Source organism: Hyla sarda, chromosome 8 (assembly GCF_029499605.1).
Source record: "Hyla sarda isolate aHylSar1 chromosome 8, aHylSar1.hap1, whole genome shotgun sequence".
Taxonomy (NCBI): Eukaryota; Metazoa; Chordata; class Amphibia; order Anura; family Hylidae; genus Hyla; species Hyla sarda.
Window position 1 is genome coordinate 197,945,002 of NC_079196.1, and position 144,179 is coordinate 198,089,180.

A 144,179-nucleotide genomic window follows, 5' to 3' on the forward strand; every position below is an offset into this window, starting at 1 on the left:
GAAATTCACTTTATTATTTTATTAATATTACGATTTTATCGACTATTTCAATGATTTTTCTAGTAAAGCTCCGTAGAGCGTCGCGTCCCCCCCTCCCTTCTCCTCAGAGGTGAGGACGCCCGCACGCGCCTCACAGGGTAGTCAGCAATATTACAACGCAACCGTACGCCCGCCATCTTGGACGCGACCACTTCTTAACTCATAGGGGGGGGAGCGCTGTTACTTTTTCTCCTCGTTTATTTTACCTCCAGTGTTTTTTCTTTCTTTCGTTAACCGAATACAGCACAGCCAGGCGTCTACATCCCTACGGTATCCACCGAATACGTTTTATCCTGCGTTATCCCAGCACAGGTTTATGTGAGGACACATATGTGAGGTGACCTCCCCTCCGCTCGCAGTTGGTTCGCTCCTTTTCCGCCCGGCGCCGGGTTGTGTGCACATGGCCTGTTAGTGCCGCCAAGCCTGAAGCGTCTTCTCTTTAGGACCCCCAGAGCAGGAAGGGCCCCCCGAACACGTCGTCCGCCACCACGGGGAAGCACGGAGACTCCGAGTACGTACAGAGCGGAGAGAGCAGGGAATGCACCGGGCGGATAACGCGCTAGACGGGCCTGAGCTGGACATGGAGGACGAGGAGGCCACCGAGGAGGAGATGTCGTTCAGTGACCCGGAGGACTTCGAGGACGATATCACGGAGGAGGGTGAGGACTGAGGCGTCAACCACCCCCCTTTATAGCTGGGCATGGTATGGCCCTGCTAGGCCTCATAGAATAGCAACCTCCAGATGTTGGGGCGGGAACTACAAGTCCCAGCATTCTCTTAAAGTAATTTATAATTGTTTTATCACAACCACCATTATTTATTAGTTAAATAGGTGCTATTAGGTTATTGCTCACAGGATAGGCCAGGGTGCCTCCAGCTGTTGCAAAACTACAACCCTTTGGCTGTCCGGACATGCTGGGAGTTGTAGTTTTGCAACAGTCAGAGGCACCCTGGTTGGTAAACACTATGTCCGGGCATGCTGGGTGTTGTAGTTTTTCAACAGCTGGAGGCCCCCTGGTTGGGAAACACTGTCAGGGCATGCTGGGTGTTGTAGTATTGCAACAGCTGGAGGCACCCTGGTTAGCAAACACTGTCAGGGCATGATGGGAGTCCTAGTATTGTAACAGCTGGAGGCACCCTGGTTGGCAAACAGTGTCAGGGCATGCTGGGAGTCGTAGTATTGCAACAGCCGGAGGCACCCTAGTTGGGAAACACTGTGTCAGGGCATGCTGGAAGTTGTAGGTAGTCTTGCAACAGCTGGAGGCAACCTGGTTGGGAAACACTGTCAGGGCATGCTGGGAGTTGTAGTTTTGCAACAGCTGGAGGTCCAAAGGTTGGAGACCACTGGTATAGGGTATTCTATAGAATATCAGATGCACAGTATAAACCCGACTCCTCTTTATTGTATTAAGCGAGTCATTTACTTTAGATAGATGTTGGCCCTGGACATGTTAAGCTCGTCTCTTGCGTACATTTGCTCGCTCTGCCAATATGATCATGCATGTGTTCAAAATTGGGAGATAGAGGGTTTGTAAGCCAAGACGTGACAAATTTTGTTTTGGATCTAGGAGCCATAAAAAAAACACAGGAACCAAAAAGGTAGTTTTTTTTTTTTTTTTTTTTTAAACAGACTTTTAATCAGCTTTTATTCATTTTACATTTAAATGACGTTTATTTATTTAAATTTTTTTTTTTTTTGTAGAATGTGATCTGATCATACATTTTCAATTTTAGCGTTGATTTTATTATTATATATTTTTTTCTTGTGTCTATCCTGTTAACCCCATGCCCTGGAATTTTATGAGCAGTTGTTCAATTGCTTATATAGATCACTGTAATGCTTTTGCGTTATGTTGATCAGAGATCGGCGCTGTATTGCTTCTCTATTGCTGTATCAACTGCCGATTCTGGGACTGTACCGAGGTTTAGTACAGGCCTGAGGACCAATCAGCACCTTGTGATAACATCATGCAGGGGGGGGGGATTTTGCTGGTTCGGACCACTAGACCACCAGGTTTGTGCATAATGACTGTTCAAAATGCTGCATGATTTAGGGTACGTTCAGACGAGCGAATTTTCGCAGCGTATTTCGCTGCAGATCCACCGCTGAATCCTGGCTTTACATGTGCCTGCTCGGAGCGACAATACGCCGCTACGAGCAGACACACTGCGATGTGCGAGTTGCCGCGCGCATGCGCAGTATACTCGCAAATCGCGGCAGCTCATTGAGCAGGGGGAGCGGCCGCGATGTGTGTGAGTATACCACGAATGCGCTGCGACTCGCACATCGTTTCATTGTGTCTGCACGTAGCGGCGTATTGTCGCTCCGAGCAGGCACATGTAAAGCCAGCATATAGAGGTCCTTCAGCGGCGGATCCATAGCGTGAAATACACTGCAAATCCGCTCTTCTGAACGTACCATTATACAGTAAAATATTGGCCATTGCAGTGATCTCCAATGTCTGTCATATGGGCGGGGATCAGCTGCAGATAGCAGCCGGTACCTGCTGGGTGTAACTTGGGCCCGACTCCTGTGCGCCCTTCAAACTTTCTCACCTAATGCATGACGTAAATGTACGTGATGGGTTGGGAATTGGATCATCCCGCAGCAGTATGCTGTGATTTGATGACCTCAGGCCTGGCACGACACCGGGAAAGGCTCGTGGCCAGGCCATCACAGCCTACATGGCCATAGAAAAAGCCTTTTCTTCGGTCTTTGCCGGTCACTCCGCCCCTCACTTTTGTGAATAGCCAATGAAAGGCGGCGACCAGTTCTCTTGTCCTTTACAACCACACACAGGGCTGACAAAAACCTTGGTGCCAGAACAAAATTCTTAGCTGCCATGCCGACCTGGCGCCTGGGATTTGTCGAGCCCTGGGCTAAACTGCTGGCAGACACCTCTGGCTGCAGCTTAATTACCCTTGGGACCAAAAGATTTTGGTATGTCAAAATCCAAAGGTCTTATCTGCCCTTCCATCTGCTGTTGGGAGGTTCCTTTACACATTAGATGGTTGGTGGGTTTGGCCAACATCCACCTAATGTCCTAGGGACAGGAGTCTGAGTGTTTTCCAACAAGGGTGACTCCAGCTGTTGCGAAACTACAACTCCCAGCATGCCCGGACAGCCTTTGGCTGTCCGGGCATGCTGGAAGTTGTAGTTTCGCAACAGCTGGAGACACCCTTGTTGGAAAACACTAGTTTAGACCCTGATCAAGCAGTCCCATAGACTTTTATTATAGACATGAGACAGTGTCGGTCACGTGACACATTTGGGGGTGAGCACGCTAAGCTTGCGCTTTTTTCGTCTCATTCTACCGATCGGTCAGGGTCTGAACACTCAGATCTCAACCCATAAAAACTTTGTTTTGGCTGACAAAAGTGCATAAAAATGCCCAGCTCTAAGTACTCCGGTCATTCCTCCCTGAAGGAATAAAGTGCGGCCGTCTGAAGCCTAAACCACGTGAGCTTATCATGCAACCATATGGTGGAGCGCCCGGCTCCGAATACACCCTAAAGGACAACATTGATACATGCCTTGAAGGCCGCATTCACATCACCATTTCTGCATCCACCGAACGTATATGTTAAAGTGAATGGCCTAAAATCAAATGCCGAAAAAAAAATCAAATCGGACGTTTTTGAAAATCGTATGTCAGACATATGGTAGTTAGTTTTCATACGGTTTTATCTGTTTTATAAAAAAAAAAAAAAAAAAAAAAAAAAGGAAAACAATTGTGCACGTTTATTATACTCAGTCGTTCTAAACCATTCTGAAGATACTGCACTTGTATTTAAATAATAATAATAAAAGAGTTGAATACAATTTGTTGTACCTACAGAAGCGTAGTATCTACTACTAAGCGAATGGCCCACCAGGACGTCAGCGCGCTCCAGCTCTGTACACCCCCCGGCTCTGGCTTTGTAGTAAACCCCCCTGGATTTGCTGTGCGCTGACTATTGTGGATAATCTTGTCAGCACAGCACATATGTACATGTTCCCAGCCGCTGATAGAGATTACTGCACACACAGACCGCATAACTGGGGACCCCTTTGTAGTTGCAATACAGCACGTCTGTCTCTTTCTAGGAGCTTGGATGCCACACGTAACAGGACATTGTGTGATGTCACATGATCAACTGTTACTGTCCCCTCATCTCTCCCCTGTCAGTCATTACTGTCCCCTCATCTCTCCTGTCGGTCATTACTGTCCCCTCATCTCTCCTGTCGGTCATTACTGTCCCCTCATCTCTCCTGTCAGTCATTACTGTCCCCTCATCTCTCCTGTCAGTCATTACTGTCCCCTCATCTCTCCTGTCGGTCATTACTGTCCCCTCATCTCCCCTGTCGGTCATTACTGTCCCCTCATCTCTCCTGTCGGTCATTACTGTCCCCTCATCTCCCCTGTCGGTCATTACTGTCCCCTCATCTCTCCTGTCGGTCATTACTGTCCCCTCCTCTCTCCCCTGTCGGTCATTACTGTCCCCTCATCTCTCCCCTGTCGGTCATTACTGTCCCCTCATCTCTCCTGTCGGTCATTACTGTCCCCTCATCTCTCCTGTCGGTCATTACTGTCCCCTCATCTCTCCTGTCGGTCATTACTGTCCCCTCATCTCTCCTGTCGGTCATTACTGTCCCCTCATCTCCCCTGTCGGTCATTACTGTCCCCTCATCTCTCCTGTCGGTCATTACTGTCCCCTCCTCTCTCCCCTGTCGGTCATTACTGTCCCCTCCTCTCTCCCCTGTCGGTCATTACTGTCCCCTCATCTCTCCCCTGTCGGTCATTACTGTCCCCTCATCTCTCTCCTGTCGGTCATTACTGTCCCCTCATCTCTCCCCTGTCAGTCATTACTGTCCCCTCATCTCTCCCCTGTCAGTCATTACTGTCCCCTCATCTCTCCCCTGTCAGTCATTACTGTCCCCTCATCTCTCCCCTGTCAGTCATTACTGTCCCCTCATCTCTCCCCTGTCAGTCATTACTGTCCCCTCATCTCTCCCCTGTCAGTCATTACTGTCCCCTCATCTCTCCCCTGTCAGTCATTACTGTCCCCTCATCTCTCCCGTCAGTCATTACTGTCCACTCATCTCTCCCCTGTCAGTCATTACTGTCCCCTCATCTCTCCCCTGTCAGTCATTACTGTCCCCTCATCTCTCCCCTGTCAGTCATTACTGTCCCCTCATCTCTCCCCTGTCAGTCATTACTGTCCCCTCATCTCTCGCCTGTCAGTCATTACTGTCCCCTCATCTCTCGCCTGTCAGTCATTACTGTCCCCTCATCTCTCGCCTGTCAGTCATTACTGTCCCCTCATCTCTCGCCTGTGTCAGTCATTACTGTCCCCTCATCTCTCGCCTGTGTCAGTCATTACTGTCCCCTCATCTCTCGCCTGTGTCAGTCATTAGTGTCCCCTCATCTCTCGCCTGTGTCAGTCATTAGTGTCCCCTCATCTCTCGCCTGTGTCAGTCATTAGTGTCCCCTCATCTCTCGCCTGTGTCAGTCATTAGTGTCCCCTCATCTCTCGCCTGTGTCAGTCATTAGTGTCCCCTCATCTCTCGCCTGTGTCAGTCATTAGTGTCCCCTCATCTCTCCTCTGTCAGTCATTAGTGTCCCCTCATCTCTCCTCTGTGTCAGTCATTAGTGTCCCCTCATCTCTCCTCTGTGTCAGTCATTAGTGTCCCCTCATCTCTCCTCTGTGTCAGTCATTAGTGTCCCCTCATCTCTCCTCTGTGTCAGTCATTAGTGTCCCCTCATCTCTCCTCTGTGTCAGTCATTAGTGTCCCCTCATCTCTCCTCTGTGTCAGTCATTAGTGTCCCCTCATCTCTCCTCTGTGTCAGTCATTAGTGTCCCCTCATCTCTCCTGTGTGTCAGTCATTAGTGTCCCCTCATCTCTCCTGTGTGTCAGTCATTAGTGTCCCCTCATCTCTCCTGTGTGTCAGTCATTAGTGTCCCCTCATCTCTCGCCTGTGTCAGTCATTAGTGTCCCCTCGCTTATCTTCACAGGTAACCTCTGCTGCAGATTACAGTACTATGTGTGTGCAGTGCAGCCATGTATGAGTGACTGCAGTCGGCTTGGTATTAAAAAAAATAAAAAATAAAAACTTTTAACTTGAATGTTGCCTTCTTTAGAATTACTTGGCGATATCCTGAAAGATCGACCCCAGGAAGCGGACGGCATTGACTCTGTGGTCGTCGTGGATAATGTACCACAAGTTGGACCAGATCGCTTGGAGAAGCTGAAAAACGTCATCAATAAGATTTTCTCCAAGTTTGGGAAGATTACTAATGAATATTATCCAGACGTGGAGGGGACAACCAAAGGGTGTGTATGGGTAAATGGTATTAGAGGGGCCAGAATTATTAGAGGGGACAGAATAACCCGCTGAACCTACATAGTCTTTATGGTGCATTAAAGTGTACCTGTCGTCAACAAAAACTTTTTATATAATGTAGATAATAAAGTTATAGGTATATTTGTAATATACATTGGTTAAAAAATGTCTATATTTTTGGGTGAAAAAATGCTGTCCCTGCAGCTGTGGTCTGTGTGTCTCTATGAGGAGTCCAAATACAGGAAGTGAGGGAGGACAAGCAGGGCTGTGTGCAGACTCCTGGCTTGTTAATCATCCTGATGTATGAACCAGAAGCATGTTACAGAGCCTCAGTGCACACTGTCCTGCTTTTTCTCAGTGTACAGAGCCCTGCTTGTCCCCCCTCACTTCCTGTATTTGGACTCCTCATAGAGACACACAGACAATAGCTGCAGGGGCAAAAATATACATATTTTTTTAACCAATGTATATTACAAATATACATATACAGTGACCCCCAGCCTACGATGGCCCAGACATATGATCATTTCAACATATGATGGCCTCTCAGAGGCCATCGCATGTTGAAGGCAGCATCAACTTACGATGCTTTTGTATGTCGGGGCAATCGCATAAACTGCTATTCGGCAGCCGTTTACGGTGCCCCGTGTGGTCCGCTGACGATCACTTACCTGTCCTCGGGGCTCCGGAGCGTCCTCTTCGGGATCCCCTGCATCGTTGGCGATCTCCATCGTTGTCATCATGTCGCTGCGCACGCCGTCCCGTTATCCAATAGGACCGGCGTGCATAGTGACGTGATGGTGGCGACTGAGAGCGAGGATGCCGGGGAAGCAGAGGCCTTGCCGGAGTGTCGGGGGACACTCCGCGATGGAAGGCGACATCCAGGGCAGCGGGGACACGTGAGTATAACCTCCAATACCAGTGGTCTACAACCTGCGGACTTCCAGATGTTGCAAAACTACAACTTCCAGCATGCCCGGACAGCCGTTGACTGTCCGGGCATGCTGGGTGTTGTAGTTTTGCAACATCTGGAGGTCCGCAGGTTGTAGACCACTGTCCTATTCTTTACATTGCACAGATCCCTCAACATACGATGGTTTCAACAAACGATGGTCATGTTGAGGGACCACTGTACATATAATGGTATTATCTATATTATATAAAAAGTTTATGTTGAAGACAGGTACACTTTAAGTGAAGATTGCATGCTGCGCTCCTATAGTATGAGATGAGGTGGCCATGAAACAATCTCCATGAAACCAGAGTAAACAATAGTACATAATTATATATATTCCCTAGAGGTATTATAGCTGTAGCACACTGAGGCTAGATAACCACATCAGATTCATTTCCTCACTTTGGGTAGTGGAATAGTATCAAGCACTTTTAATTTTGTTTCCTGCTTAAAGTTTCTTCCTTAATTTAGATTTCTCTCTATTTTAGATACATTTTTCTTGAGTACGCATTACCAGCCCACGCACAGGACGCCGTGAAGAACGCAGATGGCTACAAGTTGGACAAGCAGCACACCTTCCGAGTGAACCTCTTCACAGATTTTGATAAGTGAGTTCACTTTGCTTACATGTTTGCTATCTATAATATTTTTTTTTGGTGGTATCTTATGATAAACCAATTGTTTACTCTCCTGCAGATATATGGTCATTTGCGACGAGTGGGAAGTTCCTGAAAAGCAGCCGTTTAAAGACTTTGTAAGTGCATATCGGGTCTCTGCACATTGTTTTGCAAAGATGCTTGCAGTTAAAGGGAATCAAGCATTTGTTTTTACCATATATAACTCTTGACAACGTGTTTTTTATATATAATATATATATATATATATATATATATATATATATATATATATATATATATATATATATATATTATAGTGAAATCTTTATCCACACCATCCCCGCGGGATGTTTGCCCCCAGGAATGGTGAGGATATGAAGTTGTAAAGTCTCCCCCTGCTGTCCCGTAAGAAGTCCCCTTCGGCGGGGAATTATACTTACTTAGTCCCATCGCTTTAGCCGTAGTGATGCCCCCTCTTGGTTTGATTGACTGCCTGTGTCTACGCTCTACGTCTTTTTAGGCCGGTGTTTCCCCAACCAGGCTGCCTCCAGGTGTTGCAAAACTACAACTCCCAGCATGCCTGGACAGCCAAAGGGAGTAGATTGATTGATTGACGCGGGCTGTCAATCACATTGAGAGGGGATCACTGTGGTGGGACTAGGTAAGTATAGCTCCCTTCTCAAGGGACTACTTATGGGGTAACGGGGTAACTTACAACCTTCATATCCTCACCACACCTGGGGACAAAAACGTCCCCCGGGGACGGTGAGGATAAATGTTTTACCATATAGAACGCATTATTTTTGGTTAAAATCGAATGCTTTGTTCCCTTTAAGTTATTGTGATGTAGGGGGAGTTTTATTAAAGCCCGTGTATAGGAAGGTGCAGTTGCCCATAGCAACCAGATTGCTTCTTTCAGTCTTTTTTTTTAAATGAAGAAGCAATCTAATTGGTTGCTATGGGCAACTGCACCATTCTTCCTCTACACAGGTTTTGATAAATCTTCCCCATAGAATCCAGTGCATTGTTTCCCAACCAGGGTGCCTCCAGGTGTTGCAAAACTACAACTCCCAGCATCCTGGGAGTTGTGGTTTTGCAACACCTGGAGGCACCCTGGTTGGGAAACACTGGTCCAGTGTATGGTTGTTGCTCTAGTCACATGTGTTCATGGAAGAACTCTCATCAGCTTTGTTTCTTTCCTAGGGTAACCTCCGATCATGGCTGGAAGATGCGGACTGCAGAGATCAGTTTAGTGTCATATTCGAGTCAGGCGACAGGACGACCATCTTCTGGAATGACGTGAAGGAGCCAGTTCCAGTGGAAGAGAGAGCTGTACGCTATTTGTTTATCAATATAAGAATAACTAGTATAATTGGTTGTAAACTTGAATTCTGCATGCAAAACATAGGCCTCTATACTTAGTGTATATGAAACACAGGAGCTTTTTTTTTTCTTTTTGTGTGGGTTGTTTTATTTTTTTTTTATCTGAAAGTGTAGTCTATTATAGTTTTCTATATACTTTAGAAGATCGGAGGTAAAAAACAACAACCTGGAGTGTGAAGGTTGAGCTGTCTTATTTTTACCTTTAGCGATGGACCGAAACCTACGTGCGCTGGTCTCAAAGAGGCACCTACTTGGCCACTTTCCATCAGAGAGGTATTGCCCTTTGGGGTGGCGAGAAATTCAAGCAGATCCAGAGGTTTAGCCATCAAGGAGTTCAACTCATCGACTTTTCTCCATGTGAAAGGTACGTGTAAGGAGCATTAAACCTTCAACAAGGTTATGTTATGTAAATGTATACAATTTTCCAGTATACTGATGAAGCTTGTTTAGGACGAAACATGTCAGGGAGTTGTGACTGTTTCTATTTTAATGTTCAGTGTTTCCCGGTATATTAACTGTATAGCCTTCGGACTGCAGGTATAGGCTAATCCAGGGTGTCTCCAGCTGTTGCAAAACTACAACTCCAGCATGCCCGGACAGCCTTTGGCACCCTGGTTGGGAAACACTGGGCTAATCATACATTTATGTGTCAGGGTACGATCCAGTGTTACACAATATAGTGAGGTGGAAAGTAGGGATCGACCGATATAGTTTTTTTAGGGCCGATAATCGGGGGAGGTTAGGGCCGATAGCCGATAACTTACACCGATATTCCGGTATAAGTTATCGGCTATTTATCCCCCCTCGACACCGCTGCAGAGCATTGATTTAAAGAGGGCGCTTTAAATCAATGCACTGCAGTGGCTTTTGCGGTGCCCTAGGCCGCCGCCAACCTCTACTCTCCCCCTACCTGTCAGGGTGGTCCGGGCCATCCATCGTTCCTGTAGCGTCCGGGGGCGTTCCGGGTGGAGGGTGAACTGGTCCGGGCTGTTCTTCTTCTTCTTCTCCTCCGGCGGTCATCTTCTCCACTCTGGGCGGGCTCCGGCCTAGTACGCTGCATAGACGCCCGTGCGCAGCGACGCACCTGACGTCACGGCGTAGTGGCGTCTATGCAGCGTACTGCCGATACCGATAATGCCCAAAATCGTGATTATCGGCCGATAATATCGGCCATACCGATAATTGGTCGATCCCTAGTGGAAAGGTGTACTGACTCTGTTCTCAAAACTGGCACATATGCATACTGTATATTGGATGCCGGGGCAATATTAGTAAATTTAATCTTTCACGTTGTTCCTTTTATCTGTACATAATTAAAAGAAAGTTATATTTGGGTTATAAAGGGCTTTAGAGGGATACTCCGGTGCAAACCTATTTTTTATTTTTTTTTTTTAAATGAACTCGTGCCAGAAAGTTAAACAGATTTGTAAATTACTTCTATTAAAGAAATCTTTATCCTTCCAGTACTTTTTAGCAGCTGTATGCTCCAGAGGAAATTGCATTATTTTTTTTGTCTTGTCCACAGTGCTCTCTGCTGACACCTCTGTCCGTGTCAGGAACTGTCCAGAGCAGGAGAGGTTTGCAATGGGTATTTCCTCCTGCTCTGGACAGTTCCTGACACGGACAGAGGTGTCAGCAGAGAGAACTGTGGACAAGACAAAAAAATGAAAAGAATGTAATCTGTAGCATACAGCCGCTAATAAGTACTGGAAGGATAAAGATTTTTTAATATAAGTAATATACAAATCTGTTTAACTTTCTGGCACCAGTTCATAAAAAAAAAAAAAATTCCACCGGAGTACCCCTTTTAATATTGTCGTTTTGGGCACTTTTGGTTTTTGTAGATATAACTTACCCCTCACCCTTTTAAGGGTATTTTGTTTTGGTGTATTATTCATAATTCCTTAGATTTCTACTTTTGGGTCATTTGATGGTAACCTTCATTTGCTTCCATAGGATACTGATGGGCACACAGATGGTGCGGCTTGTTACAAGAGAGAGCGGTAAAAGCCATAATAGTAACTGGCCGAGCACTTGTGTGTGCATCTCTATTAGAGTTGAGCGAACTTACAGTAAATTGGCTCATAGCGAACCTCGCAGCTCGGCTGTTGATTACTTTAGTCTGTGTAAATTAGTTAAGTTTTCCAAGGGCTCTGGTTGCCTGGAAAAGTCCGGGATGACAGTTTTAGGTCTCCTAGGTCTGTATCCACCTTTTCTAGGCAACTCGAGCCCTCGGAAAGAGGAATTCATTTACGCAGACTAAAGTAATCAACAGCCGAGCGGCGAGGTTCGCTACAAGCCAATTTACTGTAAGTTTGCTCAACTCTAATCTCTATCCTCCAAAAGTAAATGTAAGTTCCTACTAGAAAACCGCAAGTGAAGATCTGATACAGAAAGTGTGTGTGTATATGTTTACATTATGCAGTGTTATCCTTCAGTTAGTGATATCTATTATTTTAAGAGGTTGTTCCATTAATCCTTTAATCCTAGGTCTTGTAAAAATTAAGCAAATCTGCTTTTAGGGTAGGGTCGCACGTAACGTATTTTACGCAGCGGATTTGCCAATGACCCGACCCTATATTGTGCCTCCAGCTGTAACACATCTGCAGCTTATTTTACGCTGCGGATCCGCGAAGGACCTGACCCGATATTGTCTCCATTGTGCTCTGAGCAACCACACAGGGACTTGCGAGTCACCGCGCGCATGCGCAGTGTACACCGACATTGTGGCCGCTCTGCAATATCTGTTAGTACACTGCGAGCAAGCGCGGCGACTCGCAGGCCTGTTTGGCTGCTTGTTGCGAGGAGGGGGCAGCTGGAGGCACAATATAGGGTCTGGTCATCGGCAGATCCATAAAATAAGCGGCGGATCCGTTACGCGTGACCCTACCCTTGGGGTGTAGTCACATGTACAGTCTCCTGTGCATATTTGATGCTGCAGACCTGAAGCTGCACATTTTATGCTGCAGATTTCAATGTAAATCTGCAGCTTCAAGTATGCACAGGTTACTGTAAGTGTAAATAGACCCTAAAACTGTTTCCTTGTAAAAAAAAAAAAAAATTAAACTACCTTGCTTATGTATTTCATCCCTTTTTTTTCTTATTTATATCTGTGCTGAATGTCCTGACTTTGCTGCAGTTCATTGTCCTTACACAGGAGAATGAGTTATCTCCATTGCTACATGCATATGGAGAAATTAAGACTATGAACACCAGGGGGCACCGGTGTACCACTATCAGTTTGACATGTTTGGGAAGGAAGAATTGTGGGGTAACTTTGTTGAGTAGCAAATGTATCTGTTGGTTGTGATTCTCTTATCCACATTCTTTTGTTTGCCAGTGTTTTTCAACCTAGGAGCCTCCAGCTGTTGCAAAACTACAACTCCCAGCATGCCCGGACAGCTGAAGGCTGTCCGGGCATGCTGGGAGTTGTAGTTTTGCAACAGCTGGAGGCACCCTGGCTGGAAAACACTGGTGTACACAGTATACACATATATGCAGCTATAGAGGTTTTTTTATGTTCACATTTTTTTCTTTTAGGTATCTTGTTACATTTAGCCCCCTTATGGACACTAAGGACGACCCTCAGGCCATTATTATTTGGGACACACTGACTGGACAGAAGAAGAGAGGCTTCCACTGCGAGAGCTCTGCACACTGGCCAATCTTTAAGTATGTGAAGTAATCCTATAGCGTCAATAAATGGACCCATTAGCGTATCATACGTGACTGAGGATCCTTCATCCCTTTTTCTAGGTGGAGCCACGACGGCAAGTTCTTTGCTAGAATGACCCCAGACACGCTCAGTATTTATGAAACTCCTGTAAGTGTTGAGCCGAAAACTGTATTTTCTAAGGGTGTTATTTGAAATTAACTGGTGCCAGAAAGTTAAACAGATTTGTAAATTACTTCTATTAAAAAAATTTTTAATCCTTCCAGTACTTATTAGCTGCTGAATACTACAGATTCTTTTCTTTTTGGAACACAGTGCTCTCCTGACATCACGAGCACAGTGCTCTCTGCTGACATCTCTGTCCATTTTAAGAACTGTCAAAGTAGGAGAAAATCCCCATAGCAAACCTATGCTGCTCTGGACAGTTCCTGAAATGGACTGAGATGTCAGCAGAGAGCACTGGACTCGTGATTTAACAGAGAGCTGTGTTCCAAAAAGAAAATAAAGATTTTTTAATTGTTTTATTTTGCTAGTTTCTTATTTATTTTATTTTTTTTTTTCACTGTTTGTAAGAAAATTAGTAGGCTTAAAATTTTTCCGTATACAGAAATCTGTGATCTGTAGTTTTAATCGGTACTAGAGATGAGCGAAGTTAGTGATTCGATTCTCTGCTCGGCAGTTGCTGACTTTATCCTGCATAAATTGGTTCAGCTTTCAGGTGCTCCGGTGGGCTGGAGACTCTCTCCTAGGACTGTATCCACCTTTTACAGCCCACCGGAGCACCTGAAAGCTGAACCAATTTATGCAGGCTAAAGTCAGCAACCGCCGAGCCGAGAAGTTCGTGACGAATCGAATCTCTGTAACTTCGCTCATCTCTAATCTGTACCATTTTTGTTTTTGATGGACTCTGATCACATTTTATCTTTTTTTATTTATTTTTTTTTTATTTTTTTCTGCTATATGAAGTTACCAAAAATGCGCAATTCTAGGCTTTGGTTTTTTGTTTCTGTTTACGCTGTTGACAATGCAGTTTAATTAACATTATATTTTAGTAATTCAGACTTTTACCAACACGGCAATACTCGCATATGTATGTTTTTGTTTACATTTTTGTACTTTGCCTCCCTCGCCCACCGCGATACACACCCCAGTGCTGCAGACAGTAGACCACATTGCAAGTCAGCTGTTCTATGGCCACAGTGATGTCCCACCTCAACCTGAGCAGCAATGTGACATGTTTTCAGCATCGTGATGTGTAGTTCAGTGAGGGAGGGAAGTTTTTTAAATTTTTTTTTTTTTTTAATCAGACTACCACACAGGCTCTTTATGGGGATTCAAACTCTCATAACAGTTACTAATGATGGTTAGATCGGCTTCTAATAACTGGTTAAATGGAAGGAGTAAATTATCAACTAAATATATAAACCGCAATTTTTTACTAGTCTTGCGTGATTTTACATTTTATTTTTTTCATTCCTCCTTTTAGTCTATGGGATTGTTGGATAAGAAGAGTCTAAAGATTACTGGAATAAAGTAAGTAAAATCTTCTATTTTGAGCCATTTTGTCATCCATCAAAAATATGTATTTCTCAACGCTGCATTCTGTCTGTTCAGAGACTTCTCGTGGTCTCCTGGCGGTAACATCATAGCATTCTGGGTGCCAGAAGACAAAGACATCCCTGCCAGGGTGACTTTAATGCAGCTGCCATCCAGACAAGAGATCCGAGTCAGAAACCTGTTCAATGTTGTGGACTGCAAGTTGCACTGGCAGAAGAATGGGGATTATCTGTGTGTGAAGGTGGACAGGACTCCTAAAGGCACTCAGGTAGGTGCGGGTAGGTGGTTTAACCAGCTGTAATGCAATTTTTTTTTTTTTAAAGCTTTGTCAATCTATTTCTGAATGCTTATCTGTTTTATATATAGGGTGTGGTGACTAATTTTGAGATCTTTAGAATGAGAGAGAAGCAAGTTCCAGTAGATGTGGTTGAAATGAAAGGTAAGCCTCCGCCCTCGTGGCTCGCTTATGCGTGGTAGAAATAATGGTTACTTGTGCTGGTTAAAACTAGAGCGAAAGTAAAGAAATAGAGGGGCACACAGGAACTGCATGAAAAGATCTAAGCCAGTGTTTCCCAACCAGGGTGCCTCCAGCTGTGGCAAAACTACAACTCCCAGCATGCCCAGTCAGCCGAAGGCTGTCTGGGCATGCTGGGAGTTGTAGTTTTGCCACAGCTGGAGGCACCCTGGTTGGGAAACACTGTCTTGAAGTATAGTATTATAGTTAGGGATCGACCGATATTGATTTTTTTTAGGGCCAATACCGATAATCTGTCACCTTTCAGGCTGACAATGAAAGGAGATGTTGTTGTTTTTTTATTTATTTATTTTTTTCAGTGTGATCTGTTTCTACCGTGGTTTGTACAAATTCCCTGGCATGCGTTGTAAATTGTGCTAACATCTCTTGTATCCTATAGATGGCATCATCGCCTTTGCTTGGGAGCCCAATGGAAGCAAGTTTGCCGTGCTTCATGGAGAAGTCCCCAGGATATCAGTCTCCTTTTATCATGTGAAGAACAATGGAAAAATTGACTTGATAAGTAAGTCCGCTCTACTAGGGTTGTTGTTTTTTTTTTTTGTTTTTTTTTTTTTACTATTCTCCTCCGTAAATTTGGTGATTTTATAACCTGTAATATGTTTTTATTTTACTCAATTTGTGTGTCCCTTTTCAGAGACCTATGACAAGCAGCAAGCTAATACAATCTTCTGGAGTCCGCAGGGTCAGTTCTTGGTTCTTGCAGGTTTACGGAGGTAAGGATGAACAATGATAAACCTCTTCTTATTCTGTTTTAGGCTATGTTCACACTTAAGAATAGGAGAGGAATCCTCAAGTAAAAATTCTGCCACAGAATGAACTTTTTTTTTTTTTTTTTCCTCTTTCACGCAGAATTCCGCATTAATTCCACACAAATTCCGCACGGAAAAAAAGGAAACTGTGTTTTTTATTTTATTTTTTTGCTGGATTACAACAACCAATTGGAATTTCCCTCTTTATAAATTTTTTTCGTGCAGAATTTCCACACAAATGCTGCGCCGAAACGATTTCAAGAGGAATTTTTTTTTTTACCAGGGACTTCAATGGACTTCTGCTCATGTATTCCACAAGAAGAATGAACATGTTCTTTCTTCTAGCGCAGTGGTCTCCAGATGTTGCAAAACTACAACTCCCAGCATGCCCGGACAGCCAACGGCTGTCCGGGCATGCTGGGAGTTGTAGTTTTGCAACATCTGGAGGGCTGCAGGTTGGAGACCACTGTTCTAGCGGAATTTACACAGTGTGAACAATGCAGAGTAAAATACATTGAAGTCAATGGTAAAGCAGATGTTAATTAATTCTAAGCGGGGAATTCAAGAGGAATTACTCGAGTGTGAACACACCCTTAGGCTATGTTCACCTTTCCGTGCAGAATTCCGCAGAAAAATTCAGCCGAAATTCAAAGCCCTTTTGACTTCAATGGGATTCCGCTGTTCCATTCACATGGCAGAAATTCTGCATTATGCTAAATTTTAAGACCTGTCTTTAATTTTGTAGAATTCTGCAGCAGAATCCTATTGAAGTCAATGGGGCTTTGAACTTCAGCAGAATTGTGTTTTTTTTTTCTTTGAACAGTGAATTCACCGTGTGAACATAGCCTTAGGGGTATATGTTGAGTGGCATGCCATGTCGAGTAAGTCTACCATGTGGTATACGATTTTATTTGTTTTTCGCTTTCTAGTCTAGTGTATCATACTGCCCTATACTATACAGTAGATAAGCATAAACTCCTCCAGTGTATAGTAGGGATCGACCGATATTGATCTTTTTAGAGCCGATACCAATAACCTGTGAACTTTCAGGCCGATAGATAACTTATACCGATATTCCGTGCATTTTAATACACACAAATATCCTTGGTAAAATGAGTGTGTGTGTACCCTGATAAACTGTTTCTGGCGCTTTAAATCAATGAACTGCAGAGGCTTTTGCGGGGCCAGAGACCGCCACCCGCCTCTCTCCCCCTGCCTGTCCTGAGTCCAACCACCGATGTTGCCTGATTGCCTCCCCCTGCCTATCCTCTGGCCAGAGACCGCCGCTGCTCCATTGCCTTCTCCATCCCCGGTTTTATAATTGCCTGTTCCCGGGGTCCGCGCTACTTCTGGCTCCTGCGGCGTCCTGCGCTGTTGCTTTGCGCAATGACGGGTGACGTTCTCAACGCGACGTCGCCGTCGGTGGCCCGGCGCACATTGACAGCTCAGGACACAGCTGGAGCCAAAAGTAGCGCGGACCCCAGGAGCAGATAATTATAAAACCGGGGATGGGGGAGGCAATGGGGCAGCGGTGTCGGTTTCTGGCCAGAGGATAGGCAGGGGGAGGAAATCGGGCAGCGTCGGTGGTTGGACTCAGGACCCCAGGACAGGCAGGGGGAGAGAAGCGGGTGGCGGCTGCGGCATTATCGGCAGGTTAGATGCCGATACCGATAACTTAGAAAATCGTGAATATCGGCCGATAATATTGGTCGATCCCTAGTGTAGAGCACCTGAATGGAGGCTACAATGAGTCCTGTGGAAAGTGTCTATACACTTAGCAGCTGCCGTAAATTGCTTCCCCTGTCTTTACAGCATGAATGGAGCCCTTGCCTTTGTCGACACTTCAGATTGCACCATAATGAACATTGCAGAGCATTATACAGCATCCGACGTGGAATGGGACCCAACAGGCCGCTATGTCGTCACTTCCGTGTCCTGGTGGAGCCACAAAGTAAGAGGCTTATAGAACACTTTATTCTGGTTCGTTGGCTATGGCTGCGTTCACACAACCCATCCCGTTCTTCTCCCGTCAAAAAAAAATGGACAATAACGAATGCAAACGGATGTTATCAATTTGTATCTGTTTGGATCCGTTATTGTTCAGTCAATAAACCAAAAAAAAAAAAAAATTTTGTTTTGTTCTGAGTATCCTCAGAAGTAAAACGGATCAAAAGACAGATTGAAAAAACGGATGCAAACGGATGACATTAAAGGCTCATTCATTTTCTGACTTCAATGTTAAATTTACTGTGTGTTTTTTTTTGACGAAGAAAAAATACTGCATGTGCCATTTTTTTTTCTGCCGTCAAAAAAACGGAAATGAGCCCAGATGGGTGCAAATGGATATGGGGCAGAAATGAGCCGACTGGAGTCAAACTGTGACTCCGGACGGCTCAGTTAAGTCAATGGATTTCAGCACCGGTCCGGCTGTGGTACAGGAGCGCATGGTTTTCCCCTCCCCCAGCCGGATCCGGCAGCCGTAGGCTGAAAACGTGGTGTGAAATCAAAAACAAAGGCCACTTTCACTTGACAATATTTTGGATAAATATTTATATTGGCAACCCAGGAGTGAAATCAAAATACAGAAGAAATCGAACTTTCTTTTCTTTGCTGTGTTTATTTTTGTTCATGTGTCTCTCAGCTGGGGATCTTTAATATTTTCTCATGATTCCTGTTTAGGTTGATAACGCATACTGGTTGTGGACGTTCCAAGGCAGACTTCTTCAGAAGAACAGCAAAGACAGATTCTGCCAGCTCTTGTGGAGACCAAGACCGCCAACTCTGCTAAGTCAGGATCAGATCAAGGTCTGTGAAGAATTTCTTTAGGAGTTTTCTTCTGGCCTTTTAACAATAAACAGATCTATAACGTTTTTTTTTCTATTTACTTTAACTTGTAGCAAATCAAGAAAGATCTGAAGAAGTACTCCAAGATCTTTGAACAGAAAGATCGTCTAAGTCAATCCAAGGCTTCTAAGGTAAAACTTTATTTTTAAAACCTAATGGTGTAGAGTTATTTTTGCTAAATAAGGCTTATAAAGTGAGACCACCTATGGTGGATCTGCAACATTTTTCAACGTGGAAAATGTATGCTACAAGAGGATGACATTTTCAAAAGCAGACATGTACTTAGATTTATTAGGCATGTGTAGTGCTCCACATACCTGCCATGATAACTAATTGATTTAAAAAATGTAGTTATCATTATTATTCCTATTTATTTTTTATTCGTATTATCATTATTTACTATTATAATTATTCACATTAAGGAGTTTATTTTATTTTATTCTTTGTCTGTTCCTCTGATGGACTGCCTTTATGTATGCTGCTGTAAAGTTAGTGGCATACATGGCACATAGACAAGGGGCGAGGGCCCTATGATACATTTGGTTCATACACTAGAATTGGAGCTAAAACAATATGTAACCAGCCCTTTGTTTTATAGACTAATGGACATAGATGTTACCTTTCATATAGTTTTGTGTTTATTTAATTGTCTAACTGTTTTGCCGTTGACATCTTTTGTTACCTAAAGGAACTGGTTGAGCGCAGGAAAACAATGATGGAAGAGTACACGAAATACAGAGAGATGGCACAGAAGCTGTATTTGGAGCAGAAAGCTGCTCGCATGGAGCTCCGAGGTAAGAATGTTATAAGTTACTATATTAACCCTAGGTTTACATTGATCGATCACCTACTGTGGGTTGGGGTTCTGGTAGCAGATGAGGATCTCTGGCCCCTGCATGGCTTCTCCAGATACGGGGGAGATTTATCAAAACTTGTGCAGAGGAAAAGTTGCCCATAGCAACCAATCAGATCGCTTCTTTCATTTTTAACAAGGCCTTTGCAAAATGAAAGAAGCGATCTGATTGGTTGCTATGGACAACTTTTCCTCTGGACAGGTTTAGGTAAATCTCTCCCATAGTGTTTTGTAGGACCAGCAATAACATAACTATAAATTAGCCCCAGATTTAAAACCAAAATCTGGCAAGTGTAGGGTCCCCTTCATTGTGCCTTGTACTGGACCGAGCTGTATTGACTTTTAATACCAGATAATTCCATTATTAAAAGGAGAGTTGTGCCTTGTAAACAATAAAGGAGATATTGGCATTTCCGCAGGCCCCTCAAACATAAGATCAGTGTAGTGGTTTAAGGGGTACTCCACTGGCCATCGTTCGGAAGTAAATGTTCCGAACGCTGTGTTTGCTCTTCGGGGTTGGCCACGCCCCTCATGACATCATGGCCACACCCCCTCAATGCAAATCAATGGGAGGGGGCGTGACGACCGTCAAACCCCCTCCCATAGACTTGCATTGAGGGGGCATGGCCATGCTATAACGATGGGCATGTCCGACCCCCGCAGCGCGAAAACAGCGTTAGAAACATTTACTTCCGAACGCTGGCCAGTGGAGTACCTCTTTAAACTGCTGCTCCAGATATAAGTTTTAGAGGGACCTTTCCCTTTTTCAATATTCAGTGTGACTCGGCAGCACCTTTTTTGCAAAGTAACCTGTGGCCTATAAGTGTTTGGGGACCTCAGAGTACAGAATATGTTCTGTACATTTTGTGGAATAAAATATAACCGGACTGTCTATGGCTTCATTTACAGGTGGTGTTGATACTGATGAGCTGGACAGCAATGTGGATGACTGGGAAGAGGAGACCATTGAATTCTTTGTCACAGAAGAAATTATCCAACTGGAGGAGTAGTCCACTAGCGCTGTGGTGAGTTGTACTTTGGCTTTAGTTGTATGATCTATATGTAATGACCGAGGTGTGTGTGTGTGAACACAGCCCGAATGGTCCACCTGGTGTGTGTGTGTGTGTGTGTGTGTGTGTGTGTGTGTGTGTGTGTGTGTTTAGACGTAAAGATGAGTGAAGAACTTAGTGATTTGATTCGTCACAAACTTCTCGGCTCGGCAGTTGCTGACTTTATCCTGCATAAATTAGTTCAGCTTTCAGGTGCTCCGGTGGCTGGAGACTCTTTCCTAGGACTGACCTTCTCCAGCCCACCGGAGCACCTAAAAGCTGAACTAATTTATGCAGGATAAAGTCAGCAACTGCCGAGAGGAGAAGTTTGTGACGAATCGAATCACTGTAACTTTGCTCATCTCTAATTAGGAGGTTAGTCTGTAAATGAGAAAACAATATTAAATATTAAAGGGGTACTCCGCCCCTAGATATCTCATCCCCTATCCAAAGGATGAGGGATAAGATGTCTGATCTTGGGGGTCCTGCACTGTTTAGAACGCTGGGTGTGGGCAGCGGGGTTGTGACATCATGACCATGCCCCCTTGTGATGTCACACCACGCCCTCTCAATGCAAGTCTATTGGAGGGGGTGTGGCGGCAGACAAGCCCCCTCCCATAGACTTGCATTGAGGGGGCGTGAAGTCACGAGCCCTGCAGCCCGCTCCAAGCGTTCATAACATTTTGGCAAAGGGAAAACCCCTTTAATTGTTTCTTGGTGTTTAATCCATTGACTGACTTCTGTTTTCTCTTTGTACAGTGTTTTCCTATCCAGCATCAACACTTGTCCTCTACCAAAATACAAAGCTCCAAGGTTCTGTCTTAGTCCTTCTCCTGCGACCGTGAATGGACATTACATCATTCCTGTCTGAAGTTGTGCCTTTAATCCTCACTGGAGGATCTTTCAAAGAGCGCTACTTTTTAATCTCCTAATCTCCTGTACCTCCACTTACTCCATCTCCTGCTCTGCTGCTGGTACGTCAGGAGCCTCTCTGCCTCACCATGACTTTGCTTCCTGAAGCTCGATGCACGTGGGTTCAGCTTGTGAAGGGCCTTTTCTACTTCCATAATGAATGGACAGACAGCAGTTCATACCGGCAGATGAATATTAAAGATACTCTTGTACTTGGTCCAGGAGTTAGTGTGCTGAACCAGCACTACAGTGGACTGTATCCTCCTCCATTCAGATTGCAACTTTGTGGGATTAAAGATCGAATTTAAAGTAAACCTATATTTAAAATGTCTCTGGTTTTATTTTATTTGGTGAGGTGCCTATGATGGTCCCAAGCTTGACAATATCACTCCTGCAATTCTGCATTTATATAATATAAATTATATATATATATATATATATATATCTCCCTTTAAAAAAAAAAAAAAAAAAAAAAAAAAAAAAAAAAAAAGGATATTAGTAGCTACCAACAGTGATGGAGCAGAGAAAAAGCTTCTAATGTAGCTATAAGTCCCCTATTCACTGCATACCCCCCCCCCCCCTCTTTTGTATAATAGGCCACTGCTAAGAACATAGACTGCATAGTATACTTTTTGTTTCCCTTCTGCATTGAGGCTATACATGGCATATTTTGGACAAATGCATCAGAATAATTCCCACATTTACCTCCATGTAAACAGAGCGTAATGTATGCAGAAATAAGATAATTGCTCACTGGTCAGATGCTACCTGGAAAATCAGTGCTAAATCGCAAGTGCTTCTGTGACCGTAAGGGTTATTTTCTCATGTAGATGTGACAAAAAGCAGTATACAAGTTTGCAAATAAATGAAAATTCATATATATCGATCTGTCTCATATCGATCTGTCTCATATCGATCTGTCTCATATCGATCTGTCTCATATCGATCTGTCTCATATCGGCTCCATTGGGGGACACAGACTCTGGGTATATGCTGCTGTCTCTAGGAGGCATGACACTATGGTAACCAAAAAGTCGTCTCCTCCCAGCAGGATATACCCGCCTCCAGGCCACTGAGCAATTCAGTTTTTGCTTAGTGTCTTAAGGAGGTGGACATGGTCTTGTGTTCTCTAGACTGGGTCTCATGTTTTTTATTTTTTAGGTTTAGGGAATATGTTAGTTCTTTATTCCTTTTTATTTCTCTTTTCAGGTGGGGACTCAGGAACACAATGTTCACTGTTTCCCCATTACAAGAGGTGGCAGGCATCTTGGATGTACTGTTAACCCCCTCTCGCCAACGGTCAGCCCTTGGGGTTTTACCTCATGGGTCCGGGTCCCCCTACCTCCCTGTTCGCCTCGCTATGAGCTTGGCTTGCCGCAGGTGAAATGGCTGACTGAAGAATACAGTCTGAAGACTTCTTTAGGTAAGCTCTTCAGCATGAGGTGAGTATCTTTCTCTCTCTAGGTCTTGCAACAGCTGGAGACCCTCTGTTTTTGGCCCTATCCTGCAGAAGCTGGGGCTGGCCTGAGTTATCTCATTGTTCCCAGGGGGATTGTTTTTTATTATTGGGGGAGCAGTGGCTACAGTACACAGTAAGGGGGCACTTTATTAAGGTGTGTGTGTGTGTTTTATAGTACACCCGCCGCAGGCTTCTTCCTGCGCTTTTTACTTTCACTTTCGGTTGCCGACGGCACTCCGCCCGCTCCGTCCCCGAACTCACTGCAGGCGGCGTGTGCACTCGGGGTTCGGAGCGGGCACCATTACTGAGTGAGTCCCGCTGTATCCTTTGGCGGCCCGGCGGACATTAGCTCCGCCCCCTGGCCGCATAAGCGCCTCGGTAGCGCGAAATGGCCACCAATGGGGCCGTGCAGGGGCCAATAACAGAGCTCCTTGCTCTGACCCGGCCTCTTCCTTCTATTGGCCGGAGTCTTTTCTCTTTTCCCTCTGCACGGTTCGTAGTTCTCACAGCAGCTGCCTTGGGACACAGACTTGGGTGAGACTGTTCATTTTTTTTTGTCATGTCTGTGCCCAGAACTGTTCCTCCCTCTAAGCAGATATCGTAAATTTTAGTTACCCATTACGCTTGTAAAAACTGCTCTGCAAAAATGCCAGGTTCTGCTGAACCCACTTGTTCTGCCTGCTCCACTGCTCCCCCAGACCCCCCTGCTATTTCTAACCCAGGTGCCCCTTCAGACCCGGTGGGTTCTGCCGCCCCTCCAGCCTGAGTTTCCTTCCTCTCCCAGTCTATATCCAACTTGGCACAGGTCTCCCGTTCTGTGGTGACTGCCTTGGAGAGGTCTACCCTTCACCAGCCCTCTAGAAGGTCCCGTTCCCCTTCTCCCTACGCTTCGCATAAGCGTAATAGGGGTGTCTCCTGGTAGACACAGGCGTTCCTCTCGCAGGTCTCGCCAGACCACTTTTTCAGGCCACAAGCGTCGCACTTCCAGAGGATGTTCCTGTGGTCGCCGCTCTGGCTCTCCTGAGCCACATACCAGGTTGGAGTCTCCCTCTTCCAGGGCTGCCTCCACTCGTTCACTCTCCTGAGCTAGCGGCCGAGGGTACTGATTCGGAGGACCGTTCGGACTCAGTGGACATTGGTTATGGCCATAAGAGACACCTTTAACCTAGAGGACCCAGGAACTTCGGACGCAGCTCCAGAAGTATCCTTTCATCATGCCCGACCCGCACCCAAAGTGTTCAGCTCTCACGCTGAATTTGAGGCCATTCTAGAATCTGCCTGGAAGCACCCTGAGAAGAAGTTTCAGGGACTGAAGAAAGTCCAAGCGCGATATCCTTTTGCCAAGGACCTTGTCTCCAAAGTAACTTCCTCTCCATCGGTGGATCCTCCAGTTTCCCGCCTCTCTAAAGCTACTACTTTGCTGCTGGTGGATTCAGCTGCCTTCAAGGATCCTGCAGACAAAAAGGTTGAGTTGTTAGCAAAGTATGCCTTTGAAGCAGTGGGTTCTTCCCTGCTTTCTGCCTTCGCCTCCACCTGGGTGTCTAAGGCCCTCTCTGTTTGGCATTCCCAACTCTGTCAGGGAATTCTTTCAGGTTCTCCCCCGGAAGAACTGTCTGCTCTGGCCCTCCAATGTTCAAAAGCTGGAAGTTTCCTGTGTTCTGCTTCCTTGCAATCAGCTCGCTGTGCTGCCTTTGCCACTGGTAATCTAGTGGCCCTCCGACATTCCATTTGGATTAAAACTTGGAACGTGGATGCTGCATCTAAGAAGTCTCTCACCGAGATTCCTTTTACTGGTTCCCAACTTTTTGGCAAGTGCCTGGATGAGATTATCTCTGAGACGACAGGGCGCAAGAGCTCTTTATTACCTCAAAACAAGTCTAGTACTTCCTTCCTTTCGGACATCTGGCCCTTCTAAAGGGTCCAGCCAGACGCCTCCACGGGACAAGAAGGTCCCCTTTTTCAAGGCGCGTCCCTCGTGGAAGCCGAACATCAGGCGTCCCGACCGTTTTGCGGCCAAATCGGGCAACCGTAAACCCACTTCTGCATGAAGGGACGGCCCCACCCACAGCTTTTTCTCGGGTGGGAGGTCGCCTCTTGCTTTTTCGAGACGTTTGGACCACGCACATTCAGGACTCCTGGGTCAGGGACGTGGTATCCAACGGATACCGCATAGAATTTGCCTCCCTTCTGACGGATCGTTTTTCCCAGTCCTGTGCTCCCCGATCTCCCTCGCTTGCAAGGGGATTTCGGGAGGCTCTTCAGTCTCTTCTTGTCCAGGGTGTCATTGTCCCAGTTCCTTCAAGGGAACGCTTTCAGGGTTTTTATTCCAATCTTTTCGTGTTTCCCAAGAAAAACTGTTCTGTGCGGCCAATCCTGGATCTCAAATGTCTCGACCAACAACTTCTTATCCGCCATTTCTCCCATTTCTCCGTTCGGTGGCGGCATCTATGGATCAAGGAGAGTTTCTTTCCTCGGTGGACATCAAGGATGCCTACCTCCACGTTCCAATTTTTCCCGGACACCAGTGGTACCTCCGCTTTGCGGTTCAGGAAGGTCATTATCAATTTGTGGCCCTTTGGTCTGGCCACAGCGCCACGAGTCTTTACCAAGATTCTGGTGCCTGTGGTAGCTCTGTTGCGGTCAAGAGGGGTCTCAGTGATACCCTACTTGGATGACCTCCTCATCAAAGCCCCCACCAGAGCCCAGGCCCTGGAGAATGTGAGCCTCACTCTTCAGACCTTATTTCGCTTCGGGTGGATGGTCAACCGAGACAAGTCAGTTCTCTCCCCCACCCAGTCTCTTGTCTTCTTGGGGCTTCAGTTCGACTCTGCCTCGGCTCTGATTCGCCTTCCGACGGACAAACGTCTGGCCCTTTTGTCAGGAGTCCGCTCCCTCCGGATGCCATCCGTTCTTGCATGGAAGTCCTGGGTCGGATGGTGGCAGCCATGGAAGCCGTACCCTTTGCCCAGTTTCATTACCGTCCTCTTCAGCTGGCGATTCTTGCACGATGGGACAGGTCCCCTCTCTCTCTCGATCGCAAGATTGTTCTCCCTCTCCGGACCCGTCGGTCTCTCTGCTGGTGGCTCCGCTCCCCCTTCTTCAGGGGCGTTCGTTCCACCCCCTCCACTGGCAGGTGGTCACGACGGATGCCAGCATGTCGGGCTGGGGGGGGGGGGGGGGTTTCAGGGATCAGACGGTTCAAGGCCTCTGGCCTCCCCAAGAAGCCCTTCCTTCCATAAACATCCTGGAACAGAGGGCGATTTATCTTTGTCTGAAGCATTGGGAGTCCCTGCTTCAGGGCCACCCTCTCCGTGTCCAGTCAGACAACGCCACGGCTGTGGCGTACATCAATCGACAGCGCGGCACTCACAGCTCAGCGGCCATGTCCGAGGTGTCAAAGATCCTCCTTTGGGCGGAACAAGTAGTTCCAGCCATTTCGGCGATTCACATTCCGGGAGTGCTCAACTGGGATGCGGATTTCCCCAGTCGGTCCTCAGCCGACCCCGGAGAGTGGTCTCTTCTTCCGGAGGTGTTCGCGCAGATCTGCGACCTCTGGGGGTCCCCAGACGTGGACTTCTTCGCGTCTCGACACAACCGAAAGATTCCGACGTTTGTGTCAAAGTCCAGGGACCCCCTGGCTCTAGCCGTGGATGCCCCAGTAATTACATGGTCGGGCTTCGTACTGCCCTACCTGTTCCCTCCTCTCAACCCTCCTTCCCAGGGTTCTGAGGAAGCTCAAGGCGGAAGGAGTCCCCGCCATTCTGGTGACTCCAGACTGGCCTCGAAGGGCATGGTACGCCGACGTGGTCTGGCTTCTGGACGACATTCCGTTTTGTCTTCCACTTCGTCCAGACCTACTGTCACAGGGTCCCCTTTGCCACCCCAATTTACAGTCGCTGCATTTGACGGCGTGGCGGTTGAGACCGCGGTTCTAAGGGCCCGCGGATTCTCTTCCCAGGTAATTTGCACCATGCTCAGGGCTCGCAACCCCTCCTCTGCTAAAATTTATCACCGTACCTGGCGGGCTTACTTTCGTTGGTGCGAAGCTCAGACTTTTTCTCCTGTTACCTTTTCCGTTCCCCGTCTCCTCTCCTTTTTGCAGTCGGGGTTGGAACAAGGGCTGGCTCTCAGTTCCATTAAGGGTCAGGTTTCCGCCCTTTCCATTCTCTTTCAGCGTCCTCTGGCTTCCAATTCGCATGTCCGGACCTTCTTTCAGGGCGTGGCACATGGTGCCCCCCCCCCCCCCTTACCGGTCCCCTTCTCCCCCTTGGGACTTGAACTTAGTTCTAGGCGCTCTTCAGGATGCACCCTTTGAGCCTCTTAGGGAGGTTCCCCTTCGCCTCCTATCCTCGAAGGTGGCTTTTCTTATAGCTATTACCTCCATTAGGAGAGTATTTGAACTGGCAGCTCTCTCCTGCCATTCTCCTTTCCTGATAGTTCATCAGGACAAGGTTGTTTTACGACCAGATCCGTCTTTCTTGCCTAAAGTCGTTTCGGCTTTTCATCTCAACGAGGACATTGTTCTTCCGTCCTTTTGTCCTGCTCCTTCTCATCCCAGGGAGTGCCTGCTCCACAAATTGGATGTGGTACCAGCTGTTTGGACTTATCTTTCCGTCACCTCTTCCTTTTGCCAGTGCGATTCTTTTTTCGTCCTTATGGAAGGCCGTCGTAAGGGACAGCCTGCTTCTAAGGCCACCATATCTCGGTGGATCCGATCTGCTATTTTGGAATCTTACCCCACCCTTCAGGGGTTTGGCTCATTCTACCCGCTCTGTGGGAGCATCTTGGGCTCTGCGAAACAAGGCCTCCTGGTCGTCTTTGCACACTTTTTCTAGATTCTACCAGGTTCATACTTTTGCATCAGCTGATGCTAGTCTGGGCCATAAGGTGTTGCAGGCGGCGGTGGTACAGCCGACTGCCTGACCTTTTTTCTCTGCCCACCCAAGGGACGGCTTTGGTACGTCCCAGAGTCTGTGTCCCCCAATGGAGCAGATAGAGAAAAGGAGATTTTTTAGACTTACCGTAAAATCGCTTTCTCGAAGGATCCATTGGGGGACACAGCTCCCGCCCATTTTCTGGGGTTCCTTTTCGGTTATCTGTCCAAGGGAGTGCTCCGTTATTGATTGATCTGGTTCTCAGACAGTTCATGTTTTATTTTTTTATTTTTTTCCTTTGACCTGTCGGTCTCCTCCTATTGCTCTGAGACTAAACTGAATTGCTCAGTGGCCTGGAGGCGGGTATATCCTGCTGGGAGGAGCTGACTTTTTTGTTACCATAGTGTCATGCCTCCTAGAGACAGCAGCATATACCCAGAGTCTGTGTTACCCAATGGATCCTTCGAGAAAGAGATTTTACTGTAAGTCTAAAAAAAAATCTCCTTATCTCCTATCTATCAATAATATTCTACCAATGAAGAAAGTTAACAGACTGGGATTATGGCAACGACCCTTGGCGTGTAAATCTGGACAAGAATTGCAAAATGGAATGTTTAAACCAGTGTTTCCCAACCCATGTGCCTCCAGCTGTTGCAAAACTACAACTCCCAGCATGCACTGACAGACCATGCATGCAGGGAGTTGGTATTTTTGCAACAGCTGGAGGTACACTGGTGTGTAAACACTGCGGTAGTCTGTTACCAAACTCAGTGTGTTCCAACCAGTGTGCTTCCAGCTGTTGCATAACTAGAACTCCCAGCATGCACGGTATGTCAGTACATGCTGGAAGTTGTAGTTTTGCAACAGCTGGTTGTTTGCCCCTCCCCCATGTGAATGTACAGGGTACATACACACAGTTAGGTTTACAGTGAGTTTCCCACTGCAGCTCGAACGCACTGTGAACCCAACCGTGTGAATGTACACGAAATACACTACACACACCCCCTTACACTGTTAAAAACCAAAATTTGTAACTCAATTTCTCCCAAGTATGGAAATATCCCACATGTGGATGTAAAGTGCTATGTGGGCGCACAACAGGGCTCAGGAGACAACCATCACGCCCCCTCCCATAGACTTGCATAGCGGGGGCGGGGGTGACGTCACACGGGGGCAGAGTTGTGATGTCACAATACTCCAGCCCCGTGGTCGGCACCCGGCAGTTTGTGAGCTGGCACCGCAGCGTGCCGCTCAAAGAGGTGGGTGCTGAATGCAAGATTGCGGTCAGACATCTTATCCCCCATCCTTTGGAGAAGGGATAACATGTCTTAGGGCCAGAGTACCCCTTTAATCGTATGGACCTACAGAATAAAGATAAGGTGAAATTTTTACCGAAAAATGCACTGCGTAGAAACGGAAGCCAGCAAAAGTTGCAAAATGGTATTCTTCAATATTGTCGCACAATGAATTAATCATGGTGGCGCGTAAATGTACGTCATGGTGACGTGGTACTTAACGCACCATGACGTACCACCATGATCGTGAGCACTGGAGCGGTGCTCGCATCTTGCGCGGCAGGTCCCGGCTGCTATCAGCAGCCAGGGACCCGCCGGTAATGGTGGACATCCGCAATCGCGCAGATGTCCGCCATTAACCCCCTCAGATGCCCAGATCACGGCATCTACGGCAGTGCGGTTCTTTGAATGGATTATCGGATCGCCCGCAGCGCAGCCGCGGCAATCCGATCATACAGCATGGCGGCCGGAGGTCCCCTCACCTGGCTCCGGCCGTCTCCCAGGGTCTTCTGCTCTGGTCTGAGATAGAGCAGAAGATCACCGATAATACTGATCAGTGCTATGTCCTATACATAGAACTAAACAGTATTAGCAATCAAAGTATTGCTATAAATAGTCCCCTATGGGGTAAAAAAAAATTGAAAAATCCCCTCCCCCCCAAAAAAAGTAAAACGTCCGTTTTTCCCATTTTACCCCCAAAAAGCGGTTAAAAAAAATACACATATTTGGTATCGCCGCTTGTGTAAAAGTCTGAACTATTAAAATATATTGTTAATTATCCCGTATGGTGAACGGCGTAAATGTTAAAAAAAAATTAAGTCCAAAATTGCTGTTTTTTGGCACATTTTATAAAAAAAAAAAAAAATGAATAAAAAATGTATAAAAAAGTAAAACCTAAGCAAAAAAACTACAGATCATGGCGCAAAAAATGAGCCATCATATACGGAAAAATGAGAAAATTATTGGTGGTCAAAATAGGGCAATTTCAAACATACTAATTTTGTTAAAATGGTTTGAGAATTTTTTTTAAGCGGTACAATTATAGAAAAGCATATAACATGGGTATCATTTTAATTGTATTGACCCACAGAATAAAGAAAACATGTCATTTTTACCGGAAAGTGTACACCGTGAAAACAAAACCTTTCAAAATTTGCTAAATTGCGGTTTTCTTTTCAATTTTCCCACATAAATATTTGTTTGGTTGCGCCATACATTTTATGGTAAAAGGAGTGATGTAATTACAAAGTACAATTGGTGACGCAAAAACAAGCCCTCATATGGGTCTGTGGATGGAAATATAAGAGAGTTATGATTTTTAGAAGGCGAGGAGGAAAAAACGAAAATACAAAAATAAAATTGGTCTGTTCCTTAAGGCCAAAATGGGCCTGGTCCTTAAGGGGTTAAATAGTACCTGTCACAACACCAATTTTTTTTAAGAGCTTTAAAAAGCTCTATTTTTACCTATTTTCCTGCTCACATATTATGAGCTGCCGGCAGGAGGATGTGGGCGTGCCCCAGAAGGTGCAACGTCACTGAAGCCTGCTGGGGGGGCCACTTCCCCCTTCACATCACGCTTCACCGAGGAGGAGCAGCAGCGGCTGGGAGAAGGTGAGACCCCTCTGACACCTGTCTCTGGCCGGCCATGTCTGGAACTGCTGCGGGCACAGCGCTCGCTCCTGCAGTAATGTGCTTGTCACGTGTCCCGGGTGCAGTCTGAGATTTCGGACTCATGCCAGGCATACATTTAGGAACTTGTTAGTAATACATTACTTTGCAACACACACAAACTTTTTTCTTGATAGGTACTCTTTATGGTTTGTTCATACTTGCTTTCTCTGTACTATTAGTAGCAGTGGTGGTAAAAAAAAAAAACAACACACACTGCACATGGTGCCAGGAGTCAGATCCTTGCTGATTGTCTATCCTAATAGGTCATTGATTTGTAATGCCTGGACACCCCCTGGCAGGATCACCCTGACTCGCTGCATCTTTGTGTCTCCAACTGTCAGTAACGCTCCAGCCTCTGGTAGCAGCAGGTGGGCAGCAGCATTTGTCAGTCTCCCTGTTGGGTAGTGGTATCCATATGTAGCTGCTATGATGCCCACGTGGAAGATGGTGGTAGTAGCAGTGTAGGGCCATTGATAAGCATAGTACTCCAAATAGAATTATTGGTATCTCAGTAGCATGCGGACCTTACCTGCACCCTAAGTGCTTTCCTGGTGGCCTCAGCATCCTTTGACCATGGAGGTCTACACGTATGAGGGTAGTCTTGACCCATTAGTGGTAACGTTTCTGGGTGCAGGTGTGCCCGTGATGTTAGGTACAAGGATGTTGAACCTGACGCAGGTGTAAACTTTACTCACAGGAAATCTTTCACCAGTCTAACCAGCACTAACCTTTCAGTATAGGCTTGTAGTGCGGGTGACACCTTGACTGGAGATCCACTCTGCATCTAGACCCCTCTCCTCCGCTGTGAAATCACTTCATGACTCTTGTGGTCGGCTGCACATGTGGAGGAGAGAGGTCTGGCTGCAGAGTGGAGCTCCATCCTGCAGCATAGAACCCTCAGCACAGGGGGAGGAAGCGCTTCCTATGAACATGATGAGGGGGCTTGGCAACTCCCCCGTGCTCTTAGCTCCTCATTAGCATATCAAGAAAAAGAAGAATATTGATGCAAATCTGGGATCGGTAAGTATCTTTTTTAGCAGTATCACCTGCACTTCAAGCCTATACTAATACGTCAGTGCAGGTGATACTGATGACAGACTCCCTTTAAAGGGGTACTCCGCTGCTCAGCGTTTGAAACAAACTGTTCCGAATGCTGGAGCCGGTGCCTGGAGCTTGTTACATCATAGCCCCGCCCCCTCAATGCAAGTCTATGGGAGGGCATGTCACGCCCCCTCCCATAGACTTGCATTGAGGGGGCCAGGCGGGACATCATGAGGGGGCGGGGGTATGATGTCACGAGCTCCCGGCGCCAGCGTTCGAAATAGTTTATTCCAAATGCTGAGCAGCGGAGTACCCCTTTAAGGCAGAGAATAATGACAAGTTTACACAGCTTTAGGTTACAATCCCCTTTGTCACTTTTTAGCAGTCTAGGGAGTCTCTAGAGAGGACTTAAAGAACTTTAGAATGTTGCTTAGAGGATATAGCCCAGAAATAGATTATCTTTATTGAGAGAGGTCTTCACCGGTTGGCTCCCTGTGGTGGATGCTTAGAATATGGTTCATTGAACTACGATACCCTAGAGCAAGGCGCAGGATGGTGAAGGTTGTGGCATATATGTTGCATAGCACTGGCTCTTGCTGGAGGCCAACTAGAAAGGCAGTACATGCAGGAGGGCAGTTGTTCTTTTCTCTTCTGATGATACTCTTCTCTCTGAGGTGAAATATGGATTTTTTTGTAGATACCTTCACCATGCACTGGATGCAGCTTGTGGATGTATATTAACTCCACACAATGCCGTGGTTCACTGTCAATGACCCAGAGCGGACTGGAGGGAAACTGGAACAGGATTCTCTGGCAGAGCCAGGGTTAACTAAGCTTCTGCTCAGCAGGCTTGCTTTCTTCTCTGGCTTAAGGGTACATTCAGACGAGCGGAGTTACAGCACGTATTTCGCTGCGGATCCACCGCTGAAGGACCTCTGTATGCTGCTTTTACATATGCCTGCTCGGAGCGGCAATACGCCGCTACAAGCAGACACACTGCGATGTGCGAGTCGCCGCACGCATGAGCATTATACTCGCACATCGCGGCAGCTCTCGGCCTAGCTCATAAAGCAGGAGGAGCGGCCGCGATGTGTGAGAGTACACCGCGCATGCGCAGCAACTCGCACATCGCTTCAGTGTGTCTGCACGTAGCGGTGTATTGTTGCTCCGAGCAGGCACATGTAAAGGCACCATACAGAGGTCCTTCAGCGGCGGATCTGCAGCGAAATACGCGCTGTAAATCTGCTCGTCTGAACGTACCCTAAGACTACACTGACTAGACTAGACCACCTTCCCTTTTCTAGCCGGCACTAGGGAGGATTGGGTTTGGGGACTCCTCTCACAGAACTTTCTAGAGCAGTGGTCTCCAACCTGTGGACCTCCAGATGTTGCAAAACTACAACTTCCAGCATGCTCGGACAGCCGTTGGCTGTCCGGGCATGCTGGGAGTTGTAGTTTTGCAACATCTAGAGGTCCGCAGGTTGAAGACCACTGTTCTAGAGGCTTCTAGCAGTGTTTGGAGGATCATGTGACCAGCTTCTCATACATGTTACAGAATTCCCATCAATGTTGGCAGCTCAGAGAACATTAACCCTATTATCCAGCAGTATAGAGTAATAGAGTTCCTATTAGACCTGTTTAAACTCACAGAGGGAGATTTATCGAAACCTGTGTAGAGGAAGAGTGGTGCGGTTGCTCATAGCAACCAATCATTTTTCACAGGACTCTTTGAAAATGAAAGGAGCAATCTAATTGGTTGCTACGGCAACTGCACCACTCTTCCTCTACACAGGTTTTGTTAAGCCTCTCCCACAGTGCCCAGACGAATATACTTACGGGGGGGAAATTCATCAAAACCTGTCCAGAGGAAAAGTTGCCCAGTTGCCCATAGCAACCAATCAGATCGCTTCTTTCATTTTTGAAAAGGCCTCTGAACAATGAAAGAAGCGATCTGATTGGTTGCTATGGGCAACTCAGCAACTTTTCCTCTGGACAGGTTTTGATAAATCTCCCCCACGGCGTTAAATCTACTGCTGCACTACAACCTATAGTCTTCAGAAGAAGATAGACAAAGTACTGGGACACCACACTGCATTTACCTTATCAATTCACTATTCCCGGTGTTGATAATATTACTTCTGCTGGATGTTTGGGTTATTGTGTAAGGCTGGGTTCACATCACGTTTTTCCCAATACAGGAGCGCATATGGCTGGGGGGGGAGCTATAACCGGGCGCTCCCGTATCCCTACCGTATGCCGCCTGTATGTAATGTTTTTCAATGAGCCGACCGGAGTGAACCAGCTGGCTAATTTTTGCCCGTATGCGATTTTCTACCTGACCTAAAACCATGGTTGACTCCCGTCGGCTCATTGAAATACATTACATACGGGCGGCATACGGCAGGGATAGGGGAGCGCCCGGTTTTAGCTTCCCCCAGCCTTATGCGGTCCCATATTGGGAAAAACGTGATGACGATCCCATATTGGGAAAAACGTGAGCCCAGCCTTATCCCTCTGAGCACTGTTTCCCTCCAGCTGTTGCAAAACTACAACTCCCAACATGCCCAGAAAGCCAAAAGCTGTAAACCCTGCAAAAGCATGAACACACAATTTAGGCCGGGTTCATACCACGTTTTTGCAATACAGTTCCCATATACGTTTTCAAATTGAAAACCGTATGCCAAACGATGCATCAGGTTGTGTCCGTTTGGTATCCTGTACGGTTTAGTCAGTTTTTTTCCCGTACCCAAAACCTTAGCCTACCACGGTTTTTGGTTCGGGTGAAAAACTGTATTGAACCGTATACGTTTTGTTTGTTTTTTTAACATGGGAGTCCATGGGAACCGTACAGAACTGTATGTGCGTACGGTTCCATCCGGTTTTTAACTTTGCACAGTTTTTTTTCTTGGCATTTCAATCAAACAAGTGAAACTTTATTCATAATAGAGTGAAAAACGTATACAGTTTTTTCTTAAAAGACAGATGCAACCGGACATCATTTTTCAAACCGTATACGGGTTTAGATTTGTACACACGTTTTGATGCAGTTTAGTCCGGTTTTGAGGAATCCGTTTTTTTTTTAAAATCAAAAACCTGATACGGGAACTGTATTGCATAAACGTGGTGTGAACCGGGCCTTAGTCGTAGAATAAATCCTCATAATGTAGCTCCTGTATTAATTAATCCCTTTGTACGTTGCATTAACCTGTTCTCAGGTGCTTGTGTCACTTTCCCAGTGTCCCCCAGGAGCCATTGTTGATGTAATGGTACCATGGGACCTCATGCTTTCCTCTGCCCTATCCACAGGACTGTGCCGTGTAGAGAAGGCTGCTGCATACTGTTTGGGTCGGAGCTCCTCGGTATAGGCCTGGCCCAACTCTCTTCTAAATACAGAAACTGCAATGAAGAATGCAAAGGATGACAGTCAGGACCATCACATCACAGTAAGTGCATCCATACAGGATCTCCACACCTATAGTCTGCCTTATATATATATATATAGCTATATGCCAGTGTTTCCCAACCAGGGTGCCTCCAGCTGTTGCAAAACTACAAATCCCAGCATGCCCGGACAGCCTTTGGCTGTCCGGGCATGCTGGGAGTTGTAGTTTTGCAACAGCTGGAGGCACCCTGGTTGGGAAACACTGCTATATGCACTCTATTGTCCCCTGTCCCATCACCAGTTCTGATAGCTTCCCCCTACATTTACATACAGTACTTGTGTCAGTGATACCCTCTGTTTTTAGCTGCACCTGCTAAATATAGTTTATGCTTTTTTATTCAGCTGTGTTCAGACCTGCACTGTGGCTTCTGTTTATAAGGGAAGGCATAATAACCCTGTGTAGGATCTGTCACTGCATGGATCCTAATGACGCCTGAGTTCATTCACTTATAATGGTTGCATTGTAAATTCTTCCCTTGCATCATTGGTATGGGTGTGTATACATAGGTGTAGCGGGTATGGCACGGAGTATGATTTTTGTGTGTTGTTGTACATTTACAGGTTGCTGTACGTATTCGTCCTCTCAATAAGGCTGAAATAGAGGAGGGCATGCAATGTATCACATATAAACTAGGAGAACTAGTAAGTAACCTTAATTGTCTATCTATCTATCTCATATCTATCTATCTCATATCTATCTATCTATCTCATATCTATCTATCTATCTCATATCTATCTATCTATCTATCTATCTCATATCTATCTATCTCATATCTAACTATCTCATATCTATCTATCTCATATCGATCTGTCTATCTCATATCTATCTATCTCTAATATCTATCTATCTATCTATCTATCTATCTCATATCTATCTATCTATCTCATATCTATCTATTTATCTCTAATATCTATCTATCTCATATCTATCTATCTCATATCTATCTATCTCATATCTATCTATCTATCAGAACAGAAAACTAGAACAGCACAATGTGTTGAGTGGTGGTGCTAGCTGGATAGCCCGGTCACAGGTTCCAATAAATCCAATAGAGAAAACAGCAGCACTCCAAAGTTTCTGTGTATAACGTGTGGCTTTATTTACCAAACATCACAGGATGTGACGTTTCAGCCGTCTCGCACGGCCTTTGACAAAGGCCGTGCGAGACGGCTGAAACGTCGCATCCTGTGATGTTTGGTGAATAAAGCCACACGTTATACACAGAAACTTTGGAGTGCTGCTGTTTTCTCTATTGTATCTATCTATCTCATATCTATCTATCTCACATCTATCTATCTATCTATCTATCTCATATCTATCTATCTATCTATCTATCTATCATCCCTGCCTCTTTTTCCTGATCCTCGCAGTCTTATGCCAGGCTGTAAGACAACCGACTGCAGCAGGAGCCTCCCCCCTCTATCTTATTTTCAGAATGCATTTTTTAAATGTTAAGCTACGTCCCTTTTATCAAAGCCCCACCCCTTCAAGCTATTGCCCAGTTGAAAACGGAACAGGTCAACAGGGGATTAACCCTTTGTTCGGAAATAATATTAGTTTCAGGAAGGGGTCTCCATATTGATATATGCAGCGGTCTCCATATTGTGAACCTTCAGCTGTTGCAAAACTACAACACCCAGCATGCCCAGACAGCCAACGGCTGTCCGGGCATGCTGGGAGTTGTAGTTTTGCAACAGCTGGAGGTCCACAATTTGGAAACCACTGCTTTAGGTATACTGTAATTCTTCTATCTATGAATGATCATTGTTTAATCATTGAAAACAACTCCCGATGACATGGCTTTTATATATATAGCTCACATATATAGGTGCGGTGCACAGATGAGTGTCCATTTGGGACTTACCAGCCAATGGCTTCCTGCAGTTTCTGAAGAGTATCTATTCCCCATGGAGAAGCTTCTGTGTACTGTTCTCTGCTTCCCCCTGGAATACATTAGTCCACACATCTTACATTAGATAAAGGAAACAATATCAATTATATGCAGGGGCATCGTCCTTCTGACCTTGACTTCTTTATGAACTCGTCTTGAAGTTTACAAGTAGATGTCTTTCCTTTACTCCTCAATATTAAAGGGGTACTCCGGTGGAAAAAAAATGTTTTCTAATCAACTGGTGGCAGAAAGTTAAACAGATTTGTACATTACTTCTATTAAAAAATCTTAATCCTTCCAGTACTTATCAGCTGCTGTATTCTACTGAGGAAGTTGTATAGTTCTTTCCAGTCTGACCACAGTGCTCTCTGCTGACACCTCTGTCCATGTCAGGAACTGTCCAGAGCAGGAGCAAATCCCAATAGCAAACCTCATTAGGACAGAGGTGTCAGCAGAGAGCACTGTGGTCAGACAAAAAAGAAATAAAAAAAGAAAAGCACATCCTGTGGAGCATACAGCAGCTAATAAGTACTGGAAGGATTAAGATTTTTTAATAGAAGTGATTTACAAATCTGTTTAACTTTCTGGCACCAGTTGATTTAAAAAAAAAAAAAAAAAAATGTTTTCCACCAGAGTACCCCTTTAAAACTGCCAAACCAAGAAGGACAACCCGTAGGGCGGGTTACACAAATCGAGACAATAGCAGATGTCTCTAGGATCTGCAAATAATCACACAATATTTGGATATTTATGCAACAATTCGCGGGCCGTACAAATTTATTAATAAAAAAAATGTGTTCTCATCCCCCTGCCCCTCCTGTATGTAGCTTGCTACCTGAAGAGAAGACTTGCCCTGTAGGTAGTTTTTCCCCTATTGTTGATAGGCTGACCCCTGTATGTAGAACCCCCTGTAGGTAGTTTTCCCCCAGTATATAGGACCCCACTGTTAGTAGGTTGCTAGGTTTCTCCTGTATGTAGGACCCCCTTTGGTAGCTTGCCCCTTGTAGGTAGGACCCTCCTGTAGGTAGTTTTCCCCCTGTATATAGAATACCACTGTTGCCCCCTGTATGTTGGATCCCCTTTGGTAGCTTTCCCCTTATAGGTAAGACTCCCCTTTTGGTAGCTTGCCCCTTGTAGGTAGGACCCCCCGGTAGGTAGCTTGCCCCTTGTAGGTAGGAGCCCGCTGTAGGTAGCTTGCCCCTTGTAGGTAGGACCCCCCCCAGTAGGTAGCTGGCCCCTTGTAGGTTTGTAGGTAGGACCCCCCTGTAGGTGGCTTGCCCCTTGAAGGTAGGACCCCCCTGTAGGTAGCCGGCCCCTTTTAGGTTTGTAGGTAGGACCCCCTGTAGGTAGCTTGCCCCTTGTAGGTAGGACCCCCCTGTAGGTAGCTTGCCCCTTGTAGGTAGTTTTCCCCTTGTAGGTAGGACCCTCCTGTAGGTAGCTTACCCCTTGTAAGTAGGACCCCCTTGTAGGTAGTTTGCCTCTTGTAGGTAGTTTGCCCCTTGTAGGTAGGACCATTCTGTAAGTAGTTTTCCTTCGGTATATAGGCCCCTCTGTATGTAACTTGCCCTTTATATGTAGGACTCCTGTAAAGATTAAAAAAAATAAACACCCTTACCTCGGCTCCCCCACAGTCACTGACATCTTGTCTTGATTCCAGCTCCTGCCTGTGACCACTATACACCAGGAGCGTATCTACCTTCAGGACCTGCGCGATGACATCACTCATTGTGTGCCTCCCAGAGGGAGAGATACTCCCGGCCTCTAGTGGCTGCAGATTGATGCTGCCTGTGGCCTAGAGGCCTCACAAGCTAGGATGTGCTAGGGCAGAATTTGGGTGGAATTACTGCTGAATTTATGTGTTCATTACAATGGGATTCCGCAGCGGAATTTCGCAAAATATGAGACTGATCTTTTATTGCGCAGCAGAATGCCCGTCGCAGAGATTCTGCTGTCTGAATGGGACAGCGGAATCCCATTCAGATCAATAGGCATGAAATTACGGCAGAATTTATCAGCAGAACCCACATGGGAATAACGCTGTGTGAACAGATCCTTACTTTGAAAGGTTCCTCCTGCCTTAGCACCTGGGCCCTTGAGCAGCTATTATGGCTGTAGTTGTTAAAGGGGTATTCCTGCTTTATGTATCGCCCCCTCCATTTATGTCTATGGGAGGGGGCGTGACGTCCCTAGGGCGGCATGACCGTGACGTCACGTCCCCATCTGGGAAGCAGCGCCCGGCACAGGGGGCTGCACCGAGATCGTGGAGGCCCCCATCGGCGGGATCCCTGCGATCATACATCTTATCCCTATCCATTGGATAGGGAATACCATGTATAAACCCGGAATACCCCTTTAAATAAAATGACGCCATTTTTTTTTATACCCTATTCTATGGCCATTTTTATTTTTATTTTTAAAGGGCTATCCTGGAAAAACTTATATATATATTTCAACTGGCTTTAGAAAATTAAACAGATTTGTAAATGACTTCAGTTTAAAAATCTTAATCCTTTCAGTACTTATGAGCTGCTGAAGTTGAGTTGTTCTTGTCTAAGTGCTCTCTGATGACACCTGTCTCGGATACTGTCCAGAGTAGAAGCAAATCCCCATAGCAAACCTCCTCTACTCTGTGCAGTTCCCGAGACAGACAGAGATGTCAGCAGAGAGCACTGTTGCCATACAGAAAAGAACAACTCAACTTCAGCAGTTGTTAATTATTGGAAGGATTAAGATTTTTCAATTGAAATTATTTACAAATCTGTTTAACTTTCTGGAGCTAGTTGAGATTAAAAAAAAAATAAAAAAAAAAAAAGGTTTTTTCCCTGAATACCCCTTTAATTTTATGATTTTGCAAAAATACTGACTTTTTCTTTTGTTAACTTTATGTAAATGTTATGACTGTATTTTTGGAATGAATATGGCTTGTTTTACACTGTGGGAACATAGCCTGATCCTGCTTTTCTGTTTGTTTGTTCAGTTATTTGGCAAGAGAATCTAGACCCCGAAACCTATAATCTAGATACAAGTGTACATGCATATGGTGATTTGGTTGGAATATCCCATTATTGGGAATGGTGGGGAACAACACGTACAGTAAATGGGCGCAGATAATTGGTGTATAACCAGCTGATTGCTCTTTTATTCCATCTCACTTCAGATACTGCTGAAGGATCCAAATGAAGATCCAGAGAATGGCTGGAGGGGGAATTGTTCCCGGCAGAGAACATTTGTGTTCGATAAGGTGTTGGATCAGAATGCTTCCCAGGTGATGCTCTGTAATATTTATTACTATTCATTTTTTTATGCTAAACTTTTTTTAAATGGGTACTCCGGTGGAAAACTTTTTTTTTTAATCAACTGGTGCCAGAAAGTTAAACAGATTTGTAAATTACTTCTATAAAAAAAAAATCTTAATCCTTCCAGTACTTATTAGCTGCTGAATACTACAGAGGAAATTCTTTTCTTTTTGGAACACAGAGCTCTCTGCTGACATCATGACCACAGTGCTCTCTGCTGACATCTCTGTCCATTTTAAGAACTGTCCTGAGTAGGAGAAAAGCCCCATAGAAAACACATGCTGCTCTGCACAGTTCCTAAAATGGACAGAGATGTCAGCAGAGAGCGCTGTGGCCATGATGTCAGCAGAGAGCTCTGTTCCAAAAAGAAAAGAATTTCCTCTGTAGTATTCAGCAGCTATTAAAGTACTGGAAGGATTAAGATTTTTAAATAGAAGAAATTTACAAATCTGTTTAACTTTCTGGCACTAGTTGATTTAAAAAAAAAAAAAAAAAAAAAAATTTCCACCGGAGTACCCCTTTAAACTGTATGAAGTCCCCAGTTTAAACAGAATAATCTTACCAACGTGTAAAAGAAAAAAAACAAGCTAATGTCTTCCAAAAACAGTCACTCCTGTCCTCAGGTTGTGTGTGATATTACAGCTCGGCACCGTTTACTTCGATGGAACGGGGCTGCAATACCACGCACAGCCTGACAACAGGGGAGGCGCTGTTTTTGGAAGAAATCAGCTCTGTTTTACTAATTCTGGATAGCCTTTTAATCGATAAACAGATCTAAGTCCCCCCCACACACACTTTGGGTCTGATGACTTTTGGGTCAACAGATTTATTGTGGGCCGGGACTTGTGGACGCAATACGGATGCAAAAATGTGTTCATATTATGCCTAAAACTGGCCTTAGGGGGATTCCAGATAATAAGAATAGTTTTTTGTCGCCAAAAGAAAGACATTAGGGTCCAGCACACAGGGTAACCCTACTGTCTGCCCTATACATTGTAATACCTCTGCCCTGACACTGAGTATTGGGGCAGAACTAAAACATATGAAGGAAGGAGCCATTGACCTATAGACCACAGGTAGGTGCCCCTATTCTTCTCACTATGGTGGAGATTTATCAAAACCTGTCCAAAGGAAAAGTTGCCCAGTTGCCCATAGCAACCAATCAGCTCGCTTCTTTCATTTTACAGAGGCCTTGTTTAAAATGAAAGAAGCGATCTGATTGGTTGCTATGGGCAACTACACCACTCTTCCTCTACACAGGTTTTGATAATTCTCCCACTATATCTTTATAGACTGGGGCAGTGTTTCCCAACCAGGGTGCCTCCAGCTGTTGCAAAACTACAATTCCCAGCATGCCCTTCAAGGCATGCTGGGAGTTATAGTTTTGCAACAGCTGGAGGCACACTGGTTAGGAAACATTGGACTGGGGAGTAGTGTTATAGCTTTGGTGAAAGTATAAGGGTGTGAACAGACACAACATTACTTTGGGCTGGAAAAAATGCCACAAAATAATGCCACTTGGTTTTTGAAGGTAGTTCCTAGCAGAAAAAGCTCTGTAATTATTATAAGAGGTCTGGGCTATGCAAAGGTTTAGAAACCAGTTCTCTCATGGCAGAGGTGTCGTTACAGTGTCTCACTAAAAACTCCATTAAATCTCTGTCTCCTTTTAGGACTGTGTGTATGAATCAACTGCAAAAAGCCTGGTAGAAGGTATTGTTTCTGGGTACAATGCTACTGTCTTTGCTTATGGCCCAACAGGTAATCTAATCTATCACTATCTCATATCTATCTATCTATCTCATATCTATCTCATATCTATCTATCTATCTCATATCTATCTCATATCTATCAATCTCATATCTATCAATCTCATATCTATCAATCTCATATCTATCAATCTCATATCTATCAATCTCATATCTATCAATCTCATATCTATCTATCTATCTCATATCTATCTCATATCTATCTATCTCATATCTATCTTTCTCATATCTATCTATCCATCTATCTATCTCATATCTATCTATCTATCTATATCATATCTATCTATATCATATCTATCTATCTCATATCTATCTCAGATCTATATCATATCTATCTCATATCTATCTATCTCATATCTATCAATCTCATATCTATCTATCTCATATCTATCTATCTCATATCTATCTAATATAGAAAGAGATATGGCACTCTCTAGTTAGAATGGTGCCAGATTAGGGTCCCAATCCTTCATCAAATGTGAAAATAAATTCGGCACTCTTGTTAATCAGAATTTTAGATTTTATTCCGCAGTGTAGCAGTCTAACAGAAAATACATATTACGTTTAGATCCAAACACTGGATCTTCATCCGATATCTGTAATAAATCAATATAAGGTCATAAGAAAAAGACCAACAATAATATTTGTAACAACATAATTGTATAGGCATAAGAGTAAGACAAGGATCAGGGAAGCAGTTGTTATGGAGGCAACTCTGGATATCATGGTAAGTATATATGATACAGTGAAAAGAGGATTGATGTGATCCTGTCTTCCCCTAGCGACATACAAATAGTATCACAGAGATAATACCAAAGAAAGTAATATTAAATAAATTGTATATCAAATATTAAATAAATAAAGAAATGGATTGTATAACAGAAGCATTCTTAGGGATCACGTCATTTCAGTAAAGAGAGTAAGGCAATATAGTGCATATATAGAGAAAACAATATCCATATGTTACAACAATGATCCCATAAACCATGGTATTGATGTACAGCATAAGTTAAAGAGAAAAAACATTTTTCAATCACAAGGGGACAGGCATATGATTTCAAGGAGAACCAGCCACAAAACACATCTAATGGGATTGAGGTCATCCATACGGTAATTCTTAGAAGGGCAGCCACATGGAGGGTATGGTTGTGCAACCTAAGGGCATTTGTAGTGGGATTCTAAGGAAAAAGACCGCCAGGGACACATGTGCATAGTAACGATGTATGGTAACAATATATGGTACTCACCTGTAGAGTGCTGCGGAGGCAGGAATAGTATGGCCTATAGCCAGGAGATAAGAAGCCGTGTAGGGATAGTAGTGAAGAAGTCCGTTTAGAAATAGCGTCCCGACCGGACGTGACGGGAGCCCACTTCCGGTATGTCGATTCCACATTCGAAAGGGGCCAGGAGAAGAATGCGCTTGATGCGCATGTACGGTGCAAAAAGAGACATGGAACGCAGGATGCGCTCCACAGAGAGTCATGTGATTGGAAGAATACCCGTGGAACGCAGTATGCGCAGTATCCTGAGTGCTGACAAGGTATAGCAATAAGTAGGCGTAATGTGGATGCAATATTGCTTCAATGAATGGGTAGGAAGCGTATGAAAGTTATATGGGAATATTATCAGGGTAATTGGATGGACATTAAATGGTGTGATGTAGTCGGGACGTAGAAAGGGAATAAGAAGAGAAAGGCGAGAATTGTGGGGAAAGAAAGAAAAGGGGGGGCAGGCGGGCAAATGAGTGAGGAATAAAGTGTAAGAACAGAATGACAGTAGAGTGAAATGTAAGGTAAAGTGACGAAAGAAAATCTAGAATAAGTAATGGGATAGTGACGGAGAGAACGGGGAGAGCGGGCACAGAGTAGTAAAGTAGAAGTGGTAAGAAAATTGTAGATAGGGTAGGGAGGGAAGATAAAAGTAGTGAAGGTAGAATGTATATGGTGAAAGAACAATGGTAATTGTGACATGAAAAGGATACCGTGGTCAGAGGATAGTAATGGTACCGTGGTCAGAGGATAGTGATGACCTCCACAGCATCTCAAGTGGCCTAGAAAAAGATAATCAGATTATTAGTATGGTATAAAAGAATTTACATAAGGTTCGACTATGTCAACTGTGCAATCTCATATCCCCCTGTTGAGGCCAAGGGGTTCCAAAGTTTGTAGCGTATGTATCCAATACGCCTCTCTTTTTTTGAGGGTGCTGACTCTGTTGCCACCTCTCCGTGGTTGTGTCCTGCGGTGATAAAATGATGGGGGATAGGTAATAGTGTGTTCTTCCTTCTGATTGTAGACTTGTGTTGGGAAAGGTGGTCTCGGATGTGCTGGGTGGTCTCCCCAACATAACCGAGGCCGCAAGGGCACTTGATGAGATAGACAACAAATGATGAATCACACGTAAAAACCTTTGATAGGATATGGTTTACCCGACAAGGGGTGGTATACTTTAGTAATGCTATTGCATTGTACACAGTGAAGGCATGGTGAAGTGAGTGTAGTTTGTCTTGAAACCCTGGTGCTACCAATGTCGGTTCTGATCAGACTATCATGGAGATTGGGTGGTCTTTTAAAACAAGGTAAGAAAGGTTCTTTGAATTCAGGAACATTCGGGGGTGCTCTGTGAAGTAAAGGCCAGTGTTTACGGATAATCCCCTGTATTTTGTATGCATAGGGGTGCAAGGTATGTACGAATGGAATACGATTGGAATTAGATTTTCTGAGGGATGGATCCCTTTTATTGGAGCAAGATTTGAGAATATGATCAGGGTAGCCTCTGTCTCTAAACTTTTTGGACATTTCTTCCAGTCGTTTGGTTTTGGTATCTTCGTCCGATACTATCCTTCTGACTCTATCAAATTGTGAAGTGGGTAGAGATTTTAGTGTAGCTCTAGGATGATAACTGGTATAGTGGAGTAAATTGTTCCTGTCTGTCGGTTTCGTATAGAGGTCAGTGGATAGAAGGCCCTGGTTGTTAATGTTAACGGTAGTGTCTAGGAAACTGATAGAACTCTGACTGTGATGCATGGTAAATTGTAGCTCTGGCCATATACTATTGATGGAATTCTAATAGTGATTCTATGGGGCCCCCCCATATGCAAAAAATGTCGTCTATATATCGTTTCCAAATTTGTGCATGTTCACAGAAACTGGGATTTGTGTAAATGAAACCATCCTCGAAATCTGCCATGTATGTGTTGGCATAAGGGGGGGCCACATTGGATCCCATACCGGTTCCTTGTATTTGAAGGTAGAATGAGTCCTGAAACATGAAATAGTTATTGTGTAACACAATCTCTAATAAGGCATTACAAAACTCGATGTGTGTACTAGCAAGGTTGGATTTCTGTTGTAGACGAGTAATGGCGGAAAGACCTTTCTCATGTGTGATGGAAGTGTACAGACTATTGACATCAAAGGTGAATAAAATGGTGTTCGGAGGTACTTGAGGAATATCTCTGATGAGCTGGAGAAATGTGCCTGTGTCCAATAGAAATGATGGTGTATTTCTGACAAGTGGGGTGAGAATTTTCTCTGGATAGAGGAGATAAGATGGAATCGGTGGATGCGACTATTGGCCTCCCTGGTGGTTTCTGTAGGTCTTTATGTATTTTGGGTAGGGTGTAGAGAACTGGGGTTATGGGATTGTTGTTAATGAGGAATTCTTTCGTTTTGAGGTCTATGGTCCCAGATTCTAAAAACCTATTGACAGTCGTGGTAATTTTCTCTGTAATGTGGCTAATGGGGTCTCTATCCAGTTTCCTGTATACATTGTGATCTGATAACTGTGATGTGAGTTATTTGACATAATCCTGTTTGTCTTGTATGACTATGGCTCCGCCCTTATCGGCGGGTTTAATGATAATCGTATTGTCATTGCGTAGAGAATGTAGTGCTTTGAAGTCTGTGGTATTGAGGTTGTTATAGAAGTGAAGATGACCCTTGTCAATGTCTTTTCTGATGTTGGCAACATCCTGATTGACAAGATTAATAAAAGTTTCAAGAGTCGGGGAGCCTCTAGGTGGTGTAAATCTCCATGGTGTTTTTAGGCCTAAATCACTGAGATTAACCCCTTAACGACGCAGGACGTATATTTACGTCCTGTGCCGGCTCCCGCGATATGAAGCGGGATCGCGCCGCGATCCCGCATCATATCGCGTCGGTCCCGGCGCTCATCAACGGCCGGGACCCGCGGCTAATACCACACATCGCCGATCGCGGTGATGTGCGGTATTAACCCTTTAGAAGCGGCGGTCAAAGCTGACCGCCGCTTCTAAAGTGAAACTGAAAGTGACCCGGCTGCTCAGTCGGGCTGTTCGGGACCGCCGAGTTGAAATCGCGGCATCCCGAACAGCTTGCAGGACACTGGAAGGGCCCTTACCTGCCTCCTCGGTGTCCGATTGGCGAATGACTGCTCCATGCCTGAGATCCAGGCAGGATCAGTCAAGCGCCGATAACACTGATCACAGGCGTGTTAATACACGCCAGTGATCAGCATGAGAGATCAGTGTGTGCAGTGTTATAGGTCCATATGGGACCTATAACACTGCAAAAAAAAAGTTACAAAAAAGTGTTAATAAAGGTCATTTAACCTCTTCCCTAATAAAAGTTTGAATCACCCCCCTTTTCCCATAAAAAGAATAAAACAGTGTCAAAATAAATAAAAATAAACATATGTGGTATCGCCGCGTGCGTAAATGTCCGAACTATAAAAATATCTAATTAATTAAACCGCGCGGTTAATGGCGTACGCGCAAAAAAATTCCAAAGTCAAAAAAAGCTAATTTTTGGTCACTTTTTATACCATTAAAAAATGAATAAAAAGTGATCAAAAAGTCCGATCAAAACAAAAATCATACCGATAAAAACTTCAGATGACGGCGCAAAAAATGAGTCCTCATACCGCCCTGTACGTGGAAAAATAAAAAAGTTATAGGGGTCAGAAGATGACATTTTTAAACGTATAAATTTTCCTGCATGTAGTTATGATTTTTTCCAGAAGTGCGACAAAATCAAACCTATATAAGTAGGGTATCATTTTAACCGTATGGACCTACAGAATAATGATCAGGTGTAATTTTTACCGAAATATGCACTGCGTAGAAACGGAAGCCCCCAAAAGTTACAAAATTGCGTTTTTTCTTCGATTTTGTCGCACAATGATTTTTTTTCCCGTTTCGCCATGCATTTTTGGGTAAAATGACTAATGTCACTGCAAAGTAGAATTGGCGATGCAAAAAATAAGCCATAATATGGATTTTTAGGTGGAAAATTGAAAGGGTTATGATTTTTAAAAGGTAAGGAGGAAAAAATGAAAGTGCAAAAACTGAAAAACCCTGAGTCCTTAAGGGGTTAATGGAACATGGGTCAGACTGTTTCTTTTGAAATGTATGTGTGTCAAAGAATGCTTTGAAGCGGATGTTCCTAAAGAATTTTTGCAAATCAAGGTCCAACTGAAATAAGTCGTATTGGCGTGATGGACAAGTATTCATATATCTATCTATCTCATATCTATCTATCTATCTCATATCTATCTATCTATCTATCTATCTCATATCTATCTATCTCATATCTATCTCATATCTATCTATCTCATATCTATCTATCTCATATCTATCTATCACTATCTATCTCATATCTATCTATCATCCCATATCTATCTATCTATCTATCTATCTCATATCTATCTATCTAGAAGTTGGCTAAGCAGCACTACCCTGTATTTTGCAAAAAGTGTATTCGGGTGCTGACGGTACAGCCCTGGTCACGGTCTGTCAGCCTGGTATATGTAGAGAAAACATCCGCAGCACTCCAAGTAGAAAATAAAGGTGATTTATTCTCCAATAGTGATATCACTATGGGAGAATAAATCACCTTTATTTTCTACTTGGAGTGCTGCGGATGTTTTCTCTACATATCTATCTATCTCATATCTATCTATCTCATATCTATCTATCTATCTATATCACATTTATCTATCTCATATCTATTTATCTATCTATCTCATATCTATCTCATATCTATCTATCTCATATATATATATATATATATCTCATAATCTATCTCATATCTATCTATCTCATATCTATCTATCTATCTATCTATCTAATATCTATCTATCTCATATCTATCTCTCATATCTATCTATCTATCTCTCTCATATCTATCTATCTCTCTCATATCTATCTCATATCTATCTATATCATATCTATCTATCACATATCTATCTATCTCATATCTATTTATCTCATATCTATCTATCAATCTCATATCTATCTATCTCATATCTAATTCTATCTATCTCATATCTATCTATCTATCAATCATCTATCTATCATCTATCTATCTCATATCTATCTATATAATCTATCTATCTATCTATCTATCTCATATCTATCTATATCATATCTATCTGTCTATCTCATATCTATCTATCTATCTCATATCTATCTATCATCTATCTATCTATCTATCTCATATCTATCTATCTATCATCTATCTCACATCTATCTATCCATCTTATAGCTAATTCTATCTATCTCATATCTATCTATCATCTATCTATCTATCATCTATCTATCTCATATCTATCTATCTATCTCATATTTATTTATCTATCTATCTCATATCTATCTATCTATCTATCTATCTATCTCATATCTATCTATCTATCTCATATCTATCTATCTATCTATCTCATATCTATCTATCTATCTATCTATCTATCTATCTATCTCATATTTATTTATCTATCTATCTCATATCTATCTATCTCATATCTATCTATCTATCTCATATCTATCTACCACATGATCTTGACACCTTTTATTTATCTTAGTTCACCTAAACACTAGACTTGTGAAAGGCGGCCAGGACTAGTTTATATAAAGACATGCTTCTATACATGTAACATATGTTTTTTTGGGACAGTGACTGAAATGGTGGTTGGGGATCGCTGTTTCCCCCCCAAAGTACCTGTCATATGTAGCCACCAGGTTTCAGGAGGTGCATTTATCATCCAGGGATTATGGGTGACATTTTGGAAAGAGTTAAAACTCTAGCAAAATTTAGCTTGCTAAGGGACTTTTAGTATGTCCTATTTTCGGGCCTGGATTTTTATGGATTAGCAGTGAGGCCTTTCTTCCCCTTATTGAGCCCCTCCAGGTTTTCAGATTAGTCCAGATCAGCACAGGTGCTGAAGACAGTTAGCTAAAACTAGCTGAAGTATAGTCTGCCAGTAAGGCTAATAGGAACCTGACCCTCAGTTATGATTTATACTCCGGGAGGCTGACTTTGTGACAAGTGCCATTGGTGTGAGGTAACACCTTCAAAGTTGGCTTTGTTGAGCGCCCGGTAGTAAGCCACTAGTATTGTAAGGGCCACTTTAGGTGTTTATTTACTGCTGGACAGATTCACTTTGTTTTGTGCCAATGTGAATACGGCAGAATTTTATTTTTCGACAATAAACTGCATGAGAATCCATCCCTGCCTTTGAATTGTGTCACTGTCACTGACTGCTTTTTAGGTAGTATTCCTATAGTGTTACTTACTGTTCTAATTATTTATGTAATATCCCTTCTTTTAGGCACAGGTAAGACATATACTATGCTGGGAATGGATGGCGAGCCTGGAATATTCTACAGAACTCTGAGTGATCTCTTCAGGACTATCGAGGAGATCAGTGACAGTACAGATTACTCTGTATCCATGTCCTACCTGGAGGTATAACGTGCCGTTGGCTGTCCGGGCATGCTGGGAGTTGTAGATTTGCAACAGCTGGAGACACACTGTTTGGAAAACCCTGCACTTAGTTCAGCTTAGTTCTGCATTAGAATACTGTGGGGTTCCATTAGGAATATTTCTGAATGATTAAAGGGGTACTCCAGCAAAAAGACATCTTATCCCCTATCCAAGGGATAGGGCATAAGATGTCTGATTGCGGGGGTCCAGCTGCTGGGAGCGGCGGCATCCTTAACACGGAAGCTTAGAGCTTCCGTGTTCGTGATGTCACGCCACGCCCCCTCCATTCATGTCTATGGGAGGGGGCGTGGCGGCTAGTATGTAGCTGTCATGCCTACACCCATAGACATGAATAGAGGGGCCGTGGAGGGTGGAGTCGCCAGTCATCCGGCATGGAGCGGAGTTTGATCCATGTGGGAATGACCGGGGTGATGCACTGGAGATCGTGGGGGTCCCCAGTGGCAGGGGTCCCCTCAATCAGGCATCTTATACCCTATCCTTCGGATAGGGTATAGGATGTTTTTCGCCGTAGTACCCCTTGAAGCGAATTAACACAAAGCTAACTTGAAGTTCACTTTGTATTGCATAGAGGAACAAACAGTAAGATATAGTATAGCACAAAATCAGACAAATGAATTGTGTATATAGGTCTCTCTCACCCACGCACAAGCACACCTGCGGCCCACCCTAATCTTTGCCCTAGCAGCCAATGGGTGTCTTCAGTTGGTGCACATGGAATAGATAGGGTCTATGCAAATCCTGCTCCAGTGTTACTTGAGGTCTTTAAATCGATAATGTAAGTTCAGGGTGCCCTGTTATGGGACGCAGAAGAGTTTCATGCTTTTGCTTACACAGGCTGTAAATCAGGTCAGTCCAGCTTTAGTTATCTTGAAGGCTCAAAGAGGCTTTTTTTTTTTGCTTCCAGCGCTGAATCTTGATTAACCTGCTGGCAGATTCCTCTGAGCTGCTGCAGCACGCTTTGAACCAGGACTCCTCACAGGCTGTCCCTCTGTGCCCTCTCTCTCTCTCTCTTTCTCTCTGCTTGCTCTGCCGGAACTAAAAATACCAATATGGCCACAAGCACATGTCCACAAAACTCCTCCTTCCTCAGCTTTTTAAGGGTTTCATTTGCTTTTCATATTAGGGCATAAAATGTTTTCCTTTTCTCTGCAACGTAGACTATAGACTATGCATGGGCTATTGTGATTGATGCCGTTTCTTTACACTTGCAGATCTACAACGAATTAATCCGTGACCTGTTAAACCCTTCTTCTGGCTTTTTGGAGCTTAGAGATGACTCTAAAGGAAATGTACAGATTGCTAGGATTACGGAATTCTTCACTCACAGTGCCGAAGAGGTAAATACTGTAAAAACATGTAGTGTTTAGACATCTCCACCAGATGGCGCTGTCTGATTAGAAACCGCTAACAGAAGGCGTGAAACTAAAGCTATAGTTCAAGTATTCTTGCATGGTAAAAATTGTGATGTAAAGTATGAATGTTATATAAATGCAGCTTAAAAAAATATCTAGTATCTGGGATTGTCTCTTCATTCATGGAAATGCATCGAGTTGGACAAGGCGTGTGGGAATATGGAACAAATGTCTTCTCTGATTTGGAGATCCAATGAGAACTGTGTGTGCATCAAGTAGATAGATGAGATGGTGCGACTCCAGGGTGCCTTCGACTATTGCAAAACTACAACTCCCAGCATGCCCGGACAGCCAAAGGCTGTCCGGGCATGCTGTGAGTTGTAGTTTTGCAACAGCTGGAGGCAACTGAAACACTGCCTAAAGAATTTGTGGTGTTCCGGCACCATATTTCATTCTGTGCCTTAGTTATTAGTCCCCAAAGTTAGAGTCCCTAGGACTGTCGGGGTTCGCTTCCCTAATTAACCCCTAGTCACCCCTTAGTAACTTGATATTTGTAAATATTATCTATATAAATATATGTATATGGTGTTACTCACTTGTTTTAGCGTCGCAGGACGTGCGGGTCATGTGACCCGGTTCACAGAACTCTAAGGTTTGATAAAGGACCTTTGGTGGTTCTAGTCAGGTGATCACCCAAGATCCATTGTAACGGTGAGTGACAGCTGATATGGACAAATTCAAAACGGCCAGTCCCTGCCCATATAAGGGAGCTGCGCCATTTTGTCCCTCTCTTGGGTTGCAGACTTTGGACAGGTAGGACCTCCGCAGCTTTCAAGACAATTACTAGGCCAAAGCCTTGCGGCCTAGGCCTGCGCTAGAGACGGATAGTTCTCACAATCCCCCGCCATCTCCGCAAGATATCTGGACCTAATCCAACCCCTAAATCCAGCGGATCTATGCAAATACAGTCCTCCAAATTTTAAGAGAACTTTCCGGTCCTAAGCAACTGTCAGTCACTGCTGTGCTGTCTATATCGACTCTGTTATCTGGACTGTTACCGTTACTGCATGTACAGAAAATCTTCAGTAAAGTTCCTGCAAGTTTTAAGTTCAGCACTACTGTAGACAATCCATTTATTTTACACTCACCAATCGCTCTTGGGAAGGGTGGCGATAGACCCAGCATCACTACAGAGTTTTAACCCTTACCCTGGTGTCACGAGTGACAAGGGCTAAATTAACCCCTCCTATACTACAGCAACACCCCAACTACCCTACACCCCCACCAGGCTATCACAAAGCCTTTTTGGCGTCTGACGAACAGGATTCAGGTGTGTGCCTGCTGCTGTTGCCACTAGTGAAATTGTACTCCCACCAATATAACGGACTTTATTCATGTGTCACAAACCGTATTTCTGTGTACAAGAGCGGTGCGCGTGGTGCGCAATTCAAGGGGGCCATGCGAAAAGTAAGGGGGGAGGGGAAAATGTATTCGCAGCAAGAATGTGAAAAATGCGAAATGAATGCATGCTACGATCCTCTGGTCCAGTCAGCACAGGAAGAGTTAACCTGCTGCCGGAGAAGCACGCGAAAACAGCCCACGCCACGCCCCGCCTCTGGGCATGGCTGTCAAGTTGCTGTATCGCAGCCGAAAGGGAACTTTGAAACAGAGGAGTCGTTTCTGGGAGGACCAGAAGTCTGGGCTGCACCGATGACGTCCTTCCTGCCGGCCGCCATTTTGGGGAAGCCCAGTTTAAAGGACACCCTGCATAGTGACCTCTTCAGTCTGCACAGGGAGCCGGAGAGTACAGAAATGGAGGAGAGCAGCGTTCCACGTGGTGAGAACAGCAAGATGGAGCCGGAACAAAGGAAAGTTGTGGCGGTCGCAGCCCAACTGTTCCAAGAACTTGCCGTCTGCAGCAGTTGTCATTAGACGAAAAGGGACCTGCAATCTTCCCCACTGCCTGATGATGACGACGACGATTGGCCAGACTCACCTCCAGCAGAGAGCGCAGGGACATCTGGAGGTGCATCGCCGGTGAGATTGTCCCTTCACCACAGAACTTGGGGCTCGTGGGCCGAAATCCCATCGGAGGAGTCTGCAGTGAGTACTCCGCCAGAGGCGGCCTTTTCTTCCTCCTCCAGCCCTGAGTCAGAAATACCCCTGTCCAACTTGCCAAGGGCACGACCGCGCTCACCAGATTTGCCCCAGTGGATTTTTGGGGACGAGCCGGGACTCATCGAGTATATGCACGCGGTTCTACAACCCATACCTGGGAAGCCACTCCCATCAATTCCAACCGCACAAAGAGAAAGGGCCCGTCAGGAAGCCGAGCTGGCTGAGTTGATGGACAAATTAAAGGCCCAACACAGAGAACTGTACGCCCTTAAACATGTGCATTTGCCTCCTGAGGAAAGAATTTGTTATCAGGAGAATACTAAAGAAATGGAAGCACTCTACATCCGTAAGTGGGATCATCCCTGAGAAGGGGAGGAGCCTCTAGAACGACGAAGAGCAACTGTGGCCTAGTTTGACAAGGTCAGAGGTTATGGGACACTCCTAGATTGCCATACAGGGCAAACCATCCTCGTAAACCGGCAAGCAGTACAGAGGCCATATCTACATAAAAAGTTCTACTCTCTGGAGGTGGGTGAGATAGTGGAGTACACCCCCGTCCAGGGTTTGCGTGGAGAATGGGCTGCTGCGGTCACAAGACCAACAGCCCCAACACAGCTTCCATTCAAATACTTTCCATCTACAGATTGGAAATCGGATCCCTTCAACCTGAGGGCAAAATGGTCTGCTCCTGATGCCTCCACCAACGTACTCAAGGAGGAGGAGCCTCTACAGCATCAGTCATCTGTTTCGTGCAGCAAAGTGCGAAGACCTGCTCAAGACCAAGAAAGTAAGCCCAAATTGCGGGCACCAAAGACCGTACCTAGACCCTCTCGGAGCAATGAGAGTTTGTCTGTTCCAGAGGTACCAACGAATGTACCTAGACCCTCTCGGAGCAATGAGAGTTTGCCTCCTGCACGGGTACCAACGTATGTACCAAGGCCCTCTTCCGACGTGGAGAGTTTGTCTGCTTCCAGGGTACCAACGAAAGTGCTATGGCCCACTGCTGGCATGGAGGTGGGGCTAATACCTTATGCACCAACCTTGATCCCGACCAGTAAACCCCTGGTCACTTTGAATCCTACTGTTACCCATTCTACTCTCACCAATGTGGTGTGGGAGAGTTACATTAACTCCCAGCCAACCCCTGATGTTGGAAGGGCTAGGGGGTCTACAAGAGGCACAGAAGAGTTCGGAGGAATATTTTCTGAAGGACTATAAAGTAATGTCTATTGTTTTCTTTGCTAACCACTTTTGTTTTCCAGTAGCAAAGTTCAAGAAAATGTGCCTAGCAGGACTATGCTCAGAAAGAAAATGGTCCCGGTGGGTCTTGGGTTAATAACTGTGAACAACTAAAACCCTTATTAGAGGGGACCTCTGGGGAATGGTACCCTAAACTGAATACCCCCCCCCCCCCCCTAAAATGTAACTTTTATTGTAAATCTTATAGTTAAAATAGTATCAGGACAACAAAATAGTAAGGGTTAAAATTATCAGACAGGTTGTGGTGACAGTTTGCTCATTGCCCACTAGGTGGTGCTGATGTCTCTGTGTTGGTTTCACATTCACTGGACTATAAAGCGTCCTAGCTCTGAGCCTTGCAGAGACTCTTTCTCTTGTCCGTTTACCACAACCTGCCTTGCTAAAATCAGTCTGCACCTGCCCTAACGTTTCACTTGAGGACCAAGTGTCGTCAGATGGACAACAGGTACTGATTTTTGGCATTCCCCGGCCTTTTTATAACCTATTGCGACCACATCACTTCCGATGCAACCACACTTGCTGTAACCAGTAAGCTTTTGCCACGTCATTGGTTGGCAAACTCGGAGTTTCCGGCCGCCAGGTTTGCACCTGCGCAGTAGTCGGTTTCCTATCACGCGCATGCGCCGTTCACCTCTCTCCGTCCGGTCAGCTGATCAGCTAGTCCAGGAACGCGCTGGTGAGAACAGCATAACAGCTGATCACCCGATTCCGTGCACGCGTGCACTACGTTCCACACGTTCGGCTCAAGTCTCTTAGCAGGACTATGCTAAGACTGTTCCAGTTCCAAGTTCAGCGACGTAACCATTAAGCTTTGTGCCTGACCATCAGGTCAAGAGACTCCTAGCCAGTAGGAGATTCGTAAGTTTTGTGCCCGGTTGATTTGTGGCCGCCGTGAAACATAGACTCCTAGTGTAGGTGGCCTGCAGATCCTTACACGCCAGTTTTGTGTATATATCCCTATATTTATGAGACTTTCTTGCTAAAAATTGCACTTATCAGGTGTATGCGCCTGAACCGTGTTGGAGTGTTAATAAATATGTAAGTCTGTATAATAAAAATGTATATGGTCCTTGTACACAGAAAAAATAGCTTTGTGTCTGTGTACATAAAAAGTAAGTAAAGGTTGTACATGGAAACTTGTCCGCTAGATGCACGTGTACACCAAAAACAAAAAAACGTAAATAATTCTTGTATACATGTACATACAAAGGTATGAAAATACTAAAAAGGTGTTTTAGTAGTTGCTTAATAGGTGACTCTCCCGACTCCTCCGAGAATAGCATTCCAGTCGCCAATCGCTAGCACCTTTCATCAAATAATACTACCCTTAAGATATCAAGACTAACTACTAAGCAGTACTTGCACACATAGTACCTTAAATTGCTCACGTAAATGTACTACCTCAGTCTTCTCCAGTACATACACAAAATAAAAATATGTCTCATACTCAAACGCTTTAGGAATGGTAGCCTATTGATATCCAATTCCTACCACTGTTAGGTACACTCATTTTCTTTCTTCTCTTTATTACGTGTGTGAGATGCTCTACCTGGCCAGTAGGTGCTCTTGCGAGCTTAAAAATAAAACACGTATTTCTAAAGGTAACCTAGGTAAGGTTATACTGTTGTGTTCTAGGGGTAAGTAGCGTGTATCCGAAAGACCCTAGTAGCTAACCTTATTGGTTGATAGCCTCAGGCAAGCCAATATACCCTTCTGTGTACTAACAGGTGACTCATTGTGGCAAAACAAAAGTAAATGTGGTGAGATTTAAAAAATATTTAGTCAGCTTGAAACTAAAGGTATAGAGAGCTGTACTAATGTCTAGTTAGCCTCATAAATGTATAGAGAGCTATAAAAATGTATAAAGAGCTAGAAACTAATGTCTAGATAGCTTCATAATATCTAGATAGCTTCCTAATGTATAGTAAGCTTCATAATTATCTAGTAAGGATACTAGTCAGGCTAAAAGAACATGTCTTCTGAATGTATATAGAGTGTTTGTTTATAATTTTGTCCTTGTCCTATTCCCTCTACCTTAGGGGACAGGGGTCGGGGTCGACTTGTTTTAAGTAAGGGGGTTTGTGGTGTCCCGGCACCGTATTTCATACTGTGCCTTAGTTATTAGTCCCCAAAGTTAGAGTCCCTAGGACTGTCGGGGTTCGCTTCCCTAATTAACCCCTAGTCACCCCTTAGTAACTTGATATTTGTAAATATTATCTATATAAATATATGTATATGGTGTTACTCACTTGTTTTAGCGTCGCAGGACCTGCGGGTCATGTGACCCGGTTCACAGAACTCTATGGTTTGCTAAAGGACCTTTGGTGGTTCTAGTCAGGTGATCACCCACAATCCATTGTAACGGTGAGTGACAGCTGATATGGACCAATCCAAAATGGCCAGCCCCTGCCCATATAAGGGAGCTGCGCCATTTTGTTGCTCTCTTGGGTTGCTGACTCTGGATGAGGTAGGACCTCCGCAGCTTTCAAGACAATTACTAGGCCAAAGCCTTGCGGCCTAGGCCTGCGCTAGAGACGGATAGTTCTTACAATCCTCCGTTATCTCCGCAAGACCTCTGGACCTAATCCAACCCCTAAATCCAGCGGATCTATGCAAATACAATCCTCCAAATTTTAAGAGAACTTTCCGGTCCTAAGCAACTGTCAGTCACTGCCGTGCTGTCTATATCGACTCTGTTATCTGGACTGTTACCGATACTGCATGTACAGAAAATCTTCAGTAAAGTTCCTGCAAGTTGACTTTGCATTAAACGCCCTCCCACTCCTCTCCTTGATTAAAGACAAATTTAAGATCTGGGGTACTTTGCCTCTGTCCGTCCCAGGTCGAATAAACTTGATCAAAATGATCATTTTGCCTAAATGTCTCTACATTCTGGAGCATGCTGCTACTCCGGTACCCATGTCCTTCTTTAAGTCCCTTCACTCGCTTTTACCTTCTTTTATCTGGGGCAATTCCCGGTCTAAATTGAAGTTGGTAACCTTGCAACGCATGAAGGCCCGGGCGGGTTACGCCCTCCCGGACTTCCAGGCGTACTACTTAGCTGGACAATTGAGGCTGCTTCGCTCATGGGTCAGGGCGGAGCCACTACCCAACTCGGAACATCACCTTGCTCATTATGTTCATCAGACCCATTTAAGGGCCTGGTTGGACAGGCCTTCCTCTGGGAGCGGTAGACTCTTACCTTTACATCGCCTGGCCTCCCAGGTGTGGACGACGGTCAAGAAGCTTCATGACTTTACGGACGTAGCGACTGACCTTCCGCTTTGGGATGCCCCATATCTGACGCACTTGACAGCTGACTTAGACCCGACCTTTTGGAAATCCCATGGCATTAGAGAATTGTCTCACCTGTACTCGGATAATATTCTTTCCTCCTTCACCCAGTTACAGGGGAAATTCGACCTACCTAGAACGGCTTTTTATAGATACCTGCAGTTGCGCCATGCCTTATTGACTCAATTCCCCCCGTCCACCACTAAAATCTCTGATTACCCACTGATAGGAGTTATCAGGTCTCAAGGTCCTGGGGGGTTGGTTTCTGTTCTTTACGCTCATATTATTGAAATTAAGCATGCTCGGGCACCTCTCCCTGCGGAAGCATACTGGAGATCCCATATCCCTGGTTTGACTGAGGAACAGTGGAGGGAGGTCCAATCGTCTCACACCCTGGTGTCCCCCGCTGCGAATAATAAGATTACCCAACTCTACATTATTCATAGTTGCTATCTCACACCGATTAGACTGCATCGAATGGGTAGGACACAGAGTGACCAGTGCCATAGGTGTAGCTCTCCCAGGGCAGATTTTTGGCATCTTATGTGGTCTTGCCCCTATGTGTGTTATTTTTGGAGGGAGGTCACATCCTTTCTCTCCTTATTATTAGGTAGAACTGTCCCTCGTATACCCCTGTTTTGTCTGTTTGGTATTATTGATGAAGACAGCTGGCCTTATTTCACTAGAGTTTTGCTAAGAGAATCACTGTTCATGGCCCGTAAGGCCATAGCTTTAAGGTGGATGGATCCTAGACCTCCTAATGTGTCTATGTGGAAGAGATTGATAAACAATGTATTACCATTTGAACGCTTGGTATATAAACATAGGAAATGCGAAGCAAAGTTTGATAAGGTGTGGGGTGTGTGGTGCGCTTCTACTGTTACTCTGTTTACAGCCCGCGACTATTATACATCTAGGGACGCACTGCTGCCTCGCACTCCACCCCGAGACAATTGTTGATTGTTGTCTACCTGGGGACCCCCCCTCTGATCCCCCCCTCTGTTCCTTCCCCTTCTCGTTCTATTTTGCCTTTTTAGTGCTTTCCCCTTCTCCCCTTTGGCCCTCCCTGATTCCCCCTTTTCCCTTTATACTTTTTTTTCCTTTTTGTTTTGTTGAATCCTACGTTAACTGATTCTCTCGTTCTCCTTACTCCCCCCGTCCAACCCCCCCCCCATCTCTTTTTGTTTTGACAGTGGCAGTGGCTTGCGGATAGTGCCCATAGTGATTCCCATCTCCTATATACGATACATTGGTTTTACTATGTCACGGAGCACTCTTACGTTATTTACACAGCACCTGACCGCTGTACTATGCTTTTATCCCGATATATATCATTGCCTCCCCTGCGTGGGAATTTTGTCGTGTGTAAACATGGCTTGTGCGGAGCCATATGTTTTGGTTTTACTGTTTTGTTAACTTTATTTCCTGTTTAATAAAACGAATTTAAAAAAAAAAGTTCCTGCAAGTTTTGAGTTCAGCACTGCTGTGGACAATCCATTTATTTTACACTCACCAATCGCTCTTGGGAAGGGTGGCGATAGGCCCAGCATCACTACAGAGTTTTAACCCTTACCCTGGCGTCACAAGTGACAAGGGTTAAATTAAAGGGGTTATCCAGGAAAAAACTTTTTTTTATATATCAACTGGCTCCAGAAAGTTAAACAGATTTGTAAATTACCTAAAACCACTGGAGGAGGAGAGAGCACACCGTGCAGCTGAACATGCAGATATACGATACCGCTGGTGTACACTGGCAGCCTCTGGACCCGATAAGTTACAAAGCAGCACCTGCGGGGTGCACACACTAGATGAAGTATCCAATAATACAATAAAAAAGAGGTAGCGTGCACTCACCGCGGGTAAACAGCTGCAGGCCCAAGGTCCGGGATCACCACGGCATAGACGGAGACGGTAAGGGGCGCTCAGAGGCTACGCCGGCTGTTTCGGACGTAGGAATGTCCTTCTTCCGGCCTTTGTAAATTACTTCTATTAAAAAATCTTAATCCTTCCAATAGTTATTAGCTTCTGAAGTTAAGGTTGTTCTTTTCTGTCTAAATCCTCTCTGATGACACGTGTCTCGGGAACCGCCCAGTTTAGTAGTAAATCCCCATAGCAAACCTCTTCTAAACTGGGCGTTTCCCGAGACAGGTGTCATCAGACGGGACTTAGACAGAAAAGAACAACCCTAACTTCAGAAGCTCATAAGTATGAAAGGATTTAGATTTTTTAATAGACGTAATTTACAAATCTGTTTAACTTTCTGGAGCCAGTTGATATGTATAAAAAAAGTTTTTTCCTGGAATACCCCTTTAACCCCTCATATACTACAGCAACACCCCAACTACCCTCCACCCCCACCAGGCTATCACAAATTGGTATTTTGTAAAGAAAATAAATAAGCGCAACTGTTACATGAAATCAACATTTATAACTGTCCACATTGATTAAAAGTTGTTTCCATATATAATAATGCCATACCGTTGGCTGTTTATTCTGTGGCTTTATCTCCATAAAAAAAAAAAACTTTTTTGTGCTTTAAAGGGTTATCCAGGAAAAAAAACTTTTTTTACATATCAACTTGCTCCAGAAAGGTAAACAGATTTGTAAATTACTTCTATTAAAAAATCTTAATCCTTTCAGTACTTATGAGCTTCTGAAGTTAAGGTTGTTCTTTTCTGTCTAAGTGCTCTATGATGACACGTGTCTCCGGAACCGCCCAGTTTAGAAGAGGTCTGCTATGGGGATTTGCTTCTGAACTGGGCGGTTCCCGAGACAGGTGTCATCAGAGAGCACTTAGACAGAAAAGGTTCAAAGAAAAGAGTCTTTTATTGCCAAAAGTAAAGCAAATACAAAAAGCAAAGAAACAAAAATAAAATGTAGTATCACAACAACGCGTTTCGAGGGGCGGGACCCAACATAGTGCAGTGATTAGGACCTATTGATGATCGGGTGACTTCCCCATGATATTGTATACATAATACAAAGTAATCTACCACACAATAGTAGTATATTCAATAAAATATCAATGCTTTATTGTTCACTTTAAATTAAAAACACACATATATATATATATATATATATATATATATATATATATATAAAACCATTAATATTGGTATCCATTAACAGAGAGCTTAAATGGGCAGATGGTACCTCAAGTGTTATAAAAAAAAGTTAATGCATAATAGCAATTAATAGTAAACAACGGAACATGGGAATTGTGATAAAAATCACATAGCAAAGTTACAAAGTAATCATATGGACATCCAGATACACAGTGCATAATACATACATATGTCCTACAGTGAGATAGCAACCGCCACCTGTGTGTCCGTAAATAGAACTTACTGAATGGTAGTGCTGGTGTGTTTTTTTTCTTTGCGATATGCAGTTTTCACATACCGCAATACCGTTTCCATAGCAACCAGTGCGCAATGGCATAGAGAAATGTCCGGCCGCACAGCGTCTCTGGGAAGTGTAGTCCGAGCTGCACTGAACTGACTGTGAGGAGCTGGGAGGGGATTACAACTCCCGGAGGGCACGTGACTTCCGGGCGGGTGCGGGAAACTCGAGCAGAACTGCGGAGACATGAAGGAGAGTTACCAGGTGGCCAGACCAAGACCCCGGGCACCATGGTGAGGACCCCCGACCACCTCACACTATACTGAGGACCCCCCCCCCCCCCCCCCCTGTGAAATCGCTATAATTTAGAAAAATACCGTTATATACATTTTTGGTCATACTACCCAGCAATACTGAATAGTATAGCTTTTGAATGTATATGAATGGATGCAGCTCATTTATGTTTCAATGGGTGGGGTGGCTGATGTGTGGGAGGGATGAAAATGGAATTGTGAGATTTGTAGTCAGAAAAAGATAAGTCAAACAGGAAATACCAGTTCACAAAAAGCTAGCCACAGTGTTATGGTAATCTCACAACATAGCCATTTAGCCCCAAGACAAGCGCAGATCCTTCCTAAGCATGTCCATTACTGTCTGCCAGGTACGTACTAAAATCACCTTATGGTGGAGAACCCCTTTAATATGATTGCTTTAATGCTTGAGTTATTGGGATTGTTGTGAGCGGAGATAGCAACCCATTGACTGACCTATCTATTTACCTTAGACCCTGAGTTCTGAGTTCGGGCGCTCCCTGCTGGCCGCTACTGGTATCCTCCGGGATCGCACTGCTTCACTCAGTGACGTATGCGCACTCCTGGGCGTCATGACGCAGACGAGGGGGCGTGATTCCGGGGCCGGACGGAGATCATGCGCCGCGCACAGGGAATATACCAGAAGCCACACTGGTGTTCCAGAAGCCGGTTGGTCCCACGGGGCATATAAAAGCAGCCAATATACAGACTTGATTACCCCCTGAGGAAGACACGAAAGCGTGCGTTCGGGGCCTTTGCAGTTGGTGTCTGTGAGTTCTACTTACGGACACACAGGTCGCGGTTGCTATCTCTATGTAGGACATATGTATGTATTATGCACTGTGTATCTGGATGTCCATATGATTATTTTGTAACTTTGCTATGGGATTTTTATAAGTCACAATTCCCATGTTCCATTGTATATTATTAATTGCTATTATACATTCACTTTTTGATAACACTTGAGATACCATCTGCCCATTTAAGCTCTGTTAATGAATACCAATATTAATGGTTTTATATATATGTTTTTAATTTAAAGTGAACGATAAAGCATTGATATTTTATTGAATATACTATTGTGTGGTAGATGACTTCGTATTATGTATACAAACATTACAAAGTCCACAAAGTTACTTGGAGTAGGCTAAAACTCTTTTTTTTTTTTATTAGTATGTACAGGGAGCCCTGGTATGGGAAAGAGAAAAATGGTTTTAGGCTTTACTTACTGGCTGTAAATCGGGTTGGTCCAGAGGCTTTCCTACTACCAGCACTGGATTTAGTTTAACCTGCTAGCAGAGTCCTCTCAGCTGCTGCATCACTCTTTGAACCTGGACTCCTCACAGGCTGCCCCTCTATGTCCTTTCAGTACATTTGCTTGTGCAGTCTGCCATCTACAGGACACTTCATGTAATTGCAGGATAATAAATAACAATAATCCCAGGGGGTTATACCTGTATTTTTTTAGACTGTCCATTTATAATGCAGACATACCTTTGGCTGCTTATTCTGTGGCTTTATCTCCTTAAAAAAGATTTTATTGTGCTGTAAGCCAGAAAAGCCTGAAAACTCATTGACTTCTATGGGAGAATGTTGTGAGCATACTCTGTCTTTTGTGCAGCAATAGATCCTGTGTTATCTGCATCCAGCTTATCTGCCTCTTCATTGTAACCATGCTCATGATAAAGTGACAGAAGTGACAGAAGGTAGAGGTTGCCTAATGTACACTTACCGCCACCCTTTTGTCTTTTACAGTCCATGGACTTGTTAAGAAAGGGAAATAGACATCGGACACAAGAACCAACAGCGGCTAACAAGACATCTTCCCGGTCCCACGCAGTACTGCAAGTCACTGTGAAATACAAGAGCAAATCACACAATGTTCACGATGAACTGAGAATTGGGAAGCTGTTCATGATTGATCTGGCGGGGTCTGAAAGAGCAGCCCAGGTATAAGCTTCTATGTATATTGTATGGCAGTGAGAGCAGATTCACTGTGCCACAATGAGATGGAAGCAGTCGTATCCAGCAACTTAGTGTTGGGGTTACCATAGCCATATGGATACAAACTCTTCAGATTTAAAAACTTTTTTTTATATATTGTACATCTTGGCAAAACATTAACTTTACTAATATACTTAATAAAAACATGTAGTTCCTTTTATAGAGATCATGGCTTATAAAAAAAATAAATAAATAAAAAAGACCACTAGGGGTCCCCATACCATCTAGAACATAATAAAAAATAAAAAAGACCACTAGGGGTCCCCATACCATCTAGAACATAATCCTGTCCGGCTGCAGCAGCAGCTTTGTCCCAGCTGAAGCACAGGCTGGGACAAAGTCCAGAAAGTGAGAACGGGACTAGCACTCTTCTGTGCTCACTCCTGTTCTATCAGACTGTAGCACAAAAACAGCTAGGAGGGGGTTACAGAGCAGTCTGCAGTGATTGGATGAAGAGACCCAGCACAGTAGACTTAGGGAGGAAGTGAAAGCATGGTGAGTGAGGGCAGGCTCAGTGCTTGCCTCAGACACGCTCCTTCCGGAGCAGTAGATGTCAGAATGAGTGAGCAGCTGAATAGAGGGATTTCTGAGCCAAATACAGAAGCTATACACATGAAAAGACATATAAAGAATCAGCATGATCTAGTGAGTGACATATAGAAGCATAATTTTTTTCTGTGATATGAAAGGTATGCATTAACTTCCAAACCACTCGTTCACCCACAGTAAACCCAATACACCAGGTTATAGAGCGGGTGAACTCCAGACCGATGCGGAGTCTCTGACGTATATACATACCTGCAGTTCGGCACATGGTCCCTCTGAAGATCGGCTTCTATCTTCCCAGAATTGCGCACTGGAGGTGGGCCCGATGGCTGAATTTGAATATTCATGGTCACGTGAGCGCTCAGTAGGCACAGGCGCTCACGTGACCAGCGACCATGAATATTCAAATCCAGCTAGTGGGCCCGCCTGCAGCAGTGCGCAATTCAGCGTCAGTCAGAGACACCTCATTGGTCTCCTGTTCATCCACACTATAACCCTGTGTATTGGGGTTAGTGTGGGTGAACGGGTGACCGTTTTACTTTAAGTGGGGTGCCAGTAGACTCTAAAAATGGAACTCCAGTGTTGCACTCTTGCAAACTTCAGCTGGGTGTAACACAAAACACGCTGGGAGGCTGGAATGCTGAGGCAACCATAAGACCCCCAACAAGTACTCATGCATGAGTCCTATTGATTAGAAAACTTGGTTGATGCAGCAATTTGACTGACTCTTCTCATGCTGAAATTTGTAGAACGGGCTGGAGTAAGATTTTTAGCACCATTGGGCACACGTGGAAGACATGTATGTACAACTGAATGTGGTGATCAATGGTGCTGGGAGATCCAGTGCACCAAGGATTGGGACCCTGCTAATGGTCTCATAGTACCAACAGTATTAGCTATTGTGTAAGCTACAGTTGTCCTCATTTCCCCGTGGTACCAGACCCACTGAAGTGCTAAAAAATGCTGACCTCATAGTAAAGCAGAGTATACCTATATGCTCCATGTTCTCACCACTGATCCCCATGGACTGGGTGATAGACAGTGAACATACCCCGTGTAGTCTCATCCTGCAGTTATGCTCCCTTCTTGTTACATACATTTGGATTTCTTTTTTTATTTGGGCCAATGTTTTCCAAATGCGGTCCTCAAGTTCCCCAACAGATCATGCTTTCAGGATCTCCTTAGTCAGGTAAAATAATTGTGGTCCATACCTCAAGTGTGCCGATGTGGCACAAAAAACACATAAATGGTCATTTTGTCTAGATTTGTTTAAAATAAATTTAAAAAAATTGACAAAATCTACATTTCAAATAAAAAGACAGGTTAATCTCGTAATAAAAAAAAATGAAATGGGATGTAAGGTCAGCCTAACTATGAGCCATTTTCTTACTTGACAACTTGTAGTCATTTAACCATTTATGTTAGATACACCCACGCAATAAAAATGGTTGAACATAACTTTATAAAAACATAAAAAAAACTATAAACACAATTATACGCGACACCCATGTGTCATAACACCTTAAAAACCTGAATAATTGCTTATAATTATCACCCTAAACCGAACGCTTCTGTAGGCTGTGATAAACTGAGGGAATTGTTTTCCATTATTAGCTTTGTTTCAGACTTTTATGTTCTTATTAGATTTTGTTTTCGGTATTTACTTTACAGACACAAAACCGAGGCCAGAGGATGAAGGAAGGGGCTCATATTAACCGCTCACTCTTAGCTCTGGGAAACTGCATCACAGCGCTGAGCGAACGCGGAGGGGGCCATGGTCATCATATCAACTACAGAGACAGCAAGTTGACCCGACTCTTAAAGGTACGAGGTGTGAGACGTCCTACAGACAACTGAGATAGTGACCGGTCACCCTGTGGACTACCGGGTGTGTGAGACAACTTATGGAGCCGTCATTACATTTCCCTTATGGGTTCCTAGACTGATAAATCTGACTGTTTGTGGTTTGACATCACCCACAGCATGTCAGACTTGGTTTTTGACTTCCTTTGGACTACAGGATGACATCATCCCCTACCAGATCCCTCCTACTAGCTCTAGATCCCTCCCCACTTCTCCAGGCTCCATCTACTATCTCTGTGGGATCAGGATATATAGTAGTTATACACCTCTCCTCCAGCTCTATCTGTATTCTGCTGCTGCTATCTCTATGGGATCAGAATATATAGTAGTTATACTCCTCACCACCAGCTCTATCTGTATACTGCTGATGTTATCGCTATGGGATCAGGATACATAGTAGCTATACTCCTCACCACCAGCTCTATCTGTATGCTGCTGCTGCTACCTCTATGGGATCAGGATATATAGTAGTTATACACCTCCCTTCCCAGCTCTATTTAAATATTGCTGTTGTTGCTCTCTCTATGGGATCAGGATATAAAGTAGTTATACACCTCCCTCCAGCTCTATCTGTATACTGCTGCTGCTATCTCTATGGGATCAGGATATAAAGTAGTTATACACCTCCCTCCAGCTCTATCTGTATACTGCTGCTGCTATCTGTATGGGATCAGGATATATATAGTAGTTATACACTTCCCCTCCCGCTCTATCTGTATACTGCTGCTGCTATCTGTATGGGATCAGGATATATATAGTAGTTATACACTTCCCCTCCCGCTCTATCTGTATACTGCTGCTGCTATCTGTATGGGATCAGGATATATAGTAGTTATACACCTCCTCTGAGGCTGTGTCTTACACATTGGCCCTCATTTACTAAGAGTGTCGGGTTTATCTCTGAGTGTTTCCTCATTTACTCTGTGTATTTTTCTCCCTGATTTACTAATGTGTCGCACGGGAAAAAAAATTGTGTCCCACGGGTCGGAAATTGGGTCGCAGGGTAAATTGTATATATGTCCCCCGCACAGCGCTATTATATACCCCCCGCAGCGCATGTGTGTATATATATACCCCCGCACAGCGCTATTATATACCCCCCGCAGCGCATGTGTAATATATATCCCCCCACATAGCTCTATTATATACCCCCCACAGCGCATGTGTGTGTATATATATATATATATATATATACCCCCCGCACAGTGCTATTATATACCCCCCACAGCGCATGTGTGTATATATATATATATACCCCCGCACAGCGCTATCATATACCCCCCGCAGCGCATGTGTAATATATATCCCCCGCATAGCTCTATTATATACCCCCGCAGCGCATGTGTATATACATATATACCCCCCGCACAGCACTATTATATACCTCTTGCAGCGTATGTGTACACACATATATATATATATATATATATATATATATATATATACACCCCGCATAGCGCTATTATATACCCCCCCACAGCGCATGTGTACACATATATATATATATATATATATATATTCCCTCCAGCATAGCGCTATTATATACCCCCCGCAGCGCATGTAGATATATATTATATACGCCCCGCACAGCGCATCTATATACGTTTGCCTCTGAAGTGCTATCAATGACTATCAGTGGTCTCCTCCAACTTGTGGACCTCCAGATGTTGCAAAACTACAACTCTATTTTAGGAACTGTCCAGAGTAGGAGAAAATCCTCATAGCAAACATATCCTGCTCTGGACAGTTCCTAAAATGGACAGAGATGTCAGCAGAGAGCACTGTGCTCGTGATGTCAGCAGAGAGCACTGTGTTCCAAAAAGAAAATAATTTCCTCTGTAGTTTTCAGAAGCTAATAAGTACTGGAAGGATTAAGATTTTTTAATAAAAGTATCTAAAAAAAAAGTACCCCTTTAAGAGTTTAATAAGGTCACCTGCGTGACCTCCAGCACCAGCGGCCCAATGAAACATCTGACCTTCAGCCAGAGGATTCATGGGAAATGTAGGCTGCATTACAGAACCCACATCATTGTGGCTGTCTGGGCATTCTGGGAGTTGTAGTTTTGCAATAGCTGGAGGCACCCTGGTTGGTAAACACTTTGTTAAAGTGTAGCTAAACTTTTAGGACCTATGCACACTACGGCAATCCGCTTGTAGCCGAGTTCCATTGACACCACTTATGTCCGGCTTAATAAGTGATGTCAAGTGCGCCATTTTAGTGGTAAGCCATATTTGTCGTCACCCAGCTTTCTCAGAAAGAGACACACCATACTGATTTTTATGTATCAATACTTTATGTCCTGTGGCTATCAGGGCATGCTGGGGGTTGTAGTTTCACAGCCATTGGAGAATCACAAGCTGCAGAATACTTATTTTATGCAGTGAACACATTACTACGATTCCCAATAACCCATTTATTCTTTTATATCCACAAAACAATCATTTAATATTTCATGAATATCCCTGAGCCGGGGCCTATTTATAACCATTATGTCTATGTTATTAAATGGAAGACACAAAAGTAGATCAGTAAAATTCTCATTACAGATAATAATGGCAGCAAATGATTTCTGTATTGTAGGACGCATTAGGTGGGAACAGCAGAACAGTCATGATTGTGCACATCAGTCCTGCTGCCGCCGCATTTGAGGAGACCCGCACCACGCTGATCTATGCCAGCCGAGCCAAGAGCATCAAGACCAGGGTGAGCGGGGGAAGAGGTATATGCGGGATGGGTGGGGGCATAGGCCACAGCTATATATAGTGTGACAGTAGATGTAGTATTATACTGTATGTTAAAAGGTGTGTGCATCTGTTATGGAAAAAATAAATACTTTTAGATACCCTATGTACATGGACAGGTTTTAGTTGCTCTGTTATTGGTCGATTGCTTTCTCTAACATGCCTGTCTGAGCTCAGTGGGTGTCCCCCTGACATGCCTGTCTGAGCTCAGTGGGTGTCCCCCTGACATGCCTGTCTGAGCTCAGTGGGTATTCCCCTGACATGCCTGTCTGAGCTCAGTGGGTGTCCCCCTGACATGCCTGTCTGAGCTCAGTGGGTGTCCCCCTGACATGCCTGTCTGAGCTCAGTGGGTGTTCCCCTGACATGCCTGTCTGAGCTCAGTGGGTGATCCCCTGACATGCCTACCTGAGCTCAGTGGGTGTTCCCCTGACATGCCTGCCTGAGCTCATTGGGTGTTCCCCTGACATGCCTGTCTGAGCTCAGTGGGTGTTCCCCTGACATGCCTGTCTGAGCTCAGTGGGTGTTCCCCTGACATGCCTGTCTGAGCTCAGTGGGTGATCCCCTGACATGCCTACCTGAGCTCAGTGGGTGTTCCCCTGAGCCTAACCTGATCTAACCACGGTGTCCAGGAGGAGATTTAGAAGATGCAGTAAGTAATATGTTTGCAGGATCAGAATTGACGCAGAATTTGTACATTCGTGGCCAAAAGTTTTGAGACGGACACATATATATTTCAAAACAGGTCCCCAGCAAGGAAAATGCAGAAATCCCGTTCCTTGAAGATAAAAATCAGATCCACAAGATATGTTTCAGGTGTTGCCACCCTCAGTCATGACTGTGACTGTGAATGTGTGACTACTTGGACTTTGGTGTCGTCCGACGACTGTCTTGTCGTGGATGAGACCTCTTTAGGGTGAGCTGACTGCTGCTTTCTATTTTTGACACATATATTTGTTTTTACAAAGCTTGCTGCTTTATTGTTTTAAGATCTTTTAGTCAGATGTGTCTATGGTTACTGGAATACAATTGTAACTACTTCATAAGTTTATACAGTACACTTTTTTACTGACAAATACGTTGTTTATACAAAGACTAAATATTTATAGTGTTGACCCTCCTTCTTGTTCAAGATTTTAGTTCTCCCTGCCACGCTGGATTTTAGCTTCTGGGTCAAACCCTGACCCTCCCTGACCCATTCTTCCCGACTTGGAGTTTATCATAATTTCTGTTTTTCTTTCTCCACCCGCTTTTTGAGGATTCAGCACAGGTTCTCAACGGAATTGAGACCTAGAGAGTTTCGGCCATGGACCCAAAATGTCAGTGTATTGTTCACTGATCCCCTTAGTTTTGTCTTATGACAGGGTCTTCATCATGCTGGAGTAAGCATTGCTTATCACCAAATTGCTCTTGGATCGTTTGGGAGAAATCTTCAAGGATGTTTACGTCAGTAACCATAGAAACATCTGACTAAAAGATCTAAAAACACTGAAGCAGCAGACGTCGTGAAATCCAAAATCGGTTTGAGCCTTAAAGGGGTACTCCGCTGCCCCAGCGTTCGGAACATTTTGGATAGGGGATAATATGTCTAGGAGTGGAATACCCCTTTAAAACTTTTTGCCTGAAGTGTAGTCAGGAAGAATGATGCAGTGCCACGTCATCCTGTTGCACATAGGTCTACATTGGAGCTGTATACACCAAGCAGTAGAATTGGTGAGAATAAAAATGGTTGCAATTTTGCACATAGCTGTGAAGCTTTCCACTCATAGGACACATGGGACATTTCCTCTGATCCATCAGTAATTCAACATTTTTTGGTGGGATACTGGACAACTACTAGTGGTGGCAACCTCCTGCCTTCCTGATATATTATCTGTATATTATCTGTAGACTGATATATTATCTGTATATTATCTATAGACTGACATATTTTCTGTATATTATCTATAGACTGATATATTATCTGTATATTATCTGTAGACTGATATATAATCTGTATTTTATCTGTAGACTGATATATTATCTGCATATTATCTGTAGACTGATATATTTTCTGTATATTATCTGTAGACTGATATATTATCTGTATATTATCTATAGACTGATATATTATCTGTATATTATCTATAGACTGATATATTATCTGTATTTTATCTATAGACTGATATATTATCTGTAGACTGATATATTATCTGCATTTTATCTGTAGACTGATATATTTTCTGTATATTATCTATAGACTGATATATTTTCTGTATATTATCTATAGACTGATATATTATCTGTATATTATCTATAGACTGATATATTATCTGTATATTATCTGTAGACTGATATATTATCTGTATATTATCTGTAGACTGATATATTATCAGCATATTATCTGTAGACTGATATATTATCTGCATATTATCTGTAGACTGATATATTATCTGCATATTATCTGTAGACTGATATATTATCTATATATTATCTATAGACTGATATATTATCTGTAGACTGATATATTATCTGCATATTATCTGTAGACTGATATATTATCTGCATATTATCTGTAGACTGATATATTATCTATAGACTGATATATTATCTGTAGACTGATATATTATCTGCATATTATCTGTAGACTGATATATTATCTGCATATTATCTGTAGACTGATATATTTTCTGTATATTATCTATAGACTGATATATTATCTGCATATTATCTGTAGACTGATATATTTTCTGTATATTATCTATAGACTGATATATTATCTGTATATTATCTATAGACTGATATATTATCTGTAGACTGATATATTATCTGCATATTATCTGTAGACTGATATATTTTCTGTATATTATCTATAGACTGATATATTTTCTGTATATTATCTATAGACTGATATATTATCTGTATATTATCTGTAGACTGATATATTATCTGTATATTATCTATAGACTGATATATTATCTGTATATTATCTATAGACTGATATATTATCTGTATATTATCTATAGACTGATATATTATCTGTATATTATCTGTAGACTGATATATTATCTGTATATTATCTGTAGACTGATATATTATCAGCATATTATCTGTAGACTGATATATTATCTGCATATTATCTGTAGACTGATATATTATCTGTATATTATCTATAGACTGATATATTATCTGCATATTATCTGTAGACTGATATATTATCTGTATATTATCTGTAGACTGATATATTTTCTGTATATTATCTATAGACTGATATATTATCTGTTTTTTATCTATAGACTGATATATTATCTGTAGACTCGTAGATCATTTCCCCGTGTTCTCTCTCCATATTAATAAATAAATCTTTGTCAAAACCTTTCTCCTCCAGGTGAAGAGAAACTATGAGAGCGTGGCCCAGCACATCACTCACTACAGTGGATTAATGTCCAACCTTCACCGAGAGATCCATCAGTTACAAAGCAGCATTAGACAGCACGAGCGCGAGCTTAGAGAGCTGAGAGACCTGGGAGTAAAGATCCGAGCCAGACGAGGTATTCTCAGCTCTGCCTACGCACCAAAATGTCTCATTTGCTAAACGTCATTTCTTTTTATGGCTATAGTTTTTCCTGTAGCCTAAAAAAAAGTCAAAAAAACTGTGTAAAAAAAGCCTAAGGGATACTTAAAGGGGTTATCCAGAAAAAAACAACTTTACATATATATATATATATATATATATATATATATATATATAAACTGGCATAAGAAAGTTAAACAGATTTGTAAATTACTTCTATTAAAAAATCTTAATCCTTCCAATAATTATCAGCTGCTGAAGTTGAGTTGTTATTTTCTGTCTAAGTGCTCTCTGATGACACCTGTCTCTGGAAATGTCCAGAGTAGAAGCAAATCCCCATAGCAAACCTATTCTACTCTGTGCAGTTCCCGAGACAAGCAGAGATGTCAGCAGAGAGCACTGTTGCCAGGAAGAAAAGAACAACTCAACTTCAGCAGCTGATAATTATTGGAAGGATTAAGATTTTTTAATAGAAGTAATTTACAAATCTGTTTAACTTTCTGGAGCCAGTTGATATATATTTATTGTGACAGTTTGGCAAGGGAAGGGTGTATTTCCCTAGCTAACCCTGGAGAAACCTCCATCTGTGGCTTAATTAATGAGGTAGCAGAAAGGGGAAGGGTGTTTAAAAGGAAGTTAGACAGGATAGTTGGGGCTCTCCCTGGGAAACAGCATGTCGCTGTAGGGGGAGACACACGGATCCTGTTGAGGAAACACACAGCTGGAGCTGTGAGTGGTCCAAGAAGTGGTGTGAACAGTGAGTAGCAGGTTGCAGGAGTCACATGTTTAACTGGCTGAGGGTAGCTTACCAGTTAGTAGTCAGGGCATGCTGATATGTGTAGTCAGTGACCAGAAGGTCTAGGACTTTGGTTTGTTCCTGAGTTATGTTTTGTTTTACCTGCAACCTATGTAAATAAAGCTGGCGAGGTGCCAGACTTGTATGCTGAACGGTTGTCTGGCGAGTTATTGCGAGGAAATGTGTCCCGTGGCAAGTGACCAGGATGATCCCAGAACTAATCCCCAAGGAGGAATCCTTAATATATATATAATGTTTTTTTTCCCTGGAATACCCCTTTAAGGGTATGTTCACAAAGCAGAATGTCCACCCGGAAAATTGCCAGGCGTACACTCCGCAAACAGTGGGCACCAGCAGAACATGGTTTTGTAATATGTTCAAATTTTGTTCCATAGAAAATGGGCATCAGAACGATCTATCAGATCCAGATCACATCAATCTGGAAGAACAGATCATGGACGCTTTTCAGGAGCACATGGAAGTGAGGCGCAGCCTCCTGCAGCTGAACAATGCCAACATGGAGATGCGTATTGATGCCATCAGACATCTGGCTACCATTGCTGAGTGAGTATGGACAGTTTGTCAAGTGCATCAGCTGCTTTGGGATTGGTTCCAATATGAAGGAGCGCTGGAAATAGAGGGAAGCAATGATTATGGGACTTCTTCCAGGAACCAGGGATTGTAGGGGGCTTCCTACCCATTAAGGATACCCCTGCTGCAAACTAGAGAAGAAACTTAAAGGGGTACTTTGCCCCTAGACATCTTATCCCCTATACAAAGGATAGGGTATAAGATGTTTGATCGCGGGGATCCTGCCGCTGGGGACCCTGCGATCTCCCTGCTGCACCTGGCGTTAGTTTAGAGCGTCGGGTGCAGCGTCGCAGGCTCGTGACGTCACGGTCATGCCCCCTCAATGCAAGTCTGTGGGAGGGGGCGTGACGTCCGTCTCGCCCCCTCACATAGACTTGCATTGAGGGGGCGTGGCTGTGATGTCATGAGTGGGGCGTGGCCGTGACATCACAAGCCTCCGCTCCGCAGCGCCAGTCATCTGGCACGGAGTGACATTTGCTTCGTGCACCGGATGTCTGGGGTGCCGCAGCCAGGATCGTGGGGGTCCCCAGCGGCGGGACCCCCGCCATCAGACATCTTATCCCCTATGCTCTGGATAGGGGATAAGATGTTTAGGGGCGGAGTACCTAACCAATCATTTGTTCCTTTATTAAAAAAGACAGTTACAGTCCCTCCTAGATGTAGTGCAGAAGTTGTCTATCCTGTGTTATCACCCCTCTTTCTCTCAATGAAGTGGTAGTCCCCATGCAGTCTTACGTCATGTTTACACAGCGGAATTTCCGAGTGGAATCCGGCAGAAAAGTTCTGCTCGGAAATTCTGTTGCAGCAGAGTCCCATTGTTTCAATGAGCTTCTGCTGCATGGTGGACACAGCAAATACCTGAGGCATAAACATCCTGCTCTCTGTCGAAAGAATGAACATGTTCATTCTTTCAGCAGAATCTGTTTGGAAATGCATTGCTGTCTATGGAGACGGCACCGCGCGGGCGAACATGTTATTTGTGGAATGTCCATCCATGTTTTCCAGGCAGACATTCTGCAAATTTTTCGCTGTGTGAACATAGCCTTACATATAGAGAGAAAGAATCTGCGGCTGCATGCCCCTCCTCCGTGGCTCATATTTACTATATTACTCTAGATCAGTGTTTTCCAACCAGTGTGCCTCCAGCTGTTGCAAAACTACAACTCCCAGTAAGCCTGGACAGCCAAAGGCTGAAATGCGTTCTGCGTGTTATCTGTGTTTGACAAATAAAACACTAAGCATTATATAAAGAACATTATATAAAGAACAAGTTTGCTCCAAGTTCTTTTCATCTTAGAGCTCATTCACGCTATGAAATCTCAGGGATTCATTGGGAGCAGGTCCGCTCTGAAATACGGTGTCTAAATAGACGGCAATTTCTGTGGGGGAATGTCTGCCGCAGAAATTCTGTAGTGTAAATGGTACTGAAGAAAACAGTGGAAGGCTGCTGCACCAGATTTTCCAAGCAGAATTCCAAAGCGGAATTTCACTTTGAAAATCTGTAGTGTGAATGAACCCTTAAAGGGGTACTCCGGTGGAATTATTTATTTTTTTCATATTAACTGGCTCCAGAAAGTTAAACAGATTTGCAAATTACGTCTATTTAAAAATCTTAATCCTTCCAGTACTGATCAGCTGCTGTATACTACAGAGGAAGTTGTGTAGTTCTTTCCAGTCTGACCACAGAGCTCTCTGCTGACACCTCTGTCCATCTCAGAAACTTACAAATGGTAAATGAGAGTGCGCGCTGTGTGGAATAGAACACAGTGAGGTAAGTTGCTAATGGATACCGACACGTATCAACCTAGGGCAGTGGGAGAACGCCCCGGCCGATAGCATCTCAACCAAGCTGCGTCCACGCTGTAAGTCGCTCGTTATAGTGAGCGGTGAATAGTGACTTCACTACGGTGGCTTCCTTATTCCACAAAGCTGATCTCAGGAACTGCTCAGAGTAGCAGTAAATCCCCCATATTAAACCTCTTCTACTCTGGACAGTTCCTGACATGGACAGAGGTGTCAGCAGAGAGCACTGTGGTCAGACAGAAAAGAATTACACAACTTCCTGTGGAGCATACAGCGGCTGATAAGTGCTGGAAGGATTAAGATTTTTTAATAGAAGTAATTTAAAAATCTGTTTAAAGGGGTATTCCAGGAAAAAAAACTTTTTTTTAATATATCAACTGGCTCCAGAAAGTTAAACAGATTTGTAAATTACTTCTATTAAAAAATCTTAATCCTTTCAGTACTTATGAGCTTCTGAAGTTAAAGGGGTTATCCAGGAAAAAAACTTTTTTTTATATATATCAACTGGCTCCAGAAAGTTACACTGATTTGTAAATTACTTCTATTAAAAAATCTTAATCCTTTCAGTACTTATGAGCTTCTGAAGTTAAGGTTGTTCTTTTCTGTGTAAGTCCTCTCTGATGACACGTGTCTTGGGATCCGCCCAGTTTAGAAGCAAATCCCCATAGCAAACCTTTTCTAAACTGGGAGGTTCCCGAGACACGTGTCATCATAGAGCACGTAGACAGAAAAGAACAACCTTAACCCCTTAAGGACGCAGGACGTAAATGTACGTCCTGGTGAGGTGGTACTTAACGCACCAGGACGTACATTTACGTCCTAAGCATAACCGCGGGCATCGGAGCGATGCCCGTGTCATGCGCGGCTGATCCCGGCTGCTGATCGCAGCCAGGGACCCGCCGGCAATGGCCGACGCCCGCGATCTCGCGGGCGTCCGCCATTAACCCCTCAGGTGCCGGGATCAATACAGATCCCGGCATCTGCGGGAGTTCGCGATTTAAATGAACGATCGGATCGCCCGCAGCGCTGCTGCGGGGATCCGATCATTCATAACGCCGCACGGAGGTCCCCTCTCCTTCCTCCGTGCGTCTCCCGGCGTCTCCTGCTCTGGTCTGTGATCGAGCAGACCAGAGCAGGAGATGACCGATAATACTGATCTGTTCTATGTCCTATACATAGAACAGATCAGTATTAGCAATCATGGTATTGCTATGAATAGTCCCCTATGGGGACTATTCAAGTGTAAAAAAAAATGTAAAAAAATGTAAAAGTAAAAGTAAAAAAAAAGTGAAAAATCCCCTCCCCCAATAAAAAGTAAAACGTCCGTTTTTTCCTATTTTACCCCCAAAAAGCGTAAAAAACATTTTTTATAGACATATTTGGTATCGCCGCGTGCGTAAATGTCCGAACTATTAAAATAAAATGTTAATGATCCCGTACGGTGAACGGCGTGAACGAAAAAAAATTTAAAAAGTCCAAAATTCCTACTTTTTTAATACATTTTATTAAAAAAAAATTATAAAAAGTGTATTAAAAGTTTTTTATATGCAAATGTGGTATCAAAAAAAAGTACAGATCATGGCGCAAAAAATGATCCCCCATACCGCCACTTATACGGAAAAATAAAAAAGTTAGAGGTCATCAAAATAAAGGGATTATAAACATACTAATTTGGTTAAAAAGTTTGTGATTTTTTTTAAGCGCAACAATAATATAAAAGTATATAATAATGGGTATCATTTTAATCGTATTGACCCTCAGAATAAAGAACACATGTCATTTTTACCATAAATTGTACGGCGTGAAAACAAAACCTTCCAAAATTAGTAAAATTGCGTTTTTCGTTTTAATTTCCCCACAAAAATAGTGTTTTTTGGTTGCGCCATACATTTTATGATATAATGAGTGATGTCATTACAAAGGACAACTGGTCGCGCAAAAAACAAGCCCTCATACTAGTCTGTGGATGAAAATATAAAAGAGTTATGATTTTTAGAAGGCGAGGAGGAAAAAATGAAAACGTAAAAATTAAATTGTCTGAGTCCTTAAGGCCAAAATGGGCTGAGTCCTTAAGGGGTTAAAGGGGTATTCCAGGAAAAAACTTTTTTTTATATATCAACTGGTTCCAGAAAGTTAAACAGATTTGTAAATTACTTCTATGAAAAAATCTTAATCCTTTCAGTACTTATGAGCTTTTGAAGTTAAGGTTGTTCTTTTCTGTCTAAGTCATCTCTGATGACATGTGTCTCGGGAAACGCCCAGTTTAGAAGCAATTTCCCATAGCAAACCTCTTCTAAACTGGGCGGTTCCCGAGACACGTGTCATCAGAGATTACTTGAACAAAAAAGAACAACCTAAACTTCAGAAGCTCATAAGTACTGAAAGGATTAAGATTTTTTAATAGAAGTAATTTACAAATCAGTTTAACTTTCTGGAGCCAGTTGATATATAAAAAAAAAGTTTTTTTTCCTGGATAACCCCTTTAACTTCAGAAGCTCATAAGTACTGAAAGGATTAAGATTTTTTAATAGAAGTAATTTACAAATCTGTTTAACTTTCTGGAGCCAGTTGATATATATGAAAAAAGTTTTTTCCTGGAATACCCCTTTAACTTTCTGGCACCAGTTGATTTGGGGAAAAAACATTGTTTCCCACTGGAGTACCCCTTTAATGTGTTAAGATCACTCCACTCTACAAACTGACAAAACCTCGATCAAGAATGGTATTTATGGATGGAAACAGCGTTGGAAGCCGCTGATGTAAAAAATAAATAAATAAATAAATAAAATTGTGACTAATCTCAAGACCACCTAAATGTGCTTAAGTGCTTCTGGGAAAATGTTCTAAGGGCAGATAAGACAAAATTTGAACCTGTGTTATTAGTTTATCCTGATTGTGTTTGCCTATAAATGTGACTTAGATAGCGATCAGATCCAATTGTTTTAGTAATAAATGCAAAGAGTGCCAAAGAGTTCACATACTCTCTCTTGCCACAGTACGGTGTGTTTTATGTGATTGGTCAGTCCAATGCTTGAATTCAATCTCTTTTAGGGTGCGTTCCCACAGGGTGTATACGCAGCGTATTTGACGCTGTGCAAAATTTACCGCAGCAGCTGGAAATACGCTGCGTATTCCTTGCTCACTATACACACAGGGCTTTCCGGCGGCAGCCCTATGTGTATAGTGAGTTTTAGAGGCGGGGCCGTGTGCCGGCATGACTGTGACGCGCGGCTCCGCCTCCAAAATTCACTATACACATTGGGCTGCCGCCGGAAAGCCCTATAGTGAGCAAGGAATACGCAGCATATTTCCTTCCCGCTGCTGCCGTAAATTTTGCGCAGCGTCACATACGCTGCGTATATGCCTGTGGGAACGCACCCTTAGAGTCATAATGAAATGGGGGGGATAAGATAGGATTTTCTATCACCATTCTTATAGCTCAGTGGTCTTCAACCTGCGGACCTCCAGATGTTGCAAAACTACAACTCCCAGCATGCACGGACAGCCAACGGCTGTCCGTGCATGCTGGGAGTTGTAGTTTTGCAACATCTGGAGGTCCACAGGTTGAAAACCACTGTTATAGACCAACTCAGAGATTAAAAATGATTAAACTGGAAGGACTTGTATCTTCTTTCTCCATCATTCAGTATTTGTTATATTCATTCCAGCTGTGTTGGCTCGGGTCCAGTATATACACCGAAGGATATTACCGAAATTTGATATTTTACTAAGTGCTATATTATTACGGCAAAATCTTAACTTTTTCAGGTTATATTTTACTTTAGTAGTCATCTTAAAGGGGTACTCTGCTGGAAAACTTTTTTTTTTTTTTTTTTTTTTTTTTTTTAAATCAACTGGTGCAAGAAAATTAAACAGATTTGTAGATTACTTCTATATAAAAATTGTTGTCCTTCCAGTACTTATAAGCTGCTGTATTCTCCACAGGAAGTTCTTTTCTTTTTTAATTTCCTTTCTGTCCGACCACAGTGCTCTCTGCTTACCCCTCTGTCCATGTCAGGAACTGTGCAGAGCAGGAGTGGTTTGCTATGGGGATTTGCTCCTACTCTGGACAGTTCCTAAAATCGACAGAGGTGTCAACAGAGAGCACTGTGGTCGGACAGAAAGGAAATTCTAAAAGAAAAGAACTTCCTGTGGAGCATATAGCAGCTGATAAGCACTGGAAGGGTTAAGATTTTTTTAATAGAAGTAATTTACAAATCTGTTTAACTCTCTGGCACCAGTTTCTAAAAAAAAAAAAAATGTTTTCCAGCGGAGTACCGCTTTCACTCTTCCCCCCCACCCCTTCCTGTTGCAGCTGGGAACAGGAGAAAGCTCGGGAATCCACCCGGCCGAGAAGAGAGAAGGTCTCAGAGGACATAGTGATAGATGCAGGTGATGAAGAGGATGAAGAAGAAGCAGATGTGGTCGAGCCTCCTGAAGTCATGGTGGCCAGAGAAGAAATTAACATGCTTCTTGCTGAGCAGAAGAAAACTGCTTCTATGATGGTATAGACGACATGGATGATGTGTGTTTTTTATAAGCAACATAAGTAAAATTTGGGACAAACTATGGTGCATAACATTGTGTCCAGCATTGTAACCAGGAGTGGTGGCCTATAGGCAGCCTTATCCAATCATAGCTCATCTCACACTGAACTGCTCTGGGCTTTGTGTAGCAGAGTGAGGGAGGAAGTTCTCCCCTGTATGGCTTCAGATGATGTCACGCCTGCTGGGGAACGCCCCCTGCCCAGTCTGTGTATCTGACTGAGCAGAAAATACAGAGTAATATCAAGATAAAAAACTAACAAATAATAAATAAAAAAAAGCAGGGGGGGGGTTATCATAATGGGGGCAGTGAACTGGGAGGATTATAAAATTTAACAAGATCATGACAGGTACACTTTAATGATTTTCTAGATTAACATTGGGTTTTATCCAAGCGCATGAGTCTGTGACCAAGCCTGGCATCTAGCAGAGGGTTGTTGTGACTGGCCTGGCATGTGCTACCTGGTTAAAATAGAGAAGGTTGACCTTATATCTAAGCCATATAAGGAGATGGTGGACCTCAACACTGCCAACTGGATGTTTTTGTAGGAGAAAAGGCCAAAACCAAAATAGGGCAATGTTTTCTCATTTCGTGCCATCAACACACTGCTATTCTGAAGAATTAGTCCTCTCCTCTGTCCTGTTTCCTTTTGGAGAGAAGGGAGGCATGAACTTTTATGTTTTCTTCTTTGCCTATATTAATGTCCACTTGACACCCTGTGGTTTGCACCACTCTTGAGGGCCCCGGTTAGAGAAAGCTAAGGTTGGACCTCCATTTTTTTTTTGTATCATAGTAGCTGCATTGACTTCCTCCATGGTATGCCTACCCTCTTCTGTTAGTGTTATAAGGTACCATTCACACTAGTATCAGAGGGTTATTATTTATTGAACCAAATATGGAAATCAATGTAGTATTTGGACAATTCGATATAAATGTGGCCATATGGTGGATATATAGTATTAGATTATTACCAAAATGATATTTTCCTTGTAGGCAGAACTGGAAGACCATTGGGCAAAAGCTAAAACAAAGACGTCTCAGCTGGAGCAGATGATCCCGGAGCAGCCCGGTAGTGACCAGCAGGAGGCCTTAATGTTACTGAACAAACTTCATGAGTTACAGGCCTGGAATACAGAGCTCAGGGCCAGGAGCGCCTGCAGGGACAATAGTCTCCTGTACCAGAAGGACTTTGTGATTCTGAGCTACCAGCAGTACAGGTCCTTATGTGAGAAAATCATCCATCTGCAAAAGGCTCTTATAGAAGGTAACAGCAACTGGCCACAAATGTTCCGGCATGTAAACCCGCATCTATGTATATACCGTATATAACTCAATGGCCCCGATTTACTAATAGTGTTGCGTAGGTTTCTTTGTGGTTTTTATTCCCTACAATTTTTTTCCAAAGTATTTACTAAGGTTTTCCTCCATTTTTCACTTTTCCCTACATTTTGCTACAAGCTCTTGTGATAGCCTGGGGGATGTAGGGTATGGGGAGTTTAGCTGCGCGGTGATTAAAGGGTGCTTGTTAACCCTTGCTATTCGTGACGCCAGGGTGGGGGCTCCTCAGTGATGCTTGTCCTACCGCCACCCTTCCCAAGAGCGATAAGGAGGTAGATAATCATAATGTCCACAACCGGAGAGTTTTCTGAAACTTTTACTGAAGATTTTCTGCAAGCTTCATAAACGGCACAGTCTCTATGCATACAACTGCTTCTTTGGAGATTGACAAAGGTTGGGACTTTAGCAGTTTAGAGTCTTTAGGTATTAGGCGTTGCTCCACTGGATTTAAGGGATTTAGTTGCGGTCCAGTAGTCACGCTAGCATTAGCGGGGGTAGTTTAGAACTCACGGTTTTAGTTCAGCTGTGGCCGGTAGGTTTTTCAGGCCTAGCGTGTCTTTGCAAGGTGCGCAGATCCGTCCTGCTAGTCCGGCATCCACGAGAACACATGGGCAGGGGCTGGACTAGTGCTAATTGGTCCATATGGATGTCAATTACCATTACAAAGATTTTTGGGTAACGTGACACAAGGACCTCCAAAGGTTCTCCAACATACCATAGAGGATATTCAACATGGTCACATGACCGAAGGTCCTGCGACGCTACACAAGGTAAGTACTTTACATTATATTAAATATACATTATTATTAAATATATACACGTATTAACACTAGAGAATTAGACTTAAGGAGAGGCGACAAGGGGCTGTCCCACCTGAGGGATCCTACCTGAGCGTAGTTACTCTGACTTTAGGGACCTCTACACTAGGTACGGTATGCAATACGGTACCGGGACACCACACTCTGATTTGTAGGGTCTCAGCTGAAATCCGCAACATTTTCTGTGGAAACCTTAGTAAATATGTTGGGTTTTTGTGAAAATGTCGGGGACACGCCCCTTTTCTGTGACCATGCCACCTTTCCAAGATGGTCACGCCTCTTTTCCAGCATTTCTCAGTACAATGGAGAGTTGGTCAGGGTTTTTTCATTTCTGGCGCAGTGAGACAGAATCTGGCGCACAATCCGACAAAACATGTTGGGTTTACAATAGTAAATCAGGGCCAATGTGTTTGTATGTGTGTTTATGTGTACATGTGTGTAAATATATATATATATATATATATATATATATATATATATATATATATATAGTGGTCCCTCAACATACGATGGTAATTCGTTCCAAACGGCCCATCGTTTGTCGAATCCATAGTATGTTGAAGGATCCATGCAATGTAAAAAGTGCATTTAATACTCACCTGTCCCCGTCGCTCCCGACCGCATCCTCACCGCTCCCGATGCTGTCCCAGGGGCTCCCGATGCTGTCCCGCTGCTCCGGCGTCTTCTTCGGGATCCTCCAGCTTCTTCCACCTCGCTTTCTGGTGACGTTATTATGTTGGTGCGACGGGACGGCGTGCGCATGACGTAATAACGACGCCGGAAAGTGAGGCCCGGACCCCGGAGAAGATGCAGAAGACGCCAGAGGATTGCAAAGCAGCGGGGATAGGTAAGTGAACCTGTCCGGGATGCTTAAACTGCTATCCGACAGCAGCTTAAGCATTTTGCGCTGCCAGATAGCAGTTAATGCGATGGCCCCGACATATAAAAGCATCGTATGTCGATGCTGACATCAACATGCGATGGCCTCTGAGAGGCCATCGTATGTGGATTTGATCATATGTCGGGGCCATCGCATGTCGGGGGGGGTCACTGTATATATATATATTGTGATGACTCGCTCTTGGAGTGAGGTGCGGTTAGCAGTATAGAGGTATGGAGACAGTGTTTTAAACCAAAGTCCAATGTTTTATTCACACTTGAGCACACAGCAAAACAGTATTTAACATGGAACAAAAGGAAAAACACAACAAAGCCCACTTGTATTTCCTGCAATCACACCTGCATTCACACTACGCAGCGACAGCACGTCTTTTCCAGGCCCCAGGCAGGCTGTCCAGCAGCTCTCTTTCTTGGAGCTATCACTGGGAGACTCCAAACACAGCCCTCCTGGCACGGTGTGCTACAACACCACACACAGCCCTCCTGGCACGGTGTGCTAGAACTAGCAAGTCTCAATCCAATTCCATTCCAATCCCATCCAGCTGGTGAGGCAGCCTAGCTTTAAGGCCAACAAAAAGCCCGGCCTGGATTGTGGGGAATGACCCCCACCCTGCACTTGGTCATTCCCAGTAAGAGCCGTCCCGGATTGGCCTTCCAGCCATACTACGAGCACAGTAACAGGCTGCACCGCAGCACAGATACGAAAATACCGGCTCTTGTCTCACCAAGACCAGGAACCTTGGTGACACACACTGTCCATCAATGATCACATCTTTCACTGTGGTGTCCCGGTACCGTATTGTATACGTTACCTATATAGAGGTCCCCATAGTCAGAGTCCCTAGGACGTCGGGGTCCCTCTTTTGTAGTTTTACCCTTGTCACCTTTCACTTAGTCGATGACTATATAGTAGTTCTTATTAATATAAGTATGAGGATATATATGTATATATTTAGTTATCTACCTGTTCGGAGTGTAGCAGGACCTGCAGGTCTCGTGATCAGGTTGAAACTCTATGGTTTTGCTTCAGGACCTTTGGAGGTTCCCGTGACGTGTTCACCCACAATGCACTGTAACGGTGAGTGACAGTCGTTACAGACTAATCCAAAACGTCCGGCCCCTGCCCATATAAGGGACCTGCGCCATCTTGATCCCTCTCTTGGGTTGCTGACTCTGGAAGAGTTGGACCTCCGCAAGACAATTTACTAGGCCAAAGCCTTGCGGCCTAGGCCTCTAACCTAGCTGATAGACTAAGCAATTCCCCACTACTCATCGCAAGATCACTGAACCTAATTACTCCCCTAAATCCAGCGGATCTCTGCTATATAATCCTTCAGAAGCTAAATTGGGCTTATCTGATCAAAACCGACTGTCAATCGCTGCTCGAGTTTTATGTAAAGAGACTCTGTTATCTGGACTGTTACTATTGTTACATGCACAGAATTTCCTCAGTAAAAGTTCCTGCAAGTTTTCAGTTAACAGCGGTTGTGGACAATCCTTTATTTCTGCATCACCTATTGCTCTTGGGAAGGGTGGCAATAGGCCTATCAAGAACACAGCATTTAACCCTCACCCTGGCGTCACGAGAGACAAGGGTTAGCAGCGCCCTTAACTATCCTGAACAGCAACACCCTAACTACCCTACAACCCCACAAGACAGTATCCTCTCATCCGCCACCACATCACCTTATCACGATATATATATGTGTGTGTGTGTATCAGCAGGACTTTCAAATGTCTGGAGATATTTGATGAGACTTGGTCACATGTTACTGATATGTCAACTTAAAATATAGTTAGAGTTAAATGAACCCTAACCCAACCCATTTGCGAGGGTCAGGGTTTTTGTTTAAAGTCCCATGCAAGTCCATTCGACTTCCGGGACCTTACGCCACACGCCTTATGCTCTTAAAGGGGTATTACCCTGCTAGACATCTTATCCCCTATCCAAATGATAAAGGATAAGATGTCTGATTGCGGGGGTCCCGCAGGGTTCCTGCAGCAGTGGTCGGGACGACATGGTCACGCCCCTTATGTCGTCACGCCATGGCCCCTCCATTCATGTCTCTGGGAGGGGGCATGTTGACCGACACACCGCCTCCCAGAGACATGAATGGAAGGGGCGTGGCCATTACGTCATGATCACGGCCTCCGGCTCTGAGTATTCTGAACAAAATGCTCAGAACACTGGAGCACCCCTTTAATCTCCTAGTAAGTGTTGGTTAAGCTTGCATGCCACGCCTCTCCTGAATTCTACGCCTCTCCTGAATTCTACGCCTCTCCTGAATGCCACGCCTCTCCTGAATGCCACGCCTCTCCTGAATGCCACGCCTCTCCTGAATGCCACGCCTCTTCTGAATGCCACGCCTCTTCTGAATGCCACGCCTCTCCTGAAAGCCACGCCTCTCCTCTTTTCAGCTTTCTTTTTGTTTGTTTCTGTTCAAGATCCTGTAGACTCTCAGCAGAGTCATTCGGTAGTCATACCTATCAGTTTTGAGTAGTTTCTTTTGTCTAATACAATTTTTTTGTTATGGTATTTCTTTACAGTTACCACGGTAATAAAACCGTGATCTGTTTTTCTTACAGATGATAAGGTTCACAATCCAGAGCTGCTGGAGAAGCTTCACTGCTTGTACTCAAAGGAAATAGAGAATGGAACAATAAGCCGTCTGGAGCAGCTACACTCTCTGTTATCAAGAAGACTTAAAGTATATCATGAGACAATAACATAGATTGTATAGTGTTATTATTCATGCTTCTGGACACTACTGTGGACACATCTTATTTATACATTTGCCCTTTTAGGTTGCAGGGTCTAAAGCCAAGTTGAAGGTGTAGGTGGCAATAGTCACAATGGGTCTTCTGTTGACCACATATTTACCTAGATCTTCATGGGCAAACCAAGCCCAATTTGCCCTGGCATATGCCACCTGATGCTCTGTTTTTTACTTTAAAAAAAAAAAAAAATGTTTTTATACTATTTGGCTCAAATCTTTGTGATATCATTTTACAGGATGATAAAGTACAAAATGGGGTTGACCCAGAAAATTGTGGGGCTTCACTCCTGCACCTGGATATAGAAAAGCTTGAACAAGCCGTAAGTGACAGGAAGAAGAGTGGTCTCTACTGCACAAGACCCAGCCTATCTCCTTATATTATCGATTCAGATAGGTAATACACTTACTTTTTCCCTCGTATGATACTATGTATTCTAATGTTGCAGTAACACAGCTGCAAATATATGAACTTTAAAATAATTTCTGCTCAAATTTTTATATTGTAGAATTTAATATTGAAGATGCACTAAAATGATATGTTGGGTCAGGCTAGAAACCTCAGGGCCCCGGTGCGAAAAATTGCCCTGGACCCCCCCCCCCCTTACCACCTGACGAGCCGCTTCCCCAATCCTGGACAACCCCTTACTCAGCCTTACAAAGATATCAGTGACTACAGCACTGATGGGACATAGTCAGAATACACAATGATATAAGTGACTAACAGGCAGGGCCGGACAGACAAAACAGACATTTAAGAATAAGAAACCCATTTGTCTGGAGGGGGTCCAACTGCTGGGACCCCTACCAATCACCTTGGTTCCAGTTGCTCTCCAGTTGTTATAAAGCTATAACTCCCATGATGTCTGGAGAGCCTCAGGCATTATAGGAGTTGTAGTTTTGCAACAGCTGGAGAGCCACAGATTAGGGTACATCGTCACCCATCATCACTGCAGAACTAACAAGTGACTCCAGCTCTGATGGGACAGTCAGGAGAAAACACAGTGATATCAGTGACCTGATTGACGTCTTCTCTGTTGTCTTTTCTTTTCCATCTGGTCCAGACGCCAGGACGTCTTCCTGCTCCATCTTCTCTGCGGAGTCTGACACCCGGACATCATAGGTTCTCACTTTGTCAGTAGATCCTCATCCTCTGTATGAAGACAGTAATCATTATTATTCTGCTAAATACTGTACCCCCTGAATATAATACTGCCAAATACTGTACCCCCTGAATATAATACTGCCAAATACTGAATCCCCTGAATATAAAACTATCATCCACTGTACCTCCTGCATATAATACTGCCACCTACTGTACACCCTGAATATAATACTGCCACCTACTGTACCCCCTGAATATAATACTGCCACCTACTGTACCTCCTGAATATAATACTGCCACACACTGTACCCCCTGAATATAATACTGCCACCAACTACCTCTAAATATAATACTGCCACCGACTGTACCCCTAAATATAATACTGCCATGCACTGTACCCTCTGAATATAATACTTCCACACACTGTATCCCCTGAATATAATACAGTACTGCCTCCTACTGTACCCCCTGAATATAATATTGCCACCTACTGTACCCCTGAATATAATACTTCCACACACTGTATCCCCTGAATACTGCCACGTACAGTACATACACACACATCATTAATACATACAATACATACACACACATACATAATACATACATACACACATATCATACATACACATATCATACATACACCCGCCGCCTCCAGATCCCCCCGCACAGAATACATCTCCACACATCATACATACATCTTGTTTACACACATCTATCATTCATACACACACATAATTCATACATACAATACATACACATACATCATTCATACATACAGTACATACACACACATCATTCATACATCATACATACAGTACATACACACATCATACATGCACACACATCAGCAAAATCTGCTGAAGCAAATATGCAGCAAAAATACGCACACGTGAACGCACCCTTAGGGTAGGGTCACATGTAACAGATCAATAGTGTATGTTACTCTGTTGATCCGTCAATGACTTGACCCTATAGTGTACCTCCAGCTGTTTTCCCCAATGTCCTGCTTGCAGCAGCAATCTACCACTACACGATGTCTCAGAGTACACTGCATGTGCCCACGGTGACTCGCAGGTCCCTGTGTGGCTGCTTGTTAGTGGCAGATTGCTGTTATGAGCAGCACACAGGGGGGAAAACAGCAGGAGGCACTCTATAGAGTCAAGTCATCGGTGGATCCGCAGACATGTAACCCTACCCTAATGTTAATCTGTACAGGATGATTTATGATAAGAGAGGTTTCCACAATATATATATATATTTTTAAGGAGTACTCTAGGATGCTAAAGGAGTACTCCAGGATGCTAAAATTTTCATTCAGACTGCCGGCAGTAAAATAAAATATATATATATATATATATATATATATATATATATATATATATATATATACGGCCCACGGGAGTGGCCTCCGCCACGATCCTTTTCCTGGTGGTCGGGGAGTCACACTGCCGCTCAGCCTATCGCCGGCCGAGGCAGGACTTCGCTGCGGCCGGTGATTGTCAGTATGCCTCACCAACCACCAGCAACCAGGAAAAGGATCGCGGCGAAGGCCGCTCCCCTGGAGGCACCAGGGGAGCGACAGCAGGTATGTATATTTATTATTTTATTGCCGATACATTGCAATAGAATGAGATTTGCCATAGAATGAGATGCTCCGCCTCCATCACATCCTATTGGCTCACACTTGTCACGTGACATATTTAACCGTCACGCATCGACGTGCACAGCAGTCTCAGTTTGGCTATCACAGGGTGAGGATCTCCTCTCCCTGTGATAGCTGAAGCTGCACCGAGCTCTCATGGCCTCTGTGGCCCGATTCAGCTGAAGCTGCACGGAGCTCACACGGGCTCTGTGGCCCGATTCCGAGAGCGGAATCGGGCCACAGAAGCTCATACATTTACTCAGCTCATACGGCTCATACATTTACTCTTTTATTACATTTACTGTTTTATAGATCTACAGCGCTATCGGGATCCCTATGCCTGATAGCGCTGTCATCAGCGTGCCTCCCCGCGAGCGCGATAGATCCACAGCGCTATCGGGATACCAATGCCCGATAGCGCTGTCAGCGTGCCTCCCGCCAGCGCTAACTACACCCCACGCCCGCAGCTCTACTCCCCGTTCCCCGTTAACGCTCAGGGAGCGGGGAACAGAGAGTAGAGCATCGGGTGCAGGTAAAGTAGTACTGCGCATGCGCGCCCAGCTAAAGCAGTAATGCGCATGCGCACTTGCGCAGCACTACGCAAATAGCGTAGGGAAGTAGGTAAGTAGCGTAGCCGTAGATTAGTGTAGGTTGTAAGTTAGCATAGTTTAGTATTAATAGTGAAAGGAAGTTAGGCACCACAACTCCCAGCATGCCCAGACAGCTAAAGGCTACCCAGGCATGCTGGGAGTTGTAGCTGTGCGCGCTGATGCGTGACGGTTAAATATGTCACGTGACAAGTGTGAGCCAATAGGATGTGATGGAGGCGGAGCATCTCATCCGAAGGCAAATCTCATTCTATTGCAATGCACCGGCAGTCTGAATGAAAATTTTTGCATCCTGGAGTACTCCTTTAAGATATTTACTGTAAGCCAGTGTTTTCTAACCATGGCACCTCCAGCTTGTGCAAAACTACAACTCCCAGCATGCCCAGACAGCCTTTGGCTGTCCAGGCATGCTGAGAGTTGTAGTTTTACAACAGCTGGAGGCACCATGGTTGGAAAACACTGGCTTCTGAGGATGTCACTATGCGCAACTACTATGAAGTGAGCGCAGGAGTTCCTGCGCCAACTTCATAGCCATGCCGTAAATGAATGGCGCTTCATGCCCCTTTTCTAACCCCAGTCCTCCTCCATGCTCCTTTTTTCCACCCCCCCTGACCTCCTCCATGCTCCTTTTTTCCACCCCCCTAACCTCCTCCATGCTCCTTTTTCCAACCCCCCCCCCATCTGTCCTCCATGTTCCTTCCCCCCCCCCCCCTGTCATACTCCATGCCTTTGGCTGTCCAGGCACGCTGGGAGTTGTAGTTTGGCCACAGCTGAAGGCACCCTGTTTGGGAAACACTGCTCCATGCTCTTCTAGCCAGCAAACCCTCCCCCGCCACTCTCACCTCTGACCCTCCGTCATTCGTTTATAGCCTCGTCCTCCTCCTCACATTCCGGGGAGGATGCAGCATCTCTAGTCGGCGGCGGCGGCGGGATGTCCTCGTCCTCCTGCGCAGCTGGGACAGGGACCGTGACGTCAGGTGTGTGCTTCCGACGTCTGCTCCTCTTAAAGCGGCAGTGTCCTTTCCCCCAGCCGATGTTACTTGGGGCCGGGGGACCGGACTAAATGAGGCCCCCTTTCAGCGCCACCAGAGAAGGGGGTCTCCCGCAGAGCAGAACTGCCAGGGAGTTTTTTAGGTTTTTTTTTGTAAATATGGCACGGTGGGCCCTGCGGGCCCCCTAGGCTTAGGGGCCCGGTTGCCATGGCGACCATTGCGACCTCTATAGCTACGCCACTGTGTTGGGTCTATAGTTTGATGTCCTCACAATGGAGAGCAGTGTTGGATTGGGGCTCCTTGGAGGATATTATACAGTCCTTCTATACAGAACATGTGATGTCCACTTGTAATTACATTACGATCTTTATAGGTATCTTTGTACATACAAGATATATAATTGATAGGTTATGTGAGAAAAGTCTCCAAAGTCTCCTCTAAATGGGGTTTTCTTTTGCTGGATCTATGGGGCCCATCATTGTGTCTAGTTGGCCATCCTGATCTAGTTGGAGAGGCAGCTGCCATGGTTTCCATTTTCTACTTGCCTGTCCTGTTGATGTTTCTTTGAAGTATCCAGCAACACAACATATCTGCCATTCTTAGGGACGGTTTTAGGCTTAACGTGGCCCTGGGCAAAATCAAAAGTGGGGCCCTAAAAGTTGTAATAGTGCACTAACCAGATTTGCACATTTTTGGTCACTTCAAATACCATAAAAAAATATCTAAAAAGCAATTGAAAAGTCCCATCAAAACAAAAATGGTACCGATAAAAACTACAAATCACAGCACAAAAAATGACCCCCACATCCCCATATACAGAAAAATAAGAGTTATATGGATCAGAATAGTAACATTTTATATTTTTGTATAGTTCCCCTACATTAGGTTGTAGTTCCCCCACATTAGGTTGGCAGTATAGTTCCCCCACATTAGGCTGGCAGTATGTTTCCCCCACATTAGGTTGTAGTTCCCCCACACTAGGTAGGCAGTATAGTTCCCCCACATTAGGTTGTAGTTCCCCCACATTAGGTAGGCAGTATAGTTCCCCCACATTAGGTAGAGATTATGTTCCGCCACATTAGGTTGTAGTTCCCCACAGTAGATAGGCAGTATGTTCCCCCACATTAGGTAGGCAGTATAGTTCCCCTACATTAGGTTGTAGTTCCCCCACATTAGGTTGTAGTTCTCCCACAGTAGGAGGCAGTATAGCTCCCCCACATTAGGTTGTAGTTCCCCCACAGTAGTTTGGCAGTAAAGTTCCCCCACATTAGGTTGGCAGAATAGTTCCCTCACATTAGGTTGGCAGTATAGTTCCCTCCCCACATTAGGTTGGTAGTATAGTTCCCCCCAAATTAGGTTGGCAGTATAGTTCCCACACATGAGGTTGGCAGTATAGTTCCCCCAGATTAGGTTGGCAGTATAGTTCCCCCCCACATTAAGTTGGCAGTATAGGTCCCCCCCACATTAGTTTAGCAGTATAGGTCCCCCCACATTAGGTTGGCAGTATGTACCCCCACATTATGTTGGCAGTATAGTTCCCCCACATTAGGTTGGCAGTATGTACCCCCACATTATGTTGGCAGTATAGTTCCCCCACATTAGGTTGGCAGTATAGTTCCCCCCCACACTAGGTTGGCAGTATAGTCCCCTCCCCCACATTAGGTTGGCAGTATAGGTCCCCCCACATTAGGTTGGCAGTATAGGTCCCCCCACATTAGGTTGGCAGTATAGTTACCCCCCCCCCCCCACATTAGGTTGGCAGTATAGTTCCCCCACATTAGGTAGGCAGTATAGTTCCCCCACATTAGGTTGTAGTTCTCCCACATTAGGTAGGCAGTATAGTTCCCCCACATTAGGTTGTAGTTCCCCCACATTAGGTAGGCAGTATAGTTCCCCCACATTAGGTTGTAGTTTCCCCACATTAGGTTGTAGTTCCCCCACATTAGGTAGGCAGTATGTTCCCCCACATTAGGTTGTAGTTCCCCCACATTAGGTAGGCAGTATGTTCCCCCACAGTAGGTAGGCAGTATGTTCCCCCACATTAGGTAGGCATTATGTTCCCCCACATTAGGTTGTAGTTCCCCTACAGTAGGTAGGCAGTATAGTTCCCCCACATTAGGTAGGCATTATGTTCCCCCACATTAGGTTGTAGTTCCCCCACAGTAGGTAGGCATTATGTTCCCCCACATTAGGTTGTAGTTCCCCCACATTAGGTAGGCAGTATGTTCCCCACATTAGGTAGGCAGTATAGTTCCCCCACATTAGGCTGTAGTTCCCCCACATTAGGTTGGCAGTATGTTCCCCCACATTAGGTTGTAGTTCCCCCACAGTAGGTTGGCAGAATAGTTCCCCCACATTAAGTTGGCAGTATAGTTCCCCCCACATTAAGTTGGCAGTATAGTTCCCCCCACATTAGGTTGGTAGTATAGTTCCCCCCACATTAGGTTGGCAGTATAGTTCCCACACATTAGGTTGGCAGTATAGGTCCCCCCCCACATTAGGTTAGCAGTATAGGTCCCCCCCCACATTAGGTTGGCAGTATAGTTTGGCCACATTAGGTTGGCAGTATAGTTCCCCCCACATTATGTTGGCAGTATAGTCCCCTCCCTCACATTAGGTTGGCAGTATAGTACCCCCACATTAGGTTGGCAGTATAGTTCCCCCACATTAGGTTGGCAGTATAGTTCCCCCACATTAGGTTGGCAGTATAGTTCCCCCCCCCCACATTAGGTTGGCAGTATAGTTCCCCCACATTAGGTTGGCAGTATAGTTCCCCCACATTAGGTTGGCAGTATAGTTCCCCCCCACATTAGGTTGGCAGTATAGTCCCCCCCCCCACATTAGGTTGGCAGTATAGTAGCCCCACATTAGGTTGGCAGTATAGTTCCCCCACATTAGGTTGGCAGTATCGTTCCCCCACATTAGGTTGGCAGTATAGTTCCCCCACATTAGGTTGGCAGTATAGTTCCCCCCCACATTAGGTTGGCAGTATAGTTCCCCCCCCCCCCCCACATTAGGTTGGCAGTATAGTTTGGCCACATTAGGTTGGCAGTATAGTTCCCCCCACATTATGTTGGCAGTATAGTCCCCTCACCCACATTAGGTTGGCAGTATAGGTCCCCCCCACATTAGGTTGGCAGTATAGGTCCCCCCACATTAGGTTGGCAGTATAGTTACCCCTAACACCCCCCCCCACATTAGGTTGGCAGTATAGTTCCCCCACATTAGGTTGTAGTTTCCCCACATTAAGTTGGCAGTATATTTCTCCCACATTAGGTTGACAGTATAGTTCCCCCACATTAGGTAGGCAGTATAGTTCCCCCACATTAGGTTGTAGTTCTCCCACATTAGGTTGGCAGTATAGTTCCCCCACATTAGGTTGTAGTTCCCCCACATTAGGTAGGCAGTATAGTTCTCCCACATTAGGTTGTAGTTCTCCCACATTAGGTAGGCAGTATGTTCCCCCATATTAGGTAGGCAGTATGTTCCCCCACATTAGGTTGTAGTTCCCCCATAGTAGGTAGACAGTATAGCTCCCCCACATTAGGTTGTAGTTCCCCCAAATTAGGTAGGCAGTATAGTTCCCCCACATTAGATTGTAGTTCCCCCACAGAAGGCTGCAAGTATAGTTCCCCCACAGTAGGTTGGCAGTATAGTTCCCCCACATTAGGTTTACAGTATAGCTCCCCCACATTAGGTTGTAGTTCCCCCACATTAGGTTGGCAGTATAGTCCCCCCCCCACATTAGGTTGGCAGTATAGTACCCCCACATTAGGTTGGCAGTATAGTTCCCCCACATTAGGTTGGCAGTATAGTTCCCCCACATTAGGTTGGCAGTATAGTTCCCCCACATTAGGTTGGCAGTATAGTTCCCCCACATTAGGTTGGCAGTATAGTTCCCCCCCACATTAGGTTGGCAGTATAGTCCCCCCCCCCACATTAGGTTGGCAGTATAGTACCCCCACATTAGGTTGGCAGTATAGTTCCCCCACATTAGGTTGGCAGTATAGTTCCCCCCCACATTAGGTTGGCAGTATAGGTCCCCCCCACATTAGGTTGGCAGTATAGGTCCCCCCCACATTAGGTTAGCAGTATAGGTCCCCCCACATTGGGTTGGGAGTATAGTTCCCCCACATTAGGTTGGCAGTATGTACCCCCACATTATGTTGGCAGTATATTTCCCCCACATTAGGTTGGCAGTATAGTTCCCCCTACATTAGGTTGGCATTATAATCCCCTCCCCCACATTAGGTTGGCAGTATAGGTCCCCCCACATTAGGTTGGCAGTATAGGTCCCCCCACATTAGGTTGGCAGTATAGGTCCCCCCACATTAGGTTGGCAGTATAGTTTACCCACATTAGGTTGTAGTTCCCCCACATTAGGTAGGCAGTGGCCCCCCACAGACATACAGCCTTCAACGATATACAGTGTATGGCTGGGTGCTGTATGTCTGTGTATGTCCCCACTTCAGCGTTCCGACCACCGCTCCTCCGGTCAGGGGTCACGATCTACTGCTATGACCTATAGGCCATAGCAGTAGGTCCTGGACCGGAGGAGCGGTGGTCGGAGCACCGAAGCTAACGTGCAGCTTGTAACTTACCATGCCGGACAGCTCCTTGATGCTCCAATGCTCCTATCCTCCGTTCCTATGGGCGCACGTCAATGACGTCCCTGCATGTGCTACCTCCCGGTGGCCCCTGCATTTTTAAAGTTAATGCAGGGCCGCAGAATGGTAACTGGGACATTCTTGTGTCCCGAAAAGATGTCCTGAATGTGACATTTGCCAGGGCCAGTGTTAAGGCGGGGCAAACCGGGCAATTGCCCAGGGCCCCCTGCGGGCTGCTCAGTGGCAGATTCTCCCCCCCCCCCCGGATCCGCCACTGAGCAAGCCCGCAGGGGGCCCTGGGCAATTGCCCGATTTGCCCCGCCTTAACACTGGCCCTGGTCATTCTATCTTTTTTCTAGCAATAGGTGGTGAGTGGTCACTGCCAATGACTGGACAAGGGTAGGTAGGCCCACTGCTATGGCAGCATCTCGACTTGCAGATATTGCAGAAGCAAGATTGCAAAGAACACATCAACACTCACTAAGTCCCCTTAGATGTCCTGAGCAGAAGACAGTCTGTGAGTCTTACACGGAAGTTGTAGGGGAGTCAATTTCCCCATGGCTTTGGTTGTTGCTAGTAAAAAAAAGATCTCAAAGGTCAGTATATAAAGGTGTAGGTTTACCCAAGGTTGATGCAGGAGCATAGTATCATAAAGAAATCACCTCCATAGGCTCTCACCAATATATATATATATATATATATATATATATATATATTTACATATATACAGTCATGGCCGTAAATTTTAGCACCCCTGAAAATTTTCATGAAAATGAAGTATTTCTCACAGAAAAGGATTGCAGTAACACATGTTTTGCTATACAAATGTTTATTCCCTTTGTGTGTATTGGAACTAAACCAAAAAAGGGAGGAAAAAAAGCAAATTGGACATAATGTCACCAAACTCCAAAAAACTGGCTGGACAAAATGATTGGCACCCTTTCAAAATTGTGGAAAAATAAGATTGTTTCAAGCATTTGATGCTCCTTTAAACTCACCTGGGGCAAGTAACAGGTGTGCGCAATATAAAAATCACACCTGAAAGCAGATAAAAAGGAGAGAAGTTCACTTAGTCTTTGCATTGGGTGTCTGTGTGGCACACTAAGCATGGACAACAGAAATAGGAGAAGAGAACTGTCTGAGGACTTTAGAACCAAAACAATCTCAAGGTTACATGTCCATCTCCAGAGATCTAGATTTGCCTTTGTCCACAGTGCGCAACATTATCAAGAAGTTTGCAACCCATGGTACTGTAGCTAATCTCCCTGGGTGTGGACGGAAGAGAAAAATTTATGAAAGGTGTCAATGCAGGATAGTCCCCCATATGATGAATAAGCATCCCCAAACAAGTTCCAAAGATATTCAAGCTGTCCTGCAGGCTCAGGGAGCATCAGTGTCAGCACAAACTATCCGTCAACATTTAAATGAAATAAAATGCTATGGCAAGAGACCCAGGAGGACCCCACTGCTGACACAGACATAAAAAAGCAAGACTACATTTTGCCAAAATGAACTTGAGTAACCAAAATCCTTCTGGGAAAACATCTTGTGGACAGATGAGACCAAGATAGAGTTTTTTTGGTAAAGCACATCATTCTACTGTTTACCGAAAACAGAATGAGGCCTACAAAGAAAAGAACACAGTACCTACAGTGAAATATGGTGGAGGGTCAATGATGTTTTGGGGTTGTTTTGTTGCCTCTGGCACTGGGAGCCTTGAATGTGTACAAGGCATCATGAAATCTGAGGATTACCAATGGATTTTGGGTCGCACTTAACAGCCCAGTGTCAGAAAGCTGGGTTTGCATCCAGATCTTGGGTCTTCCAGCAGGACAGTGACCCCAAACATATGTCAAAAAGTCCCCAGAAATGGATGGAAACAAAGCGCTGGAGAGTTCTGAAGTGGCAGCAATGAGTCCAGATCTAAATCCCATTGAACACCTGTGGAGAGATCTTAAAATTGCTGTTGGGAAAAGGCGCCTTCCAATAAGAGAGACCTGGAGCAGTTTGTAAAGGAAGAGTGGTCCAACATTCCGGCTGAGAGGTGTAAGAAGCTTATTGATGGTTATAGGAAGCGACTGATTTCAGTTATTTTTTCCAAAGGGTGTGCAACCAAATATTAAGTTAAGGGGCCAATAATTTTGTCCAGACCATTTTTGGAGTTTGGTGACATTATGTCCAATTTGCTTTTTTTCCCTCCCTTTTTTTGTTTAGTTCCAATACACACAAAGGGAATAAACGTGTATAGCAAAACATCTGTTACTGCAATCCTTTTCTGTGAGAAATACTTCATTTTCTAGAAAAATTTCAGGGGGGGCCAACATTTACGACCATGACTGTGTGTGTGTGTGTGTGTGTGTATATATATATAGTATGTGTACATATATATAAAATTCATCATTCATATCACAAGTAGTGTTGAGCGCGAATATTCGAAATGCAAATTTTTACCACGAATATCAGCACTTTGCGATTTCGCGAACATTTTATAATATAGATATATATTCGTAATGACGAATATTCATTTTTTTTCTTCTTCACAGTACACATCACAACACTGATGTGTACTGTGAAAAAAAAAAGTGATCATCCCTCCCTGCTTCCAGCTTGTGAATATTTCGTATATGCGAATATGCAAACACTCACAAATATCGGCACTTCCTGAGGACAATGATCCATCCCTTCTTTTAGGTAAAAGATATAATCGCGCATGCGCACTATGCGAATTTCATTACAAATTTTCACATGGAAAAAAGGGAACGAACATAGCGAATATGCGAATTTCGCAAACATAGGACGAATGTTCGTCCATGTATTCGCGAAATATCGCAAATTCGAATATGGCCCCTGCTGCTCATCACTAGTCACAAGAGATACAATGACAGAGTACTTGTTTGATCTATTATAGTCTTTCTTATCTGTAATACAGTGCTTCCCAACCAGGATGCCTTCAGCTGTTGTAAAACTACAACTCCCAGCATTCCAGCCGAAGGCTGTCTAGGCATACTGGGAATTGTAGTTTTACAACAGCTGGAGGCACCCTGGTTGGAAAGCACTGCTGTAATATATGACAAGTTAACATATTCATATTTTTCTCCAGTGAAAGTAGGACTACAAAGTCATCTCCTGCATTAAAGCCCACAAGACAGAATTCTTCCCCGAGCCTGACACCTTTTCACCATTTAAGGACCCCGATACATCCGGTAAGGGTAATGTTACTACCTGTATAGAGTCAACCCTTACTGGCTTACAGCAGGGGCAGCTGTTGACTTGAGGACAATAAACTTGTATGTTTGCTTCAGGGTACTCCACTGGAAAACTTTTTTTTTTTTTTTAAATCAGCTGGTGCCAGAAAGTTAAACAGATTTGTAAATTACTTCTATTAAAAAAATCTTAAACCTTCCAGTACTTATCAGCTGCTGTATGCTCCACAGGAAGTTCTTTTCTTTTTGAATTTCCTTTCTGCCTGACCACAGTGCTCTCTGCTGACACCTCTGTCCATTTAAGGAACAGTCCAGAGTAGGAGCAAATCCCCATAGAAAACCTATCCTGCTCTGGACAGTTCCTAAAGTGGACAGAGATGTCAGCAGAGAGCACTGTGGTCAGACAGAAAGGAAATCCAAAAAGAAAAGAACTTCCTGTGGATCATAGCAGCTGATAAGTACTGGAAGGATTACGATTTTTTAATAGAAGTCATTTACAAATCTGTTTAACTTTCTGGCACCAGTTGATTTAAAAAAAAAGAAAAAGTTTTCCACCGGAGTACCCCTCTAATGCAAAAATGCCATATCACGGAAAATCCAGGAGAGGGAAAATAATTAGGGGGTGCACATGACTAGAAAAAAAGAAATGATAATGCAAGGCAAAAAGAGAAAAATTGTCAATGGCACTCACCCATAAAAAAAACTTCACTTTATTTCTTCATATTAAAAACACATAGGGGGATATCGGGAAACGAAGGTTTGGCCGATGTGTTCCCAGACCTTCGTTTCCTGATGTCCTTCCAGTACTTATTAACTGCTGAATACTACAGAGGAAATTCTTTTCTTTTTGGAACACAGAGCTCTCTGCTGACCTCACGAGCACAGTGCTCTCTGCTGACACCTCTGTCCATTTTAAGAACTGTCCAGAGTAGGAGAAAATCCCCATAGCAAACATATGCTGCTATGGACAGTTCCTAAAATGGACAGAGGTGTCAGCAGAGAGCACTGTGCTTGTGATGTCAGCAGAGAGCTCTGTGTTCCAAAAAGAAAATAATTTTCTCTGTAGTATTCAGCAGCTAATAAGTACTGGAAGGCACCAGTTAATTTAGATTACGATTTGGGATTGAGATTTTTTTAATAGAAGTCATTTACAAATCTGTTTAACTTTTAAATCTGATAAAAAAATAAATAAATAAAAAGTTTTCCACTGGAGTACCTCTTTAAGCGGGACGCCAGTAGTGCCACCCAGCTGTCTTCTTACCGTCCTTATATTTAGTAACATTGCATCATCTTATATCTTATACAATATTTTTCGGATGACAGAACGATGATCTATTATTTTGCTGGTCTTTCCCTTAGACAGTTAATAATCCCTCTAAAGACAGCACGATGCCCATGGCGTTTCCAATCTCTTTTGATACTGAACGTAGTCGCTCTCTGTCCGTTCTGCCTCTCACTCCTGAAGCCCTGGAAGAGATTGCTGCGGGAACAAAAAGCATTTCCCTGGTGGCGGCCAGAATACGTTCAAAAGTTGCCAGCACCGAATCATCATTCATCTTAAAGAAAGAGACAGCCCTCCCCATATTGCATCTGCCCAAGACCCCAAGGATTACACTTCGTCCACCAGTCAGGAAAGCTGTGAGCACGGAAAGCCTGGCAGCCATAGCTCCAAGGAAAGATGAAGACGTGGAGCTTCTCACCCCAGCCAAGAAACTCAATATCCAAAAAATCTTTTGTGGACGAAGGTCACGTTCATTTGAAGCTTCCTCTTCACAGGTAACAGCTCTGTAGTTAGAGTACCTATCATGATCTTGTTCAATTTTATAATCCTCCCAGTTCACTGCCCCCCATCTTGATAAACCACCCCCTGCCTATATTTTTGTTATTTTTTAGTTTTCTACCTTGATATTGCTCTGTATTTTCTGCTCAGTCTCAGTCAGATTCACAGACTGGGAAGGGGCGTTCCCTAGCAGGCGTGACATCATCTGAAGCCATACAGGGGAGAACTCCCCCCCCCCCCCCCTCACTCTGCTACACACAGCCCAGAGCAGTTCAGTGTGAGATGAGCTATGATTGGCTAAGGCTGCACTCCCTCCCCTCAGCACTCAAGACTGCATTTCCTGATTTTGGACTTCTGCCAGACCAGCAGGAGTCCAAAGTCTGTGCAAGAGATGGGGGGGGGGGGGGGGGGGGGGGAAATGTGCTCTGAACAAGTAGGGAGACGCCTAGTGGCAGCTTTTAAAAAAAAAAAAAAAAAAAAAGTACATTAGAAATTTTTTTTATTTACCATAAGGAGTGCAATAGCAAAAATTTGTTTTAATGACAATGCCCATTTAACACCATGAACCTAAGCAGACTCCATGGCCGGCATGTATCATTGTAGGTGTAAGTGAAGCATTTTTCTACACCAGTGTTTCCCAAACCAGGGTGCCTCCAGCTGTTGCAAAACTACAACTCCCAGCATGCCCGGACAGCCGTTGGCTGTCCGGGCATGCTGGGAGTTGTAGTTTTGCAACAGCTGGAGGCACCCTGGTTGAAACAAACTGTTCTATACCTTTGCTGGTAATGTGTAGGCGCACCAAATTTATTACATTTAATAAATTTTGTCCAGGTCACATTTTCTGAAATTTCTCTCTTCACATACACCAAAAAGCTAAGCTAAGTCTGGGCTGGTGTCGTTTTAGAGACTTTTCAGAGGCTTTGCTTCTTTTTTGTTCATAAAACCCTTCCATATCATGTCTGTTGCCATAATCAGTGGATTATAACTCAAAATCAGCAGAAATGTGTAAACCAAAAGGCGCAAAAAAAACCTGCTTGCGCCTTTTTTTTTGCACCTTTTCTAGACACAATAAAACCAGTGTAAAGACAATGATAAATGTCGGCCTATGAGAGAAGCCATGATAGTTTTTGTATCCCGGAATCACTAATTTCTCTTTTATATGCCGATTAGAGATGAGCGAACTTACAGTAAATTCGATTCGTCACGAACTTCTCGGCTCGGCAGTTGATGACTTATCCTGCGTAAATTATTTCAGCCTTCAGGTGCTCCGGTGGGCTGGAAAAGGTGGATACAGTCCTAGGAAAGAGTCTCCTAGGACTGTATCCACCTTTTCCAGCCTACCGGAGCACCTGAAAGCTGAACTAATATATGCAGGAAAAGTCATCAACTGCCGAGCCGAGAAGTTCGTGACGAATCGCATTTACTGTAAGTTCACTCATCTATAATGCCGATGCCAAATGAATCACTAATCCGTTGGCAAATAGGCTTGGAAAAGAGATTGGTTGAGTGATACATGTAGCCCAGCCGGGATTTATAGGTAGAAGGGTGGATAGTTGTGACGGATCCTAGAGTCACCCTACCTACTTGGATGGACTCTAGGACATCACTATTTGTACCCCTCAGTTGATGTTGTCCAGTGACGTAAAGCTCAGAGTTAAAATACTTTTATGTACTGTTTTCATACACTTTCTGCACACGGTCCACTTTCTGTGCACAATACACCTTTTTGCACATGGTCTACCTTTTGCACACTGTCCACCTCCTTTACACAATACACCTTTTTGCACATGGTCTACCTTTTGCACACTGTCGACCTTTTGCACACTGTCCACCTCCTTTACACAATACACCTTTTGCACATGGTTCACATTTTGCACACGGTTCACCTTTCGTACAATACACTAATTCTAGACATGCTTCTCCTTTTTGCACACAGTCCAACTTCTGCACACCTCCACCTTTTGCACTCAAGGCACTGTATAGGGAGAGCTAACCACCTTTATTGGATTATCTCCCAGACTCACTGTCACCTGTATTGTCTTTACTGACCCTTCCCCCTGTGATGTCCTTCTTATAAAAGAAGACACTTGTCCCACAATAAAGAGTTCTGATTTTATACCTGAAGACTGGTGTTGCTTCAGCTGAGACAAATACAGGATTATGTTCTGGATGGTATGGGGACCCCTAGTGGTCTTTTTTTTATAAGCTATTATTTCTATAATAAGTAGATTAATTTATTAAGAAGTATATTAAAGGTTAATATTTTGCCAAGATGTAAAACATATAAAAAGTTTTTTATTCTGACAGTGCCCATTTAAATGATTTAGAAAGAGAGGACTTTGGCCAATTGAGTGAGTAAATATTTTGGAATAGTTCTCCTTACAAATCTGGAACAATATGTAATATTCTTCCTCTGACAGACTGACTAAGAAAATCAGGGTGTGGAGTAAACTTCATCTAAACATGGCCTTAAGAATGACTATTTTTAAGAAGACTGTCCTCCCCCAAATCTTGTATGCACTAGTTAAAGGGAACTGAAACAAAGCTTTCTAATGTGTCTGTGTGTTTACTATGTTTAGTTTAAAGCATACCTGTCAGATCCCACAAAAAAAGATAAAAATTATAAATGACTCAGTACCTAATCCTGACCATGTACATCTCATTTTTATGTCTCTCTCACCAATATTTATTATAAAAATCCCTCTTTTCATTAGCTCACAGTGTTCGAAATCCTCTCAGGGGAAGGGGGCGTGTCCATCCCTTGTGGTGGTGGAAGGTGATTGGTGTGTGGTGTGTGGGGGCGTGTCCCTTACTTGTTGTGGTGGGAGGTGATTGGTGTGTGGTGGGAGGGGGTGTGTCCCTCTCTTGTGGTGGTGGGAGGTGATTGGTGTGTGGGGACGTGTCCCTCACTTGTGGTGGTGGGAGGTGATTGGTGTGTGGTGCGAGGGGGTGTGTCCCTCCCTTGTGGTGGTGGGAGGTGATTGGTGTGTGGTGCAAGGGGGTGTGTCCCTCCCTTGTGGTGGTGGGAGGTGATTGGTGTGTTGTGCGAGGGGGTGTGTCCCTCCCTTGTGGTGGTGGAAGGTGATTGGTGTGTGGTGGGAGGGGGTGTGTCCCTCTCTTGTGGTGGTGGGAGGTGATTGATGTGTGGTGGGAGGAGGTGTGTCCCTCCTTGTGATGGTGGGAGGTGATCATGCAGCCTTGTCAATGACTCATCTCTTGTCCATGACTCATGGACAAGCCTGATGCTGCTGCAGGACTGGTTAGTGTCCCAGTAGGTATGTGGACCCTTAGTGGTGGGATTTTTAGGAGCCATTTTCTTTACTAAATGTTTAAAATGTTGTAAACAACCATATTACAAAAGGTGTTTAACTTTCATCAGTAACAATATATAAAACGTTTTTGGATCTGACAGTGCCCATTTAAGGCTGCATTTCTAACAATTGTATGACAGCTGCTACATTAGGACAACCTACAGTCTGAGCTGATCTTAGAGGCTCCATAAATACCCAGTAAAATTTTACCTTTGAGATACTTATGTGGGTTGAGATCTTTGGTATCACCCTTACATTGTGCTAAACTATCGCATTAGTCTTATGTGCTAGTAACCTGTTTCTGTTTCCTATGGTAACATCCTTAAGGGATATATCAGTCAGTTGCACAGATGAATATGGACATAATATCAATAGACTATCTAGGGCCCCTGTATGCAATACGCTCCTTATACAGGTTCCTAAACCACATATAGCAACAAGATCCAAGGATTTAAAGGGGTACTCCGCTGCTCAGCGTTTGGAACAAACTGTTCCGAATACTGGGGCCGGCGCCGGGAGCTCATGACGTCACGCCCCGCACCCTCAATGCAAGTCTATGGGAGGGGGCGTGACGACTGTCACGCCCCCTCCCAAAGACTTGCATTGAGGGGGCGGGGCATGATGTGACAAGGGGGTGGGGCTATGACATCATGAGCTCCTGGCTCCAGCGTTCGGAACAGTTTGTTCCAAATGCTGAGTAGCGGAGTACCCCTTTAAGTCAGATTCTCAGACACCTATGGACCTAAATACTAAGGGTCTAATAAAAGTGAGACCATATCATGCACTTGACAATAGTTACATATGTATTTGACATGAGGCAGTAAAGGGGTGTTTTGCTGAAAGGGCTACACGAATGACAATGTCTCTATCGTGTGTTGAAAGACTTGGCGGTCAAAGTATGATCAATTGGGTTCCCATCCCTTGGACCTTCACCAATCCCATTCACTTTGGGTCTACAGACCACATGGATGTAGCTGTGCAGGGTACTTCGATGTTTGGTGATGTTGCCCCCTTGTTCTTTTGAGGTAGGACCCACATCGGTGGAAAACATATTTTTTTATTCAACTGGTGCCAGAAAGTTAAACAGATTTTTAAATTACTTTTATAAAAAAATCTTAATCCTTCAAGTACTTATTAGCTGCTGAATACTACAGAGGAAATTATTGACCACAGTGCTCTCTGCTGACATCTCTGTCCATTTTAAGAAATGTCAAGAGTAGGAGAAAATCCCCATAGAAAACATATGCTGCTCTGGACAGTTCCTAAAATGGACAGAGATGTCAACAGAGAGCACTCGGCGCCGGTGGAAAACAATTATTTTTTTTATCAACTGGCTCCAGAAAGTTAAACAGACTTGTAAATTACTTCTATATAAAAATCTTAATCCTTCCAGTACTTATCAACTGCTGTATAATACAGAGGAAATCATGTAGTCTTTTCTGTCTGACCACAGTGCTCTCTGCTGACACCTCTGTCCATGTCAGGAACTGTCCAGAGTAGGAGCAAATCCCCATAGCAAACCTCTCCTGCTCCGGACAGTTCCTGACACGGACAGAGGTGGCAGCAGAGAGCACTGTGGTCAGACAGAAAAGAACAACTCAACTTCCTCTGGAGCATACAGCAGCTGATAAGTACTGGAAGGATTAATATTTTTTAATAGAAGTAATTTACAAATCTGTTTACCTTTCTGGAGACAGTTGATTTTTTTTCCTTTTCCCACCGGAGTACCCCTTTAATGGTCTACCCTAAGATCTCTTTACACATGGCATATATAAAAAAACAAAACGATGACCAAGGCTGGTGGTCTCCAAACTGCAGACCTCCAGATGTTGCAAAACTACAATTCCCAGCATGCCCGGACAGCCAACGGCTGGGAGTTGTAGTTTTGCAACATCTGGAGGTCCGCAGTTTGAAGGCCTCTGACCTAGACTAATCACACTTGTATGGGTTTTGATCTTACCGAATACTTGTTTATGTTTCTTTCAGCTGACACATGTAAAGCCTCACAGTATACACAAAGTAAACCCGGATAGGAGTCACCGGGGGATACCTCATTCTGGATTTTCGACCAAACCAACACTGATTGGCTCTAAAGACAAGGTTGTGTTTAATACGAAGACGTATGTGAAGTCCAGGGGGAAGAAGAGTATTTCTAACCATGTGCCACCAGCAACCAGGATGCCAGTGAACTGTAATCACCAAACCGGTATATTCATTTCTCCTTATTTATATATTATTATGTTATATATCGATAGCCTCGCTATACAGGTTGCATTGTAGCATCCCAGGGACCTATAGGACACCCCGACACACCTCTGTTATTTCCACACTGATGCCCAGTAGGGTTGCCACCTTTCTTGCAATAAAATACAGGCCATGCTCATTTGCATAATTAATTATATATGCGTAACATTTCAGGATACACATATGCGGGGACAATTTTGTCCTATTCTGACCCCTATACATTTTTTATTTCTCCTTATACAGGGCCTGTATGAGGGCTCATTTTTTGCGTCCCGATCTGTAGTTTTTAAAGGGGTACACTAGTGAAAACTTTTTTTTTTAAAATAAATTAACTGGTGCCAGACAGTAAAACAGATTTGTAAATTACTTTTATTAAAAAAATCTTAATCCTTCCAGTACTTTTTAGGCGCTGTATACTAAAGAGAAATCCAAAAAAGAAATTCATTTCCTCTGATGTCATGACCACAGTGCTCTCTGCTGTCCATTTTAGGAACTGTCCAGAGCAGCATATGTTTGCTCTGGGGATTTTCTTCTGCTCTGGACAGTTCCTAAAATGGACAGCAGAGGTCAGCAGAGAGCACTGTGGTCATGACATCAGAGGAAATGCATTTCTTTTTTGGATTTCTCTTTAGTATACAGCCCCTAAAAGGTACTGGAAGGATTAAGATTTTTTAATAGAAGTGATTTACAAATCTGTTTAACTTTCTGGCACCAGTTGATTTAAAAAAATAAAAAATAAAAGTTTTCTACGGGAGTACCCCTTTAAAGTCTCTGAGTCACTGGTAACCTCCTTGGGTCCTGGCTGAACTGTATAGACTTTACCATCTGTCTACCCTCAGTAAAGCTACCGTTGTCCGTATCTTGGCATCAGAGTCATTATTGCCCCTGTGCCTAGCCCAGGATCCAGTGGTATACCTTCGGATGGTATTGAGGATATATACATTTAATTTTGCAGTACTTGCTAATATATTGTTGCCCTGTTAGTATATGTGTGTTAATGTGACTACACCTGTTACGGTGCTTGCTCTTTGGTTTTTGTTCGGCCTTGCATATGGTGTTGCGCACAAGTCATTGCATGGCCTTTTCTGCCTATCTGCATTTTGCTGATGCAAGTGGTCTATTGTTGAAGAGTCAGCTGTATATGTTACTTATGTGAAGTATATTCACTGCTTTTGCATATTCATATATATATATATATGTGCTAATTTTCTTTTTTGCTTTGCATATCCGTGGTTTGCTGTATCTATCAGCGTGTATGTTTGTGTACTGTTAACTGTGATATACACTAGTAGCTCACATTACTAGCAACATACCTATTGACATCATTAACCCCTTAAGGACTCAGCCCATTTGGACCTTAAAGGGGTACTCTGCCCCTAGACATCTTATCCCCTATCCAAAGGATAGGGGATAAGATGTCAGATCGCCGCGGTGCCGCTGCTGGGAAGCCCCGGGATCCCCGCTGCGGCACTGCGCAATCATTACAGCACAGAGCGAGTTCAGGGGCCGGATCATCGTTACGTCATGGCTCCGCCCCTCGTGATGTCACGGCCCGCCCCTTTCAATACAAGTCTATGGGAGGGGACGCGGCGGTCGTCACGCCCCCTGCCATAGACTTGCAGTAAGGGGACGGGCCGTGATGTCACGAGGGGCGGAGCCATGACGTCACACGGCTCCGTCCCCTGTATCGCCCGTCATTACGCACAGAGCGAACTCGCTCTGTGCTGTAATGATAGCGGGGTGCCACAGCGGGGATCCCGGGGGTCCCCAGCAGCGGCACCGCGGTGATCTAACATCTTATCCCCTATGCTTTGGATAGGGCATAAGATGTCTAGGGGCGGAGTACCCCTTTAAGGACTAAGACAATTTTATTTTTACGTTTTCGTTTTTTCCTCCTCCCCTTCAAAAATCATAACTCTTTTATATTTTCATCCACAGACTAGTATGAGGGCTTGTTTTTTGCGCGACCAGTTGTCCGTTGTAATGCCATCACTCACTTTACCATAAAATGTATTGCGCAACCAAAAAAATACTATTTGTGTGGGGAAATTAAAAAGAAAACTGCAATTTTGCTAATTTTGGAAGGTTTTGTTTTCACGTCGTACAATTTATGGTAAAAATGACATGTGTTCTTTATTCTCTGGGTCAATGCAATTAAAATGATACCCATGATTATACACTTTTCTATTACTGTTGCGCTTAAAAAAAATCACAAACTTTTTAACCAAATTAGTACCGTATGTTTAAAATACCCCTATTTTGAAGACCTATAACGTTTAAATTTTTCCGTATAAGCGGCGGTGTGAGGGCTCATTTTTTGCGCTGTGATCTGTACTTTTTATTAATACCATATTTGCTTATACAAAACTTTTATTACATTTTTTATTAATTTTTTTGGGGAAATTTTTTTTATAAAAAAGCAGCTATTTTGGACTTTTTTTTTTTTACGTTCACGCCGTTCACCGTACGGGATCATTTACATTTTATTTTAATAATTTGGATATTTACGCACGTGGCGATACCAAATATGTATATAAAATAATTTTTTTACACTTTTTGGGGGTAAAATAGGGAAAATGGGCCAATTTACGTTTTTATTGGGGGAGGGGGGTTTTCAAATTTTTTTTACTTTATTTTTTTACTTTTATTTTTACACTCTTATAGTCCCCATAGGGGACTATTTATAGCAACCATTCGATTGCTAATCCTGTTCAGTGCTATGTATAGGACACAGCACTGATCAGGGTTATCGGTCATCTTCTGCTCTGGTCTGCGGGAAGGCAGATCAGAGCAGAAGACTCCCGGAAGACAGCGGAGCCAGGTGAGGGGACCTCCGTCTGCCGTGCAGGATGATCGGATCACCGCGGCAGCGCTGCGGGCGATCCGATCATCCTGTTAAGTGACCGCGATGCTGCAGATGCCGTGATCTGTATTGATCACGGCATCTGAGGGGTTAATGGCGGACATCCGCGGGATCGCGGGTGTCCGCCATTACCGGCGGGTCCCTGGCTGCGATCCACAGCCGGGACCTGCCGCGCATGATGCCGGCATCGCTCCGATGCCCACGGTTATGCTCAGGACGTAATTGTATGTCCTGGTGCGTTAAGTACCACATCACCAGGACGTACATTTACGTCCTGCGTCGTTCAGGGGTTAAGGACATATTATACACACATTGTAGTAACAACAATTTTCAATGGCAAGAATTTCTTACCTTCTCCCCTGTAATTTATATATAACTGTGTAATTATCACACATAGTTTTGTAGGGCTTTGCCCGGGTAGAGAGGTAGCTGTTATTTTAGCTAGTTAGTTTGGCGTAGGGAGTGGACAGTATAGTGTAGGAGGTTCCAGCGCGGGACCGTCCTTTTTAAGGCGACAATTCCACCTAGGGTTAGGGCCAGTAATAGGGAATAATGTAGGGAGTGATAGGCTCCTGACCCCGGCCCCCAGTTGTCCCTCCCTGTGCCATCTGCCGATAGGGCCGGATAGATACATACTTGTATACTTATTCATAATTGTTTATATCTTCTTTTTATGCATACCTGTACTTGGACCCGGGACTGGCCGATGTGATCTGTGTTATGTGCTTCATCAGTCACATCTTTGTTTATTGTGGTGATTTTTTCACCTGCTTGCATTTATTTTCATATTTTTTTGGGAGGGGGGGGGGATTAATCTTGATTTCCTTATATTATTTGATTTTGTGGTACCCTTGTTTTATGGGCTCGTATTAATAAAAGTTATATTTTAATGGTCTATAAATTCTGTGATTGGTATTGAGGATAAACCACGCCCTGGTGTCACGAATACAAGAGTTTAATGCCATCTGCCCCTAGGGTAATTCCATCTGCCCTGCATCACACCCCATACCACAGAAGTAATTTACAAATCTGTATAACTTTCTGGCTCCAATTGATTTGAATTTTTTTTCCCACCAGAGTATCCCTTTAAATTAAAGACAGCCGAACCTGCTAATATATCAGCAGGATTGGCCAACCATTAAATGTGTATGGGAGCCTCTTGGAATTTGTTTTTACTTTTCCTGCGGCTACATTTACACACAAGATACAAAATATTTTTTTATTACATATTTATATATATATTTTTTTTTTTACTATTACAAACTATTTATAGCAATTGCTCGATTGATTATACTGTTCAATGCTATGCATAGGCATAACACTGATTGGTACTATCTGTGACCTACTTCTCTGGTCTGCCAGAAGGCACACCATAGAAGAAGACTGCAGCAGAGCGGAAGGGGGCAGGTGAGGAGACATCAAGCCGCCATCTTGACTCATCGGACCCCTGTGATTATGCAGTGGGTGGTCTGATAAATTTCTGTAAGCCCCGATAATACTTCAAAGGCAACTTCTGAAGGGTTAATGGCAGGCATCAGTGTGTCCACCATCAAGCCTGTGTTAGCTTCATGTACAGGATGTAAAAGTACCAGAGCAGTTACATGTCAGGAACTGTCCAGAGCAGGAGAGGTTTGCTATGGGGATTTGCTCCTCCCATGGACAGTTCCTGACATGGACAGAGGTGTCAGCAGAGAGCACTGTGATAACACTAGTAATAACTTCACAACTCCCCCTGTGGCATACAGCAGCTGATAAGTAGGTTAAGATTTTTAAATAGAATTTACTAATCTGTATAACTTTCTGGCACCAATTGATTTGAAAACATTGCTTTCTTTCCTCTGGAGTACCCCTTTAGGTACAAGAGACCAATGGTAATGTTAGAAGCCTATAGCAACTATTCTCATTGTAGATGTACTTTCACTATTGGCTTTTGTAGTGTGCCCTGAGGCTTTGTACACAGGGCAGAATTTCCTAGCAGACCGCAGAGTCCCCCATTGATTTCAATGGGATTCTGCTGCACTGTGCACACAACAGAATATTTCCAAGCGGTCCTAGAGTTCAAATGTGTGGACATTCCACACATTTTCGGCCGTGTGAACATGGCCTCAGGCAGATTTCTGTAAGATTCGTTTAACAAATATACTTGCTTTATCTTCTCAGATGAAGGCCCTATTCAGGTTCTTCAGGTCACCCGGACACCTCCCTGTATGATCCAGCAGATCAACGCAGGACCAGACAAGGGACAAGTCCTACACAAGAGGGTCAAAGGTCAGCGATGAGAACTCATATCCTTGTCTGTATTTGCTTCTGTCTACTGGTATGGTCTTATCTGTGGAACTATAACTGGGTTGTTTCATGTATACCAAAAAATCAAGCAGACTGGCCACCCCTTCATATGGATGGGGGGAAAGGGTTATGAATCCTCAGTGATCCCTTCAAAACATAACTTACCTCTAGTCTGTAATAAATCATTGAAGATCATGTCCATGCTTTCTACAGTAGGTAGAAGTCAGACGAACACTCTCTCGATAGACAGCTATTCCTCCCTGCACCCCTACACTTATGCACACTTGCCTTTTCCAAGCATGCATGTGTTTTCAGTAGAGAAGCTGCTGCCAGACATCTTTATCCACAGCCTCTCTGCAGGGAAAGAAAGAATGGGGCAGTTAAATTCAACATAATCTGTCAGGGGAGAGTTAGGAAGACTTCAAACACATAAAATAGTCCTCTGGTCCTGCCAAATATTGGGTACTCCACCCCTAGACATCTTTTTCCCTATCCAAAGGCAGGACCCCGCCATCTCCCTGCTTCACCCGGCATTCATTAAGAGCGTCGGGTGCAGTGCCGGAGGCTCGTGACGTCACAGCCGTGCCCCGCTTGAGATGTCACGGCAATGTCCCCTCAATGCAAGTTTATGGGAAGGGGTGTGACGCCCATCATGCCCCTTCAAATAGACTTGCATTGAGGGGGCGTGGCAATGACGTCATGAGCAGGGCATGGTCGGGATGTCACGATGGTCTTCCAACAGTCTTGAAGGAGTTCCCAGAGATGCTTAGCACTTGTTGGCCCTTTTGCCTTCATTGGGTTCATGTCCGGTGACTGTGGAGGCCAGGTCATCTGGTGCAGCACCCCATCACTCTCCTTCTTGGTCAAATAGCCCTTACACAGCCTGGAGGTGTGTTTGGGGTCATTGTCCTGTTGAAAAATAAATGATGGTCCAACTAAACGCAAACTGGATGCTGGTTCAGTATGCCTTCAATTTTGAATAAATCCCCGACAGTGTCACCAGCAAAGCCCCCCCACACCATCACTCCTCCTCCATGCTTCACGGTGGGAACCAGGCATGTAGAGTCCATCCGTTCACCTTTTCTGCGTCACACAAAGACACGGTGGTTGGAACCAAAGATCTCACATTTGGACTCATCAGACCAAAGCACAGTTTTCCACTGGTCTAATGTCCATTCCTTGCGTTCTTTAGCCCAAATAAGTCTCTTCTGCTTGTTGCCTGTCCTTAGCAGTGGTTTCCTAGCAGATATTCTACCATGAAGGCCTCACACAGTCTCCTCTTAACAGTTGTTCTAGAGATGTGTCTGCTGCTAGAACTGTGTGTGGCATTGAGCTGGTCTCTAATCTGAGCTGCTGTTAACCTGCGATTTCTGAGGCTGGTGACTCGGATGAACTTCTCCTCCGCAGCAGAGGTGTCTCTTGGTCTTCCTTTCCTGGGGTGGTCTGCATGTGAGCCAGTTTCTTTGTAGCTCTTGATGGTTTTTGTGACTGCACTTGGGGACACTTTCCACCTACAATATGACATATTTTTAGATGTTTCACACTTTTTTGCTATGTCTATAATTCCACATGTGTTAATTCATAGTTTTGATGCCTTCAGTGTGACTCTACAATATTCATAGTCATGAAAATAAAGAAAACTCTTTGAATGAGAAGGTGTGTCCAAACTTTTGGTCTGTACTGTATATATATATATATATATATATATATATGTGTGTGAGCCCAGGGGGATCGGAGGGGGGAATGAGGGAGAGAAATAATGTCACAAGGGCATTAAGATGGAGGGGGGGGGGGGGTAATGACAACAGGGGATCAGAGGGAGGGGGGCATTATGGCACAGGGGGATTAAGATGGAGGGGGTAATGATTATCCCCCCCCACCCCCTCCATCTTAATCCCCGTGTGCCATTATTCCCCTCTCCCTCTGATCCCCTTTTGCCATATCAGATAATAATGGCCCAAGGGGATTAAGATGGAGGGGGAATATTGGCAAAAGGGGTCAGAGGGAGGGAGGGGAATAATGGCACAAGGGGATTAAAAGGGAACTCCGGTGGAAAACTTTTTTTTTTTTTTTTAAATCAACTGGTGCCAGAAAGTTAAACAGATTTGTAAATTACTTTTATAAAAAAAATGTAATCCTTCCAGTACTTATTAGCTGTTGAATACTACACAGGAAATTATTTTCTTTTTGGAACACAGAGCTCTCTGCTGACATCACGATCACAGTGCTCTCTGCTGACATCTCTGTCCATTTTACAAACTGTCCATAGCAGCATATGTTTGCTATGGGGATTTTCTCCTACTCTGGACAGTTCTTAAAATGGACCGAGATGTCAGCAGAGAGCACTGTGGTGATGTCTGCAGAGAGCTCTGTGTTCCAAAAAGAAAATAATTTCCTCTGTAGTATTCAGCAGCTAATAAGTACTGGAAGGATTAAGATTTTTTTAATAAAAGTCATTTACAAATTTGTTTAACTTTCTGGCACCAGTTGATTTAAAAAAAAAAAAGTTTTCCACCGGAGTACCCCTTTAAGTATCGCATTAGTATAAAGCTAAGCAGACGCCATTATGAAAATATGTAATTTTATGACTTATTTTGTCCGCGGGTACCCATCGCACGTAAATTCCGCTAAAATTTACGCACGAAGGGTACCCGCAGACATACTTTCACCCTCTGGGGGGTACAGTCGTGAAAAAGGTTGAGAACCACTGGTCTACAGGCCTATGAGATCACATCAGCATGCTCACTAGACACAGACCACACATTTCTGCTACAGTGGTTAATAAGGGGGAGTGTAGTATTACATGGGGCCCAAATGAACTGGCAACCATACTTGAATGGGATGAATCCCTCAAACAGGGTGCAACTTGGAGATGTAGGTCCAGAGCAGGAGACCATCCCTATGGTAGTAGGCAGTATTCTGCCTTGGTCCCACTACACAGTCCTCACAGTGATGGTATTTTCAGGAAATAATGGTCCCAAGGGCAAGGCCGACTTCGCCTATAGGCAGCCGCCTAGAGTGCACTCTTGATGGGGGCCCCGCTCTGCCCGCAGCAATAAAGTTATGGCTGAGTAATAAATAGCCTCACACAGCAGCTCAAACCCAGTACCTCTTGAAAAAGGGTCAGGAAACGATTGTAGGGGTCGGGCAGCAGTTGTCTATTCCCACATGGGTAAGATCTATTAGTTTATTGTTGTGGCTTCCATATACTGGTCACTTCTAACTGGTGCGGCACTTGTTGCCTGTTTAGTTTGTTAGTTTTGAGGCCTACAAAGAAAAGAACACAGCACCTACAGTGAAATATGGTGGAGGGTCAATGATATTTTGGGGTTGTTTTTCTGCCTCTGGCACTGGGTGCCTTAAATGTGTACAAGGGATCATGAAATCTGAGGATTACCAACGGATTTTGGGTCGCACTGTACAGCCCAGTGTCAGAAAGCTGGGTTTGTGTCCGAGATCTTGGGTCTTCCAGCAGGACAATGACCCCAAACATACATCAAAAAGCCCCCAGAAATGGATGGCAATAAAGCGCTGGAGAGTCCAGATCTAAATCCCATTGAACACCTGTGGAGAGATCTTAAAATTACTGCTGGCAAAAGGCACCTTCCAATAAGAGACCTGGAGCAGTTTGTAAAGGAAGAGTGGTCCAACATTCCGGCTGAGAGGTGTAAGAAGCTTTTTGATGGTTATAAGAAGCGAACGATTTCAGTAATTTTTCCAAAGGGTGTGCAACCAAATATTAAGTTAAGGGTGTCAATAATTTTGTCCAGACTATTTTTGGAGTTTGGTGACATTACGTCCAATTAGCTTTTTTTTCCTCCCTTTTTTTGGTTTAGTTCCAATACACACAAAGGGAATAAACATGTGTATAGCAAAACATTTGTTACTTCAATCCTTTTCTGTGAGAAATACTTCATTTTCTAGAAAAAATTTCAGGGGGGCCAACATTTACGGCCATGACTGTATATCCTTGCTAATTCCTATTGAATACTGCGATCATTGCACAATGGGGACTCAATGTACAGAGTGGCTATAGTGGAGAGTTTGGCCCGACCCCATATATCATCCTTATTCCTTTCAATCTCCTAATAGAACTGTGAAAGCTTTCAACATTCAATTGGGATTATTGAGGTCATGAATATTTTATGACAGAGCTATCTCTCAGGTTATTATGAAGCTCACATATGTTTCCAGCGTTGCACGGTTTATGGGTCTTCTACCTCGGTAACAAAAGAGTTTCCAGATTACCTTAAATTATGTAATGTATATACGTAGTGGAAAATGATGCCGTCTGTCTGATATAATACAATGAAACACCCACTCAAGCGTGGGCCATAAAAGATTAATAGGGAGAAGGATTAATACATTGTACGTGACAAAGGTTCCGCATCCCATGGAGCATCCTCCTACAGTTCCATGCACAGAAACAGTATCTGTAGATTTACTGTGATCACTGACAGAGCAGAGAGAAAATGGGAAGAAGATAGTAGTGTAGAGAGCTGTCAGCAGCATGAATGGGATGGCCAGATATACTGTACAACATGCAGATCTGTGTGCTACTGAGGGGCAATGGAAAGCTGGGTCGTAATCCCTATCGACAATGTTATGGATGCCATAAGTGCTTGTCAGACAGAATCCTTGTAGGTGTAGAAGCCCTTTCCCAAAAAATTTACCCCCCCCCCCCCCCACACCCATTAGTGATATGTTTTTAATGAATGAAGTTGTTATTATTTTAAATCTCAATGCTTTTCTTTACTTAATTTCCTCTCCCCATATCTCTCCCAATCAATCTCCCCGGACCCCCTGCTCCTCTCCCCATGTCCCCTGCTCCTCTCCTATCTCCCCATGTCCCCTGCTCCTCTCCCTATCTCCCCAGACCCCCTGCTCCTCTCCCTATCTCCCCAGGACCCCTGCTCCTCTCCTATCTCCCCATGCCCCCTGCTCCCCACCCTATCTCCCCAGACCCCCTGCTCCTCTCCCTATCTCCCCAGGACCCCTGCTCCTCTCCTATCTCCCCAGATCCCCTGTTCCTATCTCCCTAGACCCCCTGCTCCTATCTCTCTAGACCCCCTGCTCCTATCTCTCTAGACCCCCTGCTCCTATCTCTCTAGACCCCCTGCTCCTATCTCTCTAGACCCCCTGCTCCTATCTCCCTATCTCCCCAGACCCCCTGCTCCTCTCCATATCTCCCCAGACCCCCTGCTCCTCTCCATATCTCCCCAGACCCCCTGCTCCTCTCCATATCTCCGCAGACCCCCTGCTCCTCTCCATATCTCCCTAGACCCCCTGCTCCTCTCCATATCTCCCCAGACCCCCTGCTCCTCTCCATATCTCCCCAGACCCCTTGCTCCTCTCCATATCTCCCCAGACCCCCTGCTCCTCTCCATATCTCCCCAGACCCCCTGCTCCTCTCCTATCTTCCCATGCCCCCTGCTCCTCTCCTACCTCCCCATGCCCCCTGCTCCTCTCCATATCTCCCCAGAACCCCTGCTCCTCTCCTATCTCCCCATGTCCCCTGACTCACAGAGGACGTCTTCTCTAATTGGAGTCACTCACTTTTCCTTTTCTTCACTTTCTGGCCTAGACTGTCATTAAGATTTCTCCTGGCCAAGACTTGTCTCCACAGAACTTACCAGACAAACATTAAGACTCCTTTCTCCATCATAATGTCCACCTTTTTACAAACTCCTCATATGTATTATTCCGCACAGTTATGGCCCCTGCTTTGTGCCCCCATATAGTATTTAGGAGCCTTTTGTGCCCCCATATAGTTGTTGGCCCCCTCTGTGCCCCCATATAGTTGTAGATCACTTCACTTTCCCCATATAGTTGTGTGCCCACACACCTGCCCCATATAGTTGTAGCTCCCACACTGCCTACATATGTTTGTTTGTTCCCTCTGTTCCCCATTATAGTTGTAGGCCCTACACTGCCACTATTTAAATGTAATCCTCTATACTTCCCCATATATATAGTTGAAGGCCCCCATACTGCCCCCATGTACTGTAGTTGTAGGTCCTGTGCTCCAGTTTATAATTGTAAGCCCTATATATGGTTGTAGGCCCACATACTGCCAATATGTAATGGTAGGAACCCATACTGCCCCCATATATAGTTGTAGGCTCCCATACTTCGCCCATGTACTGTAGTTGTAGGTCCTGTGCTCCAGTTTTTTAGTTGTAAGCCCTATATATGGTTGTAGGCCCACATATTGCCAATATGTAATGGTAGGAACCCATACTGCCCCATATATAGTTGTAGGCCTGCATATAGTTGTAGGCTCCCATATTTCGCCCATATATAGTTGTAGGTCCCCATACTGCCCATACTACACTTTGGTGCTCCACTGCAGTAGGTTCCGAGTCCAGAGGAGCACTGAAAATAACGGTAGTTATCGTCCACATCAGCCCATTGCCTGCGCTTCTTCTCTGCTGTCCCAGCAGCCACTGCACACCTCTCGGCCGCGGCAGCTATAAATGCAGTGACCAGTGGCTGCGATCACCATTACCGACTTTATTTTGCTTTCCCCTTTTGAACTACTAAGTTCCTCTGGGGGTACGCGTACTCCGGGTTGGGATCGGCTGGTGTAGGGGATCAGTGAATAGGATACGATGCGGAGTATTCAGGGGCAGTTGTCTGTACTACGGCCAACATTATACCTACCTATCTGTTTTGTCATTCCCTAGGTCCAGGCGAAGTCACACCCGGGAAATCCAGATCATCGTTTCCTAGAAAACCTGCACCAGACATACACAGCGGGAAAAAACCCATCAAGACCTGAGAACAGGAGAAAATGGCTGCACTGTAAAATAGAACCTGTGAATTGTGTATTACTGAAATGTTGGATAAAACAGGACTTTGAAAGATAAGATGTATTGTATCTACTTTATCTCTATTGCACATAGGGTTGCCACCTTTCTTGCAAAAAAAATAAAAAATACCAGCCATGCTAATTTGCATAATTAATTACATATGCGTGACATCACAGGATACACATATACAGGGGAAGATTTTGTCCTATTCTAACCCCTATAACTTTTTTATTTCTCCTTATACGGTCCTGTTTGAGGGCTCATTTTTTGCACCCCAATCTGTAGTTTTGAACAGTGCAATTTTTGTTTTGATGTGACTTTTTGATCTCTTTTTTTTTATTAAAGGGGTACTCCACCCCTAGACATCTTATCCCCTATCCAAAGGATAGGGGATAAGATGTCTGATCGTGGGGGTCCCGCCGCTGGGGACCCCCGCAATATAGCATGCGGCACCCACCTGTTTCTTGTCCGGAAGCACTGGAGGGTCTGGGTCCCAACCACGGGAACGGAAGTCCATGACGTCCCGACTCCACCCCCGTGTGACGTCACGCCCCGTCCCCTCAATGCAAGTCTATGGGAGAGGGTGTGACGTCACACGGGGGTGGAGTCGTGACGTCACGAACTTCCGTTCCCGTGGACGGGACCCAGACCCTCCAGCGCTTCTGGACAAAAAACAGGTGGGTGCCGCATGCTATATTGCGGTGGTCCCCAGTGGCGGGACCCCCGCGATCAGACATCTTATCCCCTATCCTTTGGATTGGGGATAAGATGTCTAGGGGTGGAGTACCCCTTTAAAATCAGGAGTTGCAGTAAGTTAATAACTACAACTCTCAACATTCCCTGATACAGCCTGTGGCTCAGCAGCTGCCCCAAACGAAAACTACGACTCCCAGCATGTTAGACCATATAGTAGTTGATAGTATAGGTCAGTGTTTCCCAACCAGGGGGGCCTCTAGCTGTTGCAAAACTACAATTCCCAGCAAGCCCGGACAGCCAACGGCTGTCCGGGCATGCTGGAAATTGTAGTTTTGTAACAGCTGGAGGCGCTCTGGTTGGGAAACACTGGTATAGGATATGGTGCAACATTCCGAAGTTGGAAGATTGGTTGCATGGCCGGTATTTTTTAATATAAAAATACAGGCAGAGTGGCCAAAATACCTGCCAGGTGGCAACCCTAATTGCACACAATGGCTGAGACTTTATAATACACTGGGGGAATATATCAGTAGTGGGTGGTGGGGGGGTTACATTTCTCATGATGTTTTGTTCTCTACTGTGTAAAACCCTTCCTTAGCCAGAATTTGGGCGCATCTCAAACAGTGGCGCACTGCAACTAAATCTCTTACATCACATGGTGCATCTTTACCTCAAAACTCTGGGATAGAGAAAAAATGGCGGCTTGTGTCACTCATTGTGGAGACTTCAGAAAGACAATTTATGTTAAAAAAAAAAAAGGGAACTGCAAAAATACAAAATACATTTTCTTTTTAAATATAGTGGTTCATTTCCCTATATTTTGCAATAATTTCCAACAAGGAAATCAACTGGTGGCAGAAAGTTAAACAGATTTGTAAATGACTTCTTTTAAAAAATATTTACCCTTCCAGTACTTTTAAGCAGCTGTATGCTACAGAGGAAATTCTTTTCTTTTTGAATTTCTTTTTTGTGTTGTCCACAGTGCTCTCTGCTGACACCTGATGCCCGTATCAGGAACTGTCCAGAGCAGCATAGGTTTGCTATGGGGATTTTCTCCTGCTCTGGACAGTTCCTGATACGGGCATCAGGTGTCAGCAGAGAACACTGTGGACAAGACATAAAAGAAATTCAAAAATAAAAGAATTTCCTTTGTAGCATACAGCTGCTAAAAAGTACTGGAAGGGTAAAGATTTTTCAATAGAAGGAATTTACAAATCTGTTTAACTTTCTGGCACCAGTTGATTAAAAAAAAAAAAAAAAAAAAGTTTTCCACCGGAGTACCCCTTTAAGGCCACTCCAAATCATACATCATCATGAAAAAATATAATTTATTAAACGTTTATGCAACAGACACTGAAAAAATGAATAATGCCATTCAAAACAGCCCATAAAGCACATGGTTTGCGCTTGTAGCCCCCACACAACGCTCACCTAATGAGGTGTCATAGCCAACTGAAACATGATCCTCGGTCTGATAAATTACCAGCCCCCTATAAGAGAGGAACCAAATTTGGGGCTAGTTCCTGTTGCCAACATTTGTTCTTAGCACATGCCAAGGAAGAGGAAGTCTAGAGTACATACACTTAGGAGCTGACTGACAACACTCGGGGCCCCCCGGACCAAAAAAAGGCAAGGGCCCTCTGCGAGGCTCCGCAGCTTGTCAATCTTCTGCCATACTCCTATTCCACCCATAGGTGTGCGCACTGGGTGTTCCGGGTGTGCCTGGGCACACTCTAATCCAGGGGCGGACTGACTCCAGGGGCGGCCGGTCCGAGAGCCTAGCCGGGTTAAGGGTCCGTTGGCGCTACTGAGGATCAGAGACACTTGTCCCAGATCCCCATCAGACATCGCTGCCTTCTCCGGTATGTGCGATACACGCACATACAGGAGAAGGCGTCCCCTCTGTCTGAGCCGCATCTGCAGCTTACACAGAGGAGACGTGACCTCCGCCCGCACGCAGTACAGGCGCTGATGATGTCACTCATCGGCGCCTGCACTGTGGAGGGGAGAAGACGCGGGCCCCTGCTGCTGAGGAGATCGCTGTGTGGGATATCAGGTAAGCATCACTTTTTTTTTTTAACCCTGCTTATACTTATGGGGAAAGGGGGAGGGGGGTAACTATGCCTATACCTATGGGGAAAGGGGGGGGGTAACTCTGCCTATACTTATGGGGAATGGGGGAGGGGGGTAACTCTGCCTATACCTATGGGGAAAGGGGGAGAACTCTGCCTATACCTATGGAGAAGAGGGGGGGGGGGACTCTATACCTATGGGATTGGGGAACAGGTAACTCTTCCAATACCTATGGAGAAAGGAGGGGTAGCTCTGCCTATACCTATGGGGAAAGGGGGGGGGGGTAACTCTGCCTATACCTATGGGGAAAAGGGGGGTTAACTCTGTTCCTATACCTATTGGGAAGGGGGGGTTAACTTTGCTGCCTATACCTATGGGGAAGAGGGGTTAAGTCTGATGCCTATACCTATGGGGAAGGGTGGGGGGCTAACTCTGCTGCGTATGTGTATATATATATGGGTGTATATATACTGTGTGTGTGTGTGTGTATATATATATATATAGCAAATCCAAAAAATCACTGCACAAGTAAGTTTTGGATCAGATAAAGCCGGTGGTTTTATTCTCAAATATGGTGCAACGTTTCGGCAATAGCCTTTATCATGCTTGATAAAGGCTATTGCCGAAACGCTGCCCCTTATTTGGGAATAAAACCACCAGCTTTATCTGATCCAAGACCTACTTGTGCGGTGATTTTTTGGATTTGCTGTACATTTATCCTGGGCTGGCGGCCTGGGCAACCACATGCACGTACGTTGGTCCTCGGTGCGGTCTAACCATCTACATATATACACACGCGCTTGGCGTGAGTTTGTGCTTTAGGGTGCACACCCTAATGCAATAGGCTGCACACGCCTATGATTCCACTCAAATCTCACACACACTAAACAAAAATGTATTTCTGTAAGAAACACTTTAACGTAGGTAAATTTCCATGACCAATAATACTGGTATACAAGGAGTAAATATATACCACCACACAATAACTGGATAATACCGCCATACTGTACTGAATAAAACCACTATACACAGACCAGTATACTATACAGGAAATGTATACAATATAAGTGATTATATACAGGACCATATAGTGGTAGATACCAGCTGTACACAGGATCTGTACCATATAAGTGATTACAGTTACATTTTGGGACTCACAATTACGTCTTTTCTGATCAGCAGCGTCCTCTTTCCTTTTTTTCTCCATCTGGATCAGACCACCATGTGGATCTCTTACCATCTACAGGACAAACATGTCAGACTCTGCATTTTTTCAGTGTCCTCCCCTCCTCTACAAAATCTGCCCATCTATATGCCCACAAACTGTAATAATGCCCTCCTTGGTGTCCTCCAGTTAACCCCCCCTTCCCTATAGGTATAGGCAGCAGTTACCCCCCCCCCTTCCCCATAGGTATAGGCAGCAGTTAACCCCCCCTTTCCCCATAGGTATAGGAAGCAGTTAACCCGCCTTTCCCCATAGGTATAGGCAGCAGTTAACACCCCCCTTTCCCCATAGGTATAGGTAGCAGTTAACACCCCCCTTTTCCCCATAGGTATAGGCATCAGTTAACACCCCCCCCCCCTTTCCCCATAGTTATAGGCAGCAGTTAACCCCCCCCCCCCCTATACCTATGGGGAAACGGGTGGGGGTTAACTGCTGCCTATACCTAGTGGGAAAGAGGGGTGTTAACTGCTGCGAACATGCTCCAGGGGCTGATGGTAACACGGTGCCGAGTGAAAGATCGCGGCGGCGGGACCCCCACGATCAGGCATCTTAGCGCCGGAGTACCCCTTTAAGATTTTTAAATAGAAGTAATTTACAAATCTGTTTAACTTTCTGTCACCAGTTGATTAAAAAAAAAATGTTTTCCAGCGGAGTACCCCATTAAGCAGTGGTAAGGTTATGCTGAGAGTTGTAGTTTCACTCATCATAACTGTAGAACTTACAAGTGACTCCAGCTCTGATGGGACATAGTCAGGAGAATACACAATGATATCAGTGACGTCTTCTCTATAGTGAGGAGAATACACAATGATATCAGTGACTACAGGTGACGTCTTCTCTATAGTGAGAAGAATACACAATGATATCAGTGACTACAGGTGATGTCTTTTCTATAGTGAGGAGAATACACAATGATATCAGTGACAACAGGTGACGTCTTCTCTATAGTGAGGAGAATACACAATGATATCAGTGATTACAGGTGACATCTTCTCTATAGTGAGGAGAATACACAATGATATCAGTGACTACAGATGACGTCTTCTCTATAGTGAGGAGAATATACAATGATATCAGTGATTACAGGTTAAGTCTTCTCTATAGTGAGGAGAATACACAATGATATCAGTGACTACAGGTGACGTCTTCTCTATAGTGATGAGAATACACAATGATATCAGTGACTACAGGTGATGTCTTCTCTATAGTGAGGAGAAATCACAATGATATCAGTGACTACAGGTGACGTCCTCTCTAAAGTGATGAGAATACACAATGATATCAGTTACTACAGGTGACGTCTTCTCTATAGTGAGGAGAATACACAATGATATCAGTGACTACAGGTGACGTCTTCTCTATAGTGAGGAGAATACACAATGATATCAGTGATTACAGGTGACGTCTTCTCTATAGTGAGGAGAATACACAATGATATCAGTGATTACAGGTGACGTCTTCTCTATAGTGAGGAGAATACACAATTATATCAGTGACTACAAGTGATGTATTTTCTATAGTGAGGAGAATACACAATGATATCAGTGACTACAGGTGACGTCTTCTCTATAGTGAGGAGAATACACAATGATATCAGTGACTACGTGACGTCTTCTCTGTAGTGAGGAGAATACACAATGATATCAGTGACTACAGGTGACGTCTTCTCTGTAGTGAGGAGAATACACAACGATATCAGTGACTACAAGTGATGTCTTTTCTATAGTGAGGAGAATACACAATGATATCAGTGACTACAGGTGACGTCTTCTCTATAGTGAGGAGAATACACAACGATATCAGTGACTACAAGTGATGTCTTTTCTATAGTGGGGAGAATACACAATGATATCAGTGACTACAGGTGATGTTTTCTCTATAGTCTTTATTTATCTAATTCAGCTGGTACATACCGCCTTGACTTGTTCGAGCTAAATCTTTTCTCTGCAGAATGTGACGCCGAGATGGCTCCTCACTTTGTCAGTGGATTCTGATCCTCTATATGAAAACAATTATTATTATAAACCTGCCAGACACTGTATCCTCTAAATATAATACTACTATACACTGTACCCTCTGAATATAAATTTGCCACATACTGTACCCTCTAAATATAATACTGTCACACACCATACCCACTGAATATAATAGATTGAATATAACAGATTGTACCTACTGAATATAATATTATGAAACACTGTACCCACTGAATATAATACTACCACACACTGTACCCACTGAATATAATACTACCACACACTGTACCCACTGAATATACTACCACACACTGTACCCACTGAATATAATACTATGACACACTGTACATTCTGAATATAATACTACCACACACTGTACATTCTGAATATAATACCATCACACACTGCACTCTCTGAATACAAACCTGCCACACACCATAACCTCTAAATGCAATGCTACCATACACTGTGCTGTCTTAATATACTACCACACACTGCACCCTCTGAATAATACCTTGCCATACAGTGCACCTTCTGAATACGATACCACAACAGCAGTAGCACCCCTCATCGTCCATTAGCTGAGGCTATTACAACAGGAGGGGGGATTGTTGGTGTTGCTGGTGGATGATGGGGGAGCAACTGCTGGGGGGGTGGTTGCTGGTGGATGATGAGGGTGCTACTGCCAGGAGAGGGAAGCATTAGGTAGGCAGCAGTCCCCCACATTAGATAGCAGTTTCCCCACATTAGGTAGCATAGTTTCCTCACATTAGGTAGCATAGTTTCCCCACATTAGGTAGCATTGTTTCCCCACATTAGGTAGCATAGATTCCCCACATTAGGTAGCATAGTTTCCCCACATTAGGTAGCATAGTTTCCCCCATTAGGTAGCAGTTTCCCCACATTAGGTAGCATAGTTTCCCCACATTAGGTAGCATAGTTTCCCCACATTGGGTAGCATAGTTTCCCCACATTAGGTAGCATAGTTTCCCCACATTAGGCAGCATAGTTCCCCCACATTAGGTAGCATAGTTTCCCCACATTAGGTAGCACAGTGCTGAGAGGCATGGTGTCACCTCATCAGGCTGGTGTCACCTGGTGCGCACCCCGATCACTGCACCACTGGTGGGACTGCCTGCTATCAAGCTGAGAGACTGTTTGGTACCCAGTTGAGAGACAGCTTGCTATCCTGTTAAGATAATTCTTGCTATCCAAGCGAGAGACTGTTTTTTACTCTAGCATGCTGGGAGTTGTAATTTTGCAACATCTGGAGGTCCACTGTCATATATTAAATATGGTGCGTGCTCTTATCTGACATCTATCCTTGAAATCATAGATCTTTGCTGTCATGGACCAATAGTCTCCAAGCGGGTCCCTTACATAAAATGGCATGGTGCTGTGTGGCTGCCGTAGCACCGTGTCTGTAGTGTGGCCCAGAGTCAGTGGTTAGGTCGGGCAGCATTGGGGCTGTTCTGCCACTGGGCCATTCCCCCTATAGTCACTGGTGTTGCAGCAGTGGTGGTCGCCGGTCAGTGCCATGTAATTTTATGTTAGCGACCTGTTAATAGGACGTGGCTAGCGGGCTCACACATCATGATCATAGCATACACCAAGGACCTGTTAGTTTTATATACAGTATATATACAGGTGAAACACGAAAAATTAGAATATCGTGCAAAGTTAATTTATTTCAGTAATGCAACTTAAAAGGTGAAACTAATATATGAGAGAGACTCATTACATGCAAAGCAAGATAGTCCAAGCCGTGATTTGTCATAATTGTGATGATTATTAGTGTTGAGCGGCATAGGCCATATTCGAATTCGCGAATATTCGCGAATATATGGACGAATATTCGTCATATGCGTATGCGAAAATTCGTATATGTGAAAATTAGCATATGCACATTTTCGCATATGCGAAAATTCGCACGCCAGTCTCACACAGTAGTATTAGAGCCTTCTTTACACCACATAAGCTGGAAGCAGAGAGGGGTGATCACTGTGATGTGTACTGTGAAAAAACAAAAAAAAAACGAATATTCGTAATTACGAATATATAGCGCTATATTCGCGAATATGCGATATTCGCGAATAAAATTCGAATTGCGAATATTTGCGAGCAACACTAATGATTATGTCTTACAGCTCATGAAAACCCCAAATCCCCAATATATGATATGATTTGGGAGCCATCTCACCTGCTGGTGTTGGTCACTGGACTTCATTAAGTCCAGGGACAACGCATCCATCTACCAGGAGATATTGGAGCACTTCATGCTTCCTTTACTTTTAAAGGGGTACTCCGGCGCTAAGACATCTTATGCCCTATCCAAAGGATAGGGGATAAGATGCCTGATCGCGGGGGTCCTGCCGCTGGGGACCCCCGTGATCTTTCACGCAGCACCCCGTTATCATCAGCCCCTGAAGAATGTTCGCTCCAGGGGCAAGCCTACGGGAGGGGGCGTGATAGCTGACAATCCTGTTCGGAAAAAGTGATAAGGTGCAGGCAGTCACAGGAGGCTTGGTTAAGGACTCCAACTTCACATACAATTTCGAAAAAACCGCAGCACACAACTGGTCTTTAGTGCAAATAAAGTGGCTAGTTTATTCCACCATCATCAATTGCAACGTTTCAGTGATCTCACATCACCATCCTGCATGCCTGAGGATAGTGATGTGAGATCACTGAAACATTGCAATTGATGATGATGGAATAAACTAGCCACTTTATTTGCACTAAAGACCAGTTGTGTGCTGCGTTTTTTTCGAAATTCTAGATAGATAGATAGATAGATAAATCGCTGATGTTCAAACCAGGCATCAGAATGGGAAAGAAAGGGGATTTAGATGACTTTGGATGTGACATGGTTGTTGGTGCCAGATAGGCCGGTCTGAGTATTTCAGTAACTGCTGATCTCTTGGGAATTCCACACACAACCATCTCTGGGATTTACATAGATTAGTCCGAAAAAGAGAAAATATCCAGTGAGCGGCAGTTGTGTGGAGGAAAATGCCTTGCTGATGTCAGAGAAGAATGGGCAGACTGGTTAACAAGACAAAAAAGGAAACAGTAACGAAAATAACCACAGGTTACAGCCAAGGTATGCGGAATACCATCTCTGAATGCACAAAACGTAAATCCTTAAAGCAGATGGGCTACAGCAGCAGAAGACCACATTGGGGGCCACTCCTGTCAGCTAAGAACAGGAAACCGAGATTACAATTCTCACAGGCACCAAAACTGAACAATGGAAGATGGAAGAACAATGTCTGGTCTGATGAGTCTCAATCCCAGCTGCCACATTCAGAAGGCAAGGGCAGAAATTTGCGTAAACAACAATAAAGTATGGATCCCTCCAGTCTTGTATTAACAGGTGACACTGCTGCTGGTGGGTACATGGTGTGAGGGGACATCTTCTTACCACGTTTTGGACCCCTTAATGCCTATTTGCTATTTATATTATACTCTAATATTTTATGTGGTGTCTTCAAACAAACATCTCACCAAATTAAACTGTAAATCATTTTCTCTATTCCTCCTTATAAATAGAAGATGATAATAGAGCAGGACACGGGCGGCACTGGAGCGGTGCTGAGGATAGGCTTGCCCTCAGTGACCGTAAGAATGATGGCGGCCGCCGCCCGGTCACGTGAGCCCCCTGTGGTCCCGGAGCGGTGGGCGGGGCTGCGGTCCGGGCTCAGTGAGGGGATGGGGATGCCGCTGAGCTGGCTGTCTGGCGGATTCATTCTCTGGCCTCATGCCGGAGACGAGCAGCTGCGGGGAGACAACATGGAGGCATCGGCGCGATAGGAAGACATCCGGATAGTCGCTGAGGTGCGGTATATCACGATGTAGCCGGTTCCGGACCCTCTTATCGCCATCACAGCCCCTCTGTGACCGGGGCCTGGGGAGGGAGCTGTGACCGGGCTATAGCGGGTCCTGGGGGGTACGGCGCCGAAAGGGTTAATGTGAAGGCTGCAAAGAAACGTCATGTATGTGAACTGCGCCCTATATATATATAATATATATATATATATATATATATATATATACATACACACACTGTGTGCACTATATATATAATAAATATATATATATATATACATACTGCAAGACTACTGTATATACTGTGTGTGTGCACTATATATACTGCAAGACTACTGTATATACTGTGTGTACACTATATATATATATATATACTGCAAGACTACTGTATATACTGTGTGTACTATATATATATATATATATACATACTGCAAGACTACTGTATATACTGTGTGTGTGCACTATATATACTGCAAGACTACTGTATATACTGTGTGTGTACTATATATATATATATATATATATATATACATACATACTGCAAGACTACTGTATATACTGTGTGTGTGCACTATATATACTGCAAGACTACTGTATACACTGTGTGTGCACTATATATATATACATACTGCAAGACTACTGTATATACTGTGTGTGCACTATATATATATATATATATATATATATATACTGCAAGACTACTGTATATACTGTGTGTGTACACTATATATATATATACATACATACTGCAAGACTACTGTATATACTGTGTGTGTACTATATATATATATATATATATATATACATACATACTGCAAGACTACTGTATATACTGTGTGTGTGCACTATATACTGCAAGACTACTGTATACACTGTGTGTGCACTATATATATATATACATACTGCAAGACTACTGTATATACTGTGTGTGCACTATATATATATATATATATATATATATATATACTGCAAGACTACTGTATATACTGTGTGTGCACTATATATACTGCAAGACTACTGTATATACTGTGTGTGCACTATATATACTGCAAGACTACTGTATATACTGTGTGTGCACTATATATACTGCAAGATTACTGTATATACTGTGTGTGCACTATATATACTGCAAGACTACTGTATATACTGTGTGCACTACATATTTACTGCAAGACTACTGTATATACCGTGTGTGCACTATATATACTACAAGACTACTGTATATACTGTGTGTGCACTATATATACTACAAGACTACTGTATATACTGTGTGTGCACTATATATACTACAAGACTACTGTATATACTGTGTGTGCACTATATATACTACAAGACTACTGTATATACTGTGTGTGCACTATATATATACTGCAAGACTACTGTATATACTGTGTGTGCACTATATATACTGCAAGACTACTGTATATACTGTGTGCACTATATATACTACAAGACTACTGTATATACTGTGTGTGTACTATATATATATATATATATATATATATATACATACTGCAAGACTACTGTATATACTGTGTGTGTGCACTATATATACTGCAAGACTACTGTATATACTGTGTGTACACTATATATATATATATATATATACTGCAAGACTACTGTATATACTGTGTACACTATATATATATATATATATATACTGCAAGACTACTGTATATACTGTGTGTACTATATATACTACAAGACTACTGTATATACTGTGTGTACACTATATATATATACTGCAAGACTACTGTATATACTGTGTGTGTGCACTATATATACTGCAAGACTACTGTATATACTGTGTGTACACTATATATATATATATACTGCAAGACTACTGTATAAACTGTGTGTGTGCACTATATATACTGCAAGACTACTGTATATACTGTGTGTACACTATATATATATACTGCAAGACTACTGTATATACTGTGTGTGTACTATATATATATATATATACATACATACTGCAAGACTACTGTATATACTGTGTGTGTGCACTATATATACTGCAAGACTACTGTATATACTGTGTGTACACTATATATATATATATATATATATACTGCAAGACTACTGTATATACTGTGTGTGTGCACTATATATACTGCAAGACTACTGTATATACTGTGTGTACACTATATATATACTGCAAGACTACTGTATATACTGTGTGTGTACTATATATATATATATACATACATACTGCAAGACTACTGTATATACTGTGTGTGTGCACTATATATACTGCAAGACTACTGTATATACTGTTTGCACTATATATACTGCAAGACTACTGTATATACTGTGTGTGCACTATATATACTGTAAGACTACTGTATATACTGTGTGTGCACTATATATACTGCAAGATTACTGTATATACTGTGTGTGCACTATATATACTGCAAGACTACTGTATATACTGTGTGTACACTATATATATATATATATATATATATACTGCAAGACTACTGTATATACTGTGTGTGTGCACTATATATACTGCAAGACTACTGTATATACTGTGTGTGCACTATATATACTGCAAGACTACTGTATATACTGTGTGTGCACTATATATATACTGCAAGACTACTGTATATACTGTGTGTGCACTATATATACTACAAGACTACTGTATATACTGTGTGTGCACTATATATATACTGCAAGACTACTGTATATACTGTGTGTGCACTATATATACTACAAGACTACTGTATATACTGTGTGTGCACTATATATATACTGCAAGACTACTGTATATACTGTGTGTGCACTATATATACTGCAAGACTACTGTATATACTGTGTGCACTACATATTTACTGCAAGACTACTGTATATACTGTGTGTGCACTATATATACTGCAAGACTACTGTATATACTGTGTGTGCACTATATATACTGCAAGACTACTGTATATACTGTGTGTGCACTATATATACTGCAAGACTACTGTATATACTGTGTGTGCACTATATATATACTGCAAGACTACTGTATATACTGTGTGTGCACTATATATATACTGCAAGACCACTGTATACACTGTGTGTGCAGTATATATATATAGTGCAAGACTACTGTATATACTGTGTATGCACTATATATATACTGCAAGACTACTGTGTATACTGTGTGTGCACTATATATACTGCAAGACTACTGTGTATACTGTGTGTGCACTATATATATACTGCAAGACTACTGTGTATACTGTGTGTGCACTATATATATATATACTGCAAGACTACTGTATATACTGTGTGTGCACTATATATATATATATATATATATATACTGCTATACTGCAAGACTACTGTGTATACTGTGTGTGCAATATATATATATATATATATATATATTACTGCAAGACTACTGTATATACTGTGTGTGCACTATATATATATATATATATACTGCAAGACTACTGTGTATACTGTGTGTGCACTATATATATATATATATATATATATATATATATACTGCAAGACTACTGTGTGCACTATATATATATATATATATATATAATACTGCAAGACTACTGTATATACTGTGTGTGCACTACATATATACTGCAAGACTACTGTATATACTGTGTGTGCACTATATATATATACTGCAAGACTACTGTATATACTGTGTGTACACTATATATACTGCAAGACTACTGTATATACTGTGTGTACACTATATATACTGCAAGACTACTGTATATACTGTGTGTACACTATATACTGCAAGACTACTGTATATACTGTGTACAATACATATTTACTGCAAGACTACTGTATATACTGTGTACAATACATATTTACTGCAAGACTACTATATATACTGTGTGTGCACTATATATACTGCAAGACTACTGTATATACTGTGTGCACTACATATTTACTGCAAGACTACTGTATATACTGTGTGTGCACTATATATACTGCAAGACTACTGTATATACTGTGTGTGCACTATATATACTGCAAGACTACTGTATATACTTCGTGTGCACTATATATACTGTATATACTGTGTGCACTATATATACTGCAAGACTACTGTATATACTGTGCGTGCACTATATATACTGCAAGACTACTGTATATACCGTGTGTGCACTATATATACTGCAAGACTACTGTATCTACTGTGTGTGCACTATATATACTGCAAGACTACTGTATATACCGTGTGTGCACTATATACACTGCAAGACTACTGTATATATTGTGTGTGCACTATATATACTGCAAGACTACTGTATATACTGTGTGTGCACTATATATACTGCAAGACTACTGTATATACTGTGTGTGCACTATATATACTGCAAGACTACTGTATATACTGTGTGTGCACTATATATACTGCAAGACTACTGTATATACTGTGTGTGCACTATATATACTGCAAGACTACTGTATATACTGTTTGCACTATATATACTGCAAGACTACTGTATATACTGTGTGTGCACTATATATACTGCAAGACTACTGTATATACTGTTTGCACTATATATACTGCAAGACTACTGTATATACTGTGTGCGCACTATATATACTGCAAGACTACTGTATATACTGTGTGCACTATATATACTGCAAGACTACTGTATATACCGTGTGTGCACTATATATACTGCAAGACTACTGTATATACTGTGTGTGCACTATATATACTGCAAGACTACTGTATATACTGTGTGTACTATATATACTGCAAGACTACTGTATATACTGTGTGTGCACTATATATACTGCAAGACTACTGTATATACTGTGTGTGCACTATATATACTGCAAGACTACTGTATATACTGTGTGTGTGCACTATATATACTGCAAGACTACTGTATATACTGTGTGCACTATATATACTGCAAGACTACTGTATATAATGTGTGTGCACTATATATACTGCAAGACTACTGTATATACTGTTTGCACTATATATACTGCAAGACTACTGTATATACTGTGTGTGCACTATATATACTGCAAGACTACTGTATATACTGTGTGTGCACTATATATACTGCAAGACTACTGTATATACCGTGTGTGCACTATATATACTGCAAGACTACTGTATATACTGTGTGCACTATATATATATATATATATATATACTGCAAGACTACTGTATATACTGTGCGTGCACTATATATACTGCAAGACTACTGTATATACCGTGTGTGCACTATATATACTGCAAGACTACTGTATATACTGTGTGTGCACTATATATACTGCAAGACTACTGTATCTACTGTGTGTGCACTATATATACTGCAAGACTACTGTATATACCGTGTGTGCACTATATACACTGCAAGACTACTGTATATACTGTGTGTGCACTATATATACTGCAAGACTACTGTATATACCGTGTGTGCACTATATACACTGCAAGACTACTGTATATACTGTGTGTGCACTATATATACTGCAAGACTACTGTATATACTGTGCGTGCACTATATATACTGCAAGACTACTGTATATACCGTGTGTGCACTATATACACTGCAAGACTACTGTATATACTGTGTGTGCACTATATATACTGCAAGACTACTGTATATACTGTGTGTGCACTATATATACTGCAAGACTACTGTATATACTGTGTGTGCACTATATATACTGCAAGACTACTGTATATACTGTGTGTGCACTATATATACTGCAAGACTACTGTATATACTGTGTGTACTATATATACTGCAATACTACTGTATATACCGTGTGTGCACTATATATACTGCAAGACTACTGTATATACTGTGTGTGCACTATATATACTGCAAGACTACTGTATATACTGTGTGTGCACTATATATACTGCAAGACTACTGTATATACTGTGTGTGCACTATATATACTGCAAGACTACTGTATATACTGTGTGTGCACTATATATACTGCAAGACTACTGTATATACTGTGTGTGCACTATATATACTGCAAGACTACTGTATCTACTGTGTGTGCACTATATATACTGCAAGACTACTGTATCTACTGTGTGTGCACTATATATACTGCAAGACTACTGTATATACCGTGTGTGCACTATATACACTGCAAGACTACTGTATATACTGTGTGTGCACTATATATACTGCAAGACTACTATATATACCGTGTGTGCACTATATACACTGCAAGACTACTGTATATACTGTGTGTGCACTATATATACTGCAAGACTACTGTATATACTGTGTGTGCACTATATATACTGCAAGACTACTGTATATACTGTGTGTGCACTATATATACTGCAAGACTACTGTATATACTGTGTGTGCACTATATATACTGCAAGACTACTGTATATACTGTGTGTACTATATATACTGCAATACTACTGTATATACCGTGTGTGCACTATATATACTGCAAGACTACTGTATATACTGTGTGTGCACTATATATACTGCAAGACTACTGTATATACTGTGTGTGCACTATATATACTGCAAGACTACTGTATATACTGTGTGTGCACTATATATACTGCAAGACTACTGTATATACTGTGTGTGTGCACTATATATACTGCAAGACTACTGTATCTACTGTGTGTGTGCACTATATATACTGCAAGACTACTGTATCTACTGTGTGTGCACTATATATACTGCAAGACTACTGTATATACTGTGTGTGCACTATATATACTGCAAGACTACTGTATCTACTGTGTGTGCACTATATATACTGCAAGACTACTGTATATACTGTGTGTGCACTATATATACTGCAAGACTACTGTATCTATTGTGTGTGCACTATATATATACTGCAAGACTACTGTATCTATTGTGTGTGCACTATATATATACTGCAAGACTACTGTATATACTGTGTGTGCACTATATATATACTGCAAGACTACTGTATATACTGTGTGTGCACTATATATACTGCAAGACTACTGTATCTACTGTGTGTGCACTATATACACTGCAAGACTACTGTATATACTGTGCGTGCACTATATATACTGCAAGACTACTGTATATACTGTGTGTACTATATATACTGCAATACTACTGTATATACCGTGTGTGCACTATATATACTGTAAGACTACTGTATATACTGTGTGTGCACTATATATACTGCAAGACTACTGTATATACTGTGTGTGCACTATATATACTGCAAGACTACTGTATATACTGTGTGTGCACTATATATACTGCAAGACTACTGTATATACTGTGTGTACTATATATACTGCAATACTACTGTATATACCGTGTGTGCACTATATATACTGCAAGACTACTGTATATACTGTGTGTACTATATATACTGCAATACTACTGTATATACCGTGTGTGCACTATATATACTGTAAGACTACTGTATATACTGTGTGTGCACTATATATACTGCAAGACTACTGTATATACTGTGTGTGCACTATATATACTGCAAGACTACTGTATATACTGTGTGTGCACTATATATACTGCAAGACTACTGTATATACTGTGTGTACTATATATACTGCAATACTACTGTATATACCGTGTGTGCACTATATATACTGTAAGACTACTGTGTATACTGACTGTATGTGTGCGCACATTATATATTGTGTACTGTATGTACTATATATACTGCAAGACTACTGTGTATAGTGACTGTGTGCACTGTATGCCCCGCCCCCTCCCATAGACTTGCATAGCGGGCGGTGGCGTCATACGGTGGCGGAGTTGTGATTGCGGGGGTCCCCAGCCGTGGATAGGGGATAAGATGTCTTAATGCCAGAGTATCTCTTTAACTACATGGAAACCAGGAAGAACAATTGTGGAAAAGCTTTAAAGGGGCACTCCAGTGTTTTGACAACTTATCCCCTATCCCCAGCACCATCTCCTCAGACACCTAGGACTGGATCATTGGTATCACTTTCATCCAGTTCCCCATGATCACTTCTCTTTATCTTCCTGTAACTTTGTGTTTCCTAACCTGGCTGTCCTGTCATGCTGGGAGTTGTAGTTTTGCAACAGCTGGAAACACTCACGTTGGGAAACACTGGTTTAGGCGTTACTGCTTTTTATTTCCCTTTTCTATATGTAAATCCTATTTTTTCCTGTTCTATCACAAACATTAACTCCTGTGTCCATCCATGTGTTTTTATTTTGTTGTGTTGTACATTATATACTTGCTGTAAGTGTTTCTGTCCTGACACATTGATTAGTCAGTTTCCCTTTTATAACTTTCCCATGTTGTTTATACTTTCATCCAATTTTAAACTCAGCTGATTGGGAACAACCAACATCTTTTTTTCACACTCTGTGTCCTTTTTTCATCTCTTTAATCCTTTCCATTGTTTCAGTGGACAGCTCTCTTTTTGGGACCATGTTTTATGGACCCACAGCTCTGTGCGATCTTTTTAAACTGTAAATTTTTATTGAAATTTTTGATGAAAACAATAAGAACAACAATGCAAATATCAAGCAGGGCGGAAAGAGTCCTCGGAATGATCTAGAGCATAACACAAAAACAGGCCAGCCAGTATATCACTGGCAAAAACAGGCACATTTAAAGGGGTTATTCAGGGGAAAAAAACTTTTTTAATATATATCAACTGGCTCCAGAAAGTTAAACAGATTTGTAAATTACTTCTATTAACCCCTTAAGGACGCAGCCCTTTTTCACCTTAAGGACTGAGCCCTTTTTCGCAATTCTGACCACCGTCGCTTTACGAATTAATAGCGCGAAAACGCTTTTACCGAATATTCTGATTCTGAGATAGTTTTTTCGTGACATATTCTACTTTATTTTGGTGGTAAATTTTTCCTTTTTTGGTGAAAAATCCCCAAATTTCATGAAAATTTTGAAAATTTAGCATTTTTCTAACTTGGAAGCTCTCTACTTGTAAGGAAAATGAATATTCACAATAAATTTTATTTTTATTCACAAATACAATATGTCCACTTTATGTTGGCATCATAAAATGGACATATTTTAGCTTTTTGAAAAAATTAGAGGGCTTCAAAGTAGAGCAGCAATTTTCAAAAAATTCATGAAAATGTCTGTCTAAATCTGAAGGGACAGATGTTACTGAACTACAACTCCCAGCATGCTTGGGCAGTCCAGGCATGCTGAGAGTTGTAGTTTGGCAACATCTGGAGGGCTACCGTTTGGGCACCACTGTAACAGTTGTCTCCAAACTGTGACCCTCCAGATGTTGCAAAACTACAACTCCCAGCATGACCAGTTGCAACTCCCAGCATGACCAACTGCTGGGAGTTGCAGTTTGGCCTTCCTAGTGGTTGCCACAGTAAAGATCACTTTACTTTCACTTTCAATTCCCCCCCCACTGTAGTTTCCCTACCTGACCCAGGATCCAGCAGTCTCCAGCGACGATCGGGGATCTCTAGGCATCTTCTCCTGCAGGTACCGGCCTCCATATTCTTCCCACGATCCCCTCGACATCCAGGGGTGGGCAGAACGGGAAGTTGCCATGGCAAGCCACTGTCCTGCTCTGCCATTGGTCAGAATCAGTTCTGACCAATGGCAGGGGATAGGAGTAGATCGCAGCTCTGCGACCTCACTCCTAGCCCTCAGGATGATCAGGGCTGTCCCTGAATGTCTGAATTAACATGCGATTTTCTGCGATCGCCGACATGGGGGGGGTTTGGGTCGATGTACCGTGGTTCCTGCTGAATGATTTCAGCAGGCATTCCGGTCCGGTCCCCAACCGGCTATCGGCGGGGACCGGAATTCCCACGGGCATATGCATACGCCCCACGTCCTTAAGGACTCGGGATGCAGGGCGTATGCATACGTCCGGCGTCCTGAACAGGTTAAAAAATCTTCATCCTTTCAGTACTTATGAGCTGCTGAAGTTGAGATGTTCTTTTCTGTCTAAGTGCTCTCTGATGACACCTGTCTCCGGTACTGTCCAGAGTAGAAGCAAATCCCCACAGCAAACCTCTTCTACTCTGTGCAGTTCCTGAGACAAGCAGAGATGTCAGCAGAGAGCACTGTTGCCAGACCGAAAACAACAACTCAACTTCAGCAGCTGATAATTATTGAAAGCATTAAGATTTTTAATAGAAGTAATTTACAAATCTGTTTAACTTTCTGGAGCCAGAATACCCCTTTTCAAGCATTAGTCCGAAAGCAATACACTCAGTTGGACCCACAAAATAATTTACAATATAAGTGTTAAAGAAATGCAAATAACAAGTGTCTAACCGCTGGGGCTCTGACCGCTGGGACTCCTGTGATCTCCAGCAGGGGCCCAGCACTCTGAAAGAAATTCGTGCTGCATTCATCCTCTATGGGACCGCTGAAGAGACCCGAGTTCTCTATCGCCCTCATAGAAATGAATGCTCATTTGCGAGAGCCATAGCCTAGGCAGGAGATCAGAGACTTATGGATAGGCGATAAGTTACTTTTCGCTGCAGTACCACTTTAATGACTGACGTTCTGATACCCTATGTGTGAACTTACCAAGTAAGGCTAAACTCACACTGCTGCTGTGCTCCATTGCTCAGTCTGTCAGAAGGACTGGAGTTGAGTGTCGGCCATCATGCTGTGGCCGACACGCCTCCTGCATGGGAGGGCCGTGGCAGAGCCGTGGCCCCGCACAGGAGATCGCGGGGGTCCAAGCATTTGGACCCCCCGCAATCCACTCTTATCCCCTATTTCCCCCCCCCCCCACGATCATACTCTTATCCCCTATCCGCCCCCATGATCACACTCTTATCCCCTATCCGCCCCCATGATCACACTCTTATCCCCTATACACTCCCCACGATCACACTCTTATCCCCTATGCGCCCCCCACGATCACACTCTTATCCCCTATGCGCCCCCCACGATCACACTCTTATCCCCTATCCGCCCCCATGATCACACTCTTATCCCCTATACGCTCCCCACGATCACACTCTTATCCCCTATACACTCCCCACGATCACACTCTTATCCCCTATACGCTCCCCACGATCACACTCTTATCCCCTATACGCTCCCCACGATCACACTCTTATCCCCTATACGCTCCCCACGATCACACTCTTATCCCCTATACGCCCCCCACGATCACACTCTTATCCCCTATGCGCCCCCCACGATCACACTCTTATCCCCTATGCGCCCCCCACGATCACACTCTTATCCCCTATGCGCCCCCCACAATCACACTCTTATCCCCTATGCGCCCCCCACGATCACACTCTTATCCCCTATGCGCCCCCCACGATCACACTCTTATCCCCTATGCGCCCCCCACGATCACACTCTTATCCCCTATGCGCCCCCCACGATCACACTCTTATCCCCTATGCGCCCCCCACGATCACACTCTTATCCCCTATGCGCCCCCCACGATCACACTCTTATCCCCTATGCGCCCCCACGATCACACTCTTATCCCCTATGCGCCCCCCACGATCACACTCTTATCCCCTATGCGCCCCCCACGATCACACTCTTATCCCCTATGCGCCCCCCACGATCACACTCTTATCCCCTATGCGCCCCCCACGATCACACTCTTATCCCCTATGCGCCCCCCACGATCACACTCTTATCCCCTATGCGCCCCCCACGATCACACTCTTATCCCCTATGCGCCCCCCACGATCACACTCTTATCCCCTATGCGCCCCCCACGATCACACTCTTATCCCCTATACGCCCCCCACGATCACACTCTTATCCCCTATACGCCCCCCACGATCACACTCTTATCCCCTATGCGCCCCCCACGATCACACTCTTATCCCCTATGCGCCCCCCACGATCACACTCTTATCCCCTATGCGCCCCCCACGATCACACTCTTATCCCCTATGCACTCCCCACGATCACACTCTTATCCCCTATGCACTCCCCACGATCACACTCTTATCCCCTATCTTCCCCCCCCCACGATCACACTCTTATCCCCTATGCGCCCCCCACGATCACACTCTTATCCCCTATGCACTCCCCACGATCACACTCTTATCCCCTATCTTCCCCCCCCCACGATCACACTCTTATTCCCTATCCGTCCCCCCACGATCACACTCTTATTCCCTATCCGTCCCCCCACGATCACACTCTTATCCCCTATACGCTCCCCACGATCACACTCTTATCCCCTATCTTCCCCCCCACGATCATACTCTTATCCCCTATACACTCCCCACGATCACACTCTTATCCCCTATCTCCCCCCCCCCCCACGATCACACTCTTATCCCCTATCTCCCCCCCCCCCCCCACACGATCACACTCTTATCCCCTATCTTCCCCCCCCCACGATCACACTTTTATCCCTGAACGGCACCCCGGTTGGGAATCACTGATCTGATATGACACATTGTATCTCTAGATCCATCTTCTACCCCCCACTATAACAGGTCTGAATGGCTTTGCCTGTTATTTCTATGGAGGATAGTCAATAAGATAGTCCATAAGCTGCTGTTATACACCTCTGATGTTGCTTATCTTGGTGTCAAAGGACCAGATGAATCCCCATCATTCTGATTCCTGTTAGGGCTGACCCTCGTTGACCAGTGGTCTCCAACCCAACTCCAACTACAAAACGGCAACAGACGGGTCGGGGCATGCTGAGGGTTGTAGTTTCTGCCATAACTACTGAGGGGGTCATGCTGCTACTACTGGGGAACTATGGGAGACCGCTAGAGATCGGGCTGGAGCTGCTTTGTCTTGCAGGAAAACTGGTGTGACAGCGCAATTATTAGGCTGATGTCCCGCACACAGAAAATGCCGGCGGTAGGACCGCACAGATATGCGCAGTCTCAATCCCAAACTCTATCCCAGTGTTTCCCAACTTGTGCGCCTCCAGCTGTTGCAAAACTACAACTCCCAGCATGGCACGGACAGCCTTTGGCTGTCCGTGTCATGCTGGGAGTTTTAGTTTTGCAACAGCTGGAGGCGCACAGGTTGGGAAACACAGTTCTATCCCATTCAGCTGTTTAATTCTACAACGGTATAAATCCAAAGCAGTTTTCTTGGAATTTTTCCCTTTTTGCCTTTTTTTTCTACAGTAAACTTCTACCAATATTAACCACTTGGCCTGAACATGTGTTTCTGGTTTAGGTGAATTAAATCCTTCCAGCTTTTCTTTTTGCTGGACCCCTCTCCCGTTGTGTAAACCCTTCCCAGTCCCCGTGACATCGGATCCTTTCCTTATATCCGATATTAAGTGGTAACACAAGCAGAATGTACGTTCTGTATCTGATAAACAAGTGAAGGCCCCTCCGACAGAGACATGGGAAAAAAAGGTTGTCTAAAGCTGACAAACCACTATCGCAGCCATTTCTGCTCCTGTACGGGTCACCCTTCTTTCCCAAATTCCTAAATGACATGTCTATATAACACACGTTTAGGAAAAAGGAGTGGCCGCATGTCCAAGGTGAACTTGGTTATCTGTTTACACTGTTGTGGTGCGGCAGCCATTGTTGCTGTGGCACTATGTCTTATGGGCTGTCTTGGTCTAGAGCCAGGGGCTAGGTCATGGCAATATTGGGGTTGCCGGACCAATGGGTCATTCTTTCTATGGGCACTGGTGTCTGAATCACAACGAGGTATCGCTTACCTGGATCTGCAGTCCAGTTCCACGGATACCCGTTGTTACAGTTTCTAGTGCAAATAGCCGGCTTTGCGCGATGGAGGTGGGACCCAACATACCCAGAATGCTGGGTACCACCTTATTGCACAATCAAGGTTGATACCATGGGTATCTTCATACCCTGGATCCGGATAAGTGATACCACATTGAAATCTGGTTGACCTGCACTATAATCCCGTTTAGTGGAGGGGAACCGGCTGTCAGTTTCCTTTTAGGGACCCATTTGAATCAGGTGGTTGTGAAGTGTCAAGTCCAAGAACTCCTTACAGATAATTGGGAGCTGCCAGCAATACCCCAACCAACATGAAAAAATGTACTACTTTTATGTCCAATGCAATTCTGGGCTAGTATGGCCCATTCATCAGGTACTTTACCAATACTGTGAAGTGGTGAGTGGGTTTTGAATGTATTGATCAAAATGTATACTAACTACTTGATGTGGTGTGTGTGTGTGTGTGTGTGTGTGTGTGTGTGTGTGTGTGTGTGTGGGTTTTGTTTTAAATCCCCTACACCAGTGGTACTTAACCTGGGTTCACTATTAACTCATTGCGGCCCCGCGTTTAAGTTTAAAAACGCAGGGGCCGACGGGAGATGGCGCACGCCGGGACGTCACTGACGTCCCGTGAACGCGCCCGCAGAAAGGATGGCGCCGAGGACGGGAGGATCGAGAAGGAGGAAGACGTGTGCTGGCCAGCTTGGTAAGTGACCAGCGGCACGTCATCTTCGATGCTCCGACCACCCGTCCCGAGACCTACTGCTATAGCTGGAGTGGTCGGAGCACTGAAGTGGGCAGTACACAGGCATACAGCCTCCAGCCATACACTGTATATGGCTGGAGGCTGTATGTCTGTGGGGGAACACTGCCAGCCTAATGTGGGGGAACACTGCCTACTTAATGTGTGGGGAACACTGCCTGCGCCTAATGTGTCTTAATGGTTTTGTTCTTTAATGGTTTTGTTCATTTTGTGCACCTATGTATAAATATATACTTAAATATTTACCTCCTATGTTTTGAATTTGAAAAAATCATATTTTATTTTTCCAATTAAGAGGGGTTTGGTGAATGCGCATATGAAACTGGTGGGGTTCAGTACCTCCAACAAGGTTAAGAACCACTGCCCTAGACTTATGACCTATTGTCTCTGGCTGCATGGAATTCTGGGAAAGGTCAGAGACAACAGTAAAATAAAAAAGACATGCACTGCAGCACTTCTTGGTGTGGGTCCTGTGGATAAAAAAGGGACAAAGTTATGCACGGAGGTAACAGAAGAAAATTACAACGTAATATTATTTGGCATCGTGGGCTCAAAGGAAAATGAAGAAAAATCATGGAATACTCCTTTCAGGTAGGGTCACAAGGAACGGATCCACAGCATATTTTACGCTACAGATCCGCCGATGACTGACCCTACAGTGTGTCTCCAGCTGTGCCTGCTCATAGCGGCACTCCGTCGCTAGCAGCAGACACGCGGTGTTCTGTGAGTTGCCATGCGCAGTGTACTCACACACATCGCGGCTGCTCTCTGCCTACTTCTGGGGGCAGGGGGAGCGGCCGCGATATACACTGTGGATCCGTTCCGTGTGACCCTACCCTTAAGGCAACTAGGCTGCAGAATAGGATTGTGAAGGCCTTGTGTGAAAGGTGCCACAGAAGCCTACTGTGTATCACATTTATTCTTTTGTGGGAAGTCATACTGGAATATTATATCCTTTTCTTTTTTTATAGTGGACTTACAAGAAGATATCATTGCCGTTTTAGAGGAAATTCTATCTTCAGTATTGTAGTTCACTGGGAAGTTTACCAGGCACTTTCCTAGAGCTGGCGCACATGTCACAGAGGTTTTCAGGGGCTTTATCCTCCAAATTCTTCCTTAAGCCTTATGACCCTTTGTACAGTGATATTACCATTTTGTTCTTCTCAGTGACTCAACTGTTCTGGATTTCTCAAGAATAAGCTTCAGTCTTTGAAGGTTCCTCTTATGTTTTTTTTTTTTTTTTTTTGCAATTTAGAACAGTTTGGTAACACCACTTCCCATATTGGAGTCATATTTTACTGGTGTATTGAGATAATAAAGATCGGGTATTGAATTGCCACATGCCTGATCCTTCCTTCCACCATATATAAGATCAGTGTTTCCCAACCAGTGTGCCTCCAGCTGTTGCAAAACTGCAACTTCCAGTATGCCCAGACAGCCAAAGACTGAAAACATAAATAAGTAATTTGGTTTTGGTACACTAACCCTTTAGAGTGGTAACAGTGATTTTAGGGCTCACTGCTGTTGTTGAGCCCCTGAGATCCCCCTCCATGGGGCACATTGGTTTTTCAGGTTTTCCATTTCAGGGGGCAGGAGCAGAGCTGGGCAGTTTGACAGCAGTACACACAGGACTTCCTTTCCCTTACTTGTCTGGCCGATCACAGCACAGCACATACTACTTTTTGCTATGCAGTAACATAGTGCACTGGACTGCTGTGCTAGGATAATTTACACACAGCAAGACTAGATGACATGTGCAAGTAGGAGTAACTGATGCACTGACTTTGGTGCTATTTGAGCAGAAAGGAAAGTTGCAGGATCAAGCAAGGAAAAGGTTACAATAAGCACTGAGATGCTGCTAAGAAGCTAAAGGATGGAGCAAGATTACACTGAAGCACTGTGGACATGCAGTAAAAGATACACGATTTACACAAGGGACAGTAGCCCTTAGCTTGAAAGGGAAGCATTGATTTACCTTTGAGAAACAGTGTGGATAATCTTAAGCAAGCATACTGCTAACTCAGCTTGCTCAGGCTTTCTTATGCTCTTTTCCCCTTTCTCCTGCGCATAGCAAATGCTAAACCCTAGGGATGTCCCTATACCTGCAGACCATAAAAAAATATATATATTTATACCTCTTACTTTTCCTACACTGCCACGCCCCACGCTGAGTCCTCTTCATCATTTGCTCTGTTATCCAACTTTCAAGAGAAGGTCCTGCACCACTAACAGTGGTGGCTGCAGAGGCCTCAGTGCAGAAGCGGAGGGTAGGTGAGTGGGTATCTTCTTTTGGAGGGGACTTATTGGGATAAACTACTTAATAGGTGCATTTACCGAACTACTGGTGGCTTCTCACTTAAAAATAGAGGATTCCCTACCTATGTTCTTGGGGCATCTACCTAATAGGAGGGATTCTCTACCTAACTACTAGAGGCATATCTTAATATGAGTGTTAGTGAGGGCCTCATGTTTAACATTCACCTAAGTCTTTACAAAGTCTAGAGTCACCTCAGCTGTCACATGACATAACAAAAAGTTGGTAATGGTGAGTAATGCTGCGAATCCCCTAGCCTTAGTTTGAGGTTGCCCTGCGGTTATA

The 144,179-nt window shown here is 43.9% G+C and overlaps 3 protein-coding genes and 1 long non-coding RNA gene across 6 annotated transcripts in view; 3 read left to right on the plus strand and 1 right to left on the minus strand.

Annotated features, from left to right (window-relative positions):
- Positions 1-389: 389 nt before the first annotated feature.
- EIF3B (eukaryotic translation initiation factor 3 subunit B) lies at positions 390-21,806 on the plus strand. Its single transcript, XM_056536291.1, has 19 exons — positions 390-698; positions 6,163-6,355; positions 7,809-7,928; positions 8,017-8,074; positions 9,141-9,269; positions 9,527-9,684; positions 12,861-12,992; positions 13,077-13,143; positions 14,480-14,526; positions 14,608-14,818; positions 14,917-14,989; positions 15,465-15,587; positions 15,720-15,798; positions 17,647-17,785; positions 18,514-18,639; positions 18,732-18,809; positions 19,367-19,472; positions 20,441-20,556; positions 21,340-21,806. Exons 1-18 carry the CDS (start codon positions 578-580, stop codon positions 20,539-20,541), a joined length of 2,061 nt encoding a protein of 686 aa, XP_056392266.1. The 5' UTR covers positions 390-577; the 3' UTR covers positions 20,542-20,556; positions 21,340-21,806.
- A 9,880-nt stretch (positions 21,807-31,686) lies between these two features.
- Positions 31,687-117,687, plus strand: LOC130285093 (kinesin-like protein KIF19). Of its 3 annotated transcripts, none has more exons than XM_056536289.1 (21): positions 31,687-31,811; positions 35,139-35,275; positions 35,836-35,916; positions 40,324-40,431; positions 42,133-42,220; positions 49,813-49,949; positions 51,200-51,325; positions 63,421-63,615; positions 65,887-66,039; positions 68,660-68,782; positions 72,185-72,347; positions 73,562-73,730; positions 79,876-80,065; positions 81,099-81,369; positions 85,748-85,869; positions 86,175-86,332; positions 97,993-98,095; positions 99,455-99,871; positions 105,173-105,392; positions 110,454-110,561; positions 117,266-117,687. In XM_056536289.1, exons 2-21 carry the CDS (start codon positions 35,234-35,236, stop codon positions 117,358-117,360), a joined length of 3,069 nt encoding a protein of 1,022 aa, XP_056392264.1. In that variant the 5' UTR covers positions 31,687-31,811; positions 35,139-35,233; the 3' UTR covers positions 117,361-117,687. The 3 variants fall into 3 exon arrangements, with proteins under 3 accessions (XP_056392264.1, XP_056392263.1, XP_056392265.1); XM_056536288.1 differs by lacking the exon at positions 31,687-31,811 and adding an exon at positions 33,777-33,905; XM_056536290.1 differs by lacking the exons at positions 31,687-31,811; positions 35,139-35,275; positions 35,836-35,916; positions 40,324-40,431 and adding an exon at positions 41,848-41,993.
- LOC130285098 (uncharacterized) lies at positions 35,106-41,597 on the minus strand. Its single transcript, XR_008847246.1, has 3 exons — positions 41,526-41,597; positions 37,140-37,218; positions 35,106-35,228 (listed from the first exon to the last, which is right to left on the minus strand). It is a non-coding gene; the product is annotated as an uncharacterized LOC130285098 (long non-coding RNA).
- Positions 117,688-127,040: 9,353 nt separating the features above from the next.
- CHST12 (carbohydrate sulfotransferase 12) overlaps positions 127,041-144,179 on the plus strand; it is a 21,102-nt gene continuing 3,963 nt past the window's right edge. The window contains exon 1 of the mRNA XM_056536293.1: positions 127,041-127,198. The gene's annotated coding sequence lies outside the window, so the exon portion shown is untranslated. The remainder of the gene's footprint in view (positions 127,199-144,179) is intronic.

What these genes read in the sequence shown, in the direction of transcription:
- LOC130285093 (XM_056536289.1), top strand. Translation starts at nt 35,234, where the DNA reads ATGAAGAATGCAAAGGATGACAGTCAGGACCATCACATCACA. An exon ending in TGGATCAGAATGCTTCCCAG is followed by an intron (nt 40,432 to 42,132) that starts GTGATGCTCTGT and finishes GTCTCCTTTTAG; the next exon opens with GACTGTGTGTATGAATCAAC. An exon ending in CTTTGCTTATGGCCCAACAG is followed by an intron (nt 42,221 to 49,812) that starts GTAATCTAATCT and finishes CCCTTCTTTTAG; the next exon opens with GCACAGGTAAGACATATACT.
- EIF3B (XM_056536291.1), top strand. Translation starts at nt 578, where the DNA reads ATGCACCGGGCGGATAACGCGCTAGACGGGCCTGAGCTGGACATGGAG. An exon ending in GTGGAGGGGACAACCAAAGG is followed by an intron (nt 6,356 to 7,808) that starts GTGTGTATGGGT and finishes TCTCTATTTTAG; the next exon opens with ATACATTTTTCTTGAGTACG. An exon ending in GGACTCCTAAAGGCACTCAG is followed by an intron (nt 14,819 to 14,916) that starts GTAGGTGCGGGT and finishes TTTTATATATAG; the next exon opens with GGTGTGGTGACTAATTTTGA.